The sequence below is a fragment of the Falco cherrug genome, chromosome 3 (genome assembly GCF_023634085.1).
Source record: "Falco cherrug isolate bFalChe1 chromosome 3, bFalChe1.pri, whole genome shotgun sequence".
Lineage (NCBI taxonomy): Eukaryota > Metazoa > Chordata > Aves > Falconiformes > Falconidae > Falco > Falco cherrug.
Window position 1 is genome coordinate 42,006,332 of NC_073699.1, and position 117,095 is coordinate 42,123,426.

Sequence of the window (117,095 nt, forward strand, 5' to 3'; positions counted from 1 at the left end):
AACCCGCTGTGCATGTGTGTTGTGTTGCTTCTGTGCTCTACACTCTTTTCTTTGGCTGAAATCCAGGCTGAAGTCCCAACACTCTCCACGAAGGTGGGATAAAGCTGTCTATGGAACCTAGGCTTTTATCTCCTAGATTAGAATTGAATAGAAAACAGGAAATCTTTTCTATTTTTCAATGTAAAGCTGTTTTGCAAACAAAATCGTATTAATAAAAAGCTCTGCTATTTGGAGAAAAGAATTATGAAGAATCTCTCCTTGTCAGCCGGGTGGAAATCCCATTACCTGCCTCAATTCACCAGATATGGTGCAAATGGTAATTTCACACACTGCTTGTTATTGATCCATAATTATATATACACTAAAATACAAGACAAAAGAAAACTGCTGTTAGTATGGAAAACAAAGAACCAGTAAGGCAGGAAAGCATGATCCAAGAAAGCTCAGGTGACACTGAGTGGCTGTAGCCACCAGAGAATTTACTACAATCAAAACCAAAAATCAACCAACCAACATCCTTACCTCAAGAAAGGAAAAAAAAAAAAATCAAAATTAAGAAAAGTAGAGGCTGCTGGTTTCCAAAACACTACCATGGCGCTCTGTATGCCAGACTGCATGTGTAAACACAACGTGCTGTCTGGGCAGGCTCTCTGAATCTGCGCTGTGATCTCCGTGAGATGGTGAACCATGACAATGTCATATCACGATTCACTGGGGAGCTGCGTTTTTCCCTGCAGTGCACAGCCCACTAAGACAAATAAACCAACATAAATATAATACGAATGAATCTCTGAGGCAATATAGGCAAATAAGTAAGACTTGGTTTTCAGAAATTTCATTTTTCAACCCCAAGAAACAAAAATTTCCACAGGAAATGGATGCTTTTTTAATGAAAAATCACACTTCATTCACAATCCAACTTTTCATCAGTGTAGTTTATCTGAAAAATCTGACTGGCTGATGAATTTCAGGTTCGTTATCTCAAGAGGCCAGATTCACACATGGTGTAAATGATCACAGTCCTATTGAGCTCGTCGCTGAGTTTACACCAGCTCTGGCCCTAAATGCAATTATAACTAAGTACATGCAAACATTAGTTTTAATTGTCTGTGGTACAAGAGAGATCCCTGCTGCTGAAGCGTAGCTATTCATTTCACAGTAGTTTAAATGATGCATACTTGGCTTTTCTCTATGCCAACAAGCACAAAATAATAGTAACTACGTTCCTTACAGGAATAAAAAAAAAAAAATCCAAGCCCAAGTGGAGTATTTCTTAATTTTAACAACAAACTTCTGAATCTTAAAGTGTTTGTTCTTCAGGTACTTTCAAGGGAGAAGTAAAAGAAAGACCAAATGAAAGGGAAAGACTAAAACAACCTCAGAGAAGTGCAGCCTGAGGCTGTGATCCCGCTTTCAAGGGGAGACATTAAAAAGAAACCTCAGAAAAGCCTTCAAATATCAGGTGGGAGAGTATAAAAGTCATCCATGCTGGTTTTGATGTGGTGCCCTGATGTGGATCTTGGAATTGTTTTTATCAGCTGTAATTGAATTGAGATGAAGGAGACCCTTCACACACCCTCCCCATATCAGGCTGGAGAGCATCAACGTACGGCACTGCGCGGTCAGTACTCCATCCACTATCGGCAGGGCAGAAGCCTGAGTAAGAGCCCCTGACTTGTGCAGTTTTGCCGCTCTCGTAGAGTGCCCATAAACATATGTATCTTTGGAAAACTCTCATGTGTTTTCAACTTCCTGAAGAATTCTTGTAAAATATAACTGAACCACATTATCCTTTGTCCTGTGCTTTTATTCCACTAATGGACAAATTGGGAGGAGGCTGAGAACAAATGTGCTATTAATTACCCAGATGGCTTTTTAATAGAACCTTGGATGATTGCGCAGCCACTAAACATTGTCCAGAAATTTCTTAATAACGCTGGTGAACGAAGCATTCCTTGGGAGAGAATAAAGATACCATTGACCAGGAGGCTAAGTTATGTCAGGTTAGTTTAAGAGATAGCAGACAAAGGGTGTGTATTGTATAGAAGGAATGACAGGCCATATCCTAGCTGTCCGGCTCCTGCAGCAATGACAGATTTTCTAATTCGCTGCAGATTCTCATAAAAGTGGGTGGTCAGTTCTGGGGAACCAAACAGTGGACCTATTGATAGTGGGTGGGAGAAACGTAGTTCATAATTAACCTAGGTTGAGTTAATACAGCAGAGAGTCTTAGTATCAGCATAAAATTAGGATTAATACATTAAATGTTAGGTCAGAATGTTAAATCCCATTGCTGAAAGACCTACATGCAATCAGTCAAGGCTCAATATGAGTATTTCAGTTAATTAAGGCTACTGTCTGGAGTGTGCCATGCTTCCATGGCAGGAATGATGCATGAAGAAATTAGAAACTTAAGACACTTTCATGCTTTCTCTGCAAACAGTAACTTTAAACATTCACATTTTTAATCTATTTATGTTCATGCTAATTTTCCTTTCACCTGACATCAAAATGGGTAAGACAGTAACTGGCTCAGGCTTGTCCCAGCTTTCTTGGAATAATCTCACAAAAAGAAGAGCAGTTCCACATGTTTGCTGTACATACTGCAGTTCGCTTCTGCATTCACTTTCATAGAAGATTTTTGATACACCAAAAGCTGTATGGAAAATTATCTTATCCAGTATCATTATAGTTTTTTGGGCAATAGGATTTGAACTCGGGAGGAAGAGAACTGATTTGGCTTAGGGTTTTTCCTGCCAGTAAACAGATATTTAACACACACCAAAAAAAAGAAACCTAAACAGTTGTGAAAATTATGAGAACAGCAGTGAGGAACAGGTAGCAGTAAACAAACCAGATGTGATGCTGCCAAAGGAAATACAATAAGGGAGTTATCTGGAGTTGAGGACAAAACAGAAGGCAATAAGTTCACATAAAAAGAAAAGCACTGTATAGGAACAGATTCAGCGTCATGAAAACTGGGATCTTCACCTACTGTAACATTCAGTAATGTTTGCCTTTTTGCTTCAAAAATTAGGATTAGTGGGAACTTAGTCCATGTATATTTTACAAAGACGTGATATGAAGTTAGAGAAGTAAGAATTTCTTTCAGCAGCACGCCCACTTTTGGGGGGCAGCTGACACTCCGTGAGCTCTCAGCATGTTTCACAAACCACCAAGATGAGGTTAGAGACCAACAGCTGCAAACCCAGCACGCTGAAGTCAATATGCTGGTGCACAACAGTGTGCTCTCCACTAGCCAGTCTCGTGTCCTGCAACTGTTCTGCCACCTGAACATTTGACTGCACGGATTGCTTCTGTGGTGGCACCACTGTCCTCTGCTCACCGTTCTTACTTTTGTAGTCTCCTGCATGTTTGCCTTTCTGTGCTGACACTTGTGGGTGATGACTGCAGGATCATAATCTAAGGAAAAAGGGTTCCTATTCATAATTTCATTGTGCAAAACTGGCGGTAGGAAAAGCGGCTAACCCAGCTAGGAACAATGGCACATTTTTATAAGGCCATATGATGTAGGAATTATTAGTGGTCCAAATAATTGGTCCATTACTAGGTCAAAATGGTTGTTTAATTTTTACATGTTCAGCATTTAAAAGGAACCCCCACCCACCCCCCTTATTTTAATTTCATTGTCAATTATTCTTTTTGCGTCGCTTAGGTCTGTCACTTTCAGCAGTGTACAATAGTCCCTCTGGTTAATCCAGTTCTTCTGCTTTAGGCAAGTTCAATAGAGTGAGTTAAGGTGTCGCTTACTTGTAAAAATATATTTATGCTTTTTTTATTCCTTTCTTTTCTTTTTTTTTCTAACATGCAATGAGCCCACCCAATGCAGTCTTCACAAGTCAGAGGAAAATCTCCTGAGAAGTCCTTGATGAAGTATAAGTATCCTCTTGTGACCATCACAGAATAGCTATTACTTCTTTCGAATTTAAGAAGTTGATGTATCCCCATGAGACTGCTGTATTTTCAAAGATATGTACCCTTCAGCCTCAGATTTTTGCAGTGCAACTGCAGGGCAATCGGCTGAAACAAAAAACTCATCCACTGAAACAAAAGATAGTTTTACTACCAATGTTGCTTGTTCCTCTAGAGTACATTAAGTGCAGGTTATGGTTTTACTTAAGGAACTCTAGTTGAATAAAAATGAATAAAGCACTTCTACTTGTACTGCTTTTGCTCATCTTGGTTTGTTATGATGACATTACACAAGTGATCGTAACACACCTTTGCTCTCTGCTGAGTAACAGCCTTTCCGCATCAGGTCCACTCACTATGAAAACTGCTGTGATGTCAAAATAGACTCTACTATACTGGTCCTATATGAACAGCATATTCTTATACATTTACAATAGGCTATATAGGCTATATTACACCCATCTGCAAGCCTGAAATAGCACCTCCTTCAAAGGAGAGATTTTATAGTACAGTTCACTGAAGAACCTCAGACTTAATGAAATGTGGGTCCCCAAGGAATGTCCTTAACCAGGTTCCCAGCTTAGCTCTTACAATCAGTAAATCCCAATTTACTGGCTTTACTGGGAAAAGGATGAAATTCAGTAATTTCACATAGATTAGCCATCTATGCTAAAATAACCACAGTGTTGAGGATCTGGACAAGGAAACCAAGAGCACCATGGCTAAACCCAGCCAAATCCCACATTTTTAGGCAGGTTGTAGAGTCACACTTTAGCTTTTGGAAGTAGTCCATTGTAATTACAAGCTGATTCTCCAGCAGGGTTTTTACAGGAGTCTCTACAGTCCACCAGTTCCAACAAAACAAGATGTGAAGGCTGTGCGTGTTAAATGGTCACAGAGGTGATACCACGGGCATCTGCACTGTCCTTCCTGAGATGGTGGGAGAAGGTCAGAATGTGGCAAAGTGTGTCCGCTCTGCTGTTTTTTATAGATTTAACTCTGATCCTCCAGAATATTTTGCCATCAGTATTCCCATTTCATTGCAACATACCAGTGGGATAAACAGAGAAGCTGCAATCAGTCCACGCTGCAGTGCTGGTGCTCTTTTTAAAGAAATGGAAGGCTCTTTGGCTTTCAGCCTCTCTCAAAGGCTGCAACAGAAAGCCTATCAAACGGTGAATGTCTGCTTCAGTATTCAGAGTATTAGAATAGAGACTATTTAAGATTTAGGCAGTCCTGGAGATTCTTGCCTTAACTCTCTTTAAGCCCAGAAAAAACTTTATGAAAAATCCCTGCACAAGGAAAAAAAAAAAAAGGGGGGGGAAGGAAAACAAGAACCAATAAGCATTAATAGCTTATGAAAATATATTTTGTTCTCAGTCCTTCAGTGTTACTTTTGAGCAGAGAGCTACCTCTCAGAAACAGGTACTAGCACAGAAATGGGAACTTAAGTACAATGAAGCATCAAGGAAAATACCTGGAGAGTGTCATTTTTTTCTTTCAAAGACAACACTGCTACTAATGTACAAAACAAAATATGATACATGGGGTCAAAACAGAAGTTGCTTAGCTCTAAATGTGCTGGCAGTGTAACAAGCTAAGCTTTCTGTCTGCCAAGAAATACCTGGCCAATACAGCCTAATATCCTTTCTTGTTTTCTTTTGGACATATTTTTGTAATTGCTTGTCCTCAGGTACAAAGATGCTTACGGGAAGTCATTAATCTTTCATGAGACTGTTCTACCATTTCTTAATTCAGAACAATAAAAGCTTGGAAAGGCATGCATTCTCATGTCACTGTCTACTTCAAGGGAAAGGAAGTTTTAATGGAAGATAAATCTGATCAAATGATAGCAAAAGATAATGAAATAGCTGTGTTAAAAAGAGTAGTGTAACAGAGAAAAAGAAAAAGCCCTTGAACTTCACTCTTTTTTCTCTGGTACAAGACCAGATGGGCTCTGCAAACTTCATGAAATATTACAGCTGAAAGAGGTGTGATTGGTCCAGGATTTTTCATCCTTCTCTCCCCCCCCTATCTCACATAGCTCCCACCCCAACCCCCCTTTTCCTCCAGATCCGGAAGATAAAAACACTTCTTGTTTGCTATCTGAAGCAGGTGTGGTTGAAGTAAATGTAGTGAAGATGTCCAGCTGGAGGGACCCATCAGCCAGCTGCCCAGTGCAGGCTGCTTAGATAAATACCACCTGCTTCTAAAAAGCAGGAGAGTGGGGAAGAAAAACAAACCAAACGAAACAGTCACAGAGTTGAAGCCTGCTGATCCACTGGTTATTGTGTGAATGCTTTTGTAGCTGGGTAGTCCCCAAACTCCACATGAGTTTCACAGAAATGAGTGTATGCAGTATGCTTAATTTGATTCTGGACTATGATGAGACACTTTCAGACAATCAGGGGAAATAATTCAACTGATACTCATAGCACATGTGCAGAATGATAAACATCATCCAGGAGGAACGGGGGAGGATCCAAAAAAGGCACAAACAGCTTTACAGGTGCCTTCCAAATCAAAGACCATGTTGAAGGAAGGTTTAGCTAATAAGATTACAATCGTGAGAGCCCTGAGATGATTTATATTCCTCTTGTACTTAAAATGTTTATTCTGCCTCGCAGTGCACCACTAATATAATACAAAGTTGCTGTCCCTATGAATAACAGCCTGCTTTTCTAAATCAGTCTGTACAAAATGTCCTGTACTTTTTATTTAGAGCATTTTACAGATGTGGTAATCTCTCAAACATTATTTGATCTGAAAGCAATTATTAAGCAGTGATTACAACACATCTGTACTACTTATGGCCATATATGAGTGATTCATTTGACTAAGACAGACTGTTTCTTAACACTGTGAGACATTTCTCTTTCTGCTCAAATAGCCCCAAGGCAAACAACATTTTTTTCCTCAGAAGCAGTGAAGCACTGTGAATGTCCACAATCATGAGATTGTACTCACAAAAGTAGTTTGAATAGGACTGGAGAGAAATAATCACCCTTTTGAAATGTCTTTGTCTCCTTTGTTACCAATATTGCAGATGAAATTAGCCCTAACTCGGGAAAGTGGCATGGTCCTGCGCTTAGCGTTAACCTGAGCCTGAAAATGTGAACCCTCTTCCACGCCTGCTGCTCTGCATGGCCTGTGTGACCTTCAGTAATTCATTTGCTCTTTTTCTGCCTCAGTTCCCCATGTATGCAATAGATACCCAGCTATAGCAAGGGAAGCTGAATTCATGGAGTCTGAATCTCATTTTAGGAAACTTATGGAAAATAAATGGAAACAAAATCCAAGGGCCTGGGGATTCAAAGGAAAGTACAGTTTTTGCAGGACCGTGGTTTCAGCTACGCTTCCACACCTACTTGTAGCACAGTGGTTTTGTAGACCCAGTTGACATTTTTTTTGTTTTTTCATATATTCTGTAGATGGTGTGCATATATAAACATATGTTTGTGTTACAACCGCTACATATCTAAAGTGTAATTTATATACACTAAATACCCTTATACAGTAAATTTGCCAACAGCCATTTTTGGAATATACATCTTTTTACATTTCTTTCAAGTCTTACCCTCTGTGGAAAGCTAAAACCCATCTCCAGCTTTGCCTGTTTAAGATGCAAATATTCTGCATCTGTGCCAGGATGCTTCTGGACATGTTCCTGGGAGCTGTCACCTACTGCTTTCTCTGCTCAGTCAGCATCAGAAAATTCTGGGATGAGAGGTACCAGAGAAGAGTGAGCACAGCTCTTGTAAAGGGAAGTCACGACTCAGAAAACGATTACAGTACTTCAAATGAGGGACCAAGCTTCACATAAGCAAGAGTGAGTAACAGAAGCAGAAATTAAGACTAAAAAGTCGCTTTCACAACAAAGAAGGTGACCAGGGGAGTTCCCAGGGCTCTGAGGCAGGTGTCACTCAGTGTGCTTATAGACGAGGGGCAGCAAGGTCTGCTCACCATCACACAGCTGCATGGAAAGTCTGCCCACGTCTCCAGCATTGTGCAGCTCAGATCCCTCTTCTCACAAAGGATATGGTAGATGGAAAAAGACTGAGAGAAAAGCAACAGGGATGATCAACGGGACAGGAAACAGCGAGGACTTTTCAGCCTGGAAAAGACATCTGAGGGAGGCTGTGATAGAGGTCTGCAAAAATGAAGAGTGGCACAACAGATACAGATCAACTACTCATCTCTTCCTAACCACAGTCTAAGAGGCATCACATGAAATTAGTATGTGGTGGGTTTAAAGCAGAAAAAAGGTATATAGGCATACATGCACAGCAAATAACTAAACTCTGCAACTCCCTCCTATTGCATGTAATGAAAGGTAAGAGCTTACCCAGGATTTGAGGCCCTTGAACACCAGGCTCTTTTACACAGATCTCACAAAATATTTGCTAATGGTGTCCTGGCTTTCTTTTCCCTTTCTGCCAGGTTTTATGTAATTATGTTAGATGATGCTTTAGTCATTAGCGGTACTGCTGAGCCATACCAGCTTGCTAGCATGGTGTGGTACTTTGTTTCACCTCAAAAACCAAATTAATGGGGAGGATCTTGATTCTGCTAATTACTAATAATAATGATAGTGAATGACATGTAATTTCTGAATGTAAAGGACCAATAAATGCTTTATGCATTGCAATTGCTTAGATCTACCAAACTGTCCACATCAGCACTTCTAAAAAATTTTGTTCTTGTCAGATCTGCATTATTCCCTTCCTCTATCACGGTAAGAAAATGTTCTTTAGGACAAATTTGTAAGGAAGATTATTAATGTTTTCCTTTCTCTGACACTGTATATCGCATTTCTCTGTGAGGAGGGTCTCCATTTTCTATCATCATTTTTTCATATAAATATATATATATGTATGCAATTTAAAAAAGTATATAGTTTTTAGTCTCTTAAACCTCTTTAAAATCGTTGACTTAACTGCTCGGTTTGCCTATATGAAAGCTAGTGACCCAGACTCCATTCTAATACTTAACATACAAATAAATGTACTTCAACTTGGATAGTGCATTTTTCTTTCTGTTTTACCTGTGGCATGGCATAAAGGGAATTCTTTATACACTAATAGTGGGTTCATCTTTCTAAATTGCAAAAAAAAAAAAAAAAATTCCTAGAACTATGGCCCAATAGTCTGAGGCCTTCTTACATGTCACTTTATCTGTGTAATCTGACCATGTACTTCAGTTAATGTCTGTCCCATTTCTGTGACCCACTTACTTTACTAATGTTTGTAAAATAATGACTTTCAGTAACGATCAGCACAAGTTGCATATAAATGACCAGGGAAAAAAAAAAAAAAAGAAAACCCTATAGAAGTTTCCTATTCGCTTATTTTACTCCTAAAGGCCAAGGGCTAGATGTTGTGATACCATATATGCTAAAGGAATTTATTTTGGATTTAAGAGCTTTTTGAATGACATCCTTTGTAATGTCCTTTAAAACATGGGCTTTGTTTTAATACACCCAAAAATAAATGGATCAGAAAGAAATACACCAAAAACTTATTTGATTAGAAAATACAGAAATGCAAAAAAGCTACTATACTACTATGCTCCTTTCTAATTACTGTTATCCTGGTATTTTTATTGAGAACATTCTTTAGTTTTCCACGTGGCATCCTTGGTTCCTCTAAACCACGTGTGCCTGGAACAAACAGCCCAAAACTGAACACATGGGTGACTTTCTTAGCCATCTCCATTGCAGTCCAGTTGTTGTCTGTCTTTCAAACAGCCCTGGCTTTGGCCAGCATCTTTTAGGTTAAACATAAATAAAACCAATAACAAAACCCTGGGAAATGCTGAATATTTAATGTTTATTATTATTATTATTTAAAAGACATTCAAATTACTTGTCTTAAAGGGAAAATATGTTAACTTGGTCTTTTTCATGATTTTTACACATGCATCCTGTAGAATGCATGTGTAAGAAACCTGTAGAATTTTTTCTACATATATAGAGAATTTCTACATAAATAGAGAATCCTGTAGAATACCTCTTGTTCACTCAGACATAGCAGCTGATTCCACAAGATGTCATGTGCAGACTTCTGCACTTGAAGTCTACATATGACATCAGAATTAAGCTTTTCAAGTCTAGAGACAGCTTACAACACAACTAAAATGGGTAATTTTTGTTCCTTAAGGTACCTATTTCTAATTCATGGTGATTTCTTACCTAAAAAAAAAAAAAAAGGACAAAATTTTAATAAACTCAGAGGCATGTTAGATTATCACCATGTTCTACAAAATACACTTTGATTTTAATCAGCTATTTCTCTATTCCTAAAATATTTCACTCCACTCCACTGATTACAGAGGGTTACCCTAAAGACTCTCACGTCTGAGGAATAATTTTTGAGAAAATGCTGTGACAATATGTATGAATAGTGAGTTACATAGACTAAGAAAACTGTTAGGTTCTTAATTTTTTGCTAATTTCTTGTAACATTCATTATATAGAGCAGAAAATAAGTCTCGAGTTTATTTTGGAAAAGATCAATAAAGAGTAAATTATAAAACTTAACTAATAATCAGATGTCACCAATCAGAGGGACTCTGACAGGCTGGACAATTGGCCTGAGCAGAATCTCATGCAGTTCAACAAGGAGAAGTGAAAAGTCTGGCACCTGGGGAGGAGCAACACCTGCACAATGACATGCTGGGGGCCAAGTGGCTGGAAAGCAGCTTTGCAGAAAAGGACTTGGGGGTCCTAGTGAACACCAAGTTCAACACAAGGCAGAAACACGTCCTCATGGAAAAGGCAGGCAAAAGCCTCCTGAGATGCAGTAGGCAGAAATTTCTCAGCAGGTCAGGAGAGGTGATCCTTCCTCTCTGCTCAGCACTGGTGAGACTCCTCTGACATGTTGGCTTGAGTTCTGGGCTCACCAGTACAAAAAATATATGGACTTACTGGAGAGAGTCCACAAGACCACAGAAATTATGAAGGGTCTGGGGAAACTCTCCTGTGAGGAGACAGAGAGCTGGATCTGTTCAGCCTGGAGAAGAGAAAGCTCAGGGAATCTTATCAATGTACATAAATACCTGAAGAGAGGCTTCAAAGAGGATGGAGCCAGGCTCTTTCCAGTGGTGCCCAGTGACAGGACCAGAGGCAATGGGCACACAATGAAACAGAGGAGGTTCCTTCTGAACATCAGGAAACACTTTTTCACTGTGAGGGTGACCAAGCACTGGCACAGGTTGTCCAGAGAGGCTGTGGAGTCTCCATCCTTGGAGATACTCAAAAGCCACCTGGACACAGTTCTGGGCAACTGGCCCTAGGTGGCCCTGCTTGAGAAGGGGGTTGGACCAGATCATCTCCAGAGGTGACTTCTAACCTCAACCATTCTGTGATTCTGTAAATATCAACAGAAGTAATTATAGACCTTTTCTTGTAAGGCTTTTTGTGAGTTCTTCCCCTCTTATGCAGTAGACAAATAGTTTTACCTTCATTTATAGGTTGGAAAATAGTGATCTATAATGATAAAGTACAACCAGTCTTCAGCAAATTCAGGAATATCATCCAGCTTCTCTGAGTCCAAGGACAGTACCTTATCCACCAGATCAAGCTGATGTAAATACCAGCCAGGGCAATGGAGAATGGTGTTTGCTAACTGTGATATTTACAGTATGTGTGATGAAAAAAACGCAGCCTAACAAGAGATGAAGCTCAGTCTAAAAAGAGCTGATCTGTTTTCAAAGCTGATATTGTGTTCCCTGTGTGTTCAGAAAATGTCTTGTGTTGATATTTGTGCAGTAGAAAGCCACAGGAGCATAGTTTGGTTTTCATTTGAATGTCCTGTCATTTGGACACCCCATCCCTCTCCTGTGGGATGTACAATTTTCCATCTAATGGGATCAAGTTCTGACTGCAAATACTTTTTTTGGAAAACTCAGGTCCAGTGTTGGATTTTAATCATGATCTGTTGAAAGTATTTGTTTATTTAATACTTTCAGCTTCTTTGCAAAATTAACACAATGAAACAAGCCTGACAAGCTGAAATATGCTACCCATATATCTGATTGTTACTGAACACTTACATGTTGTTTATAGGTTTTACGTTTGTGATTTTATTCTTTAGTAATATGTGATATCTATAAAAATATGTAAAATATGCCCAAATGATCTAACAAATACTGCCTTTTCTCATTTGAGGAAACTACCTATGTTTTCCTATCATTTCTTACTGAGAATCTGCATTAGTTTACATGGAAAATAAAGACAAAACATTGCAAAGTAAATGTGTGTTAATCACAGTAAGCTAAATGTATTGATAAAGCAAAACCTAAAATGTGCCCTAAGGTTGGAATTTTATTTTTTATCATTCAGGTAAATCACACCTCCTAAAATGAAGCAATAACAAATTACAAACAAGTTCGAGTCTGTGACAGGTGGCTACATCATGTCGCAGAAAAAATATAAATTATTAGAAATTCCATTAAGTTATTTGCCCTGGTGATATACAAGAAAATAATGTGATACTTACAATCCATTCATTGTGAGATACTTTGGGTTTGGTTTGTGTCTTTTCATTGCTGACTTCATGCAAAAGCCATATTACTAACTAGCACATCAGCTCCTACATTTGGTACAATGACACACAGCTGGACTATTCTGAATGTTCTTTACAAATTTAGCTGGTTTTCATAGAAAAACATTTCTGAATTGAGACTAGCTCTCTCTGAAGAAATCTTCCTGGTTTCTGAATGGTTTTAACAATAATTTAGACCACTGAACCCAGCCTTCTCACCAGCCCTCTGCCAACAATATACTTTTGATAGGAACTTCTGGACAAAGCATCCACAATTCCTGGCTGATAATTCCAAACTGTAATTCCTGAAAAAATTCTGCATGCATTCAGCTGCCTGATCTAGCAGTTTGCTTGCATGCCCATATGAAAGCTGCACCTATATTACAAGAGGGGGCAGGTGGCAGCATGGCCAGACATACCCACAGCAGCTTGGATTTGACTAGTTTGGGTAACCCTGGAAGACAAGTCCAGGGAAACCATGGTGCTGTGAAATTTCTGGAGCTCCGAGCTCTCCTTGAGGAGATCCAGACTGCTGTATTTTTACTTCTGTTGGTACCAGAGTTAGTTTGATCAAAAGCTGTTGATCAGAACCTCCCCTGTGCTACACATCTGACTACAGAGTAATCATAGTTCCTTTACAAATACTGTGCTAAGAGGAAGAGGTCATTTTAATGCACGTGAAACCAAGCCCAGGTCTGTTTCTGGATTTAAGTGGTCAGGATGATGTCTGACTGTATAGCTTTCAGTCAGTACCCGAATTCTGCAGAGGAGCAATAACTTCTTGTTTGAGCCAATAAATTCTTGTTAAATCACCATAGCAATTGAAATCTTTCACCAAAGAGAAAACAGTCAGCAAATTGTCTTGTTCTTTTTCCTGGTCCTTATGGTAAAGTGAGTTGCATGATCTGTAGCAGAGATGTTGCTGGAGTACATCGTGGTGTGGAAAGGTGAAATGTGTCTAGCACAAGGCAGGGTAATCCATTCCAGACTTGTGTGTAATGCAGGGGAAACAGGTGCAAACAATTGAGCTCGCTGTCAGTAAGCTACGGTGATCGCTTTTGATATCTTAATCGTTAGTTGATCCATGTGCAACATTGGCAACATCACTGTCATAGCTGACTGCCTTCCGCACATCTGTAAACCTTTTCTGGGCGCTTCTTGATGTGTGTGTGAGTCCACGAAGTCCTGACATCATGAGAAACTAAATTGGGCATGATTGCTGCCATTTCCGTTTTCCTGCTGGAAAACCAGAGAGTTGACAAATGTCAATAACTGCTAATAGCCTCACTACTGTTTCTCAGATGCCACACAAGGCAGGTGTGAAGAGAAAGCAGCCTGTTCCTCTGAGCACCACTCAGCAACCAATTCATTTGTGAAACTGCTATCCAATTGCTTTCGCAGATAAAGAAGTTGCTGTTGCTTCACTTCGTGACACCCTGGTAACAGTTCAGCATTAAATATGTTCCCACTGTGTCTACTGACCTCCAGCAAACTGTGCTGCAGATTTCCTTATAGGTATTAACAACAGTTTGAAAACAATTTTTAGGCCATGGCATAGCTTTATGTATAATGCTGTTGGCTAACAGATTAGCCACCTCCTCTCTCTTTTCCCGCAGAAAACACAATTATATACACCTAATTTATGACCTCCCCACAAAATGTGACACTGAAACTGACGACACAGGCTGCTGTGGTGAGTACTTCTATTTCCACCTCCACCAGGTTACACCAGCTTGAGGATAGCAGGTTTCCATGGTGTTCAATAAGATTTGTGTATTCTGCTTATTTAAAATTTTGATTTACTTTTGCAACAATAAAATGGGGGTTGTACTTCTACAGCCAGTTTGTATTCACAGCAGGATTTCAAGTGAAAACTGTGTCTTCTTAGAGGGAGGTTTGTTCATGCAAAAATATAGCCAGTGCTCTATATACTTCACTAATTTCTTCAATAATGGTTTTGGATCCCTATCTATTTTACATTATGATAGTGAATATTTTGACTGGCTAGGAAATACATTTCAGTCACCATTGAGTCAACTATTTCTATTTTGAAGCATTTCTTGAGAATAATATCATTACAGGGCTGACATGCAAGTGGCTGATCTTTTATTTCATGCTTTTATAAATATATGACTGCAACATGTTCAACCGAGGGTCTCCTCCATTCACTGCATATTTCTTCTAACACATTTATTAACTTCCCCAAGAAACCAGACTAAAGAAGTTAATCAAGACATTTGATTTTCACCACTGTTTGATCCACTCTGGCTCACTGCTTTAGCTTAGGTAGGTATTCTCAGGCACCTATCTTCTAAACAGTCCCACAGTGAGGAGTTCCGTGAAGACCTTGTATTTTCTGCCAAGGAATCCTTTCAGAAGACTCGGTTTTCAGAAAATGCCTACAGAATTACTGTATCCTGGCTGGTATAAAATAAAGGTATGGGGAGTGTGGTTTGTAGGTTAGATCAGACTCAAAAATAATAATAATCCTTCTTTAACTATTCATCAATAAAAGAAGCAGATGGGTAAATAAAATCTACAATGGTTTTCCAGTATCATCAAAAGTAATGAGAAAATACAGAGAGAGTCTGATGGTTCCTTATTAAAACTGGCAAAATCAAAACAGGATTCATTTCAGGTTGCCATGCCTTTGGTCATCTGAGTACCCACTGCATCCTTATGTCAAAGGCAGCATGCAAGTCAGTCTTGTTGAGGATTACATAGGATGCTTGATTTCAGTTGTTTCAGGACCAATGCACACTGATGATAAGAAATCTGTGTGCTCCACTTATTAAGGAATAATAAAATAAACATAAATTCTAATTACACTGAATGTGAGAAAGACCAATGTGTGTTGGTGCCTCGCCTTCTCCATCAGTGTAATACCGCAGCAAGGAACGACAGAAATTCCTACAGCCATACGTAACCTATCTATTGCCTTCTCTGTATTGTTATATCAGTTTTGGGGAGGAGCAGCAAGACTTTATGGAAGAGTATCCAACACAGTATTGCGGTTCGTCTCATAGAGTTAGAAATCAGAGCTGGATATGACTATGAGCCATTATTTAATCTGGCCCCTTCCTCCCACGCAAAGGAAGATCATCTATACAAGCCCTGATATGTTTTCTAGCTTCTCCTAAAGCCTTACCATAAGGAAGATGTCTCCTATTTCTTTTCTTTGCAGAGTTTGTTTAGAGAGAGATTTATCTCATGTCAGGACTCAGATTCAAATAGAGCATCACATATAGTCACTCTGTTAGACTGTGTCATTTCCTAACATAAAACCAGATGGGACACCTTTGATTTTTAGAATTGATAACACTTAGAAATTAGGGTTGGGGTGGTAGTTTCAATATATTTTATAAGATAGTTATTTTTATATATATGAATATGTAGACATAATACATATATTTATATTTACAGGCATGTATAATCAAATCTATTTAGACATAATCATAAGTAGCCACCAATGCCTTTTTAATGTCAGTCTCCTTGTAAACACCTACAGTTAGTGCTCCTACTTCCCCCATCTTACCTTGAAGGGTTAACTCTTTATGACTGAGAATATATGTAATGTTTATGATTGGAAAATGACCAGCACTTTTTCATATGCTGAAAAATAGGAAGTTGTATCTCTAGGGTAAGAAATGGCAGTACCTTTTCACATCCAGATTTCACACTAACCAAACTTAGAAGTTGTAGGAGAGCAAGCTTCACCCACATTGACACCCACAGTGATCAGACGATCTCACTAATGAATTAAATTTTATCACTGTCAGTCAGAAATATGCTCACCACTTCTTTTTTTTTTTTTTTTTTTTACTTTCTTTTCAGGAAGTTTTCAGACACCCTCTGTCTCAACTAGGAATCTGCAAAGTGGTATGTGTGGTTCCAGGAAGCTCATGTCTTAACAGCCTGTAAGAAAAGCACCAACTCTGGTTTTGTTTGATATATTTGCAAAGGCACAAAGTTCTACCTATTCTCTCTTTTTGCAAGCTACATGTTTTTATGTAATGCTGTTTTTCCCCATTGGAAAGATTTAACTTCTAGTGGTAACCCTTTGGAGCACCTGGCTCAGGAGAGAAAGGGAAAGGAAAGCTTGATTTATAGAGGATGCCAGTGACTTTCTTCTGGCTGTAAAACTTAGCACTGTCCATCTGATAACTTTTAAAGCACAACCATGTGTGAAAAATAATGAATCTTTGTAACTTCCTTTACCTTTTAAAACAAAAAGGTAATATTTATTTAAAAAGCTGTTTGCTTTTTTTAGACTTATATTTCATTTCAAAATCCATTGCTTTATACAGCATGGATCATTTAGGATGGATGCTGATAGGTAATCCAATAGTATACCCTTATGGTTCTGTAATATAATTAAATATTAAAGCATGAGAAAAAACATATCTGAACAACATGACTGACCTTTGAAAGAAAAGCCTCATCAGACCACAAAGAGTTCATGTAATTTTATGCAAAATTATGACCATGTAGCAAGTCAAGCCCAGCTGTACTCCGTGACATAATGCCACATGTGTATTCCCTCATCCAGTCACATCCGTCCTCTATGAAGTGTGCTGCAGTTTGCACCTAACCACATCTGCACTTTGGATTACACACGGCCCCCCAGTACATGTCTGCCAGCAGCCCCCTGGCTCTCAGCAGCCTGGAAATGATTCCAGCGGAGCCACAAGGCAGCCCAGCTGATGGGGTCCCAGCCCGCCACCAAACCAGGGGGTTTCTCTGCAGCAAGCACTCAGGGAGGGCTGCCAGGACAGCGCAGGAGAGGGGTCAATAATGGTGGTAAGAATTTGCGTACTGCAGACAGGCAGGTGCAATTTTATGAAGTTTGACTCCCATTTTGCCTGAAAATGTGTGGCGGAGGGAATGAAGAGAGGTGAAGGAATGAGCAGGAGAGTGCCAGTACAATGTGTGTGACCACTAAAAGCCTGGTGCAGAGGGAACCAGCCTGGGCTGCACTGCAGCGCTCTGCTGCTGTGGAGAGGCTGGGAGCATTGCAGGCTTGGGGATCCACAGGCAGATCCAGCAATCTGACAAGTAAGTTTTTTGGTTTGGCAGCCAGCTTTATCAGATAGTCTCAATAACTCAGCCTTACAGAGAGTAATGTTTTTTGGCACATTCAGCTACATGCAACAGTAATGAGACATAATGTCTATATTAGAATTTGAGATGGAAAGATATGTATGACTGATCAGAGGTCTTCAGCATAGACTAAAATGCTTAGTCTGAAGAAGAGGCAATCAAGGCAGTAAAGATGGCAATCTGTAAAATCTTGTAGTATGAAGCTGAAAGGGGAGAAACTGCTGTCAGACAGTATACTAGAAGTAGGTGGCATCAATAAAAATTATCTGGAATTATGTTCAAAAGGAATAGAAGAAGCTTATCCCAGTCCCTAGCAAAACCCTAAAACATAATGGATGGTGAGAGGTTACATGGGTTTAAGCAACTGACTGTACAAACTCACAGAAAAAAACTCCATTGAGGGCTATCAGATAAGATACCAAGATAAATTGTCTAGGTGAAGAAGATGCTGAGCTGCAAACAGGCACTGGACTTATGGCTATCTATTTGCTCTATTCTTTCACATTTCTGTAAGCATTTGCCATTGGACGCTACCAAAAACAGAACACTGGACTAGATGAATCTCTAATCTCCTGCTATACAGATTGATTTCTATAGATCCTTATTTGCACTGCGGGGAAAATGGGGGGAACAAATAATTCAGCAGTTAGTTGGCATTTCCACCTTTCTACAATGAAATCTCTCATCTAGTCAGAACAACAAAAGACTGTCCAATACTTTTTGGGCACAGTTCTCCTCCAGTCAAATCCAGTCCTTTGGCCAACTTCTGGATTACAGCCTCAGCATTTGGCCTATTTTTATCTACTTTTATCAGCTTGCTCAGCCAGGATCACCACAACCTTTCAGAAACTCCTGTATAGACAGAAAAAGTCCACCACTTTGACATTAAGGGGGCTCCACTGTTGAACCAATAGAAAGAATAAAGAAAACTTGAAATTTATCCAGAGGCCAGGTGAGCACAGCTAGCTAGGCTTGTGCCAACACATAAGGAACCAGAAATGATCCAAAACCTGCAAAAAGGTTGTCTTGACAGCTATAGCCAGGCTAGCCTTTACGTCCGTAACTCGCATCGAGGAGACTCTGGAAAGAATGAATTGTTCTGGAAGAAGCTGTATAAATCATGTTTTAAATTATTTTTGTGGGAAGGGAGCCTTTTACTTTATTAACAAATGGCTTGCAAACTGACCCTGTATTCTATTTATGTATTAGCTGAATAGTTTAATGCATTTCAGCTTTTTGTGAGTTGTTCCAAAACAGTCTGTCAATGGTTACATGAGTCATAGGTCATGGTTTCTGAGAGCTGATTGGATGGCTGCAGTTTTTAATAAGGAGACAAAATGTGAAAAATAGCACCCAGAGAATAAAACACTTTAAAAGGTCTGTGCCAAAAGATTAATCAATTATGGTGAAACGCTTTAGTTTGAAGAGTTACAGCCTTTTATGCTGTCTGAGCACTCAAAACACATGGGTGACATGACCTGCAAATAACAGTTAGCTGGATTCACCACTGTAGCTTGGACTGTTTCATACTCTACAGCCATATCTATTTTATGTGACTGGAGTCAAAACATAAAGTGTGTTTCTTACAAAATACATTTTTCATTTACTCTAAGCTGTTGATGGCAGACAGTAAATGCACGCCCTTGACTGCAGCCGATCTGAGCTGTTTCTCCTTGCTTCTTATCCAGTGAAGAGCAGCTGCACAATCAACCTCAGTTTAAGAAACACAATAGTCCTGTTGCAGAACCACGCTCCTCTAACTGCTGGTGTACGAGTGCTGATGGTGCATCACTCCTGCGCCAGGCAGCATCTGCTGCTGTGCCATGGATTTCCCTCCAATGAGCCCCAGAGGTTCTCAAACACCACACAACAGGTGACAGTGCAGGAATCTCCCCCAGGTGCCTGCTTTATGAAAGCAATGCAAAACAAACTATTCCTTTTTGCCCCAGCAGGTGCAAAATAGCTCTTCAGGAGCCCCAGCTCCTTTGTGTTACTGCATCCAGCCTGGAGTGGCCTGTCCTTTCCCCATCCTTGCCAGCTTTGGTTCTTCCTGCATTTGACTCAAGGGATATGGCTTTGCAATGTTTTGAGGGCCTGATCCCCAGAGCAAGTTTTCCTGTCGGTGCAGGCAGTGAGTCTCCTCGATCATCTGCAAGCCCGTCCACAGGCTGCCCTTGGGATCATGGCCACTCCACATACACCACTTAGCATTTCCCATGGCCACAGTTTGCCCCCAGGATGCTCTCACGAGCCATGGGCCCACCTTGGAAGTCTGTAGCCACAGTGCCCAAGCCATTCTTCCTGAAAACCCTGTTGACCCTATTCCTTGAGCATTAACTGCTTTCTGTCCTTGCACCATTGCTTCAGCTTGCAGGTACATGGTCATTACAAGCCCTTTTGCCTTGTACACCATAAGGACACTTTTCCGGTAGCTCTGCCCACCTGGCTGCAGGCTGCAGTCACTCAGGTTGACTACTGCAATGGGGTCATCTATGTTAAACATAGACATCTATCTAATCACCAAAGTCAGATGAGACGAAGCCCTTCCCAGCCTCTAAACTCTTGAGTAAAACCATGTTTCCTGAGGCCCAAAGCAAGTACAGAGGATATATAGCCTGAGGGCCCAGGGCTTTGTTCAGCATCACCCAAGCAATCATTCATAAATTGTTATCTTAAAACCAGCAATGGGTTTTAAATCCTCCTTTAAATGCTAAATATTCAGTTCTTTGGCTTAAATATTCAGTTCTTTGGCTTCTAAGCCATTAAAAAGCCTCTCTTAATGTTTTTGTCACAATTTTTGAGGACCTATAAACTTGTTGGGGTTTAGTTTAAATTTAAAGAAACTGGATTCTCATGAAACTCTCCCTGGGACTTCTAAGAAAAACACCAAACATCGCCACAGCAATCAGTCTTGAGAAGCAGTTACTCTGCTTTTCAGTGGCATTTAACTCTTATATAAATCACAGCATTTGAACTGATTCCTTGACTCACTATTAGTGATTACAGAACAACAAACAGAAATGTAGTTGAAATTTAGGCCAAATCCACCACAGACTGAAGGAAATGGTTGTGAGATCACTTGCACCACAGCAAGGATCCCTGGGGCAGGTGGTGGGAAGGATGCTTGTAAGTGCAGTTAGAAACAAAGTCAGTTATACTGACTGTCAAATTTATCACTTTATTTACAGACTTACCTAGACTAAATAGTTGGGGGTTTTTTGGGGTTTGGGTTTTGGTTTTTTTTTTTAGTCGCTAGTTGATTTTTTAGTACCTGTATTGTTGGGAGCTGAATTTGAAGCATGAGGTAAGAAAAGTGGTCAGCACTTCCTGAAATAAAGCTATTTTTATAAAAAAGCAGGAGGAGACAGCCTAATTATCCATTCAGGTCATTCATCTTGCACAGATCCTGGGGTCTTGCCTGATTCCTGCCAGTTGTACATCATATCTTTGGCACAAACCTCCCCTTTCGATGTGAGAAAAAAAACCTACTGAGAAAGACACCCTTACAAACTCTTCCCATGACATTTCTCATTGAAGGTTTTCATATTGTTTTACATTATCTGGGACATATGTGAAAAAGTAAATGCTGCATGTGATTTTTTGTGTTCTTTGCTTTCAGAATATTCTATGGCTCTATGAAACATGCACCAAAGCAATTTTAACTTTTAAAGGGCTTTTTATTTAGGACCATGAAGTCACCTGGCACCTGAATGAAGAGGCAGACTACCCAGTCCCTCGAGTAGCTGATATCTAATTAGATAGTGGTTGTCCACATACGTTAGACAGAGGGGGAATTTGGATCACCGTTTGCCCTGCAAGCATCTGCTGGGTGCAAGAACTGAGAGCAGGTGCTGACCTGACTACCTGCTGCTCTTCAGATCGTGAGTACCAGCAGTCCAAAAAGCCAAAACTTCAGAGCATCTTAATTGAAGGAATCTGTAGCTGCTCCCTTAGAGCAGTTTGCCGATTGATTTTCATTGGCACAGGAAGATCAAGCAGCTACAGCTAACACCAGCACAGATGCAGTACCCTGTTGAGCATCGGGAGTTATTAATTGATGGTTTATTTCTGGGAGTGGATGGTGAGAAGGCAAAGCGGAGGATGAGCCAGCTAAATGTAGGGTCTATGGTCAAACACCACATCCAGCAAATCTCAGGGTTATAAAAACTAAGCCAACCATCCAAACCACTTCTTTTTACATGGACTAGCACTTATCTGTCTTTCAGCCTGTCAGCAAATGGACTTATTTCATGGGCTAACACATGGGCTTTCTTCCTAGATGATACTACCACACAGTCTTGTGGTGCTAGGCACAGTAGGTATGTCCATGGAGAATCTCACAAGGAAATTATACTACTTGGAGGATTCCTAGATCCAATTTACCACAAGATCAGTGCTCCTTGGGATTGATAGGTCACAGACAAAAAGAGTGGCAATCCCTACGTTGGAGGATTTTTACCCCAGAAGTTCTCCAAGGCTGTGCCAAAACCTGCTTTGGGCCACCAGCACAGCTTTACAAGGACTCAGGGTCACATCACTGTCTACTTCACCTTTTGCTCTGTATTTAAGTAGAAGAAATGTGTGACTTAGTTTAGCCACCTTTGTAGGAATGCTTGGAAATTTCCATAGTTTCTCCTTTTTCCTATTGTACCTTTGTGCTCATTTTTATTAAAATCTTTGTTTTATTTTTGAGTCAAGAGATCATATCCCTGGAGGTAGATTGCATAATTTTGAAATCATAGAGACCAGAGAATCAATCCCGTAAGTACTCCCCAGGGCAAAACCAACATGGAAACTGAAGAAAAAAAAAAAATGTTCTCCCAAGGCTGGTGCCTCCCAGACAGTCATAGCTTTCAATGTTCTGTCATCTTCTGTCTCGTACATAAACCATAAGACACATGGCCTCTTTGCATCATTATTTTGCAGCTGCTTTTGTTACTCCATCATTGACACTAGAACTTGAAATGCAGGCTGGAAGCAAAAACTTTTATAGTTGCTGAAAAAAAAAGATGGTTGACCTGACTTTCTCCGGTTCATAATTTTTTCTTTATTCTAGAACTGATTTTCAACCTTTTCAAAACTACCACAAAGGAAAAGCTGATCTGCCATAACCCAGAGAGGAGGAACAGCTCAAACAGTGCCAAGGAGTTGGGCAATCTTTTGTTTTCAGAGGGATTTCATCTTTTCTATGGTGTGGTCCAGTCTAACACATGCACGATAAAGGGGAGAAGGGCACTTTTTTTACCTGCCTAATAAGAGGATTTCATCCCATCCAGTCATCTTCCTCCACCTCAAGGCTTTTTGTTTAATTTCCATATACATAACAGAAAGCAGCTGGATGACTCTGCCCAGACTTCTTTGTCCTGAGTTTGTCGGTGGTGAATTCTCAGGGGGAAGTGAGAAGGCTCAGGTGGTGCAGGTCAGGTCAGATGAGCCATTAGAAATAAGTCTACATGTAAGAAGAGATTCTCCTGGCCCCAGACCCTGCAGGATCAGCACAGGCTGAGACCTTGCTGGTCTTCACTTCACTGCACTGTCCTTCTGCCATGCCTTTTGCTGAGGAGGGACCTGTGGTCAGTGCACTGGGTGGCAGCCACCTCAGCAGAAGGTGCATCAGAAGATTTACTCTGGTTTCTGCCCAAAAATCCCTGAGACCTAAACACCTTTGTCTCTGCAGCAGAGCACCTTTTTAAAAAAAAAAAATGTTGTTTGCATAATTCTTGAAAGGCTAGGGTTTTTTTATTAACTCTACATATCATGATTTACTTCTTTTACTGCAGCTTCAGACTGGAATTACGCTTTTAGTTCATGTTTCTCTATGCTTCTAGTGGACTTTGGCCATGTACTCCACAGTCAAAGCTGTAATAATGGCTATAAATACTTTTGCTAACAGAGAATAATTTGGCTTCTCATGCCAGAAGCCAGAGCCTGCCCCTGAGGTACCTTTGCTAAGGTAAAAACCCCTGCTCCCTTCCCACCCTGGGCTGATCGATTTCAAAACCTTCCCAAACATGAGGAGGGGGAGCTCTTTGATACCTCCCATCTATTTGCCACAGCGATCTATCTTGTGACAAAGTAAACACAAGAAGATGTCAAGATGTCCTGCTTTCTCTGGTTAGCATTATTCACAGTAGATACGATGTTTTCATGAGAGGGTAAGAGACTTTAAAGCAAAAGGTAACATCTAATTGAGGAAGGTTGGAGGGTTATTTAGATATATATCAGTTTAAAGCTTTTGATATAACATTGTGATGTCAGCTTGGGTTAAACCTTTAAGATTGAGACTGGATATAATAGGGATAGTCCATCACGGGGAATGGGGTTTCCAGAGATCTGTAAGGTTAATCTAAATTATCCCGGAGATTAGCCCTGAGACAGTGAATGGTTCCACAAACATCACCGCTGCTGTCCCAAGCAGTCATGTGATACCTTCAAACCTTGGTTAGCATTTCCAAAAAGACTAATCCTGAGCTCACCAGTGAGGAGAGGACATAATTTTATAGGTGAAGCTGTCACTCTCTCTCAGGGTGAGTTATGGGGCTGAGCTGGCAGTGGAACAGGAGCATACAAGTTACAGGTCAAGCTCTTCAAAGACTGTCAGCTCAAGCAAATCCACTCGGCAAATTTAAAGCTCTTCACCCTGAAGCGTCAAGCAATTTATTCTGTTTTGGAAGAGAAATAAGCTGTGACCCTGTTTCTTATATTTCTAGCTACTATCTTTGACTTATTGCAGTCATCATTCAACCACTTTGAGAGAGGTAAGTAGCATCGGTAACACAGAAAATTCCCAGAAAGCTTCTCGGCACTTAACTCTGCAAGTCAAAAAGAAAGATGCTAAACTACCTGCTCTTTGACTTTGGAAAGTACAGTTTGCTCTCTGCAGAGATTTGCAACACATTTAATTCAGGGAGTCTTTTTTAAAATAAACTTTGTATGCCACTATTGAACCCACACACCTGAAAAATGACTGAGCACCATGACTACAGGTAAAATTTGTGTATGTCATTGTCCTCCCTGTATGTGCACATGGTCCGATACACTCAGCTGATACATACAGTTTTCCTCGTAGAATGTAAACATCAAGTTTTCCCTCTTTGTCCCTAACTCATTTCATAAATCACATAAGGAAAACCTGCACATACTTCAGGTTCCAGTTGTGCAAATATTTGCTTTGGTGCAATTTTAAGGGAAGGCAGCAGATTCCCATTGCTAGAAAGCAGATTTAAAGAGCGCCATGGACACAAATAGGCCTGTAATAGATTAGGACAACTCAGAGTATGTAGCAGGGGAAATGACAAGGACAACGTGAATTACATTACACATTCAAATAACACCAGATCACCAGTTAGCTTCAAAATCATGTTTAGATAATTATAAGCACTATCTCAGTAGGCAAGTTAACACAGAGTAAGAATTCAAACTTTAAAAAGTAAGAATTCAAATAAAAATAATGTGTAGTTATGGAAGGATCGTGAAGCCAAGGACCAGTGCAGATGCTCTAATTATTTTTACTCAATTGCGTTTTTAAAGTGGTGGAAAAGGAATAAATGATGCACTAAAATTCAGGTAATATTAAATATAAGATGATTTAAAACCTCTCTGAAGCCAGTGAATTTTTATTTCAAGTGCCTGAAACTGCAGAAAACTAGAGGCCCACGTAACAAAAGCAGTTTTCTGTTTCACAAGTCTCATCTGACTTTCTTGTTCAAAGTGGAAGTGATGTGCAAATCGAGGAGTAGGAAAGTGTGTTTCTTAAAAATCTATGGGGATGTGCTGTCTTAACACTGCTGCTTCTAATGTCATTTTTCATATGAGGACGTTTCTCACTATTGGTACTCCGAGTGTAAGAAAGAAGTGAGGAGACAGCCACAACCATTCGGGCACGCTCACATCTGCACACCTTTGCCCTTGTTACCACCCAACACTAGTCATCCGCTAGAAATGCTAGAAGTTTCGAAACATTCAGGTTTCATTTCTAGTTTCTGTTGAGAATCGGAATTGTCAAATACCACACACACAAAAAAGAAAAAAAGGCAGTTGGTCACATTTCCAGCTCAGTTTTCCAAATTCAAAAAACGCAGGCAGATTAGACAAGCTTCAAGTAAACACCCAAACCATTCAAAGCAGAGAGGTATGTCCAAACCAATCCAAGAACCTGGATCTGAAAGTTCCCGCATTTCATAGACGCTTGGATCCAGATCCAAAACTCTCTGTGGGCCCTATATGTACAAAGGGGTGAACCTAAGCAACGTCCAAATCACCTTTCTCTTCTTCGCCCTCCTGGAGCTGTGGAGGTGTTTGGGTCTGAAACCCAGCCTGGACATTGATTCCCTCGCTGCTCTCTGTTGGGCAGCTGGTCACACTGGAGCCTGACCACGGACCTTGTGAGGCCTGGTGGTGTGAAATTGCTGGGCGGGGGGAATTACAGATCGAATATTAAAATTCTTTAAGGAAACACCTGGCTGGCAGCCAGCGGACGTTCGGGCAAACCCTGCCGGCTGGGCTGCCAGCCCGTGAGCGCCATGGTGGGTCTGCCCCACAGGCCGCAACATTTTGGACGGCAACGCTGGCTACTTCATTTCTATCTGCAAATGCAGCTGCCGTGAGAGGCTCGGCACTTACAGGCCTGGTTTTTCAAAATTAACCAGTAATTTGGGGGTCTCCGTTTGAGACACCACGTGCTTCATTTTCAGCAAATGCTGTATATCTTAATTCTGAATATTGGAATGCCTCAGAACTACTGGTTTGTTGGGGGGAGGGTTAGCTGTAAAGCGTCAGGTAACATTTCCAGAAACGTGAAAATGTTGCCACACTGGCCATTATTTCTGTGAAAAACGGACAGCCTGCTGTTATTTACCCACTTCTATGTAGTGAACGTTTTTGTAAGCGCTGTCTATACACCGCTTCAGAAAGAGGAAAAAGGCAGCGCTGTTGCTTCAGGTTGGCTACAGTGGGTCCGCTCCCTGAGCAGCGCTATCAGCCCCTAAACCATACGCCGCGGTATTTAAAAAACCCTGGGAAGGTGGCCCCGGCCCAGCGGCTCCTCTGGGCTCGGGCGAGGTGCCGGGCCGCGGCAGCCGCTCGGAGGCTGCGCCGCTGCAGGCCCCCCCCGCCGGTGCCCCCCCGCCCCGCCGGTGCCCCCCCGCCCCGCCGGTGCCCCCCCGCCCCGCCGGTGCCCCCCCCGCCCCGCCGGTGCCCCCCCCGCCGGTGCCGCCCGGGGCACGAGGACGCAGCGGACGTAGCCCCGCCAGGGGGCGCTGCGGGAGCCCGCCGCGCGCCCCCCCCGCCCCGGCGCGGGCGGGTTCCGCGGGCGGGCAGCGCCACCTGCCGGAAGAGACGGGCCGCGGCCCTGGGCTGCGGCGGGGCCGGTGCTGCCGCGGGGGAGCCCCGACCCTCCCCAGGCGTCGCCTTCGTCCTGTAGGTGACGGGGCGAGACCGCCAGGAGTTACCCGGCCCCCGCAGCATCCCGCGTGCTGCCGCAGGGCTGGCGGCTCCCGCATCGTAGCACCAGCGCCCCGAGCTGAGCAGCAAGAGGAGCCGTGAGGTCGGCGGGGATCTGGGCAGCTCTGGATGGCATGGCTTGGCATGGCATGAGATGGCATGGGATGGGATGGCATGGGATGGGATGGCATGGCATGGCATGGCATGGCATGGCATGAGGGTCTCTGCAGGCTTGCTGCTTTGCTATGGTTGTGTGGCTTCGTGTAGCTCGGGGTGTAAGTAAATTCACGGCGGTACACATGGGTTAACAGGGGGCAGCGTTCAGCCTCCCAGAAGGAAATATGTATGACCAAATTGGCGGGATCAGCAGAGAAATTAAGATAGTGCTGGTTTACAAACTGATGGACTAACAGGGATGAATTTACACAGTGGAATAAAAAAAAAATAAAGTAACTACCTGGGTTTACACACTTTCGCCATTTATAATCTTTGTATAAAGTGCTGAGGAGACAGCTTTAACTTCAGTGTCAGTCAATTTACAGTTTCCATCCTCATTATTTTATTCCCCTTTGTTAAATGCCTTTTCAGTACTCCAAGCAGTTATACAGTCCTTGCAGAAATAGGCAAGGACAAAAAAAAAAGTGGTTACTAGCCAGAAAAAAAGAACAAAATCTAAAATCCTCCCATATTTCCTCCATCATCCTCCTCCTGCAAAGAGAATACCGTGAGATAGACTTACCTGTGCTTGAACTGATGATCAACTAACTTGGATTTCAGCAAGTAAGAAATCAGGAGATGTTTAGGATCAATAATAGTGATATTTAGGGCTAATGATTGCTGTACATTAATCAGAAAGCAGTGCCAAGGCTCAGCCACATATTTATCTGCAGTGGAGTCCTGTTGCTGTGTTAGTAGGTTGGCTCCTTTGGCAGCAGTGAAACACAATTTTTCTTCAGAAGGTATTCATTTCAAGTGTGGGAACAAACTAAATACAGGGACCGACTCAGTCTTTGATGTTACATGTGAGCATATTGTAGATCTCATCAAATGTAAACAGCTAACAAAGAATCAGGCATGTTTTAACAGCAAACCATTACAGCCTTCTCTGGGAATGCCTGTCTGGAAGTAAAGGTCTTCGGAAGAGAAGTGTATCTAGACATGACTTTAAAATAATTTTAACCCTTCCTTTTTACTTTTTCTGCCTGCATATTCTCAGCCATAATTATTTGTGCTCGTTGTAAACACATACAACAGCCTATCTGTGGATGAACCTAATTTGGATAATACTTCCGTGGATTCCTTGCAGCACCAGAGAACTGCAGTATCATACCTGAAATAAATTGTGGGCAGAAATCTTGATTTTAAAAAAAGTTAGTTGGGGCTTTAAAAATTATCTGGATTTGGCATGAAAATTAAAACCATTGCATCCATGTCGTCTCCAGTTGTTTCAGTTTTGTAGCTGGCCTCATGGTATTTCCAGAGGAATGCCATCCATTGGGGTCTGCTCTGACACATCGGTCACAGAGAGAGGAGTAAGACTGTTACATGCTCATTTGCATTTTTTACATAAAGCATGTAATATGGCATTTATCTTTTTTGGCACTCCTGGTATTGTTGATATTGGACTGTCAGTCTATGTTAAGTGAGGCACAGTTTAAAGAGAGGTCAATATTTTCACTGTTAAACTTCTGTGGAGCTCCTTTTTCCTGTTCTTGATAATATGAAAAAATATATCAAGTTATTGCCTTTCTCTACATACCTGGCCTCACTTACATCCTTATTCTGTCATGCTATGGATTAAGCATAGTCCAGTTCCACCACGTGCTCAGTGCCTGGAGGGTGCACCATGACACTGATGGGTGACCAGATTTTCCTTTTGTTCCTTGGCTGAAGAACAGCTTTGGGATACTGATCACAAACGAGTTTAGCAGAAAACTAATAAAGGAACAGAGCAATAAAGTGACATTTTGCAGGAAAGAGATATTTTCCAGAAATTCTTCCTCCTTTCTTCTTTTGCAGTACCGCTGCTCTTCCCCAGTAAATTTCTCTGCTACCTTGGACTTCTTCCCCCCCACACCACTATGACAGCCCTTTTCTGGGTGGCAGCACTAGCCGTGACAGCTGGTGAAGTGTCTGGGACATACTCATTCCTATTTGACATGTCCCTCTTACCTCCCCCTCACTGACTCTGATGGGTGACCTCAGATGCTGGTGTAAGGCAGCAATCAAAATTGTCTGCAATCTATTCATTCCCAATGTCTCTCCCTAACCCAACTCATCTTGATGGGGAACAGCAACACCGTGGCAGTGGTCACAGCCACTCCCGCTACTGCTCTGCACAGGGTGCCCGCAAAGCCACAGTCATGAAACCAGTCTGGTCACGGCTGGAGGGATTGCTATTTGCTTCACATCTAAGTTAGGAAGATGCATAATGTTTTGTAAGGCAAAAGCCTAGGAAAGAATTTAAAAGAAAAGAATGTGGGCAAGGGATCAGGAATTGCTACCCAAGATATATTACAACTTGAAAACAAAGAAGCCTAAATAATAACCAGCTACATGCTGAATGCAGTTTTTAAATGACCGGGATGGTGTAAGTCCCCACTGCTAATACCATCCTTCCACCTCTGTTCCACACACACACACGTATGCACATGTACGTATCTGTGTGTAAATCTCATCCGATTTATGGCTATGGCCTCTGTTTAGAATGATCTTCCCCCAAAAAAGCTCAAGATCTGGTGCTCTGTGTTTTTGAAAGAGCACAAGCTCCAAAACACTATGTTATAAGAGCAAGTCACCTTGCCCTAGTATATCCCATCCAGAAACGAGACCACAGTAAAATGAGGTGATGTGTTGTTTATGTGAAAGAATATTTGTACTAGATACCATTTTTTTTTTATTTTATAATCAGTCCTAATAGATCATTATCGAAGTAAAGTAAACCTCTTAAATGCTCAAATTGTGCGTGTGTAAATGAAGCTATGCAGAAAGGCCTCGGGATAGAATGAAGTTTATGAGCTTGTAAGTGAGCTCTATTTATAAAACTGTTTGGAAATGAAACAAAGAGTTGTTCATGGCTTGCTCTACACACACCATCATCCCTAACAAGCAGCCTGGGACACCGTACATTTGGGATTTCCTAGTTGAGAAGGATGAAAATATACAATTCCTGTGTTTCAATACAAACAGGGCTCTTTCTAGCAAATAGCCTGGTTTTGAAATATACTGGAATAGGATATGCTGGAAAAGTAAAAGAATAGTGGATCAACTTCAGTTTGTGTCAGGAAGTAAAATGTTGATAAAATCCATATTGTGATTTAACAAGCCTGATTTGTGCCCTTTTTTTAGAAGATCATGTTTCATGGATATCAGAAATTACTGGGACTATTTTGCACTCTCCTTCAGACTTCCAGACTTGACCCCACTGTAGACACCATGCACTAAAATACTATGTATTTATTACTCCATGTCCTTGTGCATGTGTATAGTTGCTTGATAGAGAATTTATGTTGTACATTAACCATCTGAAGATCAAACATTAGTTTTAGAATCTCAATAGATGCGTGCTATGGTCACTGTTTCCTTTGAGTTTTCATACAGATTGAATCATACAATATTTGAAAGAGAGTAATTATACCAGATTTTTATCTGTGGTCTTGAGGAGCAGCATGCAAATCCTTCCAGGCACTAATCTGTCTTTTTACGATCCATTCTTCCAGCCCTAGGAAATTAGTTTTTGCCTTGCTTCATAGTCATAAGCTGAGCGCCTCTCTTACAGCAAGTTCTGACGAAGAAAATCAAAATAAACCATTCTGGTAACACAGTTATTTCTGTCTTTAGAGCTTTCACCTGTTGAACTGTTGGCAAAAATTCAGTTAAGGTTCAAACTAGAAAAAAATGTATGCCACCAATGCAGGTTGTTGGGGTTGGGACCAGGGGTTTGCAACAAAGATGAGTGGTAATTACCCTTTAGAAAGTTTACAGCAGCCTAGATAAAATATCCTTTAGCCTCCCATTTTATTTGCAAAGATCTGTTTTTATTAGTAGGCATGATCTTTGAAAAGATCTTTAAAATATATATATATATATCTACACATGCTTAAACACATGTACATATGTACAAATATGATGAGCTTGAATCATAGGTCCAAATGGTTGAAAATGTCTATTTTTCTTTCTCCTTAACAAACAAAGCACAGACTATGAAGGGGAAATTTCAAATCATCTGTATTTATTACAAGTGAATCATTGGAAAATGTTGCTTCAACCATTTTTAAGTTGTAGGTCCAGGAACTTTGTTGAAAGAAATGCGGATTTAACAGCGAGCGTTCAGCAAAACTCCTTGCAGAGGGTTGTCCCAGAGCCGGAGGTTCAAGCCTCGCTTGTGAAGGCTGGCAGTACCTGGAGCTTCCCCTGCTCCCCTTCCCGATGCGTCAGGATGCTGCACCTGGGATTTCTCCCACACGTGCTCCATAGCTGTCTGGATCCAGGAGGAAATCAGTTTATGGCGAGATCTCGCAGGCATGCACATGATTTGGAGCTGGCTCCCCAAAGAGAGAGCCCAGCGGCACAGCTGTGGGCGATGAAGTCTGTGGCTGCCCCTGCCCAGTGTCCCTCAGCCACCCGCTGTGCCTGGGTCCCCCAGGCCGCCCTGCCTGCACAGTTAGGGCATCACCACGGCTCCTCCAAAGCTCCAGGTAAGGAGCAGGGCACGTTTTCAGTTGCCACTGGGAATTACTGTGCCGTATCATGGTGGTTCAGAAACTTCCCTGGGCAACTGAAAGTTGCAGGTCCAGGACCGTGGGAGCAGAAGGAGGTCTGGGCTCCAGTTCCCTGCAACTGCAAATGCTCTGGGGCAGAGCGAAAAGCAGGAGCAACGTCCTGACAGCTTCATCTACATACGGTCGAAAATGTTTCCTTCTGAACAAAAATGCAGACAAAATGAACATGAAGTGAGAGACTATTGCAGGACAAATTAAGCTTTCCATATTTCCTAAAAATTACATTTTTTTTCACTGTGGCAAAGTGAAAGCCCTTTGTTACAAGCTGAATTCATTTTTCTTCAAAAAATGAAAACCTTTTCAGCTGGGATGATAAATTGCATCTCACGTCTGCAAAATGGGCTTTCTGGCTTAGGAAAGTGGTTTGTTTCTCTCTCACTAGCTGACACATTCCCCCATGCAACCAGCTTGAGCTAATATTTAATTAGGTAAATAGAACATCAGTGTTAAAGCAAGAGGGGCTGGTCAAGTACTCCTGACTCAAGGCAACCTCTTTGACACTCTGACCAGAAAGGAAACACCGCTACATGTGGGCAAATGAAAAATGAGGCCTTTTATATGCAATATCGTATATTGTTCTATTTGAAGTTTGGATAACAATTGTAAACCATGCACGTGCATACCTATGCATGCACTTAAAATAAATAGTTAATGAAATCTGGATACAAATGACACTGCTGATCTTCCTCTATACATATAGTGGACCTAGCCAAAACACAATCTTCAGGCTTTCCAGACCTGGATTAAGACCCAAATGTCGTGGCTCATGCCCACCCCTACTTCTTTGCGAGGAACTCATTCATCAGTGGTGTGGACATTTCCCTGGACTTCATCTTAGCTGCCAGAGATTTTTTGGCATTTTGTAATAAGACTAATTGCAGTGCATGTGAGCCCTGAGGAATGAAGACGCTTCTCTGCTTTAAAATTAGTAGCTGTGACTGCCAAAGTGACATGTAGAAATATTCTGGAGGGCAGATAGAAGACTCATTGAGAGTTTCCAAGGCCACGCAACAGAGTGCTGACTTTTTCAACTTAGCAAACATGGTTTTCCAAAATACTTGTCTTCCTTTTCTTCTTACAGGGCACTGCAGCTAATAGAGCAAGCAATTCTTGGACTTAACCACTTGATTTCCACTCTGATGAGCTTTCATCTGTCTCTTGCTGCATAGCACAAGTCTTTTCTTGACTGTTTTGAATATTGGCTCCTTGGCTAATAAAATTTTACAAGTGATTCTGAAAACAAACAATACTATATGATCCTCTTTTTTTAACTCATGAAATAAATATTCCATCAAAGAGACTTTTATGTTTTGCAGTGGCAGTTCTCAAATGACCAGCGTGGTATCGTGTTCAAAACAGGGCACGGTCCATTTTTACAGTAGATTTACTCAATCACAGTTACTAATCGGATTAGTACTGCTTTTATGTCTGACAAATTTTTAAAAGTTGGGGGCCATTAAAGCACTTGTAGAAAGCCTGTGGTGCTGGGCTGTGTTTTTCCAGTTAACCATTTCTGCTTTGAAACATATCAGACTTTTTTTTTTTCCTAATGCACATAGAAGCTAAGTTGCCCTTTTAGGTTGCAATGCCACCGAGCATTTAAATCCATGGCTTGACTTAGCAAAGCACACGTTTATGTATAGAGTTAAGAAAGAACATCAGTGTAAAAGGTAGGAGAGGCTGAGTGGTAGGGAGGGACTTATGCATGCCACTATCCAAAAGAAAAACATTTCTTTACACCTTTCTCTTTCCCCCTCAACTGTATGCAAGAAATAACCCTTACCATCTAAATCACAGCTTCTGTCCAAAATTCTAATAAAAAATTTTAGGGCCAGAATTAGCTGTCATGAGCTTGCAAGAGATTTCTCTAAGAAGTTAAGAAGAAACTACATTTACCTCCAAAGGGAGAATTTGCCCACCGGAAAGGTAAGTTTTATTTAAGAGGCTGAACTCCAGTGAAGTCAGAGGGTTATTCCAGATCTTGTAGAATTAATTATAAGAGAATGTAGAATTAATTGTAACAGGCCTTGTTTGGATGCTATGTGTGTATCTCCTACTCCACCTGGTCTCATGAATTGCACAGGAAAATAACTAGAAACCTTTTATTCATAAAACCATAGGAAGGTCCACTATTCTCTATCAGATAGTTGGCTTAAAGCTCAAGCAGAATTAGTCCCATGTCAAAAAAGAAGCAGACAAAGCAAACAAAAAGGTTAGAAAATGAAGCCTGAACCTTCATTTCTACTGGAAATTCCCTCCTGGAGCTGCAGGAGGGAGCAGAAGGCATGTGGTAACCATTCCAATAGCTACTGTAGCATTAAAATGGTAGCAGTGGTCCTGACTGGCTTATTGCTGGACAGGCAGAAAACGGATGTAAAATTGAGAAAAAACATACAAAACAATCCAGGTGTCATACAGCACCAAAAGCAACTAACAATGTCTGTCTTTTCTTGAAAGTCAAGTCTATTTTAGTTTTAGAAGACTGTTACCAAAAGGCTGTCTTGCTAAAAACACCACAGATGCTAATATCTGCAAATTGTTCCACTGCTTACTCCCCCAAATGCATGCAAACAAGCAGCTTTCATACAGCCATTGAAATGCCTTTATTTGCTCTAGTTTAGTAAGTCTGGAGGGTATAAGAAAAGATTAGATTTCTTAACGGGTAAAGAAAAATAAGACATTTAATTTTTTTTTAACATGAATCAATTATGCCAAAAGGATTTCAGTAGAAACAGATGCACTAGAATACAAAATAACTAAAACAAAAATTGAATTAAATGCAGTCTATGTTTGTACATGCTCTCTATAAATACTAATTTTATGAGAAAGCAAATGGGTTAGCATCAGCCAAGCACAAGTCAGGAAATGATCAAATTAAATTTACACACCGAAGCTTAGACTCTGTCCCCTGGGTACGTGCATTGCTGTGAGATCTTTGATATTAATATCATATGTCATTTTCCAAACAATAAAGTGCAGTAGCATACTTTTTAAAAAAAAAAAACTAATTCACATAGATAAATACATATACAATGGAGTCATGCTGTCTGTGTGTCAACTCTCTTCTTTGAAAGGGAAAAATGAAATAAAGATTAAACCTAAAAGCTGAGGTCTCCTCTGCAAGGCTGCAAATCTCTGTAGAGTAATAATAGTATATAAAAATAAATCTAGCTTGCTATTCATTAACAGATCTATTAGCTAGTCTGAGGAGGAGATTATTAATGCAATTATGTCTCCGTTTTGTGGTCAGGGAGCAGTTTCATGCCTTTTCAGTGGAAAGCAGGAAAGGAGCCTTTTCTTTGTTCTACCCAAAATCATTAACTCCTCAGGATCCCAGAGCTGAACACCATCTGATATCTACAGAGATTGTGCAACTACCACTAATTCCTCGGCACTTCACAAATTAGCACAAATAAATTATACAGAGCAATACACTGACAGAGTTATACAACTTTGAAGGAGTAATAACATCTATTAACATAAGGCTGCTACTGTGAAGACACTGCCAAATACTGTATAAGATATGAATAATCTATTAGATATTATAATAGCATAATACTGTGTTGTAATAGAAAGGTCTTCTAGCAAAATTAAGGCTCGTTGAGGTTTTGGCACTTATAAACAAGGGTAATGATTGAATTAACAGATACTCCCAATCAGGGGGAAAAAAAAACTTCTGGGCACAGCAGGTCTTCCAAAGGCTACTATTCAGCAAGTTGTCAAATGCATGAACAAAACCTCCTGGATCAGTAAACATGTTTTAAAGGAAAACTTAGGAGATATCAAATTGATCTCTATTGTGTTTTGTCAGTGCAAGTTCCTTCACATCTTATATCCCTTTTAGGGCCTCATGTGAGAACACCAGCATCACTACATACTGTGATTAGAGGGGCAAACTGACCCAAATAAGTAGTCCATGAAGCAAGGCATGCTGAGAAACACTAATTGTGATCCTGAAGATTCAGGAGCTTTTATGTCAGGGCACAAGGAGTAGGTTCCAGACAGAAAGGCACAAGAATTTATGTGTCTACTGTGAGCCACAGTCATCTTAAACTTTCAGCATAATCAATGGAGATCTAGTCAATACAGTCAATGAAGCCAAGAGAGAAATTCACCTTATCCTAAAATAAATAAACAGAAGAGGCATTCATTCTGCTAAAGAGAAATGTCTTGAGCTGTTTGAGATGCTCTAGGATACTTGGGACAGAAGCAGGGGACACTGGGCACAAGACATACAGAAAATCTTTGCCCTTCAAAAGCAACAAATGGTCACCAGGTGAAATATCCTGGGGCAACAAAAAGGTCACTAGACGTACATGATTAGGCAACTGAATCCCATCTGTACTGGATAGTCAGTTGAAGAGCTCCCTAAGGAGCTCTAAGTTTATGGACTAGACAGCTAGTGCACATATACATTCACTGCTAAATTTACCCATGCGTTGTATCAGCTCCATACTGCCTAGCTACAAGATGTATGGCCGTACGCTTCTGACTGCCTGAGTACATGGGACACTGAAAGCAGGGCAGAGGGTAATCTTAGGAGCAGTTACTTGCTAAACATTGAACAATGACAGCCCTCAGAGAAGAAAAACATTGAAAGGACAAACTTAGGCATTTCATATGTTTCAACTCTTGCCATGTTACTAGTCACACTGTCCCAGTTTATTTATTCTTCTCAAGCAAAAATAAACAACCACAAATCCCCACCTCTATGACAAGAAGACACTAAGAGTATCCATCCATTTCCAGAAACAGATGGGATGAAAGTATTGGCATTATAAGTTCATGATAAAGGTGGTCAAACAATCTGGGGGTAAAGGATTGCCACGGGAAAGACCCTACTCCTGGTTCATTTGCTAGGCTGTCTTTAACTCACACAAGCAAGCCCTACAGTAGCACAACATTTTTCCATCAGCAGGTCCGGAAGAAAGGCATATTTCATGCTCATGTTGGTGACCCAGACCTCTGGCTGAAAGGGAGTGATATTGATGCACTCTGGAGCAGGTTTATCTGACTCTTAATCAGAAAGCCATTACCCTGACACAAGGGTCAAAGCAGGGAGTATAAAATGCACTGATAGGAGGGATCCCCATGATTTCCAGAAAAGGCTTGGAATAAGAGAGTCTATGGCACTTCCTCTAATTATTTTTATTACCATGTTGGACTTCAAAACAGCAGCTCAGGAAAAGAAACAGCGAGGTAAAACCTTGACCCCACTGAAATCAATGGGAATTTTATTACTGATCTCAGTAGGACAAAACTTGGCTTTTCCCTAAAAGTGTGCCTGCTTGTTTTGAGTATATAAATATTGCAAGACGGGCAGGGATTTCAGTGAGGCTGAGAAATCTCCCTCTGATTTCCTGTGCAAACCAGAGGCTGTCAAATCAAAAATGTTGGCTTGGCTCATTTCTGCTGGGTACGCTTCCCTCGTGCCTGGCAGAGCCCCGCACAAATTGGCTTTGATTACCCTGACCAGCTTCACCTGGAACCTCCACCACACCTTCTGCCCACAGGCTCAGGAGCCCCATTTAAGTTTGCCTCTGGGCTGTTGACTGGTTTTCCTGGGTAGATGGCTGGGTCTGGGTGGTAGATAGCTTTCTTTCCAACCCTATTTCTAGCTGCAGCTCCTAGATGGACATCAGACCTGGGCAGTAGCCTTGTTTCTAGTCCTGTCGCCAGTGATCCTGACTGGTGTCTGTGGCTGGGCTTTGGACCTAAATCATCACTTTGGCTTGTCAGAGACTGACAGCTGATGCTATCAGCAGCAGCAGGACCCTGTCCAGGTACTGTTGGACTGTGGCTTGGTTACATGGGACAATTGGTAATGAAGGGCAATTGTGACCTGTTTTCTAGGGAAAGCAAGCATAGTCATCATTGCTCCTCTGCTGCTCTGTTTACTGTCTGTCTCCCTAATATGATACCAAGAAAGCTAGATTCAGAAGTCAGGACTGAAGCATTCAAGCCACTGTTTCCCATTAGTTTTCTGTTTTGTCATTTTTACACCATGTGGTAGGTGGTTACTCATCTGTCCTTAATGTAGCTAGGTTGCTGCTAGTGATCCACTCTTATTAGAAGCTTAAAGATTACAAATTAGACCTGCATGTTTATTAAGATGTGGATCTCTGCATATGCAGTTTGCTGTCACACTGCAGCACTAACAGCACATCAAAGGTCCTGGATGATAAATTCCAATAGCTGCATTATATGACAAACCCACCACCAGTGGCAGTGCTCCATCTCCAGGTCCTGTTCTTCCATCCCCTGTGCTTTTATGGGAACATGTATGGGATATAAGCATCTGTTAGACTGGTGGTGAGGAACTGGGACAAATGTGTTAAAATTGTGTCTGTGTTTAATAGCCTTCAACTTCTATTTTGTAGGGGGTTTGTTTGTTCCCTGCCACTGGCTGAGTGTACTCACACAATCTCTTACCACCCACCACATGGCATGAGCTTTCATAGCATACAAAAGTCTCTCCTCCTGCTTTGAGAAAGGCACATTTTTTTTATTTGATGTCCCTTCTTATATCGCTAGAGATAAGTAAATAAGGAGTGATTCTTTCCTTTTCTGTGTCAATAGCAATTTTTCAGACCTGTAATATATCCCCTTTTTGTCCACTGTGGTCTGAAGACTTCTGATATAGTTTGTTCTTTCCTGTGAAAGTTGTGAAATACCTTTGATTGTGCTTGTCTCCCTATAGGTATCTTTTGTAATCATATTATGTTCTTTTTCTGAGACAAGGAAATGAGAACTGCATACGCTATTTGAGGTCAGCACATTGTGGAGTTGTAGAATGGCATAATATTGCTGTAAAAACAATCACTTCACAAAAGTGTTGAGAAACAAAATGGTATCTCAGTTTGGAGTTCAACTGCAGCTCTTCTGGTTTAAGGAGAGGCCAGGCCTACAGTTCATCTACAAAGGCAGGCGATTTACTCAGTAACATTAGGAATTTTAAGCAACTTAAACTGCCATCACTTAAATTATTATCCCATTCGGTCAAACAACTGATCAACTTGATCTGTTGGACCAAGCCTGGGGTAACAGGGAACTGAAATAGTCTTCTCTAATAATCCAGAGATTCCTATGTAATCCTAGGATAATTATAATTCTTCAAGTGAATCCAAACCCTCAGCCTGTATTTATGTACCTAACCTTCACTGCTTAGCTACAGATGTGCTTAAGCCCACACATTGAATATGTCACTAGAACTTCTCTGGTTACTTGCTAGCTCCACTGAAGCTCTCATCTGAGGGAACTGGGGCAATTTAACAACAGAATTGAAACTAAACGTAACAATTCCTTATCCCACACTCTAACTGACATAAGTAACGCTGATGCTGCCTTTTCCATGTGGCAACTTTCCTGAAATTTTTAATTTTCAAGATCCTGCTGGCTGACACAAGTTAAACGAAGAGCCTGCCTTGATAGGACAGGGTGCGTTGAAAACATTTCATTACCCATGTTGTCGTTTTTTTGTGGATAAAAAGCAAAATTCTACTGCTGGCATTGTCAACCTCCCATCTTTGTAAGCCAAGGGGAAAAGAAAAGCTTGACAGAGGGGAAGTGGGGAGTAAAATGGAGTGACATAAAATGTTGTTAAAAAAAGGTAGTCTGTGAAATTATTTTTGTCCCTCTATTACACTCCTTTCTAATTCAATCTCAAAACTGGAGAATGCTTTCTTTACAAACTGAACTTCTGACATTATTACCATGCAAGGAAATCATCACAACATGACCTGATGCCTATTTGAAAGATTCAAAGTCTTTTTAGTAATTCTGCTCAGAATGTGTTTTTAATGGAAATCGTTTTCCAAATGAAAATGGCGCCAAGGTAAAGACAATCAGCTGCATGATGAATACTAGAACTGCCGATTAATAGTTCATGCATGAAGTAGATTAGTTGGTAGGCAACAGACCAAGGATATCAGGGTAGGATTAGGAAAATGAAAGGCAGTGCCCACACTTACAGTTGCTTATACAGGAAACAACCCTGCCCCTCCCAGCACCGCAACAACCATCTGTTTTCATCACATATATGAATATTTTGTGATGTTTCTTGCTATTTTTGTTAGTATTGCTTGCTCTGTTTGTTACACCAGAAGATATCGCTAGCAGAGATGCTCTTTTTGCAGTCAGCTATATTGCCTGAAGTAATAGAGGTAAAACAATGAAGATGAAACAAATGTAGACTATACAGTAATACATAAGACAGGCTATAGGAACATACAGTTAAGTTAAAAAGAGATGTCAGAAACTCTGGAGTCACTGATCCAAACCACTCCATCCACATGTACCAGTGAAGCACTGTGGGGATGTTTTGGCTGAAGCCCGGAGTCCCTCACTGTTATGCAGCATCATGTCCACACCAACAGACCCTCTGGGCCAAGGTGCTTGCTAAGCAGCTCTCTGCAGTGCACTTCTCAATGCCTCCCCTTGCCAAGGGGTTTAGGGCTGGTCCCCACACCCCTGCCTTCACAGCATGGTCAGTTTGCAGCTCCTACAGACACCCACAAACAATGAAGATGCGACTATTCAACCTCACTCTGTAGGAAGTTAGGAGAACAACCACCTTGGGAAAGGATTCTGTGGTATTGCAGCAGTATGTCATCTGAGATTTCTCACAAACTGTAAATGAAGACTACTACATCAGGCCTTTCCATTAATATTTTGGTTTTGAAAGCCTTGTAAAACCTACAGCTCTTTCTGGAAATTGGGTCCATATTATGTTTCTCAATTTTACATACTGTGTATGTAATTTTAAGTACTGTGGCCCACCTGCTTGTGTGTCACAATGTTATTTCAGGATCTGGGGGGGTTTCGTAGCGTGCTTAGTTTTTAAGGTTCTTCCAACTCAAAATTCCAGACTATATATTTTTCATGTAATAACCTCTGGCAATAATGAAATATAGACAGGAACGGCATTTCTTGCCTCATTTTCACTGGTTCTTCAAGATGATCTATGACAGGAATGATTATTTTTTCAAGTACTTTCTATTGCTGCTTTTCTGTAGTTACAGAAATTCCCCAGATGCAGTCCTGTTACCGCTGCAATACACAGCAATGTTCCTGGCTTTGAAGCCACGTTGCTGTCTAAAAATATTTCCTCTTCACATTACCAATACTGTCTGAAGATTACCACTGTCAAAATTAGGGGCTTTTTAACATTACTATTTTTGTCTTATTTGCTGACCTGCAGATGACTTGACACCACTTCTGTCTGTCCAGATGTAGTATACTAACTTCTGAGTGTTGCAGCTGACTGTTTCCTGAAGCTTAGAGGACAACCCCTTTTAGCTGGGGGAATTTTGAATGGATATGAAGGAAGCTGAAAGGCCAAATGAAGATCTTTGCATTGGTTCAGACAGGCCACCGATTCAAACACATTTGCAACTGATTATAGATCAAAGAATGGTCAGTAGAGTCTAATTAGCATGTTCCAACATAGTATGTTGTCTTATTGCATCTTACCAACACCCCAGCTGCCTCTAGGAGGCCCTGCTTGAGCAGGAGGGTTGGACCAGGTGACCTCCAGAGGTCCCTTCCAACCTCAGCTGTTCTGTGACTGTGACATGGCTGGACAGAAAGAGAAGTCATAAGTGAGTAACAAAATGCCAGGGCCAGAAGTACAGCCAGGGCATTGGTGTAGGCATTGGAGGATTGAAAAGGCACATAAAAGCATGAAGGAGCAGGACAAGACCTGGGAAAAAAATGAGGATGAGTGCAAAGAAGCAGTGAAATGGCAAAAAGGGGAGACTGACAGACTGCCTTAGGGAGGATGGGTGGAAAAGACACTGGAAAAAAGCTCCTGGAAAAGGTGTTACAGAACCTCTGGCATAGAGAGGGGTGGAATATACAACATTGCTTATCTGAAAAAGGGGAGGCAGCATGGCATCATAACATGTGGATGGGATACTGACACACAAAGGAAAAAGATGTGGAAAAACTACCCTGCATATGTATATTAATGAGGCCTGCAGAAGCAAGGGAACCATGCAACACTCAAATTAGCTTTAGAGAAGCAGCAGAAGAGCTCATTTCTCTGGCTGCATAGCAAGGCTCTGCCCCTTTGCTCCTGCCATCTCCACAGGCATAAGTAGGGGACTAATGGAGACTGAGCTGGAAAAGGGGCTCTGTGCTGGAACAGGGTAGGGACTAACCTGCCTCCTCTTCATTTCTTCCCCACACCCTGGTCCCACTTAGGTTGTATCCAAAATCCTGTTGCCATTTGGCCTTCCCATGCATAGACTGCCTGGGTGTCATGCAAGGATGCTTATCAGTGAGCAGCAGCAGTGCTAACTCCTGAAGAAGCACCAGGTGGGCCTTAATAGAAAATGAAGGAGAGGGAGGGAGGGACACAAGGTACAGGCAAGTCTCTTCTGAAATTTTCTAATTGCTTGTGATGTTGTATGTGCTACCTTCATTAGCTGTGCTCTGAATGCCAGAAGATAGAGCAATGGTGAATTGCACTTGCTGAGAACGTCCTTCTAGAGCTCAGCAGGGGAATCCAGTCTTCTGAAATTTATGAAACAAGCTTTTTTAGTCTGGTACCATATCGAACCGACCAACTTATTCCCCTGAGTAATACCTACCAGCTTCCTGAGATCAGCCACAGTAACCGTATCACTGACCACGGATTCTCTCTAATTCGCTGCTGAGAAACCCCTTTTTAAAGCAAAAATTCAGATGGAGGTCTTAAATCACGTAGAATTCTTGGCTTGGTGTATGGCAGCCTGACACATATGCAAGACACCGGTGACACAATATTGTTGGGAGTTTTGTAAGCAGCAAATAATTCATTGCTTTGACAGTAACCCATTTGCACATTTTATTGATAAATGGAAGCTGGAAGTGGAAGATTTAGTAATTTAGTGGGATTCTGTTGCTTTCTTTCAAAGTAGTTAAGCTGAAAACTCAGGCCATTCTTTCTCATAACACCCAAGCTTAAGTAGCCATTAACAAGCAAACAAGTGGCCACCCACCTTACCTGTGGAGTCTGGTAACTGCTGAGTCTCAGAGGTCCAGCACATTTTGGTGAGGTGAAAGCAATTATTGCCCATGACAACGCCTGTAGGTTATTTTCATTCTCCCATGCATAATCTGTCATTAGCACACAGGAAAAAAAAACAAACACAAAACAAAACAAACCCCCAAACAAAACTAACAAAAACAAACCTTGTGTTTTTGTTTTATTTTTCTTTCTGACTGAGGAAGGCAGTGCCCAGCTGCTTTAATTATACTTCTAAACACATACGTGTAAACATTATTCCTTTGGTTGGAAGAACATTAGTGAGAGAAGGCTTTTTGAGTTTTCATTTCTTTTTTTTTCCCCCCAAAGAAAGGCACAAATTAGTTACTGGTAGCTACGATTGTTGTTCAAGTCTGATTATGATTATAGACATTAAATGACTAATTATAATTTTATATTATTTTTTTTCACACAATAGTAATTCTTGTTTGAAACTGCCATGCTTATTTCTCTATAAAATTCCCCAGACTGTTTAACAGAACACAGTAGAAATGGACGTGCAATTTGAAAAATAACTTTGCTTATATAATGCTTCTTTTAAAAGCTGTTGATTACAATAACTGTTTGCCAAAGTGTGAGCTCATTAGCCTATGCAAATTCTGATAGCACTATTTCAGAAGTTGTTTATAGAGAACTTCTATGTTATGTGGCCTAGTCTGTTTTCCTTTGTGTTTATGTAACTGTGCCATTCAGTTTTGTAGACTATAAGGGCACAGTTAGGATTGCGCAGTTGATGCTATGGCAGAGAACCCAGGGAAAATTCACCAGGGGTAAGTTCCTTCCCTTTTTCTCCTCAAGTGAGAAAATGTTACAGGGTCATATTAATGATTTACACTTAAGCAAAATCTGATACTAGTTGATATGAATTTAACTGTAAAATACTTGCAATGGTTGCTTACTATACTGAAGACATTAATACTAAGTCTCAGAGAAAAGTTATTTATTTCAACATGCTGTTCAGAAATGGTCCAAAGGCTTTAATAAGGCAGCCTGAAATGCTAAATGTAAGCTATTATGCAGGAGCAGCAAGTGAGATTCAAAGGATCTCAGTATCTCAGAGAAGTCTATGTCTATAGGAGAAAGATGATATATTCTCACCATTCAGTTTTTAGCTTTTCAGTGGTTGAAATTGCCAGCTAATATTCCTATGCTCCCTATATAGACAATCTGAAGATTCTACCGATAAGTTACTGGCGTTCTGCTACATGTGATAAATCATGTATTCTAAAACAATAGAAGTTTATTTATAAATATAAATAAAATTTAATAGAAATTTATTTTTAGAAGTAATTTTTTAGAAGATGGATAATATTCTGTTATTAGAAGACAGGTAATATTCTGATATTGGAAGATACATAAGGGTCAGTTATATCACCTAATCTTACCCACCAAAACTGCATCCTGCTGCTGTTCCTTCTATAGTCGATGGGGAAGGGCACCCCTAAAGGAAGATTCATCACATCCTAAATAAGTGCCAAGGTAGGCAGGATGACAGTCCTTGGGGTGTGATTTTTTTTCTTTCTCCATTGATTGTAGAGGACCCTATACAACTTAACATCCAGTTTGAATTAATTGTGTATGGCAGAAACCTGAGATAAATACCAACCTACAAGTAGGGGTACCAATACCACTCAGATAATGCTGCATCACACACTACTGGCTTTGGCAAAGCAGCACTGAGCTAGCTGTATGAGGTACTGTTTTGCTGCTTTAGAGTGCTGACAAAAGCAACTGACTGGTGACTAAGACATCCTTTTAAATTTAAGTTTAGGAATTACTATAGCCCAGCAAAACACAGCCCAAAAGAGCTTGGAAGAGACCTGCAGTATGTAATGTTTCTGTGCTATTGTACCTATTGTATGATGCCATTTTCCAGAGCCCAGATTACAAAAATACTTCTTTCTTCTTGCTCTGTCTTTTCATCTAATTCAAACAGTATAACAGACCTGATGGTTTACAAAATTATCAACAGCCCAGTGTCAGTTGTGGCAGTGACATGTATCCCCACACAGTATTAACTTCAACCAGGCAAATGCATTTCTTCTGTCAGGTGAATAACACAGTGTTCACTAGAGATGTGCGTCTTCATGTACAACAGTTTCGGAAAACTCCAAATGTAGGCATAGCAGAATTATAGAAATCAAACTGTGTTTGTCTGAAGTGTCTCAATTTTTTTTGTGAGCACCCAGCCAGATTCTGATGACTAAACTTTTGACATTGAAGAGAAGCTGTTTCCTAGACCATGGGCTGAATATTCATGAAAACAAATCTGATGGAAGCTAGGCCTTAAAGAAGGCAGGAGCTGAACTTCATCTTGCAGTGAAAACAAAGCATCTAAAGGGGAAAGAACAGATAAGACAACACTTCTGCACAAAAGTATTTGTTCTACAGTGCATTGAGCATGAGTCACTGAGAGTCATGATGTCATAAAAAAAGACAAAACCTGTAATTATGATATAAAAATAGGATTATAGACTGTGGACACAAGAAGTAATCCACCTGATACTCAGCAGTACCTAGGGTATGCATAAACATACTGGTCCTCTGCTTCAAGGAGGACATGGTCAACTGGAAGAGAAAGCAGCAGGAAGATCAGCCTGGGAAACAAGACATACATAATTAAGTGGTTTGATGTGTTTGGCACTGAAAGAAGTCTGAGAACATGATAATGATCATCAAATATGTAAAATACTGCTTCACAGAAGAAGGAAACCATCTGCTCTGCAAGGCAGGAAGGAGAACAAGGGGCTCAGACTGCAATAAAGAGTCTGGACGTAAGAGGCTTCTGCTCCACAGGACTCTGTAGATCTGGGGGACATTACCTAAGATGTTGTGTTTTTCACAACCATTTAGAAAACTTCTTTCAGGAATGGCATAAATACAGTAGTTCTGCTGTAGGGTAAACTACAAATCATGTTTGAGGTCCCTTCCTGCTCTACTACAGTACAACACACTTCAAGTTCGGCCAAATGTGTGGAGTATGCTATGTGGAAAATGGCAGGAAAACACCTGTTCCCCCTGTCTCTCTTTGTATGCCGCCTTCTCCATACCTTCTTCTTTGCAAGTGACCTTCAAATATATACCTTTGTCATTTACTGTCTCACAGCAGCCGAGAACTGTCCAGGGACATTTAGCCCTTGAGTTTCAGCAGCTAACTTACTCCCCACAGAACAAAATGGGTAACCATCTCTTTTCCAAGATATTTGTAGGCTCCCATTAAAAAATACCTGTGCTTAATCAGAGAGAATTAAGATCACTTATAAGTGCTGAGCAGACAAAGCACATAAGAACTTTGCTACCAACTTTTTGTTGCATTCTGGCTGCAACAGATACATATTCTTCTAAGTATTGTCATCCTCACCTGGACAAAGTGCCGGTAGTAGTAACAATAACGGTAAAGATGAAGATTTTGTATTAAGATTCGCAAAATCACACTAAAGTATGAGGCATGAATGCACACTTGAAACCCTTCCTATCCTTTCTCATTCTGCTCTGTTATTTACAGCTGTGTTCACTGTCAGAAATAAAAACTATATGCTAAAAATAGAAATATACCTGGAAACCAACATACAATCATAGGAAGGCCAATGCAATTTATAGTCTCAACAGGTGTAAGCAGGGTAAGGTAAGTTTGAAGCATTGCCACTATCCCACCACGGTCTACATTTTACTAAGCTAATGAAGACTGACATAGTGGGAATCTTCAGTGTGGCTTGGATTTGTTATATGTTAGCTAATTGGTGGTAAAAGAAGAAAAGATTTTGATGAGGGTGGATTACAAGGGGTTATATGCACTCCATTCAAATAGTGATTGTGTAGCACATCTACTTTGCTTAAAAATCTGTGAAATGAAACTGAAGTGCTAGGAAGTAGAGAAGAGCACAAAGAGGTAGAATAGGAAAATTCCTCAGCTGAAATGAATGACATATATATTGCCTCAGGTTCAGGCAAGATAAGTTGTTTAACCTCTTGAAGTTGTTTTGGGGTTTTTTGGCAAAATATATAGATGGCGGAAACTGTGGGCAGAATGCAGGTAAGCAAAAAAAAATAAAAAAAACAACAACTACCTTTGAGCTGTGTGTATGCTTCTACACTCCATAATGAAAATGAGATGTTAGGTTTGAAACCATCTTTGAAATGCAAGACACTGTGGTAGAAAAAAAAAAGAGTTGCTACAATGTCTAAATATATAAAGGTTAATGTTTGGGCTTGGGGGTTTTAGAAATAAATATGCATAGTACCAGCAACAAGCAAGAGGTGGAACTCAGCACTTTGAAGGGTTAAAGTGAACTTTAGTCTTCCACAGATCACCCCCTGGTACTGTGTCTTCATAAATTTCCCCTGTTTATGGAGTGTTTTTGATGGCAGGCAATTCTTTGTTGAAAGTTAAGTGCTCTTTTATATGAATAAATAAAGAAGGCTTTGGTTTGAATGAATACATTATTTTGACAAATGTTTATTGGAAACCCAATTATGGCTTCATAAATCAGTGCTATCTGTGGTACATCAGGTGAGCTCACCCATGCCATCAAATGGCACGTTGAATATTAGCAGGATAATTAAAATAATTCTGTTGAATGTTGTCTCTCTTACCCAGGTCTGACAGTAGTCAAAGCAAGAAGAAATTGTTTATTATTTTTATTTAACTTATTAAAATACTTCTTGTAAGATGTAATGGACATACTTAACAAAAAAGAAAAAACACATTTGTTTTCAATTTGCAGTTAGATTAAAATGACAAGGTCAGGCATAATGCATGAACTGAGTGGCAGCTGAATTTTAAGAGTAGTCGGGGAAACAGAAAGGATATGTATGAAGTCTATTGTTTGAACGTTACACCTAGGTGAAGTGGGGCTTTGTTTGTTTTGTCTGAAGTGGTCACTGATGATATGAAATGTCTCTAGAGTAAATTCATGTGCTTCCTTGCCCCCCCTGCTACAGTGATTCTGAGTTACAATGACCAAATGAATGAGAAGCCATTTTCATAACTATGAAAATGAAGGGAATCAAGTGAAAATCTTGAACTCAAGGTCAAGAAGAAAGGGAGGAGGTTAAAGCTGAAAATAAATAAACAAAAGTCTGCAGGGGACAAGCTAACAGGAATTCCCATCTCTTGAGGCCCTCTGATGACCGCCAAATGGAGAGGTTCACAGTATCTGTGGCAGGACACTGAAGATCTGTTTTTTATGAAAAGAACTTACATGATTTCCAGAAGGATCATTTCCCAGTTTTTTTGATATGGTTAAATTATACCCACTAGAACTTATAAACATTAAAATAGGGATTGGAACTCAAGTAACTGGGGTTTGTGTGTATTTGAATGAACGTGATATAAATAGCCACCTAGATGCCTTTCTTACCAAGTCAGTTTCAGTGTAACATTCTTCTCAGTGGCACAGGAGAGGGAATGAGGATGCACAGGGACAACAGCACAACATTCAGATTTCTCCCATGAAAGAAAATTAGTGTTAGGAGTTGGCCAGAGAGATGGCAATGAAATCCCTTTACTTGGAATCTGTCAATTCACTGAAAGAAAAAAAAAAAATCACCAAGACAATTTTGTGTTTCACCAGAAACTAACCTTCCTGCAGAGCAACTCGGGCTCCAAATTTCTGGCATCTGGCAGCGCAGACAACCTGGAGGCTCCAGGGCTGAAACTCCCACACTAGGACTTCTCAGAAGCTCATATTTCACCAGAGATCTACTTCTTAGATAATGTACAAGGTTTGAGGTCATCTTCCAAATAAAGGTTAGACAAAATTTTGTAATCTTCTGCAAGATAGAGATAAAAATCTCCCTTCTCCACCGTACCTTACCCTAGTCCCTTCTCAGGATTTCAGATGAGCAAACAATAAGTATGGGAAGCTATATAGGGTTAGTCTTGACTATTTAGGATCCTATTTTTCCATAGCAAAATAAGAGTACTTTCAGCCTAAAACCAGGCACGCATTTTGCTGCCAAGGGTACCATCATGAGTACTAAATACTCTGTAGATAAGAGACAGAACTTAGGGCAATCATGGTCCATGAAGCAGGATGGAGCCTTGGGGTTTTGATCTTACCTATGCAGCCATTCCAGGGCAAAAAAAATCTGGAAATCTCTCTTCCAGAGTAGACAGAAGAGAAGGTACTGTTCTATATATTCATTTAAGGAAAACTATTGCTTAAATCTCATGGATCGTGGGGGTTTATGTCTTAACTTCTGGATCTGCATTCTAGCTACCCCTAAGTGGAAATGAGGGATTTCAGAAGTAAATTTTTCTTACTCCGCTGCTTTTTCATGCATATCCTCAGAGAGGCAGATCATTCAATCCAAGCTATGCATCTAGAAATTTCCTTGAATAGGATTAAGGAGGTGTAAGTGGTAAAGAGAACTATGGAAATGGAACTTCCCTGAGCTCTGCTAAGGATGGAAGGGTAACAAGCAAAAGGCAGTCTGGAGTCCATGGACTTGACACAAAAGGCACAAGACACAGCTTTTCAGCACTCTAATTATGAACCAAAGCACCAGCCCTTTTTCCAGAGTTTCAGGGAAGTTTGCTGTCAATAATGCTAACGGATTTGGTCCCTGGCAAAGTTTATCAGTTTTTCTTATCTTTAGTCTCTTTTCTCAAACCTTTTTTCCTCCCTTTGCCTGTGGCTACTGTAACTGCAAAGGTGAATTATTGGAAGGGGAAAGGAGGGGAGAGAAAGAGCCCTGTTTTTCATAATTCAGATTTAAAATGCAGCAGCTCCAAAAGACTTCCTCTTATATTTTATTTCTGAAGAAGCTGTGGCTATCAACCCTATTTCCTTTGTTGTTGATTCAGTATTTGAACATTAATTTCACTCTGCCTTCTGCCAAAAAATCTTGATGGACAAGCTGGCTATTCCATCATTTTCTAGCCCCTGTGAGTGCAGAACAGTTGCTTCTCTCTTCTCCAAGTGGCAAAGACAAAAGAAGCTGCACCACTGCATACCTTGCATAGCCTTCTATTTCAGGGGAAACCAGCTTTTAAAGTATTACATCTTAGAGCTCCAAGGAGAGGAAAGCTTCAAGGAAAACTGTTATTCCTTTATATGCAAGAATCCTATTGCCATCCATAAATCACTCAGGCTGCTATTATAATCCAGAACAACAACCTGGCATCACCCCTAAGTACAGAAGGTTGCGTGAAAGATGAGCAGAACAAAAACAATAAAGAAGTCATTAAAACACCTAAAAGATAAAATGCTTGAAAATATCTCCCCAAATTTCCTGTGGCAAGACAGTGATTGAGCCATAAATCAAAGCTATTCTTCTTCAGGGGATATTTAGAGAGAAGGCAGTACAGTTTGTAACTATGCTTATCTGAAGAAAAACTGCAGCTCTTACACTAATGGGGAGAAGCAGATAACTGATCACTGCACTCAATTATTTCAAATGCATGCCTCTTTCCTTCCAGCAAGAACAGAAAAGTAAACCTTGTTTTTAACAGAATCAACATAAATGAATAGAATATTGTTTCAATGCTAGCTTTCATTTGATTAACTTTTAGCTTTTCCTATGTTCTGTTTGCATTGCTAAAAACTAAAACAGTGGACTGTGTTGGACAGACAGATTAAAATGCTTCTTTTTCAAAAGTAACTTTGACCAGCACATAAGAGATATATTCATGTTAGAAAGGCTTTGTGCAGTATCACAGAAAACAATAGTTACTCAGAGCCGATAACTCTGGTCCATTATGTACTACTCAGTGATGATACATGAGAGACAATAAGAGAGAAACAGACCTATCCAGCAAATATTTGCTTTGAAGTCTGCACAAAAAGATCTATACAGTTCATTGCATTATGAAATTTTGAAATCTACTGATTTTCACTCTATATTTTTGTCCTACCTCTCCATCACCTTCATCTGAACATGCCTGTGGTCTGCAATAAGCAGTAGGATGGAAACACCTATAATAAACAACAAGAAAAATAATACCTAACACCAAACTAAGAATAGTTAGGATGCTCACAACTGTAAAATGTATTTCTTTGATAATGGAAGGTTTCCAGAACAAATATACAAACAAAATACCTAGAGTTACAACAGTGTGAGTAGCATAATACATAGAAAGGCAAAGTTTTGTTTTTCTCCCCTTTACGTTAAAAAAGGTAAAAATGAGAATGATTCCAACTACAGTTCTGTATAGATATTCCATCTTCTTAGATTTGCAGAATGTTGTATGTTGTTTCAAAGTCCAGGTGAAGCCACAAATCCAAAGAAATGTCAGCAGAATTGCAGAACTACCAACACTTAGTAGAGTGATCAGTGAAATACTGAGTAACCAAGAAGTGATGGTAAGCAGTTTATAAAACAGATACATTAACCCGGGGAGCACATGAAATTCATCTTTATCAGGTAGAGATTTTCGTAATGATATCTGATAATCAACTGTTGAAAAGGAGATACCACAAAAAGACATAATAATGGCAGCATCTAAACAAAACAGAAGGAAAAATGTTAGACTGAGGAAAAAGATACTTATTTTACATTATAATTTCAGAATGAACTTTTGGAGACGTTCATACTTTCTTAACACTTCCTTTATAGCAATATTATATTTCCTCTGTACTTCTGAAAAAGTCACCTTAATTTTAAGGCTCAGTTTAGTTACCTAAATCTAGGCATCTAATGCTGTTTGGTATGCCTATGTTATCCTGCCCACCCTCTGGCCATTAATGGTCTTGCACGAGTTGTGTGTCATATTTGCCATCTCCATACACAAATGACTTGGAAATTCCCAAAGTATTGCAAATATAGCCCAAAGAGTTGTGGTGAATGGAGTTAAAAACAATTGGTGGCCGGTCACAAGTGGTGTTCCTCAGGGCTCAGTACTGGGGCCAGTCCTGTTTAATATCTTTATCAACAATCTAGATGAGGGGATCAAGTGCACCTTCAGTCAGTTTGCAGACACTGCCAAGTTGGGTGGGAGTGTTGATCTGCTTGAGGGCAGGAGGCTCTGCAGAGGATCTGGACAGGCTGGACCGATGGGCCGAGGCCGAGTGTGTGAGGTTCAACAAGGCTCAGTGCCGGGTCCTGCACTTGGGTCACACCAACCCCACGCAGCGCTACAGGCTGGGGCAGAGCGGCTGGGAAGCTGCCCAGAGGAAAAGGACCTGGGGGTGCTGGTCGACAGCCGGCTGAACGTGAGCCAGCAGTGTGCCCAGGTGGCCAGGAAGGCCAACAGCCCCCTGGCTTGTGTCAGAAACCGTGTGGCCAGCAGGACCAGGGCAGTGACCGTCCCCCTGCACTGGGCACTGGTGAGGCTGCCCCTCGAATGCCGTGTTCAGGTTTGGGCCCCTCACTGCAGGAGGGACACTGAGGGGCTGGAGCGTGTCCAGAGACGGGCAGCGAAGCTGGTGGAGGGGCTGGAGCACAAGGCTTATGAGGAGCGGCTGAGGGAACTGGGGGTGTTTAGTCTGGAGAAAAGGAGGCTCGGGGGGGACCTTATTGCTCCCTACAGCTACCAGAAAGGAGGTTGTAGCGAGGTGGGTGTCAGTCTCTCCTCCAAAACAACCAGTGATACGACAGGAGGAAATGGCCTCAAGTTGTGTCAGGGGAGGTTTAGTGGTGGACTCGGCAGTGCTAGGTTATACAGTTGGACTTGATGATCTTAAAGGTCTTTTCTGACCTGAATGATTCTATGAAATAGCTCATAAAAACCTATGTTTCAGCAACTGGTATTGACTCTAGGCTGTCTGTGTTGTAGAAAATTATAACTAAGACTTGACTCTTCACATAGTCATATTTAAGATGAGATTTGTCTGACCGTTTTGTCTGAGTACCTATTGACTCCATGGACTACAAAGGAACAATAATAGACAGCAGTGCTGTTCTATCAGTTTGGTAAGTCAATGTCTTGCCCATGGTCATGCTAGTTTTAGAACTGGAAATGGTACAGCTGCTGTCTTGCTTCTGAGAGTTAAGCCAGTATCTCTTCATGATATTGCATTCTGCAATGCGGACATATCCTTAGGTTTTTTCTGATTCTGTCCCTCATTTGTAACATGGATGATGGTAGTGAAAGCTCACAGGGCTGCTCTAATACATTACTGATTTCAAGATGTCAAATCAGCAGTTTTCAAAGAAACTGTAAGCAAGAGCACACATAACAAAGTGTTCTGCAAATTATATACTAATTACATTCTATTAGATGTTATGACTTTTTACAGTGAAATCTTCTCTTTTATGAATTTAGCAGAATGGACCATATACTAGACAGAAGTTCTATCTAAATGCAGAGTAATTATACAGTGGAGTGTATGTTTTCCAAGGTATGTTTAAAATGTTATCCAATCACATGAGTTATCTTTTTAGGTAAGATACTCAACTTGCAAATTAAGCAAAAAGGCAGACTCACATTGACAGAAATCATTTTTGCCATGTTCCATGAGGATGTAAATCTGGACAAAAAGTTGTGGTGTGGTCTCAAGAAAAGTCTTGAATACCCTGAGCATGTTAATATCAGTCACTACATCAACAACTTGGTTTTGAATGAAGTTGGGAGGCTCTGTTTCTGATGTATCTCCGCTGCTTTTTTGTTTAAATGCAGCTTGGCAGCCATACTTCAAAGCAAACCAATACCTATAAAAAAAGGCGACTTGATTAGACAGCATTTTTTAGAAGTGCAACTCAAAATGATGTAGCCTAGCAATGATTTTTTCCCATTTCACTCTCCATTCACATTTTATCTTTGAATGTAATCCAGCAGCTTCTACTAAGATAAAATTTTGTCTGATATCTGTCTGGTTTCAGTGATATCAGATAATCATTTAAGCCTATTGATACCAATGCGATGTAAAAACTACTAAAACAGCATGAGACTTGCCTGAATAAAGATTACAATCTTTATTTTGTTAGGTTCTTATTTCTTTAAAAGTACCAAATTTCTGAAGTTTCCCTTAGCATCTCGCCTCAGTCTCTTTTTGATACTCATTCACTTCCCTTGTAGTCTTTTGAGGGTATTAGGGAATATCCAGCTGTGAACATCCACATTTATATAATATAGATCCATAAGCCCCAAGAATAGTATCTGATGAATTGCAAACATGCAACAGGCTTTTATAAAATTAAAAAAAAAAAAAAAATCACTGGAATGTTATTTTCTAAATACTCAGGCAGACTTTCATTTCAGAAAATTATTTTCAAGACGTAGATTCCTGGGGAGACAAATTCTACTAATAATCTGAGTGAGTTTACATGAAGAACAGTTCTGGATTATTTTCAATTAAGCCTAAACTATCACTTCCTCTGAAAGAGCAGTAAATGCAAAGATATGTGGAATTAGTCATAACTGGTGTACATTCTGTGCGGTAAAGAACCTTTTCTGTTCAGGATGTCTCTAATGTTTTGCATAGATATAAATAAAACCTAGCTCTCATCCCCATGTTCAAGACATTTGCTTCAGGCCTGGAGGTGGCATAGCACCTTAGAGGGGAGAGAATGCTTAAGTTTTAATCAGAAACCATTTTGGTAATTAAGAAGGAATGAGCTGTTGTACATGGTAACCTTTATAGCTGTGCTTAGGAAAACAGAATGGTGGCTACAACCTGATGTAGGACCAGACCTCCAGCTGCTGGAAATTACAATATTTCTGCTGCCCCTGGTGGGTTCACACACAGATACACACAACTCTGGTGAATGATCTGACTCATTGCACTACTGCTTTAGAAGATAAAGGAGGTAGGCAATGCACTTTTCTGTAATAGATTAAATGGAACAATTCCAGAAGAGGTTTTCACAGCTGAAGATCTCTTTCCAGTTGAACTGTTAAGCAGCACACAAAGACTCTTTCAGAACTAGTTAACAAATGAAAGCTGGGAGAAGTATCCTTGTAAGTATGTATGTAAATCCTACCTTACAGCAAACCAATGCTTGCTGTCTTCTGCTAGTTAGTTGACTTCAAGCAGTCAGTAACACTAGCTGAGCAGACAGTTGACTAAGCCTCTTAACTCTGCAGCACCATAATAGGCACTTTCATTGCTAGTAATAGCATAAGCTTTTGCAAGGCATGAGGACTGAGGCTTGCTCTGTTTGAAAATTTATTGACCTGTCTGTGACATTTAGCTTGGATTTTCTGCAGAAAAAAAGATGGTGATTTCTTCCAATTGACCAAGTGGCTAACTTGTTTTACTTTTGTACATTTTTGTGGTACATCCATAGTTTCATATGGGTAACAGTAACAAACAGATATTCCGTATTGAAGGAGATATTTATGACAGATGTGATGAAGTAGGATAGAGAAATATAGTCCTAGTATGATAGCAGAGGTCCTGAGAGATGGTGTGCAAGAGTACATGCATAGGATGATAAGAGATGGCTTGTACACTGGAGACTCCATGGCTATAAACAACTCACCAATGGTCAGTTATAGAAATGCAGACCTGGGGCTGGATGAAACTAGTTTTAGGGGTAACAAAGAAATTATATCTAACATGCATAAAAGGCACCATAGATACTAAGTTTGGATGTAACATGAAGCTGCAGAGAATAAAGAGAAAGCTAAAAGTGTGTTAGCAAACATACAAAAAAGACCCAAAGTGGATCCTAAGAGTGAAGAAGAAAACATCAACAGGAACATCAGGTTCCTCCCAGCATGACTCCACACTGATTAACGCCCATAACCCACCCACACACCAGAATGAAACTGCTGACCTTAAGACCCAGAGGAGCTGAGGAAAGGTGAACAAAAGGGGTAGGAACTAAGAAATATGTAACAATTTTAACTGTGTTATTATTACTGAAACTTTTTATGCATAGAAGTATTATTGCTTTCCCTGTAGTAAAAAGATCTAGACTAATAATGATTCTTGGAATCAACTGTTACAATTTCATTTCTACTAATAGTAAGTTCTTGGCTTTGTAGGTATATAAATCCTGTTTCTATGCCCATAAACTTAATTTTGAGCATAACAGCCTTCAGACATCACTTTCAAGGCTATTTCTGCCAATTTAGTTCCCAGATGTTTTGAGCTTCCAGTTTCTTCTCCAATGAACCCATTTTGACTATAACTGGCAGGCAAGGACAGCAAAAGCAGTCCTTTTTCAAGAAAACTCACTGGTACTCAGCTGATTTTTCTAGCACTATAAATATTGCTAAAGGCCTTTCCCCTCACCAGAAGAATTTAGTCATCCGGATTACGAAGATTAAATCATTCGTTCAGATTTATTTTCTTGAGAAATCAAGCAGAACACCACAGACCACCATTTGGTTATCTTACACAGCTGTAAAAGCCTGTTAATGTGCAGGGTAAGAAAGGCAAGGTCCTATGCCTCAGTTCACCTACTTCCATTCTTTAAGGCTGCATCTGAGGTGATTTCAAGATTCACGCTGAAGTGCTGCAGGTTCCTGATTCCCTGATAGTCCGTAGGATCGTACGCACCATGGACCCCATGAAACCCATGCAGCTGCATTTTCTTCACATAGAGCACAGGGGGCAACAGATCATCAGACACCTAGATCTCACAGAATCATCTCTTCCCAATACGATATTGGAGCACAGTCCCCTTCTGCTTACAAAGGGAGCTAGGAAGAATTCCTGGGTTCTCCAGGTGTCAAAAGTTTAATACCTTCACCACCTTTAAAGACCAAATCCTTTGACCACAAGGGAGACAGTGTCAGAGGTTCTTCCACTGCCGAAAGCGAGATAGCTGGGATCTGCAGGTTTAAGTGCATACATTACTTATTCCCTGGTCTGTTACAGTATGCCAACCATACAAGTGAAAATTGCAACATGGAAGCATCAGTAGTCAGTGTTGGAGCAGCTATGTTACTGCTGAGTAACCCTTTGGTTACTTCTTGTAACCCTTTGGAACCTTTCTTGCAGAGATTCACAGACCGCAGCCCTGCCATGCAGGCCACACGTTGATTCTGCGAGCTGGCTCTAGATCCATTATTTACTCCCAAAGGAAACTGTTTTCTACTTTTATGTTTTTGTGTATTTATCTTACTGTTCTCTGAATAATCACTCATAAGCAAAGAACTGAACTGTTTGGCAAGGCATCTATAGCTTTTTCTGTTTATAAAGCAATTAGTATTCCAAAACATCTGGGTCTTGCATCCAAGTTGTAAACATCTGGAGAGTTTGCAATGTTTTCAAGAAAAAACAATTGGATAGACCAATCTGTTAGTTGTCCATGGACTCATTCACCAGAGCCTGTCTTTGTCCAAGCAGCAACAAGTGGAAACCAGCTGCACAAATTTTGAGCTGCAGAGCTCACAGCAGAGAAGGCAGATGATATATAAGGCAAGAACCAGATGTTGTAAAAGCAGTATTTCAGCTGGATGTACACCTGAAATCACTTGTCACTTTTTGGAAGCATATGCCTTCTGAATATGGTATATTAGGTTTATATTGTTATAAGTTGGTATATATATACCATAAGATACTATAGTTTCTTTCACTAGTTGTAGTGATTTCAGTTAGTCCACTTCTGACCTTGAGTACTGTATAAAAGACATCATTTTTTCTAGAAAAGTCTGTCCAAATACTTCCATTGCTCTATGACTATGCATTAAGCGAGGTGGTGTTCCCTGAGCTCCACATGCCTATGTCACTTACAGTAATTCACTGTGACAAATTTTTCCTCTTTTAAGAGTATTTTGAGTTTACACTCCTATTCCCATCTGCCCATGTGACATGTAATATTAGGACATTTTAGGAAGGGCCCGTAGCCAACTATGGCCTAGTGTTGAACAATTGCATTCACAGATTCACAGCCAAGGGCAAACGAAGTTCAGTCCATACTAAAAGGTAGGTCAGGCTCGAATCTTCTCCTTTATCATGCCCATGGCGCACCTAAACACTATGCCTACTCTGAACCTATCGTAATTACATTCCTATAATCTATTTTCCTATATCTATTGATATAAAAGTTTTGTGTTTCAGTCTTCGTAAACTGAAAAAAACCCCAAACTTTTAAAAAGCTGCTTCAACTGGAATAATAATACATTAATTAAAAGTATTGGATTAATTATGTATTTTAAGTACAGGTACATCTTAAACTGAAGGTGAAAAGGTCTGTCGTTAATACAGACAAAGGTAGGGTTACCATTTACTTTTTCTCCCTCTAAACTCATTAAGGAGGAACTTTTCATTAATCCAAGGTACATAAGCTACATGGAAGCCAACAGAGTAAAAAACTCACAATTTCTTTACAACTGGAATTGTCATATGTGAACAGGAAAGTATTATCAGTGTTTCTAAATATTATATCCACTTTGACAGGAGAAAAAGAAAACGTTTCTGCCTTCGTAGTGTTGGTTTGTGGAGGATGCAGATGATAGGACTCCTACCTGTTATAAACATTCCTTGAAACGCAGCTCCACTGTCTCTCAGTTCTTGAGATACTCCTACATTTTCATCATCACGTCATAAGGGATGAAATTTGCTCCTGATCTGCTGTAAAATTAGGAAGGCTCTGGCTCTGACTGGGAATTCACAGATGGGACAGCTACTTGGTTTTGCTGCTTCACAGCCTTCACATGCCACAGGCAAGCTGCCTTGCCAGTGCTTCCATGTATCACCTGCTTCCCCTCAGAGTTCCAATAAGGACTTTCCACCACAACCCCAGTACACTGGAAGACTACACGTCCCATATCATCAAACTACACTGATAAAGACTTGGGTGCCGTTTAGAAATGCAGGCAGGCAGGGTGTGAGAGACCTGGCAACAATGACTGTTCTGTCTAAATTCTACCCACACAGCCAGTTTGCAGCACTGTATAAATCCTTAATCAAAGGAAAATTATTCTCTGATGCATGTTAATCTTCTATAAGACAAATATAATCTTCTAAGTATCAAAAGGCATGGATTAAATCCATGACACTGATGCAACTAAGTCAATAGTTAGGTCAGTAAATTTATATTAAGAAAATATGATCAAGCACATATTATTGTGTAACCTCTAACTCACTTAAAGTAGCATTACAAACCTTCCACTTCTAATTGACTCTCTCTACCTCTCTGACTTGGTATTGTAAAAACCTTTCTATTTGTTTTTTCCTGTGGAAATTCTTGTTATATACATGAATTGCTAGAGGCATGTTACCAACTTCAGCCCTCATTTTTGACTAAACTAAACATCACTTATCTTGACTCTGATTTTTTCTCATTGCTTTCTAAAAACATGCAATTAAATAATCCCAGGCTCATCAAAGTACTCACAGTTACTCTGATGTCTCATGGACTTACAATTCATCTTTACAAATATGCAAAAAAATCTTCTTCACCTGCTTCGGTTCAAAGACACAGGGCCTCTTGAGCCTACCTTCAAGCATCAAAAGACACAACAGCAGCTGCCAATATCACTATGTCTGCTGCCTGCATGGCCTTCTATTCTGACAGTGAAGGTTATTAACTGATAAAATTTAGTCTTCTGCAGGTGTCCTTGACTGATGCTGTGAACTGCTACATGTCAGTGGACTTCAGATTTTGTACGGTGCCCCAAGGGAAATGTCCCCTTTTTCCATATTCACTGACTGTGGTGCCGTCTTAACGTTGACTGTGATGCCACAGTCTGTTCTCAATTCTACCAACGTGTGACGCATTTAAATCATAGAATGTTTCGGATTGGAAGGGACCTTAAAGGTCATTTAGTTCCAACTCCCCTGGCATGGGCAGGGACACCTTCCACTAGACCAGGTCACTCAAAGCCACATCCAATGTGACCTTGAAAAATATCAGGGACGAGGCATCCACAGCTTCTCTGGGCAACTTGTTCGAGTGTCTCACCACCTCCACATTAATTTGTTCCTAATATCTAATGTAAATCTACGCTTTTTCAGTTTAAAACCATTACCCCTTGTCCTATCACTACAGGCCCCGCTAAAAAGTGGGTCAGGCTGAAAATAATTTTAGTCAGCATAGCTAACATATACTTTACCAACTTAATTTTGTCTCCTTGCAGAGAATAACATTTCATATGAAATATAACTACAGGTCTACATTCTTTCCATTAAAAGAAACTGAAGCCTTATTTGATATTAAATAATTTAAATTTCATTCTTTCTCTCTCTTTTAATATAAATGTGCATAAGTGTATACACACATGATTTACATATTGATTACTTAGCACTGGCAGTGTGATAACATACACTGATTCTCATTGTGCTGTGCGCTGTACAAACATAACATAATGAAGTTCCCTGTTTCAAAGATGGAGCAAGAGGTATAAAGGATGTATGAGAGGGAAGAAGGGACAGAAGAAAGAAAAAATGAAGGAAGATAATTTGGTAAGGTGTATTCACACCTTCTAATTTCAGGCATCCTACGTTCACTGGCCAAGTCATATTTACTAGCTAGGCCCCTATTTCCTTTGTAGTGAATGGAAAATATTGGCTCCTGCCGCAAATGACCTTCTGGAGAAGATCACCATAACAAGTATGACCTGACTCCTGACAAAATCTATTTTTATCCATTGACTGCAGAGATAAACTTGAGAGACTCATTGTCTAAATTAACTGGATACATCAGATGACTAAGAGGGAGAACAGGAGGGTGTTGTACGTGGATACACCTAGGGAAACACATGTAACAGGAAGTACGTAATAGTTTATCACAAAGGTACTAACACGGATGTCAGCTTGCTGTTATCAGTTTATTTTTTTACGGTATGCATTATCACACTGCTGAACTGTGAGGAGTGGCTGAAAGAACTTTGTAATTCATACATACCAGCTTGGAAATTTTCCAAGTGTAAGCGGCACCATAGGAGAAAACATCATTTGTGCAACAGAGAACAAGTGACCAATTTGACAACACTGTTAGTGCAAAGGGCAAAATTATATTTACTAGATAATAAGCCACTTAGAGAAGACAGGGCTAATTCTGGGAAGGAAGTTTCAAAAATTACAGTAATTCACGGTAAGAAGTGTTCATTGGAAAGGGTATGAGTTCAGGTAAATCCAAGAGTACCATGGATTACCTTAGAATGTAGGTAACCCATTAAGATTTTCCTGTAAAAGCAGCATTTTGGATAGTACAAGCACTGAGTCAAGATTACAGTATCTAGAATTGTAGATTATTGGAGCTTGGATCTGAATTCTTAAGGTCAGTGTTGAAAGGTGAGGTCTTAGACATAGGCACTAACCAGCAGGAAATTTTAGGGGCAACCTGGGAGTGTAAAACCAAGTAAAGGTGAAATTAGAGTTGCAGTCATGAACAGATTACAGAGAATAAGGTCATGGAAGAGAAAGGGGAAGAAGGGAAGGTTTTGGCCAGACATTGCAACAGTGGCTTCTGCTATTCTACACCACGGTTACTGGCTTAATATTTATCATCAGTTATCAGAAAGACAGGTCATGGATTTAACTTCCTGTGGAAGAAACAGATTCAGAGAGGCAGGTTTGTAAGTCACGAGAACAAGGATGGCACTCCCAGCCACACCTGAAGATGAAAACCCTTGGGGACAGACAAAAAGGAGAGTGCCACTGTGGGCCCAGAGGTACCGCCTCTAAAAAGCAGTACCTATTAAGAGTCCCTGTGGCCAGGTTTTGGTGTATCTCACATGAACCAACCCATGTCCATGGATCTGGTTAGTGAATAGGAAAATGTCCAGAGAAATTGAAGAGGGAATTTCTTTTTCTTAAAAAATGTAGTATTTCTAAGTTTTTCTAGTACCTGACACCAGAAAAATTAAACCTGTCAGTAAATATTCCTCTGTGAAGTCTAAAATGGCAGGATTGTAAGAGGAGAGGCTGGAAAATAAAGCTGACAGGCAATAGGAAGAAGAATATTGAGAGGCAAAAGTTAATTGTGATATGTAAAAGCTCCATCAGTTTTCTTAATCCATGATAAATAACATCAAGAGAACAACATATGTTTGAGGGGAATTCTTCCATTGGCATAAATATAGCTTTCATTGCTGTCCATAGAATAGTACAGGAAGTTAAAGGAGGCATTTTAGGTGTTTTATTAAGTGCCTCTGACAGTTCTATATTCACTCATTTCATGTATGTTGCACACCTAAAATAATTGAAAATCGGGACTTTTTGCCAACATCTTTCACCTCAGTTTTAAAATGGAAGTAAAACTTTGGCACAGGTGATCTCTATAAAGATAACGATAATTTTATAGCAAAGCCACTAGAGAATGTTAAGCATATGGTAGCTTAAACTATTCCTGGACATGTGCCTTTTAGCAAACAAAAGTTCCTGTTGCTGTTAACGCAGTCACTGCAGGAAGTACTGCTGCAAGTATTCTTACTAACTATTCAACTATACATTTATCTCCTGAATCTTAGTGCATTTTCCACATATAGGTGGACTCTCAGGTTCAGAAATTACTTCTTTCTTCAGTTGTCTCACCTGCTTAGTGTAATCAAATTAATTATCTTCTTAACATAATTTTAAATACTTACGTTTACCAGTTACAACAGTATTACTCTGTAAAGCAAGCTTTTTTATTAAATATGCCCTATGAAAAGGCTGATGAACCAGAGTTAGGCTATGAATGATAAAAATTATTACTTACAGGTAAAATGAAAGAAGACCTACATTTCCATCAAAACCTGACATAATTTACCTTGGCATAAGCAGACAAAAATCCATTTGCTTACATGGAGCAATAATTATTAAGGCCAGAAGTGGTCTTATCCCTAAAGCCATATTAAGCATTTCTTAATAAACTGTTCTAAAGCAGTATGATTTCTCATTTAAAAATAAATGTTAAAATGTGCTTACCTTATAAATATTCCGCACTGAAAGAGATGAACCAGAAAAATCCATTTCAGCTTCCCAGTATCAGTACCTTCCCAGTCATTTTTAAACCATTCATAACTGAATATCTGATTTATTAATGATGAAAGGCCTCTAAAACACAGTATCAATATACTCCAAGAATATTGTCCTTGACAAAAATATTTACTAGCTACCCAGAAGTCCACTCCAATATCAACTATGTAAATTATAATTCCACCAACTAAAAAAATAAAATTCTGCTTAGTAAATTTCATCATGCATTAGACTGTCACTGTTGTCATTCTTTCCTTACTTTATGTAAAAAAAAGTCAGAATTAATCTAAAGTGCTTTCCTGCAATGGAGTCTTTTTCCTGATGATACCACCTGCTCATAGTACTTTATACAAAGGAAAGTCAGGTTATGGATTTTTATTATGGCAAAGGGACTTGCATTTTTCTGTATTCTTGATTTAAATATTAAATTAACTTCACTGATATACATGTATTCTGGAAAAGATAAATGTAAATTGTATTTTTAATTGGTGGAGTCATTCTTCATTACTAGTTCCTAAAAAGAAGAAGAAAAAAGAAAGATTAACAACATTTTCTTTTTCAAGTATCATACAGCAATTCTCACAATCATTTAAACAAGCAGGTACAAAATGCAGAATGTATTGAAGTATCAGTGAACAATCACTTCAAGAGGAGCTGCACCTCTGAACCTGCTGAGGTCACCCACTCTCCCAGCCAGTGATCTTCACCTACCAAGCAGCTGTTGAGATAATTCCTAATAGTTGCAAAACACCAAGAAAACAGCTTACCTCTACTAGTTTTTAAAACCAGTTTATGGAAAAAAAGATTGATTCCTTCCCAGAACTTTTTTAACTGCTGAGCTCTTGTCCCTTACTGTGCACAGCACAAAACAAGAAAACTCCTGTCTTGAATACACACCATTATATCAGAGTACACATCATTATGTCATTTCCAACTGTGTTACTGCCTTTGTATGCATACATATAGTGGTTTTATCATTTCTGCTTGGTTTTCCATATGCAGCAAGAAAATGCTGAATAGGACTGCAGCTCTCCTGTTAAAAAGACCTGTAAGGAGCCAGACCCGCACCATTCTGCACCTCTCTGGGAAATGTCTCCCAAGCTGTGTGAGGTCATCACACAGATGACCTACCAACATAGTCTGCTATAGATACAATTAATTTGCAGTCTGAACTATGTTTACGTTGCTTAACATTGAAAGGTCTTGTGACCTCTTTGAGTAGTCCTTACACATCTTTCCTCTGTAGATCTGTGGTATTTACCAGGTGAAACAGAAAACCTGTAAGGCAGTATATTCTTTGCCTCATTGATTTTCACCTCTGCAAAGCCATAAACGTTAAAATGACAATGTCCCCTATTTCATTTGTGTATCTTAGGGAGAAGCTGCTGGCAGCAATCCCAAAGGATATGATGCAGGACATGCCAAAGCACTGGGTTTGGGCTGGTGCCACCACCGAACAGCAGTAGTCAATACACAGGGAACAGCTGCGCCAGGGAACTCAGAGCAAGGGAAGGGCACGTGGAGCCAGGTCTCCTTTGGTCCTAACTTTCTGTGAAGTTAGGTACACTGCCACAGAGGAATGAAATAAGGCGATCGGTTAATATCCCATGATAAAAGGTAATGACTATTTTTTGCTTGTATTGACTGGGCTGGTCTACACTGTGACCTAGGTACAAATCCAAAAACAGGGAACTTAAGCCTTTAATTTCCTAATGAAGACAAGGGGGAACATAACAGCCTAAAAAGGTGCTGAGTGTCTACACATTTTTATTTTTTTTTATATAGGCCTTAGCTATTTCTAGCCTTCTGCTCTATGTCCTACTCAGGTTTCATGTCCTGGCACAGAAAAGGTCAAAAAAGATCAGGCTATCTCACAGCTGGGATAGCTGCAATCCTTTCACTGTTCTTTCCTATCCTCTCCAATAAAATACCACTAATCTTTTTCAAATCACCAATGCAATTTACATCCAATTCACAGTCTGATTTGGGGAAGCAGACTTTGATACAAAGTCCAGCATAAAGTGAACTTTGTGTTTACACGTTTCACATCTGAAAACTTGTGTATGAACCAACTTAAAGAGTTTATTACTAGGGTTCATTCAAGAAAATTCCAAAGGAATTGTATTTACTCTATATAAGAACATCATGTCATTCTGCAGCTTGATGTACTACCTTGGTCAAGCTGTATCATTCTTTGTGACAAGAACATTATACCTGGGATTTAGAACAGACAAAAAAACCCCAAAAAACAAACCAAACCACAAACAGGTTCACTATTTGGCTGTTGCAGAAAACACAACGGTAAAACATAAGTCAATAACTGGATCCAAACAGAAAGTTCTTTGGATAGGCAACTTATAGCCACAGTATATCAAGGTTCACATTTAAGGACTAATACTGGCTTTTGAGTGGCAAGGAGTAGCCTCAAATTTTGTACCTGAAATGAATAAATACGGTAACTGGATTCCTTCCTCTTTACAACCTCCCTATTCTTTTGTATCTGAGCACTTCACAAAGAGGAATTTTCTCATTATCATATTACCCCTAATAAGAAAGTAAGTTTTACAGACTATGTTCAGACTCCTCTGAAACAACAGCACGAAGAGTAGTTGTGAGCCAGGTGATTTCTACTTCCAATATCCATACTGTACAAACTGCTGCCATGCTGGCAGTCTGCAGACCTGCCTAGACATCTTGGTGGTATATGAAGCCATCAAGGAAGCTGAGATAAACACACACGTTATCAAGCATGTCAGCTTGCTCACAGTCTCATAATTATTTTGAATAAGGAATCTAGTCTTGAAAGAGCCTTGGAACAGCTACACATAGGGGTTATATTTTGCACATTGCAACCTAAAAAAAGCTAACAGAAACTCACAAATTTGTATTCCAGAATGTCCAATGTCTTAATTCCAAGCCCAAGTACAAATGTGCTCACAGGTGCACATTAAATTTCTGATTTAGATAAAATTCTGATCATCTAAATTAATGATCTCAGCCCTTAATATCCCCTATATTTTATGCATGATAGCACTCCAAAGAGCGTCATAGTCTCACGTATCATGTGGGGTACTAATTAAGTGCCACAGGAGAGCGAATCCTGTATCACTCTGAATTATATTGTTCTCGATCTTATTAAATATATGAGATCTAACATGACAGGAGCAAAAAGAGTAAAGTGTCTGTCAGCCAATATAAATATAAGCCTGCTCTAAAAACTAACATTTTACTTTTTAAAATGTTAAAAAATAAAAAGTAAAAAAAAAATTAACTTTTACTAAATCATTTTGTGATAAAGCAGAAACAATAAGATGTGATTAGCAAGGCCTTCAGTTCTCACAATACATCTAAAATGCTATTACAAAATGCAGACTTACCTTCATACTGGCCACGGATAGAGATTTTTCACTTTTAAAAACTGTAGATTTGCATCTACAGGTTTTCCATCTGTACCTTTACAATACTTGCAATCCATGAAAAGTTAAAGGGCTTACTGATACAAAATGAAACTAAAATCATATGGAAACCACATGACACAGTTAATAATTTGCCACCTGTCAGGAACTGTCATTCTCATTAACATATTACAAAAACTCTGTTCTAAAAATTTGGTTTAGAAGTCCCTGTCTATATTTAATACTAAGTTTAATATTATAAAATTTCCTTCAATAAATTAATGTCACACTTTACTCCATAGAAGTAAAATAGAAGTAAAAAAAAAAAAAGTATCACTTTCCCTCTGTATATTTATATATCTGTGTAAGCATGTTCAAATTTAGAGACTTAGGTTTGTTAGACCTGTTGAGCAAAAGTCAACATATATTTATGGAAACACATACGGGTATATGTGTGTGTTTATATGTATAAGTTTGTTTATTATACATTTACTTGTATACACATTTATATATCTCAAAGATTTATACAAAAAGAACAATCTCTTTGGCTACAGTTGAAAACTGCAGTACAACACACTTTAAAATATGTACAAAATGCTTTTCTGTGCAATGACACATGAAGAGACTGCATGTGTCCAGCGACAAGTGACTAAAATTGTTTTCCTCTGGTGTAACTACAGGTGTTTGCGAGTCTGCTCCAGCTGAGCTATCAGCACTCAACATACAATTTTTATGCATGTTTAAAAGAGCTGCAGTGTACAAGGAGCAGGTGTAGTGTTTTAGCCTCTATGACTGTGCTGTGCAGGATGATGCATACCCTCAGCCAGAGCAGTCTATAGCTTTTCTAGCTCTTAGGACAGGAGATACAATTCTACCAGTGTCTTCATAGTGAACATAGTATCAGTGCCTGCCTTCTATTGTGCTCCTTCCTGCTTCCCCTTATAGGTTGGAAACATCCTAATTCTAAGCAGTTCTTGCAGTGCTTGAAATACCATTATTTTCACATCATCACTTGAACAGAATCCACACATCAAGTTAATTTTCCAAAGATAAAAAAAGTGTCTGAATCCAAAGCAGTACTGCAGAAGTCCTGGTTCAATTGCACATGGTTCATTCCTGCAAGACAACACATTGGGAAAACACCTTAGGACATCAGTGAGGCAACGCATTATCTATAATGGCCTTCTGCACAAATGCAGCAGAGGCCTTTCTGCCTGTGCAGGATCATCTCAGTGATGATTCAAAGGTAACAGGCCTACTGCATGCATGCTCAACAAGCTCTTCATAATGGCTTTGAGCATCATGAATGCACTAATTAAAAATGTAGTTGTATATTGCTAGACAATAAAATCCCAATGACTTCAGAGAAGCAGCAGCTCAGCAATTGCAATGACACCTGTTCTGTCCTATAAATGATAAATGAATACAAGCACTCTGTCAGAATATAGCTTTTGTGGATGACATTTCTTTCAATGTTGGACTAAGCTACTGTGTGCTTTTGCAGTGAATTTATGATATCAGCGAACCTGCTGATATGCTGAGACCAGCACAAACCTATGCAATCTTTGCTGAGAAAAACAAAAGTGATTCATCATGCCCATCCTGTCTTGTATTCCCCTGAATTGATTGTTCCCATTTACAAAAAATGCACTGGAATGGTCTGGACCACTGGTTCTTCACTGGGACCAAGATGGATGAGACTGCAAGAGTAGCTGCAGACAGGATGAGACCGAATACAGCCTAAACTATCTACATTTAGCAGCTTTTACCAAGACTGCCCCTTTCCATGGATCTGAGCCAGATTTGAAAAAAAAAAACCCTGCCCTCCAGTACACCATATATTTCTTTTAAATCCTAAAAAATCTCTGCTGATCTTAGTCAATGATTAATATAATTCCTTTATGTATGAAAAAATTTGGTCATCTGAGATATGTTCTCCCTGAATTATAAACATATGCATAATTTAGCAGCAGAGCAATAAATACATTATATACCGAGTTTGGTAGTTTAACATTCTTATAGCTCCACCTCAGCTTTTTTTTAATTTGTAATAGGCTTTGCAAGCTATTTGCCCAAATAGTGATTAAGCTCCTACAGCTTTAAAGGAAGGCATCTTAAATCAGCCAAGTCAGAAACTCATCACTGTGACCTTTGTTATTAAAAAATGACCAAAAGTCTCTAGCACAGAGAGAGAGACAAGGTTTGTGTATCTGACTCTTGGAGTGTAAATCAAGCAGCTCATGAGCTAAATTACTGGCTGGATGATTTATTTGTTTTCTAGTCAGACTTGCCATCAAAGAAAGTACATCTTTAAATTGTGACAGAACTCTTATGCTATTCAGTACACATCTTGTTACTTGCTTCCAAATGGGGTAAAAAGGACCTGTCTTACCTGCTTTGATTAGTGTTAACAGAAAATTGCATATTTTATCTTTGGAATAGTCACCTTATTCCAGACATCGGAAACTAAGGCCCTCACTAGGACTAGCAGGATGAAATGCCAACCTGAAAAACCTTGGGATTTCTGAAGATTCACTGTGTGTCTTTTAAGCTTTGCAGTCAATGAACGTTTTTGCCATTGGTATTAATGGAAGTTACAGAAGAAAATGCATGGCTTGAAAGAGCGTATTGGCTGGTTACTTCACCTCACTCTCTAGATTCCCTTGCTTCTTCATTAATTATTCCAATGTACTTGTACAAACTACCACCACTGCTACTTGGTACCCTGCTACAGCAGAACCCCATGTCACCTGTCCAGTGGACCGAAAAGTTGAACTCACATGGAGTATTTTTGCTCTGAGCAGCATAAACATACAGAATTTTAGGAGAAGCTCACAAGATCACAGAACAACTGAGGCTGGAGGGACTGCTGGACATCATCTGGTCCAACCCCCCTGCTCAAGCAGGGCCACCTAGTGCAGGCTGCCCAGGACCATGTCCAGACAGCTTTTGAACATCTCCAAGGATAGAGACTCCACAACCTCTCTGGATGACCTGTGCCAGTGCTTGATCACCCTCACAGTAAAAAAGTGTTTCCTGATGTTCATAGGGAACCTCCTGTGATTCAGTTTGTGCCCCTTGCCTCTGGTCCTGTCACTGGGCACCACTGAAAAAGACTGGCTCTGTCTTCTTTGCACCTTCTCTTCAGGTATTTATAGGCATTGAGATCCCCTGAGCCTTCTCCAGGCTGGACAGTCCCAGCTCCCTCGGCCTTTCCTCACAGAACAGATGCTCCAGTCCCTTCATCATCCTCCCCTAATCACCTCCTACAAAACAGCTCCTCTGGCTCTCTACATTTTCGACTCAATGCTGCCTCCTAATGTAGGAATCTTGCAGCCTATGTTCTCTCTATGAAATGTGCTTCACCTCTTTTTGGTTTAAGATCTCTACTCATCTCTGTGCCAGGTAGCAAGCATAAAAACATAATGAAACTTAAAGAAAAGTTCTGCAAGTACCAAGAAATATATGCATATCTTACTTAAAATACGTTTTATAAATAGCAGCAAATGACACTAAACCTTTCCAACCAAAAATCCTCTCAAGAAGACTTCCATGTACCAATGTTTGCGAAGATAAGTATCTCAAGAAATTTTCTATGTACTATTCAATTGATTCTGTGTAATTACCACAGAATTACATGCTTGTGCATAGATCTATTAGGCTATTACACAGCCACAGTGGAGAGGTATTTATTCCTGACATTTACGCTTTAAATGGGGAAGAAAGTCAAGTGCCACTATTCTTGAGTGCTAAAAATGCAAGCAGTGACCTTGTGAGATTTTCAGAAATACCAAACTGCATTTTATATATCTCATAGTTGTAGAAAATTAACTCTCCATCAAACATCACATTGTATTTACCAGGAATATCACTTTAGGTTTATTGAAACTCGGCTTTTCTCTTTTTTTTTACTGGTAGTCTAACATTTCCTGCTTCAGAGTATTTTTCCCCTCAAAATTTTGTCTTAACAATGTAAAACTGCCAGTGAACCAAAAGAACGTGAGGATATATGCTCATATTTGCTTGTACCATATTAGAGTATAATAGTAAGAGTTTCACCACATGGCTATTAACCCCTGTATTATAAGAGAAACAATACACTTTTTAAACCGATGGGGTGTGTAGGAAATGAAATGGTCGTAGAACCGGTACTTCGTTCTCCAAAGGCACCCACTGCTGCCACCTACAGACCACACACATTCACAGCGTCTGTCTAATACTAGAAAATTTATTCTGCTACAGGACAGTAATAGTCGTTATAAGTATTTCTCGGAGAACAAGCCTACAGTTCCCCAGACAATTCTTAATTAAGAAAAAGAAATGTCTCGTGATGTTAAAAATAACTTGCAACTTCCTACTTCTTAGCTATCAACTACATGTAAAACTTCAGGTAAATTGTTTCAGAAATCTTCTCTACTTTCAGAATTTTCTTAGAAATAGGAAACCACTGAAATACACAACTTGCCTTTGCTTAGGTAGTACCCTCTTCTAATGACATAGCAACTAAACTTTACCTAAGAACTGAAAATGGGTTGAACATACCACCAAATAGGTATACACGTGTGGTACAAAATCAGTGTAATAGGGTACTTCATGATTAGGTAAGTTCAGATCTATTCATAGTTACTTATAAAACAATATGCAAGAAAATTATATGGGAAGAGACTGGAATATCGTGTGTAGGGGTGTCTTGCTTACTTCAGCAGCATACCTGCACACAAAAAGTCTTCTTTCCTTTGACCTGAAACATCCTTTCTGTTGTCCGTAGTTCATGCTTTGATGAGCTTGAAAAAAAAAAAAGTAATTATTTTGTATCTCAAATAAGTAAAGTTTTGATGTATCAGATAAACCAAAGAAATTGGCTTGAAGGCCTAAACAAAAGGATGGCCAGTATCTGTTTGTGTCTGTGTTTTTTGTGATGCCTGGCAATTAACAGCTGCAATTGAAGTCCATGCCCAGGAGTAAATCTTTTTAATTGCTGCATAATACAGGCCTGCACAATGTACTGCAGCAAGCCCCTCATGCATCACAAAGCAAATAGTTCAGCTGAACGAGTGACTGCAAGGTAATGCATATTGTTTGTGTAGCTGAAGGGTTAGCTAGCACTTTAAATTTAGCTTGTTAGTAGCTAAACTAGCACTGATGAAACAGCCTAGAGGCAAGCATGGTGTTGGACCCTGGACAGTGAAGATGCAGTGCTGCTGTCCGCTCAGGCAGCTGAAAGGCACCATTTGTTCTCTGATCTTGGAGGCCAGCTGAAAATCTGGAGTTGTGAGCTGACATAGCAAGTGCAGCATGGCTAGGCAGGTAGTAGGGCCTACCTCAGAGCTGCCTCCCCTGCCTCATGCCATCCTCTGCCATGCTGCCTAGGAAGCCAAATGCATCAGATGAATCTGCGACAGGCTGAGAACCAGTGATGGGGAAAGGAGAAAAGAAACGAGTATTAAAACGGGGAACATCAGTTTGTCATGCCACGCAAGATGCAGACCTTTGTTAGTATGTTGAAGCCTTTTAATAGCTCATCTCCTGGCATGTATTGCATGTATTACTTGCCCACATTAGCATTTAAGCAAACCAAAAAAATTTAAACTTCAAAGTTTCATGAAGTTACAAAGTTCTGTTGAAGCCACAAAGTTTTGGTTTTCAGTTCCACGCTGTAGTCCGACTTGTTTGTGTCTAACAACTCTTTTGGAAGTTTGCCTGTCAAGATCATATTTGGGGATTTCTGCCCCTTCAGAAGACAGTGGGAATCTGTTTGGTTTGCCCATGCAAATCCCAGAAATGGTCCCAGATCACATGTAAGGGTTGCAACTGTATTTTCATATAATGAAAAATCATTTTAAGCAAAACATATGCTACCACCAAACACTTTTTTGTGCTTTGTATTGCTACGATCACCTTATAAATTCATATATCTTTGTTACAGGTAATATATATATATGGAACAAACAGATAATATTTGAAATTCTAATATTGGTAAAGTTGCCCACAGAAATATTACCCTGGTCACCCTCATGTTGAAAGAGTGTTTCCTGATGTTCCGAAGGCACCTCTTGTGTTCCAGTTTGTGCCCACTGACTCTGCGCACCCTCCCTTCAGGTATTTGTGTACGTCACTGAGCCCCTCAGAGCCTTCTGCAGGCCGGCCAGTCCCAGCTCTCTCAGCCTTCCCTCAAGAGATGGTCTAGTTCCTTCATCGCTTCAGTGAGCCTTCACTGGCCACTTGCCAGTAGCTCCCCCATTTTCTTCAAAATGCTGAATCCTCGAGAGCTCCTATATGCCGTACAGGGGCATATGTAGCTCCCACATACGCTTTAGTAAGTGACATGTTCTCAGAACATACAGAGGATGCAGCTGTCGCTACAACAAATTCCTCCCAGCTTTAGGAAGAGGCCAGCAGAACCCGGACCTGCCTCCCACTGAGCGGCAGCGAGGCACCGAGACGTCAAAGGCGCACATCGCCTTTATTCTACTGAATCACCACAGCGTTTGCTCCCAGAGGCCGAGTTTTAAGCGAAAACCCGCCGCAGCGGCAGCGGCCCGTCAGTCACCGCCTGTAGCCGCCAGGCCTCACAGCCGGGCGGAAGGGCCCGCGCCCGGCGCCGGGAGGCGGAGCGGGGGGAGCGGCGGCTTCCGCCTTCCCGCCCGCGCTGCTCGGCGGGGCGGTGGTGCGGGGCCGGGAGCGGGGCCTCGCGGGGTGCCGCTGCAGAGATGGCGTCGCTGCTGCCGCGCATCGAGCGGCTGTCGTCGCGGGTGGTGCGAGTGCTGGGCTGCAACCCGGGGCCCATGACCCTGCAGGGCACCAACACCTACCTGGTGGGCGTCGGGCCCAGGTAACCACCCTGCTCGGGGGCGGGGGAAGGGGTTCGAAATCCGTTGATTAGGGTGAAAAAAGAGGGGGGGGGGGGGGGGGAAATATACAGCGCTAAGTTTTGGGGACTGGTGCCCAGGGGCGGCTGGGGCAGGTGGGGTGTGGCGCCTCGGGCGGGCGGCTGCGGGGGTGCCCGGGGGGAGGGGGGGCGCCGCGCCTGGGCCTCCTGGCGGGCAGCTCCTGCGGCCGGGCGGGAGCGGCGGGCGTGCGGGCCAGCTGTGTTATTTATCGTCTTTGTAAACTGTTGTGTCATGGAGGTACAGGGTCACGGAGGGGAGGGGTGGCGTCTGGAGTACGGACGCGTCCCTTATTGCCACATTTCCATGCAATGTTGGGTTCTTTTTTGACATTAAGTAACCGTCACATGAACACTTAAACGTCTGGCACTGTTTCACTGGGGGTTTTCCCTGTCTGTCTGTCTGTGTCTCACTCTTTTTTTAATGTCCACGTGTAGAAGAGTCCTTATTGACACTGGGGAGCCAGCTATTCCTGAGTATATTGGCTGTTTAAAGCAGGCACTGTCAGAATTTAACATCTCAATTGAAGAAATTTTAGTGACACATTGGCATCGTGATCATACTGGTGGAATACCTGACATCTGCAAAAACATCCCTAATGGTAGGCCAGAATTTCAAATTTGAAAATGTTAGTAATGTGGCAAGAAAAAACTTTTACTGAGTGCTTCTGTGTAGATCAGCAGGATTATTCTTCTGGAATCTCCATATAAACTACATGTAATTTCATGATACTGTTGTTGTGTGTAGAATGAGAGCAATGAATAATCTGAATATTGTAGTTGTAGTACCACACTTTTTCTTAAACACCTGTGCCTACCTTTATTGTAGGTTTTATGTGTAAACAATAAGAACCTAGATTACCATCAGCAGTTTACATGATATTAAGAGATGTGAGAAAAAATTGATACTCGTTCCTTTCTACATTGACAGTAGTGACACGTTAATCATTATTTTTGTTTGTGTAAAAACAACAAATAATCTCTGAAAAAGAAAGATGCATATCTTTGAGAGCCCTTACAGCAGACCATTAGTAATTGCTGACAAATTCCTAGGCCTGGGGTTAAAGGGGAAAGCAGGTGGGGCAGTCTGCAGGTAAATTCTGCACAAAAAAATAGGTATTTCATGTTGATAAACATTAAGAGACGCTTCTGCTGTAGTTTCTGGGCAGAGAATAAGCAGTGTGGATAATGTGGTTCTTAACATTGTTGGACATTGTGACAAGCTTTGTAACAGGCTTTTATCATATTCTGTAAAGTTGCCAGGTGCTTATCTGCAAAGAAGCCTGGGCACTACTGAAAATGACATTGGTGTGTTTGTGAGGATTTTGGTCTTGTCAACCCATAAGCATGGTTGTAAAGGCTAACAAGGGATGCAGATACCTTTCTGTGTCGGTATCCATAGCTGTTCTAGCTAAGCCATTCACAGTTCAGAATGACAGATGCCGAGGGAAGTTTCAGGCCAAAAAGCCTCCATCCAGTGTTAGGCAAATGTTAAGTGGTGCTTCTGTGACTCATAATGCAGAACAGGAGCACAGAAATCAGTGTTGTAGAACCTTGGGGGTTTGGGCTCTTGATGAGTTAAGAAGGAACGTTTGTAAAATAGAATAAATATTGATATTTCTTTATTATTTTCACATGTGCTTTTTCATCTTCAACATTGCTGCTGCTACAGAGTACAGTATTCAGATTCAGTGGCTTTCACTATTCAGTGTTTGTGGTCTGGAATAAGGTCACATTATAAACATAAAGTTACCGTGCAGAATTTCTTGTTTATAGTTTTGTATTCATAACGTGTAATAATTAATAGTACTTATTCAAAAAACAACCTTTCTGTGGAATTAGCTTCGTTTAGTGACAAATGCAAAACATTGTTTTCTTTGCTTTCTTTAAGTAGACTCTGAATATCGCATCTGTAAGCTTCCTCGTGTCCCTCACCGTGAAGAAAAAATAGAAGGGGGACATAAATATTTTTACCTTAAAGAGGGAGATGTTATACAGACAGAGGGAGCCACGCTCAGGTAAACACCAATTTTTGCAAGTTTGCTGGATCACTTTTTTCTTCCTAATCCTGAAACAGCTATGTATCATATCTTCTAATGGTTGGCAATCCATACATGTAATCTTTTCAGCGCTTACGCATGGAGACTTCCTGTCACGATCCAGCAATGTTTATACAAATAAATTGTTTTTATGAATGAGGATTATTGGGAATTAGCCTTTTGTTTTTGGCCTCAGCAGAGAAATTAAGGAACATTTCCCTTGAAAAATATTTCCTCCAGGAAAATCAAATAGGATTTTACTTATTTCTCATCGCTCTTAGATAAGTAGTTATTAGTAAAACTGATAGTTCTGGGGGAAGTTTATGGTAGTCTGGATGGAATGTTTAACAAGCTTACTTTAAAAGTATTTCCCAAGGAGACACTAATTAAAACGTTAAATTTTAGACCTTTAACCTGTCAGGTTCTTGTAGGGTGCCAGTTTGGGAGGGCTTCTTCCCAGCGAGCATATTGCCTGTCTTGTTAGCTTGAATGAGTCTGAAACAGAAAGCCACTCTGCCTCACACAATAAAAAGATCTGACCATTCTGTTTCTGGACTTCTTTCATTAACAAGGTGTTACTCTTTTAAGGAAAATTTTTTCTTGTTTTCCTCAGTTTACATGTGAATTATATCTCACCTGTAGAATATGCTAGTTGGCTGATTGGAATTAAAAATGTAAACATAAAGGATATATTTGACCAAAGGCATTTTATTTTGTTAGTATTAAAATGAAAGAATACATGGAGAGTGTTATATTGAATGTTGACGACCTGTCACTACCGTAAGTGATCCATGTTTGGACAAAATCAATTTAGAGATGGAAAACAACTTGTTGAGTTTGAGTCTAAGTAAGACAGAGGTGGCACATTTTGAAGTTTGAGGTAATAGAGCCAAACTTTATGTTTGGTTAAAAGCAGGTATTGTCGCCTGGTTAATTCAGTAAGCACTTTAAGGATACTCTTATATCCACACTGGTTCCAAAGTAGCAGTATCTGCATGTTAAATTCTAGTTAGCAACCTTCGTGTTTTCAAGGTGTGCCAAGCAGCGTTAGGTTCTTTTTCATTTGTTTTCCCATGTTAGTGGTTAAGCTTCCTGGTAAAGTTTCATCAGGAACTGGAAGACAGCACTTCCTACAAAGGCAAGATACAACCTATCAGCTTGATTTTTGTTGCCTCCACAGGGCACTGGCTCATCTGCTTTCTGCTGAACTGGGTATTCAGTGAGAGCTGGAAGTCATCGCATCAGATGGTGCCATGCTTCTGGCCTCCCAGCCCTGCACTGGCATGGCTGGGTGCTGTTTAGCGCTGGCCTGTACCCCATGCTTGGTACCCAGCTCTGTCAGTTCCCCATCTCTGCTTTGATGCATCTGCCATTAACAAGGAATTGTGATGAACTTCAGTGGTAATGCTGGTCTGAGTTGCATTGATTTCAGTTTGAATCAACCTCAGCATGAGGCCTTCTGCCTCTCCTTAGCAGCTCAGGTTACTTTATACATATCAACTGTCTGTTCACCTTTTGCTGCGTTCAAATGTAGTATGCATTCAAGTTGTGGGGTCCTGCATCCTTACCATTCAGATGTTTAATGACCTGCACATATAACAGCTAGAAGACCATGATTCCGTGTTGTATTTGACATGTATTTCTCATGGGGCTTTCAGGGAAAAATAACTTTTGGGAGACAGAACTTTATCTGGGTTAGGTCCTAGTTTATTTCTATTTTTTAATATTAAATATTTATATTAATATATTTAATTTAAATTAAATTAATAAATTTAAAAATAAATAATAAATATTGATTTATATTAAATATTAAACTATTTATAGTTCATTTCTAAAAAAATTGGCAACATCATCCTTACCCTCTTTTTCTAAGTGCAAGGTGTAGGTCAAGAACTTCACACATTTCAATCTAGAAATAACGTATTTTTTTCTTTTTTAAGGCTTCAGAGTAAAGCCCTCTATAACATTAATACTACATGCTCTTAATGCACTTTTTTTATGATGTGTCATGTAAGTAAAAGCATGTTAGATATGATCTGTGTTTTCTAGGTGGTGTGAGAAAATTGAGTGGGATGAGACAAAGTGATAGCCCGTTTATGTTGACGTTTCAGCCTTTGTTAGTCTATTTTTTTTTCTGGTTCTTGTTCTGGGCTACTACACTACTAAGTATATGACTTGATCATTATTTGTTTCTAGCTTCTGAAAATGAAGCATATATACTGTATGAAAAACTTATGCTTTTTTGTTGTTGTTTAAACAGAGTCTTATATACACCTGGACACACTGATGATCATATGACTTTACATCTAGAAGAAGAAAATGCTATATTTTCTGGTGACTGTATTTTAGGGGAAGGAACAACAGTAATTGAAGACCTGTATGATTACATGAAAACTTTGAAAAGGTTGTTAGAAATGAAACTAGATTTAATATATCCAGGTAAGTGGTTCTAGTTTGTGGTTTTTGTGTTCTATGCTGTGGTTTACTATATAATTTTCAAATATCTCCTCTAAGAATTTGAGAACTCTTACTACAATCAAACACCATTACTAATGTAACAGTTCAATTTCATTACTTAATATATGTCCAGAGGTAAGCTAAGATGATTTTATGGCATGGTGGTTTGCAAGACTTGAAAATTTTTCAGTGATAGGTATCTTTCCTTCCTGAGATTCTCCATTTGAGGGTGAATTTTGTGCTTCTGTGCCCAAAGCCTACAGAGGCCAGAATCTTTCACTGTTGGAATCATACAGTAAATTTATTTTTCTTATATTACTCTATCCATGCACCTTAGTGTTACCCTGGAAGAAAAAATGATCATTCTTCTTCTGGTCCTTTGCATACCCACATACACTGCCAATGTGAGTAACCTAGTAAGGTTTTTTGAGAGACATCTATCCTTTGCAGCACAAAATAATCACAAATTCATCTTGGAAAATTGAAGAACTATCAAATGGTTGTCTTAGTTAATGAATTAGCTTAAATTTGAACAAAAGCCAAGAGGCCAAACATCATATTCTAAAAATAAGTTGCTGATTTCATTCAGTCCATGACACTGCTTTAATTGTTTTCCTCTATCTCCCACAAACCTTGAGAATGCATTTACTTTTCATATAAACCACACGTCTGTTTGACAAGACTGGATTTTAAGAATTCGTTATGTAACTAAGGTTTAAGATCCTCATTTGCTTTTCAGAGCTACATCTCAGGATTTTTTCTGACTTTTTCTGTTTCATCTTTTTCAACTCGTCATTCTGAGTGACTGTGCCTACATTGAGTTCTGTCTTCCTCAAGTAACCATCTATGTTTAGCCTACATAAGCAAATCTCTCTTGTGCTCATTTTTAAAATATGCTTCTTTTGAAGTAGGTGTTCTTTAAGTGCTTTAAGATCTAAGCATAAAAATGCCATTTAAGAAAAAAAAGTTTACAGATATTCCATGATCGTGGAGACTGACATAGACAGAAATAGCGACTTGCTCACTGTTACTGTCTTAACTACCGGTAAAACTAGGACTGTTTTAGCCTCCAAAATCTCAATCTATTGGTCAATCGAATGTTCCACTTCCTTTCTTAAATACCTACAAAACGCAATCTGTTCCTCTAATTGAATTTCTGCCTTCCAAAGCCCACCGTATGCCAAATTCTACTAGGTTTATCAGTTTTATCTGTTGTTTCTCACTCTCTCCTTAACCAGTATTTATCTAGATTACACATTCACCAAGGCTGAATATTTGTGCCATTTTTCTGTAACTGTTTGCCTCACTGTTGTAGGTATGTTCATGCTGTTCTTGCAATTGGGAAGCCAGCTGAATATTATGCATTTTCAGTGATAAGTAGCTAAGTATTGAGACGGTTTGGAGCTAACCTTATTTTTTTTATCCATGCATCACAAAACATATGTGCAATTGTGTAAAAGAGAACCATTGCCAATCAGAACATTTGTTTATACTACTGGTATGTACTACAGTAAAATGGTAATTACAGCAGAAGGTAGTTTGCTTTACCCCAGTACATTCTATATAAGCTCAGTACTTTGACTTTATTGCAGTTTTATGCTTTCATAGTTCTTCAACTGTTTCTGTTCCCCATCCATACTTCAGCACTCACATTGCAGTCTCAGAATTACATGTAGGGGAGCATGAAGTTTTGTAACAAGCTGACTGCTGGCTAGGTGTGAGTAGCTAAATGTTGCCAGTCCTTCCCCTTCCATGTTTCTTTTTGAATTTAGTGTGGAAATTACTTCAGGCAGAATACTTGTGACAGGCTGTGTACAGTTGATAGTTGACCAGAATCCTTGGGACCAGAAAAGGGTGTTTTAGTCAGCAGAGGGCTCCCCATCCTGTAATAATAAACGATGTTCCTTGATAATACAGAAAAAAAATGGTACTGGACTTAGGAATCTGTGCAACATTTCAAAAGCCAATGATTTTCTTCGATTTTATCCTTTTTTCTTTAGTTTACTGTAAAATAAGAGAATCTATGTTACCTCACAGGGCTTTATGAGAATAAAAACTTACTGTTCCTGATCGTCTGGGCTATACAGAGGTCTGAGATAATATGAATCAGTCTGATACGAAGTCTGAATTATTGGAAAGAAGGTCATATTTTGAGACAGCTATTTTACATGCTCAGAAACTCTTTACATTTATGCAGATACTAATTTATTTATTGGTGAAGTTAACTCTGTTGCTGTCCCTGAAAAATTACGGATCAGAACGATCCACATCTGGGTTTAGTTCCAAGCTTTCTGACATCTTTTTGATATATATATATGGATACACAGTGGCTATGGATCAGATGATGTAATGCATATGAAATGTCTTTAACTTGCAAATCGTGGGTTTCATTCTAGATACTGACATTGGTCTTGTAGTCTAAGTCAAGTAAATCACTCTTCAGAGTAGGGACTAGTTTTAAGACTGCCTTGAGATTCCATGTGCAGGCCTAATTTTTGAATACTTTAATGTGACTTGTGTCATCAGAGAATGCAAGAAAATGGACAGTTAGCATTATACTCTCTGCCACCCTGTGTATCATAGTGTGTTTTTTTCTAAATGTAAACTTCTGTTTTATAGACGGTAATATATTTACTAGAGAGGTTGTTATATTTGTAATTTATTTTGTAAGGAACAATAGCTGCAGATTAAATATGTTTGAAATCATTAAATATATGTGCATATGACAGTATAGTTTACATTTTACATCTCTTATTTATAAATCTGTCTTTACACAAGGTAAGCTTCAACGTCTATTTAGTAATTTCAGATCTGCTGAAGTGACTGTATAAGATGAGATATGCATAAATATCTTGACTTGTTGAAGGATAGATTCCTTTGACACTATGGCACAGATACTCAGAACATGAAAAATTAGTTGCTTTTTCTATAAGCAGCTTGTCCTCAGGCAAAATAAACTCTTAATTTAAAAAACCTTAAAACGAAGAACCCATTTAGTCAGTTAACCCAAAAGTAAAAAAAAAATACAATGATTTTTTTAAAAATAGTCGGAGAACCTCAAAAGAAACTGTCTCATTTGGATGACACCCAATAATTTGTAAAAGCAAGCTATTGTTTTTTACAGTGGTTTCTGTTCTACTCATTTTATAAATTATGTGGAGTTTAGAGTGACAGGGCTGGAAGTTGCTGCTGCTACTTCAGATGAGGTATACAGGCAAAGAAATAGGAAGCCTTGTGATACAAAGCATGTGACAAATATTCATGCAAGTAAATTTCTCTACAGGTAAAATACTAAGTTTAATTTCTGTGCATGTAACTCTCACGTCTGAAAAATATTTTCATTTCATCTGTCATTTTTGTGTATCATGAAGTAGTATTTGATTTTTCCACAAAGGTTAGTGCTTTACGAATGAAGCCTTTTTCTAATTTGATTCAAAGACCTTTCATAAGTTGAACATTTCTGATCTGCCACAGTAAGTCCAGGAAAAAATGTGTGCTTTGTTTGTTAACAAGCCAGTCATAAAATCCACATATAACTTTCCTTGTGCGTTGCTTATTCCTGCTCTGACGTGATCTGGTTGGCTCACTGATCTGCCTTCCATTAATTTTTTTGGTCATACTTATGAAAGTATGTTTTTAAGGGAATAAAATACAGCGTGTGAGTCTGTTCTGAAAATCTGTCCTGGAAAACTTATCTACCATTATTAAAGATGTTACTTCTCTTAACTCGTTTTTTGCTAGATAGCCCCACAACAGGACAGTAGTACATGAGTCTTTTTGCCTCAGCCACTACTGTTAAAAACCAGTGTCAGTTTAAATCATCAGTATTGATATCCTTTGGGAAGAGTGAGACAGGCAGACAGAGGCAATATAATAATATGAATCTCGTCTTTAAAATCTGTTCAGCAGTGAACTCCTTTCTCTTTTTTGGGTTTTTTTGGGGGGGGTTTAAATAGCCTGAAGTAATCTTCCCTTGCTTTCCGTTTCCCCTTTCAGACTTTTTGGATCCTAATTCTTCTTTTCCACCTTAATGCTTTTCAATTGCAGACTGTGATGCAGACATGCAAACTTAATTTTGGCTTATTTGTATGCAAAAAAAAAAAAAAAACCAAAACAAGGCAAAAAACCCATGCAAAGAGCATCTTGCAATTTAACATCAAGGGTACTGTTGACAAGGTGGTATGTACAGGTGCTGCTCTCTTCTTATGACTTGTAAGTCTACCAGAGTTTATATAAGAATGATTCAATTGTTCAATAGCATACTTCATTCCAAATTTAAGAAACAGTGCTCTGGTATATGTGTTTTCATTTAGGTCATGGCCCAGTAGTACGTGATGCAAATGCTAGAATCCAAAGCTACATTTCTCACCGAGTTGCACGTGAACAGCAGATTCTGGATGTTTTAGAGAAGAATGCTGGAAAATCATACACATCCTCGGAGCTTGTCAAGATAGTATATAAGGTAATTGTTGATTAAAAGCTTTTAGATCAAACTAAAGAAAATTGAGATTATGTTCTTAAAATTGTATGTAATTGTTAAGTATTTGAGTGAAGACCATGGGTCACTTTTGAAAAGAGGGGGGAAGAAAAAAAAGTATTTCTGCTTGTTCAGAATTCATATATGACTGTGTGTTTAAATTGCATTGTTTAAGCACTTTGAGTGGGACCCAGGTGATTCTTACAAACTTCTTATTTCTTTATCTAGATGGGTCCTAAGCACAGTTTAATAGGACCAAGATAAATGAAGTTGTAGCACGTGGTTCTAAGTGAAAAGTCTGAGGTTACTGTTAATTTTAATGTTGATTTGTCAAAGTATTTGGAGTCTCCTGAAAGGTCTGTTAAAACATCTGGTCCCTGATTGTCGGTCTGGAGGAGGGTGCCAGGTGAACTGCAGTTCCACAGAGATGGATATCGCGCTCAGAAGTTGGGTAGCTTGCATGGTCAGTAGGCTGGCCTAGGAGTACTTCTTCATTCCTCATGTAACCTCATTAATTTGTCCGTGTGGTATTGGGGGTTACCTCTCCTAGCAAGTAGCGATAAAAGAGGTATAGCGTTTGCTTTGGAGGAAGATGTCACGGTTGCCAATGGCAGTGGTTTATGAACAGGTCTCTAACAGCTTCGCAAACTCATTTTTCATAGTTCTGCTGATCCTCAGTTTCCAAAAGAATGACTACATCACATTGACTGTTTTGCAATGCTGATGTACTGTTACCTGTGGCTGTTTAGCTCCTGCAGTTTTCCTGACTGAACAACTAGTGTTCAAGTATACAGCCATTCACACGTTTCTGTAAATCACAAATCACTTGTCCTGTCACTATATGGTAGGATTTTTTTCAGTATTCTTAAAGCTTTCATATTGGGGGGGGCGGGGGGGGGGAGGTGTAATTTTTCAAGGCTTTCTAAAGATTCACGATTTATTGAGCTAGTTTTCTAGTGAATTTTCCTGACAGACTCTCTTGTTATTTGGAGAACTTTTTAATTTTCAAAAAGAAGCCTTTACTTTTAGGATGATAGAGCTGGAGAAGGGGGATTTTGAGATATGTTACTAGTTTTACCTAATAAGCATTGGAAAATTGTAAGATGTTTTGTCCTCCTGAAGCTATTGTATTTATAAGTTGTTTACTCATTTACAGATACTAATTGCTAAAGGATATTTAAACCCATAAAAATACTGTCATGGAAGAGAAGTGATAGGTCTCTGTGGAAAAATGCATCTTTAAATTTGTCTTTAAAAAAGCTCAACTACACTGACAACCCAGTGCAGACAAAGCTTAGAAGAGTCTTCCGAGTGTTGGCTGAAGTTTGTATAATATAAATGGTTAATTCAAAAAATAAATAAGTAAGCAAAAATGTGTTATTTAGGCTACTAGTTTAACTGGTATAAAACTGATCTTATTTCAATTTCCTGTCATATAATCAACTGAGTGTTCAACACAGCAGTTCAGAAGAGGAAAATCTATGTTAATAAACCATGAATTCTGTACGCTGAAAAATAATTGGGAGATACTGAAACAAATACAGAATGCATATTTGTGTTCCCATTAGGAGATCCCTGAAAATTTACTTCTAGCAGCAGAACACAACCTCCTAGTCCACTTGAAAAAGTTGGAAAAAGAAGGAAAAGTGTGTAAGTTGTGGATGGAGGGTGGAAGGAGGGTCATTTTCATTTTGATATCTATGTACTGTTTCTCATTATGTTTTTGTGCATTATTTCCGGGGTGGTGGTGGAAGGCAGTTAGTTGCAGTAGCTGTCCTTCAGACAATCTGAAGTAGAATTATATACAAAAAGCCTATGCTTATACAGTATTTCCAAACTTTTAGAAAATATTTAATAAAGTATTTGTGACATGCTTAGAGCACAGATTACTGCAATGCATATACCTTTAAATTTTTATTTAAAACATACCATGGAATACATTCCTAATGCTAGTGTTTATACCTTTGTGTATTTTTTTGACATTCATACCTAAATATGCATGTACATAGCATTTTATGGGATTACATTTTACATTTCTGCCTTTCCTAAACGTATATTTTTGTATATCTGTGTTCTAGATATGGTTAAAGTCATGTAGTGTAAATTTTTACAATTTCTGATTAGTATAGTACTTAATTAGAGCAACTGTATTTGGCTTACTGTTTTTACATTCTGGCTTTAGTTCTAGTGAACAAGGTGGATTATTCTATTTCTGTAATGGCATGCACATGTGGAAACACTATTTAGCCAGAAGCTAAGGAAAATGTTTCTTTCTGTACATTTCATGACTGCACCCAGGACTGTGTACTTATAAGTAAATAATTACATGCATATTTACAACTGTTTCAAATTTTCAGCATTTACCAACCTGAACAACAACATGAAATCAGTGTATTTTTTCCAGTGTAGATCTTCTGTTTCTTTTAATGATAAATCAGCTACTAGGTAATAATTGTTTGAACAATTGAGACACATTTTGTAGTAATAATAATGACCTGATTTTTATTCAAAGAAAATGGACTAGAGTCACATTAATACAGTCATTACCGACATTCAGAAAATTATGTGTTTAAGCATATTTTGTGCAGAATGCCATGGATGCTTACCAGCACGATACTTACTGCACCAGCTTTTAAATGTGATCTCAGGTCTTGGTTATTAACATATATTATTGGCCTACACATTTCTCCAGTTTGGCTTCATCAGATTCCTCTGGGGCATTAGGTGCTGTTGACTATTTAACTCTTCCTTTCACTGCAAAAGTGGCTCAAGCAACAGTAATGACTTTAATCTCTTAAGTCAGGTGTGGTTTTTTGGTGGTGGTGGTGGTTTGTTGGGGTTTCTCCCGAAAACACCTTTTTCATCCTTCTGGACAAAAGTAGCTCAGTTTTCCTCAGAAATCAGCTTTGAATTTTGAAGAAGACAGCAGATACAGAGCTTCAGGCAGTTAAATGTTCACAAAGTAGCAACTGCTTGAAACTATTAGAAAGTTTAAATAACTAGAGGAGATACTAATCAGAATTGTGACTTTTCTACTCGTTGGAGGTCCTCGATTCAGCTGTGTGCTCCTGCTTTCCATGAAGCACAGGAAGTGCCCTTTAAAGTTTTTTGGTTTGGTTTTTATCTTTAGCTGGTGCTCACAGAGGAGGAGAAAAGCAATCTCATAAGAACACTTAGGTTTTTTTCTGTGGTGACCTCTGCAGTGTGGAAACAGTTGCTAAACTTCTAAATACAAGCTTAGACCCAGATCTGTGATAAACACAACACCATGTGACCTTTGTCAGTTTTTCAGATCAATTTAAGGACACCCGTTAAGGAAAATGGATTCTGTTGGTTCTGAGCATGTAGCTGCAAATGCTGCAAAGCTGCATATTCATAGTACTTGTTTGTTTTGTTTTGATACTATACCCTTTGCATCTAGTCTGTTGCAGTATTTCAGGTTTTTTTCTCATTACAGAAGACTTGAGTTGCAGTCATAACACTGCTTAATTTTCACAAAATGTTTTTCCAAAGAAACATGTTGTCAGTATCAGTAATGAATGTGGCGGGCATGTTACAAACTTACACAAGAGTTACTCAGTGCAAATTGTGGCTGTATGCTGTCTGCTGCAATCATTAATTCACTGCTTCATTCTAGGGATTGCAGTTTATGTTGGTACGTAACTTTTATAACTTCTATTAAGAGTGATACTACCTTTACAGATTTGCTTTTTTCACTTAAAACTGAAAAATAATGTCTTGTTTACAGGAGCATGGCACAATATGTGCATGTAAGCTTTCTCCCATGTTTGGATATAAATATCTTGGTCACTGTTTCACATTTTTAAAACACAACTTATGAAGAGATAAAAATAATTTGTTCTAAATTTAGCAGTGCAGACCTTTTTTCCTCTAAAGTGTCTAAGTTTCAGAAAATGCAACAAGTGCTCTGCCACCTCAAATTTCTTAGTATCTAAAAATTTTAATATTCTGAACTTTAAATAATTGTAGGACTATTAAATCCTCTTTTCTTAATTATTCTTTATGTTACTGGGTTACATAGTGAAACAGTTAATGTTTACCACCTTCCATTAAAACTCAACACTGTCCTGAAGGAAAGTATTCCAATAGTTTTTAATAAAAAATTACACATATAGACATACATATGCATGTACAGGTTAAGTTTGAGATAGTCTAATGTTTATATATAGCATATAAGAATTTGTGACTAATTTGGTCTTTTTTTGTGACAGTACATGAGGCGTCTCCCAGCTTCAGATGGAGGAACAACTTATAAATTATGCAAGATTGCTCAAGAATATTTTGGATCTGCACAGTTGCTGCATGAAAAAAATACAAAGATGAGCTCAGACAATATATAAAATAAAAACAAATTCTTCCTTCTTTTTTTTTAAACAGTAGTAACACAATTTTAAAGCAATATTACAGTCAGTTAACTAATGTTTTTCATAATCTTTATGGGAATTTTAAAAACAACCTGATAGGTACTGAGTTAATAAAATAGAATGAGTGTGAAAAACTGAATAATAGAAAATATGTTATTGTAAACCTGTTTTCATTTGCTTGTGCTTTTCAGAAAGTGATTTTCTAGGAAGTTACCTGTACGTTCTAAAAACAAGTTATTTTTGATAACAGATGTAAATACTGAGGTTTGTATTCCCTTTTTTAATTTAGCTGCCTGTGCACATCTTTGCAGGTTGCTCACTGCAATAGGTTTTAACAAACACTGGAAGTAATTCCAGACTTCTCTGTTTCCTGCTGGAAACACTGTTTCTATGGAATTCATTAATTTTAACTAATCAGTGTCAAAAAATGCACAGAGTTGGAGCAGACTCTTAAATTCTTTATCTTACAAGATTCTGCGAGAATATGATTAAAAAGCTGTATAAATTGAGATATGTGTTACACGCTATATGAACAAAGTTTGTCACTTTATTGCTAAAAAGCTTCAAGTTTTGCTGCTAAATCCATTTAAAATACAGATATTTTAACTAAAGGTTATATTTGGTTGTAAGATACTGTGTCATTAAAATACAATGTTTGGAGATTAAACTGCAAAAAAGTGTGTGAAGCTTTTATGATATATACATTTGTTTCACTGCTGGCTCAACCTTAAAAAAAAAAGGGATACGAGATGTTTGAAAATACCAAAGACAAGTGTGTGTCCTTGAAAGTCTTTCAACTTTCAGTCCTGTACCTTCATTTGTAAAACATGCATATGTTTGCGTTGTTTAAGGTATATCTTAACCATTACCATTATTTTATGAAGTTGGTGGCATTTGTTCTGGTCAGCTAAGCACAATCCAATACAAAAACACTCCCAGGAACAGCAATCCAAAACTCAAATCATATTCTGAAGTAGTAACCAGACCCCTGAAGATGGGAAATAGTAACTTTCAGCTCTACAAAATGGTGCTTTTTGCAAATTTCATTGATCTGATTTTTGGCCACAACATTACTTTTGCTCCCTTTTAACTTTCTGTGCAATGCCATTTTGGGGTCATTTTCAGGTCTCCTGGTTTTTCTTTGTATTGTATTTTCTATTTACTTGCATTGTTCCATTTCGGCCACTTTTGTCCCCTCCTCCCACAAACTTTATTTTTTTTCAATTCCATTTGGATTGTTTCTCTCTTCGTAATTACTCAGAAGCTTCCACATGAAGTTCTTGCCATTAGTAAGTACTGTTTTCTTGTAGCTATTTCATTAATTTATAGTTACCTTTTCCATTAGGAATAAAAACAATTATCACTGTTTTCTTTTTTAAAAACTTAATGTGCTCTGACTGATGCCATTTTGCTTCAGGAAAATAAAGATCAGTGAAGTGGCACAATTTTCTGTCACAAGGTCTAAGAACCTAAGTCGGCAGGAAACTGGTGCGAAGAGGTGATGTCTCACTACTTGCCTGAGCTAAAAAAGAAATCTAGTGGCAAGCAAAATGCTGCTGAACCATTTTCTTCCATTTTACTATACTTCGTTTTTAAATACACAGAAATAGTTTCAGAATTCAGTTAAAGCATTGTTGAAGAAAGCAAGAGAATACAAATCATAGAATTCCATGTTTGGTGCTGTGCTGCAGCAAATGCCTGATATTCTCAAAAAATGAGGGAAATTGCAGTTTAACCAGACATGGCATTAATGATTGTGTATGGTGTCTCCGGAATACTAAAAGCAGAGATTGCACTATTACTAAGATGTATATACAGTAAAGGATACTTCCATCAGCTATGGTACATTGTAAAAGTCTTAAGACTCCTTGTTGATTATGAGATTATAAATCAGAAGGAGTGATTGTTTATTTAAAAATAGTGGTAATAGCTATAGGCCATGTATGTATAAAAATGGGTATTAGCCTGTTTACATCCCTTGTACTGAATATATTAAACTGTGCAGAATGCATTAGAAGTTAAGAATAAAAAGGGAGCAGGGACAGTTTCTGTCTCATCGAGCTAGAAGGACAAATGTCATTCAGTGCATTTACTTTCTAAACAGCTGGAGACAGAAGCTGGAAGAAGCACAAATTGCATTTCCAGCTTCCTGCCAGCTAATCGGCAGAGCCTGTGCTGAGAGGCAGCATCATTTATTAGGGTTAAGGCCTAGAAGAGAAGTTTGGTGGTAGTTACTACCTTTTCTATATTTTCTATCCAGTTTCTTACTAACTTGCTTATTTATACTTAGTTTAAAATGTTGTTCTTGGCTATATTTTCAAGCATGTTTGATGATGAGTGAATTCAGGAAAGGTTCCCAAATAGGAAGGGCACTGTTCTATTTGTGTCTGTTACTGTGGGTGCAGCAATACGCTGCCTGCCAAAATCCTCTGCAGTCTTGCCACCTGAAACAGTGTATTGGGTTTGTGTGGCTGGGGGCAGTTGGGGGTGGCAGGGCACAGGGATGGCTTCTGGAAGAAGATACCAGAAGCTTGCCCCATTTCAGACTTGGGAACTTCCTTCCTAAGTGATGCAGTCATTTTGAAGCTTGGTATTTCAAAATGTAGACTTCTGGAAGGAAACCTGGCAAAGAGCCCGGCAACACATTGGCATGAAGCACACTAAGGGGCAACAATCTCAAGTGTTTTAGATATCCCACTTTGCCTGAAGAGCCCTAAGAAACATCATGTGGCAGAAGAGGGAACAGGAGGGTGTGGAAACTGCTCGGATAAGGCGACGGGTTGCCTGGTTTTCCATTTCAGCATAGCAGTTTGCACTGTGTCGTCAGGATAAACACAAAACCAAATTGCAACCAAGGACCTCTGTGCCCGTACAACAGGACTTCTAGCCAGACACTTGAGGCACTTGGTGATGATAGCTTGAGGAAAGGATGTCTTGTCCCAGTTCAGTCCTATTTGTTACGTTCTGTGGGGATGAGATGACCTGATTTCTTTTAAGGCTGAGGTGGGAAATAGATGCAAGACTGCATTGCAAAAAGGATTCTAATTTTATCCCAACCCAATGTACTTCACAGGCAGCCTGTTGCATCCGTGACTACACGGTATGCAATCAGGGGTATACTTTCATATCATTATTGCTGAAGTAATGTTCTGTTCACTTTTGAGTTACAAAATACTGGTGTGGCCAGGGGATAAAGAGATTTATAAGATATAAAAGATCTTGGGACCGAAATATGAATGCTCATTCGTTGTGAAGGGAAAAATTTCTGTAGCCTTTTCTGTATTTTTAAGTACCCCAGAACATGTCCAGGTACCAAATATCCCTGTCTCCTGATGTAATAAATTCCTACAAAATGTCTGAGCACATTCACCACAGCTGATGAAGGTGTTTCATAGCTGGAAAACCTGGCCGTACACTATCAGTCTTCTCCACGAGCCACTCGCTGCTCCATATGGTAGGAAGAAACCAGCCTATTAAAAACAGCTCATACGGTGCATTTGGTGCACACTCGATTCTGGCAAGGCAAAGCCATCCCAAATAGTTGCATATTAATCTCTGACCCTGTATTCATTAGCTGCTGGCAGCAAAAGCCTTTCTGCCCATGCTCAACTTCAGCCATAAATTTTCTTTTCTTGATCCTTCTTCTCCATATAACCGCTGGGAATGGCTGTCAGGCAAAGCTTTAATAAAAGTTACATGAATTTGGAGGGGTTTAAGGACAGCTCAGTTCGGTCCGGGTGTTTCCTCCGTCGGCGTTGTTTCTCAGAGCTCCCCGTCTGTCCGTTTACACCCGGTAACAGCCTACTGTGACTGGGTTGGGGTTTGGCTGCACGTCGCCTCCCTTCTAACGCCTGCTCTTTCTGTACTTCCCAGTTAGTTTTCCTTCCCTTCTGCTTTCTTGCCATTGGATTCCTCGTTCCTGATACTGGGATAACGCGTGTTACTCCCGGCCGTTGCCGGCACAGTGGCGGCAGCGCCTCAGCCTTGGCCCTCAGGCACCCGGCGAGCGCGGCCGCGCTGCGCCCTCCGGCCTCCAGGCCAGCAGCAGGTAGCCAGAGCCCCAGGGGGAGGCGAGAGGAACTGCAGGTGAACCTGGCTGCGGGGGGGAGCGCAGGCAGCCCGCTCCGGCCGGCCGCGGGCCCCGCTTGCGCCGAAACGCGCGGCCTCCTTCGCTACCCCGGCGGGACGCGCCGCCATTTTCTGCCGCCGCTGCCCGGGTGGGAGAGGGAAGCTGAGCGGGCGCCCGAGCCACGCTCCGGGCTACCTCCGGCACCGGGCGCGCAGCACCGCCCCTCGGCCGGGCTCGGCTCGGCCCCGCTGACGGGCCGCGGCCCGCACCGCCCCCCGGGGCGGCCTCTGGGGGCGGGGAGGCGCCGGGCGCGCCGCCGTTGGTGGGTTTGAACTGGCGGGCGCTGCCCCGCGCCGCCCCGGGGGCCGGTGCCGGTTGAGGCCCCGCCGGCCGGCAGGGGCGCTGCTGGCGGCGGCGGGGCGGGGTGAGGCCGAGCGAAGCGAAGCGGCGGCTGCCATTCCTCGGCTGCGCGGCCGCCCCCGCCCCCTCCGCCTCTTCCTGGCCGCGGCGAGAGGAGCTGTGCTGGCAGCGGGGAGGCGGCGGCGGCGCCCAGCTCCCGGCCCGCCATGGCGATCCGCAAGAAGAGCAACAAGAACCCGCCGGTGCTGAGCCACGAGTTCGTCGTGCAGAACCATGCGGACATCGTGTCCTGCATGGCCATGATCTTCCTGCTGGGGCTTATGTTCGAGGTGAGGCGGCGCCAGCGCCCTCGCCCCGGGGGCTTCGTTCCGCGTCTCCCCCGCCGTCGCCGGGGGCTGTCGGTGCTGGGCGGGGAGGGCGCGTGGGTCCCGATGCGCCGCGGGAGGCTGGGCGGGTGGGCGGCGGCGGGTCGCCGCGGCTGCCCCGGGGCCAGCGTGGGTCCCTCCCGGCGCACCTGCCCGCCGGCCCACGCCCTCCGCGGGCCGCACGGCCCCCGGCCCCGCCGACCCCGCGCACGGCCGCAGTGAGCCAACGCGAGCGGCTTCCCCGCGGCTCAGCCTCGCCCGGCCGGGCCCGGCCCCTCGGAGCCCGCCCTGTTCCCCGCGCCGGCCCGGCGAGGCGCAGCCCGCTGGCAGCCGGTACCGCGCGGCTGCCGTCCGCGCTCGCCGCCCGCGAAGGGAGGCCGTGCCCGCGGCACCCCCCGGCAGCCGAGGGGACGGGGAGCGGGGCGGCGCGCTTCCTCCGGCGGCGGCGGGCGGTTCCTGCTGGCGGCGGGGTTACGTGGCAGTCGGAGCGCGGCGGCCGGGGGAGGAGTGTGCGGCCGCGCTGGCGCCGCGGGGGGGCGAGGCCCAGCTGCGGCGGGCGATCCCCGCTCTTTGTGTGCGCGGCCCGGCCGGGCCCGCCGGCACTACGGCTCCCGTCGGCCCGCGCGGCGGGGGCGGGCAGCGGGCGGTGCGTGCGCGCACGGCCGCCGCTCGGGGCTGCAAGTGTGTGCGGGGCCGGTCCCCGTGTCCCGGCTGGCACCCGAGCTGCGCCCCCCGCCCCGCCGGCGATGGGGCCGGCTGCGGCCGGGTTTGACGGCACCGAAGGGAGCTCCGGCCCCGCTTGCTGGGGCGCGCCGGCAGGCCGGGCCCTCGCCCTGGGCCCGCGTTGGGTGCCGGGGATCTAACACGGGCCATTTGGGGCTCTTGGCTGCCTTCCGAGGGAACTGAAAAGCCAACTTACCTGTGTGACTTCCAAAATGCTCTCAGTGGTGTCCCGTCAAAGCAAGACGCTTCCGTTTTTGTTGGCTAAATGTTCCAGACTTTTTTGGTATTTTAGCCATTTGTTTAGAGTTGAAGGCCTTTCTATTAAATGGATGGCTTTCAGAACGATTTTGTCCAGCTGTTGATACTGCTCAGCGCTGGAGGCAGTGGAGTTAAGAAAAAAAAAGATGTATATGGAAAGCAGAAACAGGGCAGACCCAGGAAACCGTTATGTTTGGGTTTACTATCAAAAATCACAGAGACAGGCCATATATGGTGGTTTTCTGGGGACTGAATTTAAAGAGATGGGACTTAAACCATTACCTTCAATGTCTACATCTGGCTTACTGTATTTACAGTATTACTGGTAGGGTTGGAAGTTTTAGGAGGACTGGATGTGCTGAAGTCTTTTGTTTCCATTTTTTTTAATCCAGGGTGTTTTCTGTCCCAGCATGGAGGGGCCATATGCCTTTGTCGGTACAGATGTGGCATGGCTGAGAAGATTGTTGCAGTTTTTTACATGCTTTGGTATAGGGTCTTGGAAATCATTTGCTGTGGTTTGTGTTGGTATGGTAAGGTGTTTATACTGCCTGACTTGTGCAACTGAATTAGGACTGAGTAGCTGACAGAGCCTTCAAAGGGCAATTCAGAACTGACTAACCTTTTGAATTGACCCCTGAAGGCTCCCTGATGAATAGGGAGCCCTAGGCAACTTCACTAATTCAGGCAAAACTAGTTGGATTCCCTGAAGTCACATGAAGTGAACAGTCCACTGTGTATTCAGGGATTCCTGGAAAATCTAGAGTTTGTTTACAAAGTATTAGTTATAAAAATAAATAAACCTTTTTTCTTGTGAATGGTAATAAATGCTGGTAGTAACCTAATTGTTATCTTCAGATACTCAAAGTATCTTTCCAAGACTGCGGGTTTTTTTGGTTTTGTTGGTCCTATAGATGCAACAAGGTTGCTACGTTTTTTATAGCAATGAGAAACGATTAGACTGTAAATATTATAAAGCATGGTTATTTTTCCTTGTCTGTTAAGACGTATTGATTCATGTTGGGATTCAACAAAGGTGTTAAAGATTAATCTATGTTTATTCATAGATAAGAACTTGTACTCCTGCTCATTTATTGGGGTTTTTATAGTATCACCATCACCCCAAAAAAAGCCTTTAAAACAGACTTACACATGCACAGATCCCATTTATTCTTGCTTCTTTTTCTTACTGTCCATCTTAATGGGGTAATACCCCTACTGCTAGATTTCATTTCTTTTGTTTTACACTTCTTGCCACAGGATCCCCAGGGGCAAACGAATGCCAGTTGCATTGAGTTGGTATGCTGCTGGCCTGAAATGGTTCTTCGTTCTTCATGCCTTTTCTCCTTTCCTGTCCCTGTTTTCAAAATCACCCAGAGATTTATGAACATGATACTGACCTTCACATTTTGTCAAGTTAAAAAATAGTTTTAAATTTAAGTTTATCGTCGGCCATTGCTGCGTGCATTATGGTCTAGGAATTATACGATATTGTACATTCTGTTAATGTATTAGTACAGTATGGACTGGAGAAAAATATTGCAGCATGTGGTTTTGTTTTAATTTAGAAAAGACTATTTGTAAGTGGCATTTTTGAGGAGCATTTCATTCAGAAGATTAGGTATTCTGTAAACAAACCAATAGACATCACACAATGTGTTCTGCCTTTGGAAAGTGAGGTGAAGTAGTGTGATAGTGCGAGTTGATCAATTTTATGGGAGGGGTCAAATGTGCTTGGGAAAAGTGCTGGAAGTATGGGCAAATGTATTCAGTTTAATATAGTTTATTTCCGTGAGAATTTATAGCACTTTTATTTTTTCTCTTTCAGATTACAGCAAAAGCAGCTGTCATTTTTGTTACACTTCAGTATAATGTTACCATTCCTGCCACAGGTATGTATCTTACAGGAGTTTAGTTAGGAGACAGCGTATTCAGACATTAGTGTGTAGTACTTTGTAGACTGAGAGTAAGTGAATTTGTCAATTTGAATAGCTCTGCAGCAATTTTCAAGAACTTTGCTTTATTTTTAGTAAAACTCCATTTTAATTAATTAGGTTAGGAACGATGTTTCTATTCTACTGGATTCATCATCAGGGCTAAACTACCATCTGACTGGTAGATAAGTCCACGTTAATTCTTACTCTGGTTTTGCAAGTGACAACCTTTACTAGTCAAAGTGGGATGACAGTTTAACATAATTTTATTGTCCCCTTTCAGTGCATTTGGAGAAGTGCACTTACGTTTTCATTTTTATAGTACATCTTTCCAGAATCACATTTAGTTTGTGATGTGATAGAGATGACTGTAAACAATTCAGTGACCTAGCTCATGATGGCAGATTAATTTGACTTCTCTTTGTCTAGCTGACTACAAACTACTTCCGTCTGAAAGGTTGCACTTTGAGAAACAAACTTACGTAGCCATTAAACTGTATTGGTGCTTAACAGTTTATTCTGTTTTTTAGAAGAACAATCTGCAGAAACGATCTCTCTCTATCACTATGGCATCAAAGACTTGGCTACGATTTTCTTCTACATGCTTGTAGCAATAATCATACATGCTATAATTCAGGAGTACGTACTGGATGTAAGTACAAGATATTAAGTCCTTTCATCAAAATAATTGTCAGATTTTAATTAGAGTAACTTAAAAGTAAACTTTTGCATTAAAGCTTTGAATTGTTAAAACATACGTTGAAAACTTTAGATGTTCTAATGCAGTTAACAGGTAAATGTTAAGTACTACAGCGTCTAAATAACAATGGACTTTCATTTCAGAAAATAAACAGGAAAATGCACTTTTCAAAAACAAAGCATAGCAAGTTCAACGAGTCTGGGCAACTTAGTGCGTTCTACCTTTTCTCCTGTGTTTGGGGAACAAGTATTCTTGTCTCTGTAAGTATGCTTTCTCTTCTGTTTGTATTATGAAATTTCAAAAACTTCACTTACGATGATGATAAATAAGTTTTCAGCTTATTTTTCTGGTTTTAGCTGGTTTTTAAAGTGGGGACAAGGTTAGGGATTCTTTGTAGGTTATAGTCGTAACTGAGTATAAAGTCCGATAGTGTTACTGTTGCTCGGTTGATTTACTGACAACTGAATAAGGTAAAACTTCTATTATGGTACTGCATTCTCTGAGGTTTTTCTGTGTTGGCATATTAACATAAACTATATATTAAAAAAATACATAGCATTTTGGCAGCCTAGGGAGTAGGTGTCTGGGCAGATTGCCAGAGGCTCAGACGACTGTGTGCTTTCAGGTGACATGCTCTTTGCTAGTGGCTGTACGTATATGAGCTTAGTTTCAAAAAAAGGGGAAGTGTAGGGGTTTTGTTTGGTTTTTTTCCCTTAACATAATGACTCCTGAAAAAATTTCCTTCTCTTAGTTAAGCTCAAAGCTTGTCAGCAGTTTGCAACGAAAGACTTAGGGCTGTAGTGATACTGAAATAATCTGCATCTCATAAGGGCACTCTTAATTTTGAGTGAATGCTTGATTTGTTTGGTTGCTTTTGATTTTTCTAAGCCAATACAGCTGTCTTTTGGTTTTGGGGTTTGGCTTTTGGTTTTTGTTTTGAAGTTGGGTGGGGGAGTGCTTTTTGTTGGTTTGGGGTTTGATTTTTTTTTTTTTAAAAGGAAATACATTGATCTGCAGCTTTTACTTGTGTGTGTAGATGTGTTGCATGTTTGTATCTACACATATGTATTTACATAAATACATACACATATGTATGATTGTTCATTATTTATGCCGAGGAAGCATCATCTTTGAGGCTTTATTTTTTTTTTTGTTTGTGGTTTGTTTTTTTTTTTTTAGGAGAACTATATATCAGACCCAACCTCTCTGTGGAGGGACTATCCGCACACTCTGATTCCGTAAGGCCTCTTCCTTAGAGGATTGTTGGGGAAAGGAGGGAGTGTTTTAAACTTACCGTGTGTCACGTACAATCTGTGTAGAATAAGTAGCCTGTTAAACTGTATTGGTCACGAAAGTATTTTTGCTCATATTTATGGAGGAACTTGATTCTCTGTCAGTTTGTAGCATACAGAGTTCTCTTTTTGTAGGGTATTATAATAAGAGTCAAGTTTTTGCAAGCTTTATATATCTTACTGGTTTTGATTTCTTTAAAAATCTTACTTTTGAGTTGGCTGGCAGGAAGGATCTGTATTTTTCTTTCTTTAGAGACAGTGATTAAATGTGTTCACTGGAAAGCTTCTGACATGTTTTAAGTTCATTAATAAAAAGTAATACTCTTCAATTCTTGCTGTATTGTACAGGTTTCAAATGAAGTTTTTCTACATCTTACAGTTGGCATACTGGTTTCATGCTTTTCCAGAATTGTACTTCCAGAAAACTAAAAAGGTAAGTTTGAAATGTAAATCAAAAGAACTCCAAAGCAAGCGACTCAAACAGTGAAACAGTGAATTTATTTTGGACTTCAAGTAATGTGTTACCCTAGATTTCTCATCCTGTTCTTACTTGTTACCCACTTTTCCTGATGGAATTTTGGGTGCTCAAATGTCCATGTGAGAAGGTAGATGGTTTTTTCTTTTCAGTTAAATCCTGTATTTCTAATAGCAATTTTACTGCTATGTATCCGCTGTGTAAATAAAAATTACTGGTGTTTCTCATCTACTGAAAGAATTTTCCCTTGAGCAAATGAATGTGAGGTTTTCTTTTCAGACTGTTATTTTTGTTTCTTGTAGTTAGTAGTCAGAATAGTCTCATTGAGATCACAATTGCTTCATGAATCATGATACAGGTGTAGAATATAAGCATGAATTACGAATAATTTCGTAAACCTAAGGAATATCAAACTCTGGGATTTTAAGTACCACTGTCCTCAGCAGATATTCTTGTTGGTTGTGTAGTAAGATGTTTTTCAATGCTCAGTTTTTAACAGCATCTTTTTCCCCTATGGGTTTTCTCTTGGGGTTCTCAAAACACCAAATTTACCATAGACATTTTGTAGCACACTTTCTGCCTTCCTGCACTGATTTAAGTAGTCTCTTTACATGTTTTTGCTTGGGCTCATTTTGCATATGCAGTTGCTTTTTTAAACTTGTCTGTTTTAAACTCTTCAATGTGGCTTCACCAGTGAAGTGACTGCATCGGTGGATGAGGGAAGAGCTACTGATGGCATCTACCTGAATTTCTGCTAAGGCTTTTTGATATGGTCCACCACAGCTTTCTTGCCTCTAAACAGGAAAGAGATGGATTTGATGGATAAGGAACTGGCTGGATCACTGCTTCGAAAGAGTTAGTCAGTGGTGCAGCATCCCAAGTGAAAACCAGTAACAAGTGGTGTTCTTTGAGGGTCTGTACTGGGACCAATGCTATTTAATATCTTCATCAGTGGCGTAGTGGGATTGAGTGCACCCTCAGCAAGTTTGCAGATGACACCAAGCTGAGTGGTGCAGTTGATTTGCTTGAGGAAAGGGATGTGATCCAGAGGGATCTTGACAGGCTTGAAGCTTGGGTTCATGTGAACCTCATGAAGTTCTGCAAGGCCACGTGCAAGTTCCTGCACCTGGATCATGAGAATCCCCAACATCAGTACAGGCTGGGGATTGAAGGGATTGAGTGCAGCCCTGCAGAGGAGGACTTGAGGATTACTGGGAGATGCAAAATTGGGCATGAGCCAGCAGTGCGCACTCGCAGCCCAGAAAACCAGTTGTATCCTGGGCTGGATAAAAAGAAACATGGCCAGCAGGTTGAAGGAGGTGATTCTGCCCCTCTACTCCACGCTGGTGAGATCCCACGTGGAGTACTGTGTCCAGCCCTGCGGTTGCCAGCGCAAGAAAGACATGGATCTGTTTGAGTGGGTCCAGAGGAGAGCCAAAAAAATGATCAGAGGGCTGGAAAGGCTGAAAGAGTTGGGGTTGTTCAGCCTGAAGAAGAGAAGGCTCTGGGGACACCTTCCTGTGGCCTCTCAATATCTGAAGACAGCATATAAGAAAGATGGAGAAAGACTTTTTATCAGGGCCTGTAGCGTCAGGACAAGGGGCAATGATTTTAATCTGAAAGAGGGTGGGTTTGGATTAGATGGGAAGAAATTATTTGTGATGAGGGTGGTGAGACACTGGAACAGGTTGCCCAGAGAGGCTGTGGATGCCCCATCCCTGGAGGTGTTCAAGGCCAGGCTGGATGGGGCTTTGAGCAACCTGGTCTGGTGGAAGGTGTCCCTGCCCATGGCAGGGGGTTGGAACTAGATGATCTTTAAGGTCCCTTCCAACCAAAACCATTCTGTGACAGTTGTTGCTCTGTCTCTGCTGCCAGAGTTCGGCTGTGTTCAAGAAAATGGAACATAAATGCTATGTAACCATAGGTCTTTGTTCCCTATGTCCTGGGAGAGGCCTGGGAAAATAGTAATGAGATGCTTTGTTTTCATGCTGATCAGATGCAGTATAAACTAATGTTTTGGAGCTGATGTTCCCATGTTGTGCTAGTGATATCTCTTGAATTTGACTTAATATCTAAGTGTAGATGTTTTTTAGCATAACTTCTAGAAAGCTGTGGGAAGTGGCAGAAGTGCTGTGTATTGAAATGGTAGTGTTTTACTGAGTCACTGCTTGGAATTTTGGCCTCTGACATTTGAACTAAGAATGATAGTTCATTTCATTTAGCAAGTTCAGCCTCTGCCATCTTGGCTTCTCTTGAAGGAACTGGCTTCTTTTACTCAGGTCTAGTTGTCTGTACTGCTGACATAGACAAGAAAAGTTCTTAACTCGCCTATCTGTGTAGTAGTTTTATGCCTCCACCTGCGTTATTCCAGTAGGCCTGCAGTCTCTGACAGTTTGTCTAAGTAGGCAGCACGGGCTGTTTAAATGCTACCTCAGGTCTGAAGATGAAGTCCAAAAGGCTCATCCTGGTTGTACTTGAAGAAACTGAACGTTTGTACTGACTATTCTCTAATTTGTCAGAACTAATTTTTTTGTTTTCTTACTGATCATTTAGAGTACATCCTTCTCTCTGTTTTCTTGCTTTGTGTATGTGTGTCGTATTTGCTGTTGTCACAGGTGTTTGATTTCATGCTTTTGATGGCATTGAGACGAAGTATTGCATAGATCTTACAAGATTAAATTTTTAGGCCTTTTTTTTTAATTACATGTATACAAGGTAAAGCTGAAGCCCTTTGCTTGAACTTTAGGGAGCCTTTCCAAAAAGTAGTAGTTTCTTAAGCACAACTGAATGTACTCTGCATACCACTCCAATACATATTTTTATTGTGATCTAGCATACTTTAGTGATTCTTCTGTTCACAGCTGGCACCTTCTGCTTTCAATGTGCTGTCTATACTTGAATTTATGTCTTTTCATCTTTATTGTTTCATCTCTATGGAATGTTCAATTTAACTTGAAATGTGACCATGTGGCTTAGCATGACTGGTTAACAGCGTTATTCTCTGTATTTGCCCGCAATAGTGCCAGAATCTTGGATGATCTTGAATTTTTAAAATAGATGTCGACACTTGGAAACCTTTTCATTTTGGTTCATAGACTGCTATTTTATTTCTGCAGCAATGTGACAGAATCTGATGGGCAGCAGACATGTGGAACTGTAGGAAGTTATCTGATGATACATAGCAAATAAATATTGTAATAGCTAGTACAAAATCACGGTAGTCATATCAAATAAAAATGGGCCCTTTTAAAAAGCATCTTTTTGATGTTTTCATTTTCTCACAAGAGCATATGTGTAAGATACTGGATACTATTGGTAAGTGAGCAATAAGTTATGTCTGGAATTAGATGATTTAGAGTAATTCAGTGCCAGAAGGTAGCTGATAAACCAAGAATATCCAAGACTAGAGAACTAGAGTTTGTAATAATATGTAACATTGTACAATAATGTATAACATTGTGTATAACACATAACTAGTTTTTTCTTCTTAATAGGAAGATATCTTTCGCCAGATTGTTTACATTGGACTTTATCTCTTTCATATTGCTGGAGCCTATCTCCTGAAGTAAGTCAGTTGTAAACTTTTGCTGACTTCAGAGAATTCTGAATTCCAAATTCTCTGTCTTAAACATCTGACAAAATGTCTGAATGTTTGTTTTATTTGTTTTGATAGTCTGACCCACCTTGGACTTGTTCTTCTTGTATTGCATTATTTCGTTGAATTTCTTTTCCACATATCTCGTCTTTTCTACTTCAGTGATGAAAAATACCAGAAAGGGTAAGTAGTCTTTGTCTTTTAAATTCATGTAATTTTTGTCTCAAAGACTTGTGTATTTAACTAACCAGAAACCAAAATTACAAGGAATTTTGAAAACAAAAATTACAAGAAATAAACAGTGTTTCCTTAGAGGCCACAGTTCTCCATAGTATTTTTAATATTTATATCTCATAACTTTTTTTTTTTTTTTACCTTATTTGCCTATTTAAGTAGTGGTATAAAATGAAGTAAAATCTTACACTATGTACTAATGTTTACAAAAATAAAAAGGCTTGTAGAGAAAGCAACAGCATAGGTTGCTAATATAACCAGTTCTATAGGAATTAATAACATGCTTATGCTCTAATATAATAGAAAGCACTTTCCATTGAGTTGAAATTAGTTTTCAGAACATACTTTTGGTTTGTAAAAAAAAAAAAAAAAGACTGTAATGCAGGACCTTTTTGCTTCTTAGTTTCTGTGAGTGCTAAAAATACAAGACTAGTTTAGGATAGGTGAAAATAATGAATTTAGGTAAGTTCTTAAATTTCAAGTGAATTCACATGGTGAAGAGTAAACATTGGCATTGCTAGTACTCGGGTTGTGTTGATTTAGTGTTTTTGGTGTTTTTCTTTGTAGATTTTCATTGTGGGCAGTTCTTTTTGTTTTGGGAAGGCTTCTCACCTTGATTCTCTCAGTCCTCACTTTTGGCTTTGGACTGGCAAGAGCAGAAGATCAGCAGCTGAATTTCAGTACCGGAAACTTTAATATCCTGGCTGTTAGGTATAGTAAACTTGAAAGAGTTCTTGAGTATGAGCCGTAAACCTGTGTTAAATACACAATATAAATAGTATATATTAATGCTAATAGTTCTGAATGGTTAGATGTTTTCATGCAACTGATGGGATCAATAGGAATAGCTTATGTAACAGACTTGTAAGGCATGGTGAAATTAATTGAAGAATTTACAGTTTACAGCTGAAAAATCTAACTGGTTACTTGGATACTTTCTTTTGTCAGGAAAAACAGGATTAAAAGGAATATCCAATTGCAGAGATTACTTTCAAATGTTTTAGAGCTAGTTAATTGAATTCTAAATATAATTGCTCTGAGTTTATCTATAGAGATCAAGGCATTATGCCCAGAGCATCTTTGGTCCTGGTTGAAGATTCCTACCTCTTTCTCTGCCTTCATTACAGTTCATATTTTTGCTATGTGATGCAGAATGTTCAGCCAACCACCTGGACTTTTTATTAATTAAATCCAGGAAAGGAAGTTGTTAAAACATTGACAATGTCAGCATTGCCCTGCAGAATTGATACTTGGAACTGCAAGACTCTCTTAAACCATTTTCAGTTGTTACTACCTGGTACCTGGAGAGTATACTGAGGAAGGAGAAAGCAGGAAAGAAATCTAGTACTTCCCAGTTTTGATGGAGGGTCAAAGACCTCACTCTTACTGTACATGTAGTTTTGTTAAGCTGTGCTAGGCCCAGTCACCCTATGTGAGCTAACTCTTGCATGGCTTAGAAATGGATATTGCGTGGGGGTGAGGGAGTCAAAAAAACCCAACCAACCAAACAAAAACCCCCAAGCCAAAACAGCCCGAAGAAAACAACTTCTACAAATCCATGTTATTTAGAAGGAGTCACTATGTGTTCAAAGAATCTTGAGTACAAAGGCAGTCTGACATAGAACAAAAATGATCTGAGGTGATGTTCTACTTCCCTTTTCTATTTACATGAGATTAATCTACTGATAAACCTGTACTTGTGTTTTGTTTCTAGAATCAGTGTGCTGGCCTCTATTTGCATGACTCAAGCATTTATGATGTGGAAGTTCATTAATTTCCAGCTTCGGAGATGGAGAGAGCATTCTTCTTCTCAGCCTCAGTCAGTGAAAAAGAAATCCGTAACAGCTAAAGGAAAGACCTCCAGAAAAGAAAGAGGTTTGTGTTTTCAGTTTTTCTGTTGCCTTGACTTCTCAAAAAGTATTTTAGGTAATAAAGAGCCTTGTTTCTTTGGCATTATGTTTAAAAAAAAAAATGTTTAACTTACAAGTGAGATGACTCAGTTACAGAAACATGTCGTTGATGAGGGGGGTTAATTAGACAAAAAATCAACTATGTATTGAGTTTTCTCTTCTAATTGAATGGAGGAAGGTGTTACCATTGCTTTAGCTAATGCCACGTAAGACTGTTATTATGTCTGATTTTATTACTTGAGCAAAATGTGTCATGCTTGTGTTTTGTTCCCTTATAAAAAGGAAACACACATTTTTAGATCTGTTCACATAATCAATTACTAGTAAATTTTTCTTGCAATGAATTTCAAGCTTGTTTTTCATGGCCACTAAATTCTGATGTTTTAAGGCAAGGAGGTGCTTTTTCCGTCCAGTAAATAGGCTTATATTGGACTGTTCTTTTCTAAAAATGGGATTTTTATACTACGTTTAACGGGGAGGTAATAACTACTTGCTACTCTAAACCTCTGTAGAAGCATTTGGAAATGAACTGATGACTCCCAAGTTTGACTTCTTGATTGTCACATTCTTGTTATGGAAAGGGTATGAAAGAGAACTGAATGCTTTTTCCTACAAGGAAACTTACATGCTCCATTAAAAAAAAAAAAAACCCCACACTTCAGTATTTCTGTTTGGTACCACAATTAAACTTCTGTGTATTTAATTGCTATCTTGAATAACTTCTGCGCTTTTTTTGAAACTGCTGAAATAATTTCAAAAGCTTAGTTCAATGTGATCCCTTGCTACCAATCATGTATTGCCACCAATCTGTTTCACTTTTTTATATACTGAATGTAATGTGTGTGAAGACCATTTGCACTGAGAACTGAGATTTATGGTCAGAGATCAGTTCAGTGATTTATTTTTTTTTCCTTCCACCAAATTTCTTTATTAAAATCACATGCTTTAGACTATTCCTGTAGTGTTTTTGATCATCTTTAATTATCACAGCTTGGCTTTTATCTGGTGTTAGGGTGTTTTGTTTTCGTCAGAAAATGCACTTGGACTCTTCTAATTGAGTGAAGGTAGTTTCCCATGTAGATATACTACTGAATCAGAGGTTCATGTTCGTTGCGTCTTACTGTGGTTTTTGTGGAATTAAAGTCTTCTGTGACAAATATTTTTAAAACATAAGTGGTATTTTAATCAGTGAGTCAAAAGTGTAGTAGCTTTTTAATATCTGTTAAACTATGTCATACATGTAATTTGGTGAATTTGCTGGTTTTCACCCAACTTCAGTGGAGACCTGCAAGTGGTAAATGAATAGTGAAACAGTCAGTTCATTGGAATTGTGGTTTAATTCGCAAAATAACTGAGCTATATAAGTCTTAAAGACTGGAGAATTTTACAGCTGATTTTAAATGGAAAAAAAAGAACTTTTAAATCTGAAAGGTTAGTATTTCAAATTCTTCTGTTTTGAAAGTTCCTGTGATGATGTCTGTTCGGAGCACTTGCACAGGATGCAGCAAGACAATGTTTTTGAAAGAGTTACATATGCAATTAAACTGTTTTAAACAGTCTTTTTTTTGTTGGTGGTTTTTTGTTTTGGTTTTTTTTTGTGTGGTTGGATGGATTTTTGGGAGCCAGGGCACAATAAAACATGTTACTTTTAGACTGTGCCAAAAGCAAGAAATGACAGTAGAAAAATCGTACTGGTGAGATGTAGGTGTGGCACCCAGGCACATGCTGAGTCTTGTTTTACTTTCACTTGTTTTGACTTAACTTTATTTCATTTATTCAATTACTCATAGAATAAATTTTATTTTAGTTAGCTGGCGTTGGTCTAGCTCATTGTTTGTAAGCTGCTTGATTTAAGCATAACACAATATATATATGTATATGTTTTTGGATAAAAGTATCCAAAGACCACCTTATGTGGGTTTAAAATGGTGGTGTCATTTACCACCAGATATGTTGGATAGACTTTGACTAATGTGACTAATGTGACTATGTGACTAATTGGGCCTGTGTCTGGTCGCCTTCTCATGTATGTTATTGGTTTTGCTTGTTTGCATAAATGGGAGCATATGAGAGAGGGACATCAACAGCTGTTCTTGTAGATTGGCCACATGGGTGATCTGCAACACATCTGCATATGGAAAACATTCTTTTAACCAGTTACTTGTACAAAAAAAAACCAGCAACAGTTGCTTGAAGTCAGAATGATACTCTAAGTTGGAGCAGAGGTGTTAAGCAGCAAGCATTACAGCTGGCTATGCACTCCGCTCTTCAGATCTGTTTTACAAATATAGTAACTGTCAGGCAACACCTCTCCTTCCTTGGGTTGTGGTGACACTGAATAAAAGGGATACTTTTAATTCACAATGGTACCGTGTTGCTTCATTTTGCTGTAAGTTGTGTTTATTATAAATCTACAGATTGTGGGTTACTGTTCTAGGGCAAATGTTTGCCATCAGATTGTTACTGTGGTGCTTGAACAAATTAAAATTCTTGAGACCTTTGAGTTCCAGAAGTGGGATAGAAGTAGAGAGTTGAAGCTGTTAGCATGTTCTTGCTTGTTTTTATTCTTAGGTAGGTGCCTGGTCTTGTGCCTGAACTCTTTCCGTGTACTCTCGTACTCATCTCAAATCTAACTAGTGTTTTACTTCTGTCCATCTTATCTATGTAAATATCTTCATCAGAATGTAAGTGAATTCTATCTGCTGAAGTATATATTTAAAAAATTATGTAGGTGTATTTAAAGATTTCATATATATACGGATAGCTTGTAAAGGTAAGTGAAAGAGTGCAATTTTAGCAAGAATTAAAACATGAAATAGGTGGGATAAACAATTAAGACCTATACCAGGGAATTATGTATATGCTGTGTGTCTCCAGAATTTCACAGGACAGTCTACATATTGTGTTACTTTTTGAGAGAATATCTCCTAAAATGTTATAGCTGGTCTTGATTTTCAGTCTAGATGTACATAATGCACACATTTCAGTTTCTGACCATGTCAGGAAACAGGACTTTAGTGTCGTAAGCTTTACATTTTGCACTTCATAAAATCTTAATTATACTGTTGCATTATGAATGATAGTGACAGGGTTTAACAAAGAAGATGCATCAGAAAAGAAGTTAAAAGTTTGTTTGTACAGGACCTACAAAAATGCGGTGAAATATAAAGCGTCTCATTGTATTTGAAAAATGTTTTCTTCTTTTTTTCTAGAAAACGGAATAAATGGAACAGTGACCTCAAATGGAGCAGACTCGCCTCGTAGCAGGAAGGATAAATCCTCGTAAAACTGGGTTTTATTAAGTTAATTGACTAATGTCCCCAAAGAATCTGCTTTTTACATGGATGGCCCTTCAGCACTAGAGATGTTACGGATTAAAGAAAATACAATTCATGTTTTTTGATTATTGCTGTTGTTTTGAGAAACTTTTTAAAAGCCATTTTGAATAAGGAAAAAGGTTTATCTGTCTTCAAATACTTGGGGGGGGTTACAACACTTTTTAAATAACATTGACACTTTTTTAAACATTTATTGTGATGAAATAGCTTCACTTAATGAGGATCACTGTTGCAATGTATTATTTCCTTCCATTTTTTGTAATCTTGGTGATATATACTCTTCTACCAGCTACACTTTTTCCAAGTCCTTGAAGAAATATTGCAAAATTGAAGTAAAAACCTAGTATGCATTTTCAGATACTCTGGCTTTTCAGTTAATTGCCTTGGTTCAAATTTACAGTTCAAATTGGGATTCCAAGACCATGCCAATAAACCTCTCGTTGTAGTTTTTAGCTACACAATGTCTGCTCTTAAGAATTGCCCCATATCATTAAAACAAAACTGAACTAATTGGAAACGTTGCAGAGTCTTATTGTTTGTTGGTTAGAAATCTCTTACAAGGAACAAAAAACCTTTTTGAGATACAGCTTTAGCACTTGAAAACTAGGAGGGAGCGTGTATGGTTATAGAAAGAGTTGATTTGAGTAGCGCTGTTAAACTCCTGTCTGTACTTTTAAAGTGTACGTATCTTGGAGAACTAGTGTGCATTGGACTTTCTTTGAAAACTTGTCTGATTTTAGAGGGTGGGAGGTTCTTACAATGTGTCGTTGTGTTTGTTTCAGGAGTCATTTAATGCTCTGTGAAGAGGGAATTTATTAGATAAATTGATCAAGTTATGAGAAACATTCCTTTATTCTAACTGCTTTGCTTTGTTTCACCTCTGTTAGGAAATAGTTTGATTTCTCCTATATATATTTTTATGAAAAAATATTTAAAAGCTACAACTTCTTAAAACTGACTTACTGTGCCCTTTGCTACAACTGGAGAAATCTTAATTTAAGATTTTTTCCATTATCTGTCTTTCATAATTGTATTCAATGTGAAGCTTTGTCCAGTTAATTATCCAGTTTAATAAGCAGTTAATGTTTCCTCTGTACCCTTTTGTAATGGCTGTAATTCAACCCATTTCACTTGAGGATGAGTTAGAGATTTAATTCAGTCTTAAGAAGAAGTTGCTAAATTAGTCTTTCAAGTTAACCCAAATATTGGACTGCTTATTGATTGAGAAGAGTAATTATGTGCAATCAAGCTGATAAATAAAATATTTTTAATTAAAACCTGTTATTATAGTTGAGTTTATACCCAACAAAATAATAAATCTGCATTCTGTGTCTTCTGCAGTTTGGTTGCTTACTATACAGAATAAATGTTTCTAGTACAAAATCTTCAAGACAATTAACTATCCATTCCCATTCTACAATTGTTTAGTACTATTTAGAGTTATTGCAGTATAATTTATTATATGTTTTGGTTAATTGCAGTCACCATTCCTGAGTACTTGTTTCACAGCTCCTGAAGTGGACTTGACAGACTTGGACTTGCATAGCTTGAGAATTCTGGGGCAGAGTGCCCTGTAATATGCCCAGTCTGCCTCAGTGGAAGTAGCTATAGCGTGTCTTGATTGTAAGCAATAAAACACAAGTGGAGAAACTGAATCTATCTCATCTGACCATAAAACTGGAAAATTGGAACTCAGAAATTTTGAGGGAATTGCATACATTAAATACTTGCTACGCAAAATCATGTTTCATGTCTGATGTTTCTAATAAGACCTTCATGGATTCTGTGTGCCTTGCTTTCAAATTGTACCTTAAGCCAAAAGGGGAAAACTTTTGAAGTTTCTAGTTGGTACTTTGACGTGAAATCAATTTGCATGTGGTATTTGGTTGTTAGGGGGCGTCAAAATTATGAAGGGTGGAGGAACAAATTAAGAGAGCTTTAAAGGTACTTCTAGAGGTCTTTAAGACTTGTTGGAGTCTGAGGGTTGTGATAGTAGTTTCCCTAAGGCAAACAGTTTCTTGTAAACCTCATTCTTTAGCGTAGTAGTCTTGAAATGTGAACTTCAGGTTCACTTCCAAAAACTTCAAAAAAGTAGATTCTTGCTTGTTAAAACTGACATTGCTTTTTGTCTCCTTTAGGCCTTCTGGATGTTCTTGGCCTTTGGACTTTCAAAAAAGCACTTTTGCTTCCACAATGGCTTAATCTTTATCCTTGCCTTACAGGAATTGTTGCTTTCTGCCAAGTAATAGATAATAATTTCTGTTGTTCTAGAATTTGGATAGAGTATTGGAAGCCAGTATCTTTTTATCTCGTGTCACAACTAAAAATATGTATTTATCATTTTGGATGAGGCAAGAGCAGTATTTTTTTAATTTTCTACCTTGGGGGTGGAAACCCCAATGAATTCAGAAGATTTTGAGACTTTTTTTCAGTTTAATATTACTTGTTTTGGCATAAGATTATTGTTTGCCTGGAAAACCTTTTTTGAATTGCTTAAAACTGCTTTTCAGATGTTACTGCATTTTGGCTTTCTGTTTGTAATCTGGGATTCAGTAAGCTGGAAAAAGATTAGTTGTCTAATCGTGTTTTTCTTAATTATGCAATATGGAAAAGTGGAAATGGAAATGACTGATGAGCTCATTATTATATTCCTATGCCTAATAAAACAATTTTTGCTTAGGCTGTAGTAATTTATCCTGCTCAATTACCAGGTCCCACAAAAAGAAGGCTTTGTCTACGTAGATGGATTTGAATCAAGTCTTTCATACAGACTGTAGATAGGGTTGTTTGTTTTTTTTCATAAACCCTCTCCTCCCTGCCCCATCTTTTCAGAACTTTTCAAGACTTAAAACATGATTTCAAGCCTTCCCCCTGCCCCACTCCCCAAATGTATGTTTGGTTTATATGTAACTTCAGTACAAAGAAGGAATGCAGAAGGTTTTTTTTATCTGGACACTTTCTCCTCTTGACTAGTTGCAAAGATTGATTTCTCCTGTGTGAATTATTCATGAATGTGGCTTTTTGGAATTACAGCTTTTCAAGTGATCCCATGCCCAAAATTAGGAATGATGAAGGGTCTTCCTATGCAGAGAAAATGCATAGGCTATTTTTGCTGATGTTAGAATATGCTGAAAGTAAATCAAGTATGTTGGGATAATGTGTTTAGAAAATCAGTAGTTACTGGTAAGCATTTGATATTTTTCCTAAATACTTTTTTCTTTAAAGTTTTAGTTGTGTTTATGAGGTTACATTACCCAGAATTGTAACAAGCAGTGTGGTACTTGGTACATGTAGTTGGACTTCCATAAAAAGGGTTAATAAACATCTGCAGCCCTTTTGCTCTTTGCAGATTTCTGACTAGCTGCACCTGAGGTGATTTTGCTGGGGGCAAAGCTTGGTAATAAGGTAAGGGAGTATGGTCATGTCGTGCTAAGCTGAAAGTAATGTAGGTTGCTGCCAGAATTCGGGTTCTGTCCCTTGCCTTGGCTAGCACAAGCCTTTCTGGTTGCATGGTGAGTTAGATCAGGGAGCTGGAGCAGCTGAAAACTAGCTTGCTTGCTTGCTTAGTTGTTTTTCCACTGCATTGGTTGCCTGATAGTCATCCTGGAGGTACTCAAGTATTGGTGTATAGGCAAGAAAAGATGCAGGGAAAAGGTGAATCAAGCTCTGAGGCAGCTACCTCTTTCAACTGCTTATTTGAAAATTACACTAGATTTCAGTATTGATTTGGGAGATCTCATTGAAGGGCTGTGGTCATCAGTGCCAGAAGGGAGCTGGTCTCTGGTAGCTCCTACATGCCAAAGCGTTAATGGATTTTTCTCTGATACTGTGGAGGAGGGGGAGATACTCGGTGTGTTTTACTGTACTGAGATATCTTTTATCTGTCATAGTTTTGGAGTTTCCAAGCATTGCAAGATCATACTGGTGGCATAGAAATAGAAGTTCTGGTTTCTCTTGGATCAAAAAAACAAGATTACTTTCATGAACAGCCAGGAACCTACAGCTTTTTTGGTGGGGAATTTTTTCCTCCACATGAACCCTCTATGTTGAAGCAGGTCTTGGAGCTTTGCAAGAATTGCACTGTATGCCTGTCTGGGTACATGGAGGGGAGCGTTGTTTGGTTTCTTTTGCTTTGTTTCCCTGTTTTCAAGAAGTTCGCCAGCTGATGCCTAGGTCATACTTGGGTTTGGTTCCATTTGTGACTCAGCCCTTTGGGCCGGCGTTGTAGAAGATGGGGACTGGCAGCTTCAATAGGCTCCCTATGCAGTGTTGGTCACTGCTGTCCTCATTGTGCTCTGTGGAAAATGTCAGCATTGAAGGGACTTTAATGCTTAAGTAGAAAATGTCGTGATACATGTAACGTTTACAGGCCGGTGGGAGCTTCCATACAGAGCTACAGTGTGCCAGGGGGCTGTGGTTTAATGCCTGGAGCCTGTAGTAATAGTCACCTTGTTACACAAATACTTGGGTTACTTCTTGCACAGGGTGTGGGAAAGTCCTACAGAATTAAGGCTTCGGGAAAAGTAAGGAGATCCTTTAAAAAGAATGAGACTCTTCAAAGAACTGACATTAGTTATTGTCTGTTCATCTTTAATTTCTCACATTGTTAGCTGTGGATTATCTTTGGAGTACTGGTATAGCCCATGCTTGGTTTTTTGGTTTTTTGGGGGTGGTTTTATACTGTAGGTTGTTGTGGATGTGTGGTGGGTATCCTCTTTTCTCATTGCTCCTGAACTACTCCGTTAAGGATTTGATAAGCCTAGTTCTGTACACGTTAAGGAGTTTGGCATGCTCTTCAGAACTAAAATAGAAGCAGTGCCGGAGTGTTTCTGAATCAGACATGAAAGAAATAAGCGCATCAGTATATTGGGTGTCATCAGAACCCACTTAACGGGAGCTGAAACTCTTTAGGACGAATACATTATGATGCAGCTTGTATTGCAGTGTAGTGTTGGGATATAGCTCGCATCCAGATAGCAAGTGCCTTTGCAGGTGAAACAGAACTGCTATTAGCATCTGTAACTGTCAGTTCCCCTTCTGGGAACGATGGGTGAGGAGTGCTGGGCGGCAGCTGCTGTAGGCTTCCTTCTGCCTTTTAGAGAAGTTTTTTGATGTTGACAAGACAAAAGGCAACAACTCTTATTTGAGGTTTATTTTAAAAAAAAAACAACCAAACTTACTACCTAGTTTTGAATCCAATACACTAGCTCTTGATCTCTTTCTGTGTGTCCTGTCACTTTTATTTTAGGTTTCTGCAAATACTTTATTTTTATCAAGCTCAAGGATGGCAAATACGTGATGCGAGTGCCAGAAATGAGAACTCCTTTTTCTTCTTTTTGTATTTGAATCTTTTTGCAGAAACAGAGTAGCTAAAGTGTAGCTTTATAATTTGATAGCGTTTCAGTATTCATTTTTTCTTATTTATTGTGGTTAACATTAAAGGTCAGGCATTGTCATGCAGCACAACACAGTTACTACTTCATTCTACACACAAGAGTGTTAGGCAATTTGATATACTGAAGTGGAGAAAAATATATTGGTAAGTCATGACTGGTCTAGCAGAAATGGGTATTCCTGGATGGTTTTGGTTTCGATATTGCAATTCACTTTTGCTGCCTCTCTCATTTAGGAAACTTGGCACTTAAGATCTGTGAATCTCTGGACTAGTTTTGCTGTGTAGCACTTGACAAATTAGTCTAGAACTTGAGCTTTGTGTCTCCTTACATCGGTTATAAATGTTGAAGAATGTATCTTGTATTGTAATTAACAGATAAAAATTCAGCCCAAGGTGATAAGAGTACTGTAACAGGGTAGGAATTTCAACTCTTGAACTCCAGCCTAGAAGCCAAACCAAAATTGTCTTGTGTTCTCACGAAGGTGAATCCTTCTCTTTGTTTCTTGATTAATCATTATCTTTGTTTTGTTTATTTAGATTGTAAGTTCTTTGTGGCAAGGGTTGTCTTTTGTGTGTGTGTGTGTGTGTGCGCATGTGTGTGCACCCAGGACAATAAGGTCTGGATCCCCAATCTGTGGAAGCTGTAATAAGCAATTGCCTTGTTATTGTTTTCCTGGATATCGTAATAAAGAGTATCAAATTAAAACTGTGCTTGAATAATCTGTTACAAAATAGAGGCATATGAATTGCATCTGGCCTTGCTTACAGTCCAGCAGCATCAGTAGCAGAGAGTTACTGGTCAAAGACAGATACGGTGTTCTGTCTGGGGATGTTGGCTTGAACCAGTGAACACAGAGCTGGGAAATCTGCTTGGGCTGCTAATTCAGGCTGGAGCTGGAGCTTGCATGAAATTATCAGGAATTCAAGACTTGATTTTCTCACCTTTTGTCAACTTGAGAAAACTGTATTGGTCCTTCCTCTCGACAAGGTGGGGCTTGTTTGCTGTAATGCTTGTGCAGTGTTTTGTATCCTTTAAGCAGTGCTTCCAAGCTTGAGAGGGTAACCGCAAACTTGGAGAACACCAAAACCTGCACTGGGCCATGTCTGATGTGGCCTGCGAGCTTATGATTGAAATTAAAGTGTTTCCACTCTTTTCAGCCAAGCAACTTTCAAAGCCTTTGTAGACTTCAGCTTCACTGATGGGGAAGAGAAAAATTTCATCCAGTCTGAAACTGAAGCTCTACATTGATCCACTGGTGATCTAGCAAGGCGGCAGGGAACTGAGGTCTGCTACTCCAGTTAGGGAAAGACTGTAGGAAACTTTTGCCGTTAATTTTGCCTTCCTGTGGGTTTGATTTGCTACCTGGTGGAGGGGTTGACTGCAGATCCCAGGATCTCTGTATCCAGTTCACCTCAAGATAACATCAGATTGTTGCTTGTGAAGAATGATTGAACTACTTAATCATTCTCAAAACCTGCATTCTTAACTTGTAAATCCTCAAATTAATTGAAAGAAAATGTTACGTGAATATTAGTCTTCCATGAAGATGCATCTGGTTCTTGGCTTTGTTGTTAGACAATGTAGTTTAAACTGTATCTTAAAAAGAAATTGTGTTAGAAAGCCAATGGAGAACACTCTTAATTTTAAGAACCAGAGCTATGTTACTCATGGGTATACCTGCCAGGTGACTAAACCGTAGCTGGTGAGGACAGGCAGATACTGATACACAAATAGCATCTAGGTTGATTGTAACAAGTTCTGCCTTACCTTTCCCTTGTGCATCTCTCAAAATCTTAATCTCGCCCTACTGCCACTTTCAGAATGATCTCGCAAATACTGAGGGGAGGTGGAGCAGATGCAATCTGGTAAACCAAGCTTTGGGATGAGGGAAGAACAGCCGCTAGAGGCCACCGCAGCCTGTGCCAGCTGTGTGTGAATTCGGGTCTCTGGTAGCCAGCAAAAATAGCTCTAGAGGGTCGTGGGTTTGCCGCACTTTCAGCAAAATTTACTTGTTCCTTTTTACGTAGCATATCTGCTGTAACTCAGAAAACCGAGCATTGACTTAAATTGGGCATGGCTCCTTGTAGTTTTGGATCTTGGTGGTGACGTGATATAACTGATGTTACGTTCTGGAGGGCTCGGAAGATGTCCTTAGTCAGCCAGAAGCTACTCCCTCACTTCTGTTTGAGGGAGCAGGATGTAGACCTCCAGTATTAAAGCTTTATCTTAACCCAAAAGTGCAACGACTTAGATTAAAAACAGGGTTGAGAATGCAGAGTAAGCCTCAGATTACATCTGCTGGCTGCGTTCAGCTTTGTAGGCAAGTACACAGTGCTGTGGCAGATGCCAATTTCTTTTCTTAATCCTTGGGGGATGTAAAGAAAACCTACTCTCTCTATTTCCACCAATTTTTGATGCTTTCAAAACAAAGTAACTGTTATAGTAGCTTATACAATTGTTTACTGCACTGAAAAGAAATTTCAGCTTTTATCTGCCGATGGGAGAGCCATATTTTGTGGGAGTGTTGCTTATGGACATCTCCCTTTGGGTGCTGCAGGAGCCACGCGAAAACTTTTGCCTGCAGCAATTAAAGCAGCTTCTCAAAAAATACAAATCAAAATTTGCAGATTATAGATTTTGTCTTCAATAATAAGGAAACATCTTGTTTCTTTAGCTTATACCCCCTTTTATATAGAAGAAAGAGTTTGGGGGTGACACTGGAAAACAGTGTGTGGTGCACTAATTTTTGTTGTTGTCTTTGGGGTTTTACCCTAGTCTGCCCACAAAAACCATTGTGCACTGGCTTTAGCCGTTCTGGGCCCCGGTAGGATTGCCTTGGCTGCCAGAAAGCGTTGCAGTGCAGGGTAATCTGGCTCTGGAAGAATAATAAGAAATATGGCTCTCCTTCAGGAATGTCCTGGGACTTTGGTGGAGTCTGGGCAAAATTTTCCTGAACATCTGGATTTGGGTAGTCCTGGTAAGAGATGGCAAACTAGCTGAATCACGTTATGAGCTGTGAATGTACTTTGATTTGTAATTTATTAAATTGCTGGTGACAGGTTCAGTGTCTGACTGGCCTGATCACCAGCTCAACATTGCTACGCTGACCTCCGAGACAGCCAGTGTGCAGAAAGTCAATGTGTGTGGCTCCACGTCTACGGAAGCACATTTGAAAACAAGTCGTGAGACTTGCAGTGCTTACACTGAGGAGGCACAATGTCGAGCACCATCCTCTTGCTCTGGCTGTTGCTTTTGGGAGGAACGCCTGCACTGAGACCTGCAGGAATGCAGCAGGAGCCAGGAGCTGTGGTTGTGCTGGAAGCAGTTGACTCCCTCAGGACTTCAGTACATACCCCCATTTCCCCACCACCAAGCCTGCCTTGCTTCAGGAACTTAGATTTCAAATGGAAACCTTTTAATTTATAGAGATGGAACACAGTTCAGCAGCATGGAGGGTATTAGAAGCCTCTAACTTGAATAGAGGATAGAGTATGCCCCACCCTGGAGAGAATGACGTAAATCATTCTAATTCTTGGCAATGGTATTTAAATTTTGTTCATAGCATGCCATAAAAAAAAAACTCAGACATTGTAAACTGACTGTGCTGTCAAGAAAACTCTCAAAAGCTTTCTAAAGGAATATTTTTTAGAAGGTGAAGGAAATGTTGGTGTAGTTTCTAGAAGTGACATGAATGGTGTCCTGGTTCTCTTGACCCTCTCTCCCTGCTCTCTCACTCTCCTCTCTTCCCCTTCTCTGCCCCACAAGTCAGTGAAGTCATGAGAATGAGCTGCAGTGAAGGCTGAGATAAACTGGTTAACCCTGAAGGTTCCTCTTACAGCAGAGCATGGCAGACTTTTTGTCTCCACAGCTGTAAGGCTCCTTTGCAAAGAGTTGCTGTCCTGGACAAACCCAGAAGACTATGTGCTTCCATGGCCCTTGCCTCCATGGGCCCTTTAGGGAAGGGACGTGAGACAGAGAAGTGTTGTCCTGTTTCATCCACCCAGTTTCTGGCAGTCAGCAGCTTAGGGACTTCTGAAGCATCTGGTTGCATGAAAAATTTATATATTTTTTTTTTATAGCCACCAATGGAAGTATTCTACATGCATTTGTATAATCCCTTGAACCCATTGAAATACTTGGCATCCACAACACTCAATAAGTTACACAATTTAACTATGCCTTGTTTGGAAAAAGTATTTCCTTTGGCTTGTGTTTTAAGCCTGATGATTTCCTTGTGTGAGTCTCAAATGGTCAATAATCATTCTCTCTTCATCTCTCTTGTACTACACATGATTTTATAGACCTGTCTGTTTCAAGCCTGAGGGTTCCCAGTTTATTTAAGTGTTTTCTTGTGCAGAAACTGTTCTGTACATCTGATTCTGTGCTATCTTTTTTGGTACCTTTTCTAGATCGCCTAAATGTGTCATCTTTGGGCTTATATGTTAAGTTTATTGGGAAGTAGTTCCCAAGAGTTCATTTACTTCTAGATCTGATTTTTTTATTATTATTTTTTTAATCCTGAACAGCATTTTTCACTTCACCTTAGCTGGTTTTGCTGCATGTGTTTGTTGAGTTGTGTAACTATATTCCTAGAATGGTGAGATACTGAGATATTCCTTTTAGGACCTTGATCAGTGACACAATAGTTCCTCACAAGGAGAACAAGCAGTAGCTTGCCAACCTGGAAGCCAAAGGCTTTATCTTGAACGCACCCTGGTCTTCCTTGGCCGTGCTCGCTCTCTCGTAGCCTGTTGGTTTTGCCTGTATCGCAGTGCTTGCGCAGTGGTGGTTCTCTGTTCTTGCTGGTGCTACTAAAGCATTTTTCAAATGATTCAGGAAAATGCTTTTCAACAGTAGCATTTGTACGCGAGCCTATGGCCTAAACTGGCCATAATACCTTAGTTTTGCAATGTTTCAAAGGTCTGGGATCATGAGGTCTTGAAAAAAGGCAGCGTAACAAATTAACCCCCTTTGGCAGGAGCACTGCTGGCCTGCCCTCGTTGCTGGGAATAGCTTGGATTTCTTTCACTGGAGGTCAGCTAGTTCTTAAAGGGTCATAACTAATCGCAAGACATAATTTTTAGAAACAAAAATCTTCAAGATAGAGTTACCTTATACGTTATGCTTGTCCGTTTTGTCCTTTCCCCATTTTATTAGTTGATTATCTTCGTCCATGATAACTTCATAAAATGCAAAGTTGTTCTCTCCCAGTGAGGAGCTATCTTTTGGAGTTCAGAGCAGTATGGTTTGATCGCCTCAACATCTGCCTGCTAATAATTCTACAGACTGATTTAGATCTGATATCAAACTGAGTTGCTGCATAGTGTGGTTGAGATGTTAACTTGAAAACCCTGACAAGTTAAAAGTTCTGTTTCTGAATCTATCTGTCTTTTTGTGAACCTTGAACTAGTAATTTTACACTTTCTACTTGTTTCTCTTTAAATAGTGGATCATATTTAGCTCACACAGATACTAGGACACTGACTTAAGGATCTGTGACCTACAAATGTGTTTTATCTGCTGTGCCTTGCAGTTGGTGCTTTAAAGAAAAACGGTAACGTGTTGGGTTCTGCGTGGCCAGGTGATTCAGCTTCATGGGGAAGGCTGACAAAAATCACCAGTAACTTCAAAAGCAGATTTTCCTGCTCAAGACACACAGTGAGGAAAACAAGATGCTGTGCTGTAGTGCTTTGGATTTTCCATACTTTCAACTCTGAGTCCTTTGATCTGGTTATCTGAATGACACTATCAGTTAAAATAGCATGTCTGCTCTAGAATAGCTAACGCCCCCAGGACTTGCATCTAAATGCGATAAAAGATTATCCATGGATCAGATGAGGAGAACTGGAGAAGCAATATGTTCTTGTCTTACAGCAGCAGAGCTGGAGCTGAGGGTCCGAAGCAAACTGTGGGGAACTGAGACAGAATTACAGTCCAGCCACTGGATGCGTGCTTTGGAAATCTTGCCTTAGATGCATTGTTAAAATTCATCTGAAACCAGAAGATATGTTGATATTTGTATTTGATTTGGGAATTTTGGAGGGGTTTTTTTGGGGGGGGTATGTGGTTTTTTTTTTTAATTAACTAAAAAAAGGAACTGAAGAGGGCCTGGGATTTGTGAGGCCTCCTGATAACCCAGCCCTGTGGAGAGCCAATGTAAGTGCCTACAACAAAAAGAAGAACTTTGTTCTGGAAGTCACATGCCTGTGAGGGAGCTGCTGACTTCAACACTCAGGCTCTG

General features: G+C 39.9%; 3 protein-coding genes across 6 annotated transcripts; 2 read left to right on the forward strand and 1 right to left on the reverse strand.

Moving 5' to 3' along the window:
• Positions 1-45,576: 45,576 nt before the first annotated feature.
• On the reverse strand, positions 45,577-72,442 carry XKR9 (XK related 9). 2 transcript variants are annotated; one of them, XM_005443194.3, is made up of 6 exons: positions 71,966-72,442; positions 70,676-70,748; positions 65,947-67,080; positions 62,519-63,083; positions 53,197-53,420; positions 45,577-51,272 (listed from the first exon to the last, which is right to left on the reverse strand). In XM_005443194.3, the coding sequence occupies exons 4-6, from the start codon at positions 62,791-62,793 to the stop codon at positions 50,629-50,631; spliced, it is 1,143 nt and encodes a 380-aa protein (XP_005443251.1). In that variant the 5' UTR covers positions 62,794-63,083; positions 65,947-67,080; positions 70,676-70,748; positions 71,966-72,442; the 3' UTR covers positions 45,577-50,628. The 2 variants fall into 2 exon arrangements, with proteins under 2 accessions (XP_005443251.1, XP_055562324.1); XM_055706349.1 differs by having other exon boundaries at positions 62,519-67,080.
• Positions 72,443-72,580: 138 nt separating this feature from the next.
• LACTB2 (lactamase beta 2) lies at positions 72,581-86,819 on the forward strand. Of its 3 annotated transcripts, none has more exons than XM_055706354.1 (7): positions 72,581-72,796; positions 73,289-73,452; positions 74,745-74,868; positions 77,150-77,328; positions 81,660-81,808; positions 83,392-83,469; positions 86,056-86,819. In XM_055706354.1, the coding sequence occupies exons 1-7, from the start codon at positions 72,675-72,677 to the stop codon at positions 86,182-86,184; spliced, it is 945 nt and encodes a 314-aa protein (XP_055562329.1). In that variant the 5' UTR covers positions 72,581-72,674; the 3' UTR covers positions 86,185-86,819. The 3 variants fall into 3 exon arrangements, with proteins under 3 accessions (XP_055562329.1, XP_055562327.1, XP_055562328.1); XM_055706352.1 differs by having other exon boundaries at positions 72,583-72,796; positions 74,742-74,868; positions 83,392-83,473; XM_055706353.1 differs by having other exon boundaries at positions 72,583-72,796; positions 83,392-83,473.
• Positions 86,820-90,690: 3,871 nt separating this feature from the next.
• On the forward strand, positions 90,691-107,198 carry TRAM1 (translocation associated membrane protein 1). The gene is made up of 11 exons (XM_055706350.1): positions 90,691-90,966; positions 93,809-93,872; positions 94,445-94,566; positions 94,758-94,874; positions 95,794-95,852; positions 96,255-96,339; positions 99,876-99,946; positions 100,055-100,159; positions 100,778-100,921; positions 101,925-102,085; positions 105,333-107,198. The coding sequence occupies exons 1-11, from the start codon at positions 90,844-90,846 to the stop codon at positions 105,404-105,406; spliced, it is 1,125 nt and encodes a 374-aa protein (XP_055562325.1). The 5' UTR covers positions 90,691-90,843; the 3' UTR covers positions 105,407-107,198.
• The last annotated feature ends 9,897 nt before the right edge of the window (positions 107,199-117,095 follow it).

Bases quoted from the DNA above. Each gene is read 5' to 3' on its own strand.
- LACTB2 (XM_055706354.1), top strand. From the start codon at position 72,675: ATGGCGTCGCTGCTGCCGCGCATCGAGCGGCTGTCGTCGCGGGTGGTG. The intron at 72,797-73,288 runs GTAACCACCCTG...GTCCACGTGTAG, and splicing joins CTGGTGGGCGTCGGGCCCAG to AAGAGTCCTTATTGACACTG. The intron at 77,329-81,659 runs GTAAGTGGTTCT...GTTTTCATTTAG, and splicing joins ACTAGATTTAATATATCCAG to GTCATGGCCCAGTAGTACGT.
- XKR9 (XM_005443194.3), bottom strand. From the start codon at position 62,793: ATGATGAAATTTACTAAGCAGAATTTTATTTTTTTAGTTGGTGGAATT. The intron at 53,421-62,518 runs GTAAGCACATTT...CTTTTTTTATAG, and splicing joins CAGTGCGGAATATTTATAAG to GTATTGGTTTGCTTTGAAGT. The intron at 51,273-53,196 runs GTGAGTCTGCCT...TGTTTTGTTTAG, and splicing joins CAAAAATGATTTCTGTCAAT to ATGCTGCCATTATTATGTCT.
- TRAM1 (XM_055706350.1), top strand. From the start codon at position 90,844: ATGGCGATCCGCAAGAAGAGCAACAAGAACCCGCCGGTGCTGAGCCAC. The intron at 93,873-94,444 runs GTATGTATCTTA...TCTGTTTTTTAG, and splicing joins TGTTACCATTCCTGCCACAG to AAGAACAATCTGCAGAAACG. The intron at 94,567-94,757 runs GTAAGTACAAGA...CTTTCATTTCAG, and splicing joins TTCAGGAGTACGTACTGGAT to AAAATAAACAGGAAAATGCA.